A 125,556-nucleotide genomic window follows, 5' to 3' on the forward strand; every position below is an offset into this window, starting at 1 on the left:
TGTTTCTGTACAATAACTCCAATCCCAAACTCTACCTTCACATTTCTGGTGGATTTAATTGTTTTCGAGATCACCTTCACACCACCTGGAACCCTGTGGAGTTTTTCTAAATTACTAGACTCAAGGCAAGCACAAGAAGCATCACATTACAGACAGCCTTAGAACAAACATTTCGACTCGGTTTATGTTTATTCTTCACATATAATTTAATATTGCTTCACCATGTCATAATATTGCTCATGAGATTCAAGCATGGTGTTCTTTGATAAGTTTATGTACCCTGTTTTAAACATAGCACCCAAATTTCTTCAAGAGGATGATGCATGTTCTGACAATATTATAATACTAAAGTTATATGTAACTTTTAGTATGCTGGATATTTTTGGATCATTTCAAACAGCAAGTTTACTAATGAATGAAACAGCTGTGTTAGTACTCCACTTTCCTCTGTCTGGTTGTGGTCCCTCCATCCTCTGTGGTGTTCTCCAGTGTCCTATAACAAGTAATGTAATTCAATTAATGTTTAGAAAACACATACATGCTTATTTCACCCATCCTAACCATCAGGAGTACTGAGATTGACCACCTTATTGTGCACATGCCGAGACCTTCAACAAATTCACAACGACCATATGATGAAGTATTCAATATAAATATTGTTGTCATACAGCTAGTGTTACCTTTCTTCTTCTTACCTTGTACATACGTTGGAATTTGTGCACCTTAGAGATACCCATCTAACAACTTTTGAGGATGGCACTACAGGTAACCTGTCAACCAAATTTGCCATTCGACTCCCATCATCTCCTTTCAATTTGTTCACAGCTGCACTGAGTGTATTTTAGATATTTCGTGGCCATTTGGAGCTCCATGGTTACTAGTTTGAGTTTGGTAGGCTCACTGGCTTGGTAGCCTTGATGTTATGTATGTACGTGGCAAGGACGCTAGGATTGTATACAGTAGTTAAGGAAATTTCAGAAACGGGTGTCACTAAAACCCAAATTATCCATTTCAGTGAAAGAGGCACAAGGTATTTCTTCTAAAAGGGGTCCATGATGGAGCGGTGGCCCATAGGCAAGAGACACCTCCCTCACTGGTTGGGGAGGTAGTGTGGTGCCACAGAGATACAGAAGGTAAGTCCTGTGTGTGAGTAAGAACACATCAACCAGCTGGACCAGGGGGACTATCTAGCCATCAGTATTGTAGTCGAGTCACTAAACCTCAAGTGTGAGTCCAGGTTTGAGTCCCCAGTGTTCAAGTCCAAGTCATTAAAGAAAATTTAGAGTCGAGTCCGACACAAGTCCCACTATCAACAGGGCAAATAACATGAGAGGGTTAACACTAGCTAGTTCATCGGTCAGCAAGCAAGCCCCACTATCAACAGAGCAATGAACATAGCGTGTCACTTCCTTCTCTGGGTGGAGTCTTGCCAAATGACGATTGAAGTTCAAGGCTGTCCCCGTCATCTCCTCGATAGTTCTTCTACATATGGAACACACAGCAGTGCATTTTTTTCCCACTGCATGAGAAGTCTGTATAAACAAAGCGGACATTCTCTCCAGGCATTTTAGCGCCATGAGCATTAGTTTGTTCCTGAACAAACAGGTGAATGTGCATTCTCTTGCACAAAATTAGTATAAACATTAATGTAGATATAAATATAAACATCTTATGCCATATTATTATGGAATGTTCCAAAAATAAAGAAAAAAATCCGAGTCTCCAATTTATGAGTCTGAATGCAGTTAATGCACGAGTCCTTAAAATTAGGGCACGGGCTGGACTCGAGTCCGAGTTCTGGATTTGAGTATTACAAGCCTGCTAGCCATTAAATTCTTCTTACCAGTTCTGAGATGCCACTACATGCTGGTCTGTTTTGGACATCATGAAGGTCAGACAGGAGCACTGGGAAAACAAGTTTGGCACAGCAAAGATGGACCTCTTTATTGAAGTCAAATCAACTCACTGTTGACTGTAGCTCTCTCTTGTAGAGCCAAACACTCTGCTACTCAGGATAAACTGGCCAACAAGTACAGATTTTAAGCTCCTACAGATTCTGCCTGCATTGCACAGAATTCAGCATTCAGACCACATGGTCCTGCTTGTGGCATACATCCTTGGCTTTTACTCTCGTTCTCACTAGTGGACAGCAGTGCATGAATAGGTCTGCTGTCCCAAAAATGGAATGGAATGATTTGGCGCCATGTCTGTGGGTTTGAGAACACAGGGAAAAGGTTCCAGGAAACAGCCATATGATAACGGTATTTATACCAAATATTGTTTTATATGGTCAATTTGTGACTGCAATGTAATGATTGATTAATTACCTGGTAGAGAAAGTGTGTTTAATAAGATTCTTGCGCTACCATTTAACAAAAACAGCAATATTTCCTTAAAAACTGTGAAACTACAGAAAATAGGTTGTTTTGATGGAGAGATAATATTTAGAAATTTTAAACCTGAATATGAGAGCTCTAGACTTCTACAAAGCTACTATTGTGTTAAACAGGCATTCAGAAAGCCACATGCAGACAGATATACTCACGGTGTCTGTTCATACAATCCGTTCTCTGTGAAGTTGATAAGACAGGAGTGTTCAATTTAAAGCACAACAACGGTACATATTTGTTCAGGCATATTGTTCTCTGTGAATCGAACACACACTGTCACGGTGTCTCTTTAGCCTACCTGTGGTTCCAGCAGAACCTTTCTGTTTGTGGCTTTGTCTCTCATAGAGCAGGATGAGAGTGACGAGGATGATAACTTCAACAGCTATGACCACGAAAGGCTTGAGTGGCTCAGTGAAGGACAGAACTTTGAGGTTCAACTGTGATTCCGTGGGTCCGATATCGAAAACTGCGCTGCATATGTATTTACCCGAGTCTTCCTCAGTCAAGTTCAGCAAGGTCAGTTTGGTGATATTTTTGGCTAAGTGGATCTTGTAGCGCATGGGGTCAGCAGTGGCATTGATAAGCTCCTGGGTAATGGATACACATATTAGCCATTTTGATTAGTCTGTGACTTTCTCAACATATAATACATACCACAGTACATACAGACAAACATAATGACCTTTCAATTACTACTGAGGAGAACTTTCTAAAGAAAGAGTATCAAAATATGGCATGAAACTTATGTTCTGCAGAAAGCTGGAGCCAATCCTCGCTGACTTTGCACGAAAGGCAGGTACACCCTGGGCAGGTACCAATCTATTGAGGTATTTCACTCACGTGACCAAGTCATGTGATGCTGCCATTTTGGACGGCACGGCTCGAATCAGTTTGAATGCGAGGAAGGCGACAAACGAAAAACATAAAAGAAAAAGGAGCGAGATGCAGAAAACACCTTCACTATCCAGTGATGTAGGGCATTTACAGGGCGAGCAGAGGGAGAGGCATTTGCAAAAATTGAGGTTAGCAGGCTTAGAGAACGACATTTACCTGCTTCCACCAGGATTGTTCACTGACGTACGGAAGTACACGAAGCCCTCGTCTTTACCTGACTTCGGCCCACATGATCTGTATACCTATGTCGTTAAAAACCCATCGCCATACACAGGTATTGATCTGAAAGCGTATACGAGTTTGGATGCCTACAAATATTTTGTGTCAGGCTGGGTAACATGCCTACATCAATGGGTCGTCCCTGGAGCCGGTGGTCGCCATCTGATTACAGCTAAGGTTTGTTCACATTTTCATTTACTTTCGGTCCTCAGGATAAACAAAATGTTATTAAATGTCATTGAAATAACTTCTTAGTCTGTTGAGACATGGCCCGTTATAAATTTGCTGTTACCAGGCAATGACCAAGAACTGTATTATTAGGGTCGGTGTAGTTGTAGCAGTGTATTAGCAACTAGCTGTTAGCACTAGCTAATGTCAACAACATCGTAGCTGGTATGTTACTGTAGCAATATTTACGTTCAGTCATTTGGATGACTGTTAAAACCTTTCAGTCTCAAGTTTTTCCTTTACTGGATTTACTAGTTTACTGAGCTAGCGCGCTCGGCCAAGCCGGGAGCCATCGCGCGCTCTCCGGCCAAGCCGGGAGCCATCGCGCGCTCTCCGGCCACGCCGGGAGCCATCGCGCGCTCGCCGGCCAAGCCGGGAGCCATCGCGCGCTCGCCGGCCAAGCCGGGAGCCATCGCGCGCTCGCCGGCCAAGCCGGGAGCCATCGCACGCTCGCCGGCCAAGCCGGGAGCCATCGCGCGCTCTCCGGCCAAGCCGGGAGACATCGCGCGCTCTCCGGCCAAGCCGGGAGACATCGCGCGCTCGCCGGCCAAGCCGGGAGCCATTGCGCGCTCGCCGGCCAAGCCGGGAGCCATCGCGCACTAGCTCAGTAAACTAGTAAATCCAGTAAAGGAAAAACTTGAGACTGAAAGGTTTTAACAGTCATCCAAATGACTAAACGTAAATATTGCTACAGTAACATACTAGCTACTGTTGTTGACATTAGCTAGCTTGCTGTCCAAAATGGTGGACACCGGGGCGTCACGTGACCCTGTGACGTCAGGTGAAATACCTCAATTGGAGGACTAACAGAGACAAACAGCTATTCACACACACATTCACACCTATGGGCAATTTAGAGTAGCTAGTTGACCTAATCCATGTCTTTGGACTGTGGGTGGAAACTGGAGCACCTGGAGAACATGCAAACTCCACACAGAAAGGCCCCATCGACATTCCAAAGTTGGTATAAATGTCCATTAGTGTGTGTTTTTAAAATAACCATTTAATTTATCTGAACAGCATCCATCCATCCATTATCTGTAGCTGCTTATCCTGTTCAACAGCGTCACAGGCAAGCTGGAGCCTATCTCAGCTGATTATGGGTGAGAGGCGGGGTACACCCTAGATAAGTTGCCAGGTCATCAAAGGGCTGACACAGAAACAAACAACCATTCACACCTACAGTCAATTTAGAGCCACCAATCAATCTAACCTGCATATCTTTGGACTAAGGGGGAAACCGGAGCACCCAGAGGAAACCCACGCAGAATATGCAAACTCCACATAGAAAGGCCCTCACCGGCCGCTGGGCTCGAACCCAGGACCTTCTTGCTGTGAGGCGACAGTGCTAACCACTACACCACCGTGCTGCCTCTGAACAGCATATTAATAGGAATATTACTTTTTGAAATAGCTTCTAAACATTTTTAAAATGATTAAAAATGTTGACTTCGAGGCTTTTTGAATGAGAATCTCACATAGCATTAAAACCGTTCCACTAAGACAGGAAAAGATAAAGAGGACCAATATTTATAGAAAGTATTTACCTTATAGGTATGAAGATTAACTTCACATTACATTTCATTTTTAATATTTAGACGCGGCAGCACGGTGGTGTAGTGGTTAGCGCTGTCGCCTCACAGCAAGAAGGTCTGGGTTCGAGCCCCGTGGCCAGCAAGGGTCTTTCTGTGCGGAGTTTGCATGTTCTCCTCGTGTCTGTGTGGGTTTCCTCCGGGTGCTCCGGTTTCCCCCACAGTCCAAAGACATGCAGGTTAGGTTAACTGGTGACTCTAAATTGACCGTAGGTGTGAATGTGAGTGTGAATGGTTGTCTGTGTCTATGTGTCAGCCCTGTGATGACCTGGCGACTTGTCCAGGGTGTACCCCGCCTTTCGCCTGTAGTCAGCTGGGATAGGCTCCAGCTTGCCTGCGACCCTGTAGAACAGGATAAAGCGGCTAGAGATAATGAGATGAGATGAGATATTTAGACACAGGGTCGGCACGGTGATATAGTGGTTAGCACTGTTGCTTCACAGCAAGAAGGTCCTGGGTTCAAGCCCAGTGGCCGGCGAGGGCCTTTCTGTGTGGAGTTTGCATGTTCTCCCCATGTCTGCGGGGGTTTCCTCTGGGTGTTCTGGTTTCCCCCACAGTCTAAATTGACCGTAGGTGTGAGCGTGAATAGTTGGTTGTCTCTATGTGTCAGCCCTGCAATGACCTGGCAACTTGTCCAGGGTGTACCCTGCCTCTCGCTCATAGCTGGGATAGGCTCCAGCTTGCCTGTGACCCTGTAGAACAGGATAAGCGGCTACAGACGATGGATGGATGCTTAGATGCAATAAATTAACCCAGTATATTGGTCAGTGTAAATTCATATGGGTTGGTTTAAATGAACAACCCATCTTACTGGGATAAATTAACCCAGCATGCGTTCCATCCAATATTTATCCAGCTATATGGTTGAAAACTAACCAACTTTGGTTGTTTACGACCCAGCATTTCTTAGTCCCTGTAGCCAAGTCATTAGAACTGATCAAATTAATTTCAGGTGCCAAAAGTGAGACTCCATTCTTGAACCAAACAGATAGTAGAGTATCCTGTTTGCTATTTATTTTGTTATTTAAAATTGGGTCCAAATTCATGCCGGTGATGCAATATTGAAATTTTAAGCAACTTACGTTTCTTTACAGTACTTTACCTTTTCAGTGCCATTGGTTTTATACCATTTCCAGGTGTTCGGTGTGTGCTTGATGCCACACTTCAATACAACTGAATCTCCAACATAGCTCACTATGGGCCTGTCTCGCTTGTCTTTAATTGCAGGCACTACTCAAAACAAACACAGTTAGAATATTCTTTTAGTTTTATTAAATTATCATGACCTTCACAGCAGTTAGACACACTAACATTAGAATTTCCTCCAATTCAGTGTAACCGATTCAACACACTGGTTGATTATAGAGGACTTGAATGGTTTAAACTGCATTAGAGACAGGATGTGTGTAGTGCAGGGAGTCCTTCATTAGTAGCTCTGATTTAAGAAGGCACACCTAAAGGTGGCGATTCGGCCAAAATGTCGTAAGCCTTCAACATGAATTTTGCTTTTTACCAACATACCTTTTAAAACAAAAGTAGCTTGTTCCTCGTTTTCCAAATAGCTGAAGATACATGAGTAATTTCCGAGATCACCGGCCTCGATATTAAAGCTGGGTGGGGAGTAAAATAGTGTGATAATATATAACTGGCATGGATCATTTCAAATGTGTAATCTAAACAGTGTGTATCATATCAGGAGAATGATGTCTACTGGGCACTTTAAAAAATACCAGTATATGTACAAAACCTTTAAAATGTACAATATTACAGATTATTTAAAGATCTAGGCATGCCACTGATGTTTTTTCATGTCCATTAAAAGCACGTGGTATGCTGATTTTATAATCTGCTCTGAGAAGTTGATATAGTACAGTACAATGACAAAATCTTACAATTTTGTAAATTTATAGATTTACAGTCAACATTTATTGAGCTTAAATTACAATCACCACCTAACACAGTCATCAAAATATTAAATAAGTTTATAATACAGTAAACTGCCCAGAGACCTTCAGCAGATTTGTGTTCCTCACACACTTATCAACATTAGTTAGCAAATAATTATTAACAGGCACTGAGTAATAAGCTGGGAGTTTAAAGAGTTAGTCCAATTTATACGTACATCTTTTTAAGGACATACTGTTCATTTTGCCTGTAAATAGTTTGTTGGGAGTTTTCAATTTCATCGCCATCCTTTCTCCAAAAGCCTGTTATGTTTGAGGGTTTACTCGGAATGTCAGTCAGGTTACACAAAAGCTCTAGGCTTTGAGGTTTCAGGATTTCAAGCACTTCAGTGATGACATGACTTTGACCTGTGTGTAGAAAGATTACAGACTTGAGCAAAATACGCCTCGAGAGAACAACAATAATGAATAATAATGAATGATAATTCAATATTACCATTACATATATACATATATCAGGGATGGGAATGACTAAAAAGAAAAAAATCTGAAATGAACATGAGGGCCACAGGACCGTCTGAGAAGGCTGGGGACCTGGGGTCCAGGGGCAACACCCCGTTGAAGCCAGACACATTTTACCATTTCAACATGTATTTGTGCAATCTCATGGCATTTTTATACCTAAAACCTGCCCAGATTTGATCCAGTATGAACAATGAACATGCATGCATGTAAAATGAACAGTAAGTCAGATTACTCAGATGATATGCTATTTAATTTTTAATATTAAAAATAATTTATCAATAAACAATGCATCTACATGTAAGGCATATATACACCAATCAGCCATAACATTATCATCACCACTAACATTATCTCATTACAGTGGCACCAGTCAAGAGGTAGGATATACAACCCCAATTCCAAAAAAGTCGGGACAAAGTACAAACTGTAAATAAAAACGGAATGCAATAATTTACAAATCTCAAAAACTGATATTGTATTCACAATAGAACATAGACAACATATCAAATGTTGAAAGTGAGACATTTTGAAATTTCATGCCAAATATTGGCTCATTTGAAATTTCATGACAGCAACACATCTCAAAAAAGTTGGGACAGGGCCAGTAAGAGGCTGGAAAAGTTAAAGGTAAAAAAAAGGAACAGCTGGAGGACCAAATTGCAACTCATTAGGTCAATTGGCAATAGGTCATTAACATGACTGGGTATAAAAAGAGCATCTTGGAGTGGCAGCAGCTCTCAGAAGTAAAGATGGGAAGAGGATCACCAATCCCCCTAATTCTGCGCCAACAAATAGTGGAGCAATATCAGAAAGGAGTTCGACAGTGTAAAATTGCAAAGAGTTTGAACATATCATCACCTACAGTGCATAATATCATCAAAAGAGTCAGAGAATCTGGAAGAATCTCTGTGCGTAAGGGTCAAGGCTGGAAAACCATACTGGGTGCCCGTGATCTTCGGGCCCTCAGACAGCACTGCATCACATACAGGCATGTTTCTGTATTGGAAATCACAAAATGGGCTCAGGAATATTTCCAGAGAACATTATCTGTGAACACAATTCACCGTGCCATCCGCCGTTGCCAGCTAAAACTCTATAGTTCAAAGAAGAAGCCGTATCTAAACATGATCCAGAAGCGCAGACGTCTTCTCTGGGCCAAGGCTCATTTAAAATGGACTGTGGCAAAGTGGAAAACTGTTCTGTGGTCAGACGAATCAAAATGTGAAGTTCTTTATGGAAATCAGGGACGCCGTGTCATTCGGACTAAAGAGGAGAAGGACGACCCAAGTTGTTATCAGCGCTCAGTTCAGAAGCCTGCATCTCTGATGGTATGGGGTTGCATTAGTGCGTGTGGCATGGGCAGCTTACACATCTGGAAAGACACCATCAATGCTGAAAGGTATATCCAGGTTCTAGAGCAACATATGCTCCCATCCAGATGACGTCTCTTTCAGGGAAGACCTTGCATTTTCCAACATGACAATGCCAAACCACATACTGCATCAATTACAGCATCATGGCTGCGTAGAAGAAGGGTCCGGGTACTGAACTGGCCAGCCTGCAGTCCAGATCTTTCACCCATAGAAAACATTTGGCGCATCATAAAACGAAAGATACGACAAAAAAGACCTAAGACGGTTGAGCAACTAGAATCCTACATTAGACAAGAATGGTTAACATTCCTATCCCTAAACTTGAGCAACTTGTCTCCTCAGTCCCCAGACGTTTACAGACTGTTGTAAAGAGAAAAGGGGATGTCTCACAGTGGTAAACATGGCCTTGTCCCAACCTTTTTGAGATGTGGTGTTGTCATGAAATGTAAAATCACCTAATTTTTCTCTTTAAATGATACATTTTCTCAGTTTAAACATTTGATATGTAATCTATGTTCTATTCTGAATAAAATATGGAATTTTTAAACTTCCACATCATTGCATTCCGTTTTTATTTACAATTTGTACTTTGTCCCAACTTTTTTGGAATCAGGGTTGTATTAGGCAGCAAGACAAAAGTCAGTTCTCGAAGTTGATGTATGGAAGCAGGAAAAATGGGCAAGTGAAAGGATCTGAGCGACTTTGACAAGGGCCAAATTGTGATGGCTAGATGACTGGGGCTGAGCATCTCCAAAATGACACATCTTGTGGGGTGTTCCCGGTATGCAGTGGTTAGTACCTACCAAAAGTGGTCCAAAGAACAACAACCGGTGAGATGGTGACTGTAGCTGCTGAAAAAGTTAATGTTGACACCTTTCTGTTTTAGCCAGTAACTTTTCAGCTAACTTTTTCAGCAGTTTGTGCTACAGTAGCTCTTCTGTGGGATTGGACCATATGGGCTAGCCTTTGTGTCCCATGTGAATCAATGAGGCTTCGACACCCATGACCCTGTCGCCAGTTCACTGGTTGTCCTTCCTTGCACCACTTTTTGGATATGCTCAAGACCCAATCACAATTTGGCCCTTGTCAAAGTCACTCAGATCCTTACACTTACCCATTTTTCCTGCTTTCAACACATCAGCTTCAAGAACTGACTGTTCTCTTGCTGCCTAATATATCCCACTCCTTGACAGGTGCCACTGTAATGAGATAATCAATGTAATTCACTTGATCTGTCAGTGGCCATAATGTTATGGCTGATCGGTGTATAGATTCAGTATGACAAACTAATGGTTTGAATAGTCTGTACAGAATATAGTAGTATTTAGCAGAATTGTATTCTGAAGTATTAACCGTTAAACACTTGCTGTCTGCCGAGTCCTGTAGTACCTGGGTATTTTCTACAAAGATGAACTGAACAGTTGGCGTCGATCTAGTATTTTTCCACACAGACTAATTATTCAAATATTTATATTTAACCTACATCACACTCCGTAGTTAATGATATCTGTGCAAAATTCACAGAGAGCTTTACCTGGCTGATTGGTCTTTTTGTGGTTACTGACTCATGTAGAGGCGGTAGCCACTATGTCATTGTGCTGTAAGCATGTAAGAGTGTAACAATCGCACACTGCGCCTGCGCGTACGCATAAGGATTACAATAGCGCAATGCATATGCACATTAGTATTACAATCACCAGAACAGCGAATCGTGATCTCGCGATATGAACAGTTGATCTCGCGTTATCGTGTTGTAAGAATTAGTGTAACAATAGCGCACTGCGCATGCGCATAAGTATTACAAATCATCAGAATGGCGAATCGTGATCTCGCGATATGAACAGTTGATCTAGCGTTATCAAAGGTACACAAGAACGAGTATAAGAATGTAAGAATGAGTGTAACAATAGCAAAACTTCATAAACAATCAGCACTTATCCTGATCAAGTTCGATTGCCTGTTATATTTCTTGATAAACTTCAGAACCAATCCGAACTAGAAACGAAATTAAAAAAACCTCATTATAACTTCGTAGTATTGGAAAATAATCAGCAGATAAAAAGACAAACGAAATTCACCTTGTGGTTCGCCAAGGCTACTGATTCGATATCAAGTACGGTAAGTGGTGTTTATTTTAAGAAAATTTACCTTTTGATTATCACAGCTTTTGTTTGGTTCTTCTGAAAGGTCAAATGAAAGGTTTTGTTAGGGTTTTTTTGTTTTAACTTTTTGGCAGATATTTAGGCCAAGACAATTCATGAACAAGTGCTTTCTTACTATTTTGAAAATAGATATAGTTCACGGGGCGGCACGGTGGTGTAGTGGTTAGCGCTGTCGCCTCACAGCAAGAAGGTCCAGGTTCGAGCCCCGTGGCCGGCGAGGGCCTTTCTGTGCGGAGTTTGCATGTTCTCCCCGTGTCCGCATGGGTTTCCTCCGGGTGCTCCGGTTTCCCCCACAGTCCAAAGACATGCAGGTTAGGTTAACTGGTGACTCTAAATTGACCGTAGGTGTGAATGTGAGTGTGAATGGTTGTCTGTGTCTATGTGTCAGCCCTGTGACGACCTGGTGACTTGTCCAGGGTGTACCCCACCTCTCGCCCGTAGTCAGCTGGGATAGGCTCCAGCTTGCCTGCGACCCTGTAGAACAGGATAAAGCGGCTAGAGATGATGAGATGAGATATAGTTCACAGCACTGTATTTTGAACAAAGCCCTGATGCTGCTCACAGCTTGGTGATGCTTGCAAGAGATGAGGCGAGTAGAATTGCTAACGTGTATATATGCTGTATTTACTGTATGGACATGGTATCAGAAAACAATTTTATTTATAAGCAGTAGCCACATGTACCCATAGGGTACCTATTTTTTAATAAACTCTCACAGTTTGGGTCATGAAACTTTCTCGCCTTTGTTATCTGGTAATTGTATTTCTTTTTCTAACCACAACCCCCTAAATGCATTTTTTTAGGCAAGAAGCCAACTCTTTAATTGCTGCAATAACACGTGCATCAATGATCGTCGCCATTTAGTTTACGCCATGTAGTTCCCAGCATCACAATCCACGATTCGTCAAAATGATCCCCGACCAACCAATCAGCAGCGTCAACACTCTGTGAGTCAAGAAGTGCTAAGGAAACATCCAGGATCAAACCATATGCTGTAAACACTGAGAAATAACACAGACCATGCTGGACAGAACTAGAAATAGTTGCACAGCCTGACCTCCAGTTTTGTTTTGATTATGAATTATGAACTGATTTCCTAAATGACCCTTGCAGATGTATAAAATCTCACGCCTGATATTGTACATATGATACAATTAAAATTACTTAGTAAATGTTTAATATTCAAAAGTTCCTTGAAATTTATAGGAGTAAATAAATTGGCTCAAAGAACATGATAAATCCAGTTTACCTTTATGTACTATCGTTCTACTTGATAGTGATGTTACAGCATCTGTAGTCATTGGCGAGAAGGTGGTCTCTTTAAAACACACACATGCAGAGAGAGAGAATAGTTAAAGGCAAGATTTACAGATTAAATATTTCCTTCATTATAATTCATATTTCAAAATCAGTTGCAGAATAATGAATCCATAGAGAGACATATCTGTTCACACACGTTTAACCTACCCCATTTAGAAGGTCATAGCATCATTCACTAAAGCTAAACAACCTTCCTCAGTCTTACTGTAGATATAATAAATAATATATCCATATAGAGATGTATATGTTACCTGTGTTCACACCTTGCCAGTACAGCAAAACAAGAAGCAAATGCATAACATTCCCGTTGCAGCTTCCCTTATAGCTCTTCTGTGTTTGTCCAAACTGAGCCATTTCAGTGCTTCCTTGTCTGATGCAGGGCCTGTGAGACTACAGCACTTCACCTCACCTCACCTCTCTCACACTCCTCCCATCTCTCTCTCTCTCTCTCTCTGGTGACTCAGCAGCAAGGGATCTGCTTGCTTTAAATGAATCATGAGGATGGAGGCAGCCAGCCACAGCCCAGCTTGTATCAAATGATCCTGCAACAAACCCAAGTCACGCAGCCTACTGCTGAGCGAAGAAGGAGTGTGTTGTGGGAGGGCTGTGAAGAATAATGGCACATACTTACAATGTCCAAATATATTTCTGATATCTGTGCACTGAAGTTTATGCCTTACTCCATCATGACACCCCAAAATATTAAACTGTTCAGAAATTTCATCTTACAGTGTTGTTTGGTTAAAGTTGATAAATGACCACAGTGTACAATTTTGGCATCAGAAGAGGTGAAGTTCAGTTAAAAAAGAATGATTAAAAATGATTAATGCAAGCGTAGAGCTTATGAAATTGAATTATCCATCCATTATCTGTAGCCGCTTATCCTGTTCTACAGCATCGCAGGCAAGCTGGAGCTGCTCCCAGCTGACTATGGGCGAGAAGCAGGGTACACCCTGGACAAGTCACCAGGTCATCGCAGGGCTGACACATAGAGACAAACAACCATTCACACCTACGGTCAATTCAGAGCCACCAGTTAACCTAACCTGCATGTCTTTGGACTGTGGCAAAACTGGAGGAAACCCACGCAGACACGGGGAGAACATGCAAACTCCAAACAGAAAGGCCCTCGCTGGCCATTGGGCTCGAACCTAGGACCTTCTTGCTGAGGCGACAGTGCTAACCACTACACCACCGTGCCGCCCAAAATTGAATTATATTATATTTAATTCCATGTTAGAATGATGGTATGAGAGATAATCTTACCTGTGCTGGAGGAATTCCAAGGATGACCTTAAAGCTAGCTAAATAAATAACATTCTTTAATAAAAAGTATTAGAACTGGATAAAAATATACACTTGCCATCCACTTTAATAGGAACACCTGTACAGTTATCTCATCAGCCAATCATGTGGCAGCAGCAAAATGCAGAAAACCATGTGAATACAGGTGAAGAGTTTCAGTGAACGTTCACATCAAACATCAGAATGGGACTTTCACTGGCGTAAATGCAGACAGGAATTTCTCAACTGTACATGTGATGAATAAAGTTCTTCTTCTTCACAGCTGTGGTGAGCAGAAAAGCATCTCAAAATGCACAGCTCATCAAGCCTTCCACATTCTGAGGAAGGATCCACATTCTAAGACGCTTTTTTGGTCACCACGGTTGTGAAGAGCACTTTGAGTTACTATAGATTTCCGTTCAGCTCAAACCAGTCTAGTCGTTCTCCTCTGATCCGTCTTATCAACAAGGTGTTTGAGCCTGCAGACCCTCCATATACAAGATGTTTGTTGTTTTTGCATAATTCTCTGTAAATGCTAGGGACTGGTGTGTGTGTGTGTGTGTGTGTGTGTGTGTGAGAGAAAATCCCAGGAGATCGGTTTCTGAAATATTCAAACCAGCCCATCTGGCACCAACAACCACGTCAAGGTTAAGGTTAGGCATTTTCATTCTTGATGTTTGATGTGAACATTAACTGAAGCTCTTGACCTGTATCTGCATGATTTTTTTACATTTTTCTGCTGCCACATGATTGGCTGATTGGATAACTGCATGAATGAGCAGGTGTAAAGGTGGTGTTATTAAAGTGGATGGTGAGTGCATACAAACAGGAAACAGATGAAAGGAAAAGCCTTTGGCTATTACTGGGTTCAGTAATACAAGCAATAACTTGTATTACTGAACCTAGGAACAATTATGTGACAATTAAGGTTCACAACTTGCCTTGATCCCAACTCCTTTGGAAAATTTCATCTTTATTTAATCATACTTCTTTGCTTTTGTGAAAGGATTTTTGCATATATTCCTATGGATTTAGCTAATTTAAGCTTATGAGCATCATAACACCTATTCACTCATTTTCAGGGAGTAGTTGAATCTAGTTAATCTAGCTTGATTACACAACAAAGGAGATATATGCGCTTAACGTTTCGTCTATGCAACCTATAGCATTACATCTTAGATATTTTCATGATGTTCATAGCATTTCATTAGTTATATATAAAAGTACAATAACAGCCTTACATATGACTGCTTACTTATTTTCGAATATGAAACTTTAACAATGATATTCTAACTAATGATGTCATGTAGCAAAATGCAACTTTCTTTATGAAAAACAAAGCAAACATTTAGGGAAATGCATATTAGACTTGTTAAATTGTCATCAGCAATACTTTGGTACAAATGGGTTAATTTATGCATCCATTACATATATGAGTAAGAATTGTAAACCAGTATCAAATTCAAATATTATTCAAAATACATCATATTACAGTGCATTCTATGTAACAAAAAAATATATATATATAGAACAATATCAAAGATAGTTAACAAATAAGCAAATATTTTCTCTCTCAGTTTTTATCTCAGGAATATCAGCAATACTTTAGTACAAATGGGTTGATTTATGCATCTATTACAATACGTGCATGAATAAGAATTGTAAATCAGTATCAAATTCAAATATTCAAAATACACCATATAACAATGCATTCTATGTAACAAAAAAATAAAATAAAAATCACAATTTATATAGAACAATATCATAATCAAAGATGGTTAACAAATAAGCAAATACTTTCTCAGTTTTTAGCTCAGGCTCACCAGTTCAAGGCTGGTTGTATAAATGTAAGCTGTCCATGAATCTATTCTGCATATCTTCAATGTCTTCAGTGGTTTCAATGGGCACACTGGGTAGATGCATACAAGATGAATATGAATTATTTTCATCGTGATAAGCATAATCGTTGTGCAGAGAGTCTCTATAAGCCCCAGCAGCTCCGTGCAAGGGCTCACAGACGTGAAGGAATGGGCTGCTGGGCTGTGGATGGTGGCAGGGAATCCTGTGGACCAGTAGTCGCTCGGCTCCTGGGCTTGGGCTCGGGCTGGTGGATGGGCTATGGGGCATGAGGCATGTCTGCTGACAGCTGTTCCTCCTGGTGGGCCGGTGCAGGTCCAGCTTTGCTATTAGGGGCTTACCAATGTCCACCTCTTTGGTCCATTGTACCTGCTCATCTAGAGATTTAAATTCAGCCTGCAGACAGACAGTGAAGACCAGGTTCTCCTGTGGGTTGGGGGGGGGGGAGACATTGGAAAATGCTTTGAGACCAGAGAGTCTCTAACCAATTTGCATTCTTATTCAAAGAATAATTCAATCTAGCCACTAAAGGTACAGTGTTTGTTTATATAAAAGGTTGGAGATACAGAGCAGGGCATCTTCTGACAGCATTCCTCTTGACACAATCTCTCCAGATCATCCAGGGTCCTCAACCCTCTCTTGTGCTCTCTACTCTTCAGCTCAACCCACAAGCTTGATTCTTGTCAGCTAACTATTTTTGTGTTGATTTGGACATATGCTTGGGATTACTGTCCTGCTGGAAGATCCAGTGATGACCCAGTTTTAGCTTCCTGGCAGAGGAGCCAGATTTTGATTCAAAATGTCCTGGTATTTCATGGAGGCCATGATGCCATGGACCCTAACAAGGTTTCCAGGGCCTTTGGAAGAAAAACAGCCACAAACTATCACAGAACTTCCAACATATTTTACAGTTGGGATCAGGTTCTTTTCATCCTTGTTTTTATACCAAACCCACCTTGAATGTTTATTGCCAAAAAGCTCCATTTTTGTTACATCAGACCAGAACACGGTCCCAGTCAAAGTTGCAGTCGCGTTTCGCAAACTTTAGGCGCTTATGTTTGCGGTTAACTGACAGAACAGGCTTTTTTCCCCCCTGGCTAGAGATGAAAGTGGAGCAAAGGAAAAAACCCTGAAATGGGGGGGGGGGGGGGGGGGGACACGTCCCTCAAAAATATTTTAATAACATAACACGCAAAACCCGGCATTCTAGTACTTATTTTCACTAAAACAAGTTATAACTTTTAAGCCTTTTTCTTTCATGTACATTAATGATTAACATGTCAAAAATATCAAATTTAATTCCCCGAGTTAATGAGTAATTTTCAGGAGTGCATTTAGAAAACACAGTGATTTTCCTGCTACACAGTTCATTACTTTGAAAAAAAAAATCAGACAGTTGAAGGTAAACTCAGCAAAATCCCAAAACAGTACTGTTAAAAAGTAAAGGTCTATTAGAGTTTCTAAAGCTTTCAGGTTTCAATGTTGGGACATTGATAAACGAGGCTCAATCTTTTAGTAGAGTTGTGCGTTTGCAGAAGCTAAAGTGAACTAAAAATTTCCAGTTCATATTTATGCGAGTTGAAGCCAATTGTTTACATTAGCTCGTATTGTCTGTAAATTTAAACACACCAATGAACACCAAATTTCACATATAAATCAGGGGCATAGTGTGTGTGTGTCACACACTGACGGGCAGCCTGAGTACATTATGTAACAAAAAATAACCACCATTGGTAGTTTTAGGCAGCTTAGAAACCAGCTCTTCCATTATTGCTGTTTCTTCCACGTTTTCTTGATGTTGTGTTCTAGAAACGGCACTAAAACAGCTTCGAAACCACAACATGCAACTTTGATGGGGAAAAAAAAATTGCTTACCTCTCTTCATGTCGAAAGAAGGAGAAAAGTTTTGCTTGTTTTGACATGGCGAATTATTAACACGAGAAAATACTCAATTCGCAACTAAAAAGACTGCAGCTGCACTGGCAGCTTGAACATGCTTTCTAGTGCGATTGTGTTGCGCTTACGCAGAACGGCGTCAGTCCTGTGCGCCTTAGCACGTGCACCTGAAGGTGCGCCTAACGAGCTCCGGCACGCGCGCCGTTAACAAAGAACACCTGTCTTTAATCAATGAACTGTGTTTGGGCTATTTAAGGACTGCACCCATGCAAGGACGATGCGAAGTATTATGCCGCATCTAGGAACGCGAAAAATCCCAAAAATAAATTTCTCCATTCGGAAAACCGGAGGTTTTCAAGAGTTGTGTCAAATATCCAGATTTCCGGGTCATTAGCAGAAAAAAATCCGGCAGAAAATCTAAAAACCCGGAATTCCGGGAAATTCCGGAACACTTTCATGACTACCTGGCATACCTTCCAAATAACCTTAGTATGGAAGTGGCGTCTGATGGTGGTTTTGGAGACTTGGAAACCCCAAGATTTTTATTTTTTCTTGTAATTCACCAACAGTAATCCTTAGGGATTTTTTTTTGCCTCTCTCACCCTCCTCCTCACTGGACATGGGGCAAAATAAACTTGGGTCCTCTTCCAGCCAAGTTTGTATCAGTTCCAGTTGGTGTCCACTTTTTTATTATTGTCCTAACAGTAGAAATGGGCATTTTCAGGCGAGTGGCTATAATAGCCGAGTTCCAATTAACCGCCGAGTTCCCTTTAACGGCCGGGTGTACGCGTGTGTTGTGACAAATAAAGGCCGGTTCCGAATACTCGCCGGGGTCTAAAAAAAAAAAAAAGCGTCCGAACGTTCTATCTAGAATCTTGAGGCCCAGCACTTTTCTGGTTTTCTGGTGTTTAAACGATTTTGCATTGCATATAGTTTTCTACCGAAACAATATGAATGAATGAATGAATGAATGAAATTATTTCTATAATACTGTTTACAACATTTTGTTACGTGATAATAAACATGCCATTTCAATGTTATAATCTTGGTCTACCGTAATATTTCTTGAGGAATGCAACTCCGTAACTTTTGACAGATGTCTTAGCCACCCCTTTGGGTATACCCAACGAAAGCCAGCGTGTGTGGTGACATTGAGGACTGCGGGTTTCCAAGGTTGGACTGCTGCTTCTGTTAAACGACCTAAATTGCCGAATGCATGCGTCAAAGCACACACTGAGTTTTATTAAAGACCTTATACCATTTCACTTGCCCTTACCCATTCGGATCTGGAAGACGCTTTACAAAAAAGGTGAGAGCGTTCTAACATGCATTTCAGTCTGCTCGCGGCCAATCTAATCCAAGGGGCCTTTTCAACAAGTAATCTGTCGTGCAAGTTGGGCAGAAGCACGCGTCAGGCAGGCAACATGTAGGCCTACAAGTCAGTAACCTATTCAACTAACTTTCATCCGAACTTTAAGTTTTCTACGGGGTCGAGCCACCGTACCAACTCACTCGGGGAATAGGCTCATATCGGCCAAATAGGGAGACATCTTGGAGAGAAACGTGATGCAAGATGACAGTATGTAGCCACTGCAGGTCACTTATTTTTCAGCATAAGAAAAAACCCTTTGGTTTGACACTTCGCACCCTAATTATGTTGCTTCAACGTCGCGCCCTCCATACAATTTCAGATTGACAGACATCGCCAAGCGCAAAGGGTGGAGGCTGCATGGGTGAGGGTGATAGCAAGTGACCATAACTTTGCAGAGTAATTAAATCACAGTGCTGCGCACAGACAATGGTGTGGTTTCTTGATTATTTTGTAAAGCATGCGCTTAACTAGTCATTAACAGGAAAAGGTGTGTGATTTATCCTTTATCCACCCCGACTGTGCCATGCGAAGATGCATTCTGCGTCTTCAAAATTCCCCGAAGTCGGCACCGTGCTATCTGTAATCTAACTCTAAACAAACTGTAAGTTATACTGGTTAAAAGTAGGCCTATCTGAGAATGATTTTTTTCCCCGTTTTGAGGTAGATTTTGGGGAAGGTGTTTGTGAAGAAGGAATTAATCGCCTGTTCCAAATAGCCGCCTCGTCTCTAATACGCGCCGGGTCTCTTACGTGATTGAGACAAATAATCGCCCGGGCTATTATTTGGTATTTTACGGTATATATATATATATATATTTTTTTTAATATAACCATTCCCTGACTTAAACTCATTTGGTTTGGGAATTCTCTTGTCTTTCCCATGTTGATGGATGACTAAGGGAATTTGGCCTCTGGGTCACCTCATATTTCTACCCCAGTTAATCAGGAAGTCATGGATTACAGCTTGAGAGTTCCTACACACTCCAATCAACTCAAAAATGTACAATTTAAATGGGAGACATGCTTCGGTTGCATTGTGTACATTACAATTTCCAGGGGTGCCAATAATAGTGGCATGTGTTTTTGTTGAAAAAAAAATTTTTGATGAGGGATTTAATTTTCTCTGAATAAATTTATTTCAATTAAAAGGCTGGATTTTTCTCATTTCAGTGGGAGATGAAGCGACTTCACCAAAAGGTGGCCCTGTATACACACATGCAAACACGCTCGTATACGCGCGCACACAGTTCTATATATATTTTGTTCAAGCAAAAATTATAGGAGTCCTACCTTAAGCTTTTGTAGCGAACGGAGTCTGGTATAAAGGCAGTGCTGGGGAAGACTTCCTGAGAGCAGGTAACTTCCTGTTTCTTCTGGAGTTTCTTTATTCATCATCTTAGGGTCAAGGTCCTGCAGGAACAGACACAAATGCTCCCTTATTTCTGTTACCTAAACACTCACTGATGAGCAATAAAGATATGAAACAACATTTAATTTTATAATATACAACTCAAGAAGGGAATATCTTTTGGAAGGAGACATCATCCATATGCTCACGGAAAGGTTGATGAGGTGAGCTTGACAAGAGGACATCTCCTCTGGCTTCTTAACAATGTTGGTGTAGATGACGAGTACATTGGAGAATTCTGCCGCAAAGCCCAATTTTAGCTGCACGCCACATTCAAAGTCCAGAGTCATGCTTTCTGGTAGCTCTGGAGTGCAATAAAAATGAAGAATTAACAGATTCTACAGATACGCACAATATTTTTCTGCCAGCATTTCCACCATAGATAACTCATCTTTTTTTTTTTTTTTGTCAATAATTTACCGTGTGCTTTAGCCCAGAGGAGGCTGTGAGCTTGAACCACATCTGAAGACTCTTCAGGAAGGATGGGGTCAGTCAGGGAGCGTCTCTCCGAAAGGCTGCTGCGGATCTCAAGAGCCTGTTTCCCTTTAGTGGGATCAAACTGGCCCATGTCTACAACACAACCCAACAACACATGAAGAGTTACGCTGGTGCTTTTGCTAAGCATGAGTGCCAGTATAATATCAGTCAAAACAAAATTCTATTCTTACGAGATAATATTACCAAGGTCTTTTGCTAGAAATCAATCAGTTAGTGTTTCTAATTGAAAAAAACATAAACCAGTCCTGTTATCATCTTGCCATTACATGCTTTCAGATTAGTCAGAAGAGACCAATTTATAGGTGAACACACCCCATAATCTAAGCTTAAACAGAAAAACATTCACCCTATCTTCCTTAGATCACAAGTTCGAATCCTGATGATGCCACAGCCACCTATGGCCAGGAGCCCAAGAGAGCAACACTGGCCAGGCCATCAGGGAGGGAGGGGTGGCATACTCTCTCTCCTCGGTCAATCACAGTCACACTAGCCAATCATGGGCATCTGTAAGCTTATGCCTTACGGAAGTGGGTAGGCAGTGCTTTCCTCAGAGTGTGTTATGCCACCAGCTGACTTTGCATGAGCAGCAGTTTGAAAAGATGCAGCTGACTGGCTTCACATATCTTGGAAACACATAGCTTTTACCCTCCCTGGCTGATAGCTGTTGAGCGATAGGGGACAGCTGTCTGATGGGTGGGAACTGGCCAGGATTAAATTAACGAGACAATCTGGGGGGGGATCCAATTAAAAATATAGTGTTGTTAATTGAACAAAGAAAAACATAATGGTTGAGATGGTGAAGCTTTCTGTAAGGAGACATTTATTTAATATTTATGGAACGAGTTTCCAGTGTCAAGTGTTGTAACTGAGTAGGTTTTCCACCATGGAAAATTCTTCAGGACTGTGTTTCCTGGTTTCTCAGAAATTTTTTCTTGTTTTACTAACAGAGAGAGAGAGAGAGAGAGAGAGAGAGAGAGAAGAGGCCGATGAGGGAACAACTATTTATACCTGCTATAATGCAAGTGATAACAGGAACCAATTTGTTTCATATAAATATAAAAAGGATGGCATGTCAATCATTAATAAATTAAAAATTGCAATCATTGGCAAACTGCTGTGGTATAAGAGGAATAAAACACTTCAAGGTTGTAACAGCTCTCTGCAGCATGTCAAGCTGGAGTACACTACCCGGATTGTTGACTAGCACACACGGTCATGTTTATGACAGTCTGTCTTACATTATGCATCAATTCCGAATGAAAGGTTATTGACTGCAGTGAAAACGGACAGTATATAGGAAGATCTTCACACCCTCTGCCACGCTGTCCAGGAGCACAGTAATTTTTTCATCTTCCAAGAGCCGCTCTTTTAGAAACTTGATGAAGACGCCATTGGTGAATCCACTGGAGCTTAACTCAAAAGCTTCTGCATCTTGACAGCTTCAACAGTAAGACATGAAAATTTGATTCTCTAATTAAATTTGTTGCATTTAAGATTTAAAATTTCACAGAAATAACAAATCAGTGGCTTTAAACTTGACACTTACGTGGCATAACCGAACACGATGTTGGCTGTGACCTTGAGCGTAACGTTTGGCATGTCCTTATCATGAACGTTTCTAAAAGGACATTTACAGAACTTAGAGTAATGAAAGATTAAACTTTATGAGCAAATACAGACAAAACATGTAATGAGCTATGAAAGAATATGTTTGATTTAGTTACGATTTTGAATCACTTAAACAAACACCGGATTGGTTTTATCCAATAATTTTAGCTGCAGTGAATAAAAATATGAATTAAGCTTTATATATGCTTCATAAACGTAGTTCTACAAGTTCCAGCTTACCTTTTCCTGCACATATCAAGAAGGAAGACGTTGAGACCAGTCTCTTTTTCCTGCATCAGTTTCAGAATGCTTTGCACACACAAGCAGTTTGCTGATCGGTACGGGTTTGGGGCATCAACTGGCACCATGAAGCTATTTCCAAAGTTCTCATACCCATGTCCAGCATAGTACAACAAGCCTGTAAATTAGAATATATTTCTGACCATCAGTGTACCTGAATAATAGAGAGCTGAGAAACTGTATCTTAGTTTAGCCCAAGACTGATTACACAATGCTTTCATACATATTCAACTTTTGTATGAGGTTGCAGTACCATAAACGCCTTTGTGCAGCAGGGAGAGAAACTCCTCTACAGCGTTACGCATCTCTGACTCCGTCAGGTCAAGCAGTGAGACCACTTTAAAGTTGAGCTGACGAAGCAGGTTGGTGAGGTCATACACATCCACCATGGGCGCCTTCAGCTTAGGGTGGTTCTGATAAGACATGTTCCCTATCAGCAAGGCCACTTTGTCTGTAGCTGTGACCAAACAGAAAGTGTTCAAATTATGCAAAGAAGTATTTTGTGTATGTGGCATCATTACAGGCTCCATCACCAGTCTTATAACTTTTTTTATTCATTAAAAAGAAATGACATATTTACAGATACACAACTATATAGTCACATCTCATCTCATTATCTCTAGCCGCTTTATCATGTTCTACAGGGTCGCAGGCAAGCTGGAGCCTATCCCAGCTGACTACGGGCGAAAGGCGGGGTACACCCTGGACAAGTCGCCAGGTCATCACAGGGCTGACACATAGACACAGACAACCATTCACACTCACATTCACACCTACGGTCAATTTAGAGTCACCAGTTAACCTAACCTGCATGTCTTTGGACTGTGGGGGAAAACGGAGCACCCGGAGGAAACCCACGCGGACAAGGGGAGAACATGCAAACTCCACACAGAAAGGCCCTCGCCGGCCACGGGGCTCGAACCCGGACCTTTTTGCTGTGAGGCGACAGCGCTAACCACTACACCACCGTGCCGCCCCTATATAGTTACATTTGCTATGAAATGTCTAAGGAACAAGTTTTTCCTGTTATAACAGCTATAAACAGTAATCCCACTTTTCTTAGTTAATAAAATAATAGTTAACGTTAATAACCAGTGTTGTAGTCAAGTCACTAAACCTCGAGTCCGGGTCCAGTCTCAAGTCCCCAGTGTTCAAGTCCAAGTCATAAAAAAAAATTCGAGTTGTGTCCAAACACTCCAACCGCACCGTTTGACGGTGGCTGTTTTTGCACCATTAACATTAGTTTGTTCCTGAACAGGACGTATGAACAGGTGAATGTGCTTCTCTTTGTCAGGGAGCGTGAAGAAGTATTCCGTCAGAGATGGTTGGGAGACGGATGCAAGTGCAGAAGGCGCGTTTATTAATACAAGTGAAGACACGTAAACAATCCAGAACAGCAGGCAAAATCATAAAACAGGCAATAGGTCGAGCAAGGCACAAACAGGCTATCAGAGACTCGGCAAAATAATAGACGAGAAACAGGAAATCAGGGATCAGGAAACCAAACAAGGAAATAAGGCTCGGTAAGGTGTCAGCAACACAACTCAATACTTCGCAAAGTAAGTGTGTTTTCACAGTTTTTATATAGGTGCTCTGATTGCACCTGCACAGGATTAAGGCGCGAGTCGTTTACGGTACGTGTGAGAGTCCGCTTGGAGCATGCGCTGTCCGCAGCTCGCCCAAGAGTCTATCTGATGCACAGGTGTGACACTCTTACACGAAATTAGTACAGAATTAATGGAGATATAAACATCTTATGCCAAATTATTATTATAATGTTACAAAAAATAAAGAAAAAATCCAAGTCCTCGTCTCCAATTTACGAGACCGAATGCAGTTAATGCACGAGTCCGAGTCATCAGCGCTCAAGTCAGAGTCGAGTCACGAGTCCTTAAAATTAGGGCACGAGTCGGACTGGACTCCAAGTCCTGGACTCGAGTACTACAAGCCTGTTAATAACACAAAACATGAAGCACAGACACTGGAGATTCCTTCAACAAATAGTTAAAAAAAAATAGAATGAATCGCCATATAAATAAATGTGTTTTTGTATATGACAGATTTTTAATCCATCTGTTATTGGTCTTAGATTATGTGGACCTAACTATTTCACCATACAGGTCCCTGTCAATTAGCTGTTACTATAAAAATAATAACATCCAATCAGAATCAAGCATTCTACAGTGCTGTGGTATGAATAATATTTAATACCCGTAACCACTGATGCAATATCATTCCATTAAAAAAATCTAACATTTCACATTTTGTATATTTAAATCCCAGGAACTTTTAGCCAAATTAGTTTGGTTTTTAGGAAGAAATTTAAGTTACAAAAGGCATACACACTGCTACATTAGAATGCAGACTGAACTTTTGTAATACCCACCGTAAGGCTTCTCGAGACTGTCATCTGAAAATGAAAGCCACAAAAACGCAGTTAAAAGAAAAAAACAAACAAGAAAACCACTAAACATGAGAGCAGGTTGAGGAACCAGTCTATAATTGTAGACGTGAACTTACACTGTCCGATGGCTATGAAGTCATCTGTTAAAAAGATAAATAAATAAAAAAGTATGTGAAATAGCTCAATCTGAACTGACATAAGGTGATGGCAATGAGAGAAGAAGCAAAGCAGGAAAAGAACAACCCACATCAGAAATCAGTAGCATTTCAAGGAAATCTGATTTCTTGTTTTATGAACTTGCTTAGTTCATTAATTGAAGATGTTTTATTGCAAGAGTAGAGAACAGGAAAGAATGAGCTATAAAAATACAGCTAGATGAATGATAAGTGTTGCCCAATGTTTTCCTGCTTTCTTATCTCTCTTTTTCTAAGAAAATAATGTAACTCGTATAATAGGCTAAGAAAAAAGGGTTCTTTTAGGGGTTTTTGGGTAGCTAAGGACTCTTACCATGCTAAAGAGGTTCTACTTGGAGCCCTCTCTGCTCGAGAAACACTGTTATGGAGGTTCTTTCAGGGTTTCCACAGAGGTCCCTTAAACCACAGAATGCTTAAAACATCTAGATGTTTTTGCTTTTTTTTTTTCTGAGAGTGTCACATGTGCATGCACTGAAAGTGTGAAGGAAATTAGAGACTAAAAAGAACCCAAAGGTGGAAGAACCGTATTTCAAGTTTGGTACATGCAGACAAATGACTATTCCTCACCACCATATCTTGTTTTCTGAACAGATGCTCAGCTCCATAGTGGGGTCTTTTTATTGCTGCTATCTCCATCCCACCAGTAAACAGAAGAATATTAAAAGAGCGTTGACGAGAGTATTGATAAAAAGCCTGGAAATTATGTACAGCATGCACCAAGTATGTGTTGATTAGAACTGGTTTAATAGACGTCCAGATTCAGATTGGGTGAATGGAGGATATGTCCAAAATCCCCAGAGAGACAGGAAGGAGGGACAGTATGTCTTGCTAAATACCTTCAGAACATTCTGTTGCCCCTGAAAACTGGAAGGTTGTCCTCGGCCCTTTTACTTCAGAATAAGAGCAGTTACTTGAGGACTGAAGTGCATTAAGTTGATGGTAGAGCTATGATGTACTGTAATAGCTCAGTTTGCTTTATTAATCACTTTAAATAAGGTTGATCGGTATTTCAGAGTTGCCATACCTACGAGGATGTCTACTTCGTTGCTCCAGGTCCGCTCGTTATTGCAGGAGATTTCACAGCGATATCTTCCCTGGTGCTCCAGCATCAAATACGGGATCTAATCCAACAAACAAAGAATTTTTCCCAATCAACTGATTACTGTTTTGTAATAACAAAGCCTTTAACTGAAAAAAAAAAATTAGTGACACTATTCACACAATAACGCAGAACCTGGACCACACCGCATAGAATACATAACTCAGCAAAACTGCTTCACATTAGCTATTGAGCCACAAACCTCAAAGAACCTTGTGTGTATGCCTGTATTGTGCATGCGCGCCACTCATTTCTTACACCGAGTTTCCTTTTCGTGGCATTCTTTAAAGGAGCCCCGTTTCTGTACCACTGGTAGTGTGGCAGCGGCTTTCCCACAGCTCCACACTCCAGATGTAGAGCATCTCCCACTAGCAATGACTGAGGCTTGGGCTGTAACACCACTCTCAGTCTTCCTTCGGAAGGAATAGACATCAACCCTTAAAGAAAGACAAAATAATACATTTCTATACAGACATCAAACTACCTCAAATGTATTTTTTTATGAGGGGGTAAGCTAACAATTTACCATTATTGTAATTAGCTTCTGAACACAAGTACCAACTTATGAAATTCATTGGTGACAAATTTGTGATGCCATACAATAGAATACATTTAATAAACCCGATTTCTCAAAAAAAAAAAATCTAAAAAGATTAAGAAATGGGGCGGCACGGTGGTGTAGTGGTTAGCGCTGTCGCCTCACAGCAAGAAGGTCCTGGGTTCGAGCCCAGTGGCCGACGAGGGAGTTCGCATGTTCTCCCCTTGTCCGCGTGGGTTTCCTCCGGGTGCTCCGGTTTCCCCCACAGTCCAAAGACATGCAGGTTAGGTGAACTGGTGACTCTAAATTGACCGTAGGTGTGAATGTGAGTGTGAATGGTTGTCTGTGTCTGTGTGTCAGCCCTGTGATGACCTGGCGACTTGTCCAGGGTGTACCCCGCCTTTCGCCCGTAGTCAGCTGGGATAGGCTCCAGCTTGCCTGCAACCCTGTAGAACAGGATAAAGCGGCTAGAGATAATGAGATGAGATGAGATTAAGAAATGAGATCCATCCATTATCTGTAACCTCTTATCCTGTACAGGGTCACGGGCAAGCTGGAGCCTATCCCAGCTGACTATGGGCGAGAGGCGGGGTACACCCTGGACAAGTCGCCAGATCATCACAGGGCTGACACACAGAGACAAACAACCATTCACACCTACGGTCAATTTAGAACCACCAATTAGCCTAACCTGCATGTCTTCGGACTGTAGGGGAAACCGGAGCACCCGGAGGAAACCCACGCAGACACGGGGAGAACATGCGAACTCCCTCGTCGGCCACTAGGCTCGAACCCAGGACCTTCTTGCTGTGTGAGGCAACAGTGCTAACCACTACATGACCGTGCTGCCCCTAAGAACTGAGATGTCAAATAAAATCTATACCTACAAAACAATCTAGTGGGAATGTACTTGTGCGTAAATGCAGTGTATTTCTGTGTGCTGGTGTCAGAATAAGCAAAACAAAGGGTGCTCTTTGTGATATCTGCCATGTGTGTGTGCACGGTGACTTTCTCTCAGTACAATTGTAATAGCAGCAAAACAAGTCTCACAGGCTGACCCAGCACAAACTAATATACAGAATTAAAAAAAAATAAGTAAATAAAATTGAACACACACGCTCCAAAAAAAAAAATAATAATAAAATATCATAGACAATGTGGGTTTTTTTTTTTTGTTAAAAATCACAATTATACATTAATGTTACACGTTACCAAAAAAATGTATACCATTTTACTATACTGTTTAGTATGTCAGTATGCAGTTTGGGACACAGCCTTTAAATCGCTAGCTGCCATTGAAAACGAATGACTTACAGAAGCTGTGAAGAGGTTGTATAGTGGATTGAAATTATATGTTACAACCTGTATTACACTCAAGCAGGTTTCATCCTTACCAAGGAACGGCCTTTAGTGAATCTTTTTAATAAGTTGAAATACAGATCTGAAATATTACGGGCTCTTGAGTCAAAGAATGTCCACTGAAGTTCCGCCTATACCTCAGAATGTTATGTGTACTTTGTTCATATTCTTCTGCTCTGGTTGTGTTCGAGCACTGTCTACATATTCTGTGCAGGCAATTTATAAAGAACTGAGAAAAGCAATCAAGTTGCGTTGCGTACCATATGCTGGCATGACATCCAGCACATCCACCTGAACCCAGTGGCTAAATTCAAAGGAGTCCCCGCAGTTCACCCTGCAGATGTAGAAGCCAGCGTCTCTCAGCTGGACAGGACTCAGCACAAGGTCTGAAAAGGAACTACCAGGAACCTAAAGGAATTAAACACCAAAAAAAATTAAAGCAGCCTTGATGGGCCCTCGCACGTGTGGTTCTGCAACCCAGGACATTCCACCACCCAACAAAACAGTCACGTGTCATATATTCATCAAATGTTCAAAAAAAGTGATGTGCATGTTGCAAATGCCATGACTGCTTGACGGATGAGAGATAGACAGACAAAGACTGTGTGCGTGTGTGTTTCTGTGGTGTGAAAATGTACATTTACAGTGGTGCTTGAAAGTTTGTGAACCCTTTAGAATTTTCTATATTTCTGCATAAATATGACCTAAAACATCATCGGATTTTCACACAAGTCCTAAAAGTAGAGAAAGAGAACCCAGTTAAACAAATGAGACAGAAATATTATACTTGCTCGTTTATTTATTGAAGAAAATGATCCAATATTACATATCTGTGAGTGGCAAAAGTATGTGAACCTTGGCTTTCAGTATCTGGTGTGACCCCCTTGTGCAGCAATAACTGCAACTAAACGTTTGCGGTAACTGTTGATCAGTCCTGCACACCGGCTTGGAGGAATTTTAGCCCATTCCTCCGTACAGAACAGCTTCAACTCTGGGATGTTGGTGGGTTTCCTCACATGAACTGCTCACTTCAGGTCCTTCCACAACATTTCGATTGGATTAAAGTCAGGACTTTGACTTGGCCATTCCAAAACATTAACTTTATTCTTCTTTAACCATTCTTTGGTAGAATGACTTGTGTGCTTAGGGCCGTTGTCTTGCTACATGGCCCACCTTCTCTTGAGATTCAGTTCATGGACAGATGTCCTGACATTTTCCTTTAGAATTCACTGGTATAATTCAGAATTCATTGTTCCATCAATGATGGCAAGCCGTCCTGGCCCAGATGCAGCAAAACAGGCCCAAACCATGATACTACCACCACCATGTTTCACAGATGGGATAAGGTTCTTATGCGGTTCTTATGCTGGAATGCAGTGTTTTCCTTTCTCCAAACATAACGCTTCTCATTTAAATCAAAAATTCTATTTTGGTCTCATCCGTCCACAAAACATTTGTCCAATAGCCTTCTGGCTTGTCCACATGATCTTTAACTGTAGACAAGCAGAAATGTTCTTTTTGGAGAGCAGTGGCTTTCTCCTTGCAGCCCTGCCATGCACACCATTGTTGTTCAGTGTTTTCCTGATGGTGGACTCATGAACATTAACATTATCCAATGTGAGAGAGGCCTTCAGTTGCTTAGAAGTTACCCTGGGGTCCTTTGTGACCTCACCGACTATTACACGCCTTGCTCTTGGAGTGATCTTTGTTGATCGACCACTCCTGGGGAGGGTAACAATGGTCTTGAGTTTCCTCCATTTGTACACAGTCTGTCTGTCTGTGGATTGGTGGAGTCCAAACTCTTTAGAGATGGTTTTGTAACCTTTTCCAGCCTGATGAGCATCAGCAACACTTTGTCTGAGGTCCTCAGAAATCTCTTTTGTTCGTGCCATGATACACTTCCACAAACATGTGTTGTGAAGATCAGACTTTGATAGATCCTTGTTCTTTAAATAAAACAGGGTGCCCACTCACACCTGATTGTCATCCCATTGATTGAAAACACCTGACTCTAATTTCACCTTCAAATTAACTGCTAATCCTAGAGGTTCACATACTTTTGCCACTCACAGATATGTAATATTGGATCATTTTCCTCAATAAATAAATGACCAAGTATAATATTTTTGTCTCATTTGTTTAACTGGGTTCTCTTTATCTACCTTTAGGACTTGTGTGAAAATCCGATGATGTTTTAGGTCATATTTATGCAGAAATATAGAAAATTCTAAAGGGTTCACAAACTTTCAAGCACCACTGTATATATGTACAAAACTATACGTGTCTCCTCCTTATCTCTATCTCATGCTGTAATCTTAAGTCATCTTAGCTTTCCTGTGTCTGCAGTGTGTGTGTGTGTGTGAGAGAGAACTCTGCATATGTACACACACACACACACACACACACACAATATAATAGTGACCTGCCATCATTGTGCATTTTGCTGCAGACATATGAAAACTCTGCATGTACATTCATATGTCTGCAGCAAACTGCACAATGATGGCAGGTCACTATTATTGTGTGTGTGTGTGTCTCTATTTGTCAGAGGGAGAGAAATTGTGTGTGTGAGAAAGAGTGTGCTCATAGATGTTGCGTGTACATGTGAGTGCATACTTGAGAGAGTGTATGCATAAATATGCATATGACAGTGTGTGTATGTGTGTGCAAAGAATTGTATACTGTGGCAGTGGGGGCGTGGTCAAGCACGGAGGGCGGAGTCAGGGAAGGTAAGTGGCAGAATCACTACACCTGATGTTAGTTAACCTGTGTTTGTGTGTCTTCCCCAGTAACCACGCCCTATAAAAGGAGAGAGAGAGCAGAGGAAGGGAGCTCTCTCCCCAACCAGACGACTTGTGTGCACGCGCGTGTGCGCATGTGTGGCGGGGAGAGTGAAAATTAATCACTGAAAAGTGCAAAATAAAGAGTTTTGGAACTCAGTTCTGGCCTGCCGTAGGGGAGAGCGGGGTAAGATGGGAGAGCGGGGTAAGATGAGCCAGAGGGTAAGATGAGCCACCCCCTGTTTCTAAGAAACAGTAAACAAATGTGATCATGTGACCACATTCAAAGGGGGGCGGGACCATTTACTTACATTTGTGGAGAGGAGCACCACATGTCAAACTAGGTGAGGGAGATATTTATAAAAATGTGTTTTTGTGCTTTCTAAGTCAATTCCATGTTTGTCCACAGTGAAGATGATTTAGAGAAGACAAGAGTAGAATAATATTTAGACACATTAGGGTTAAGTTAGTGGCTTTCTAAGCTATGATATGAATGCTAATAAAAATAATTTTGATTAGCCTAATCCCCTTTATTAGCATTTTTCTACAAAATGGTGGCCACGGGGTAAGACGAGCCATTAGATGTGGGGCAAGTTGAGCCACTGGCTCAACTTACCCCATTGGTGGCTGAGCTTACCCAATATGGATGACACTTAAGTTTTCACATTTACTGGTCATATATGACAACATTATATATATATATATATATATATATATATATATATATATATATATATATATATATATATATGACATCAGATGAGGAAGACCAGTTGTTAGATGTGGGGGATTATGTTGTGGCAAAATTCACGGGGAAGAAGAAAGTGCATTTCTTCATTGGCCAGATAATCAAATTGGATGTCTTCGAAATAGAGGCAAGATTTGTCAAAAGAAGCCGGTCATGCCATGGCTCTGCAAGAAAGCCAACCTTTGTCTTCAAAGAGAAAGATAAGGCTGTCCTGTCAAGACAGGATATTGTGAAAAAATTGCCCCACCCCTTTACTGTTGGGGGGACAGCACGGAGGGAGAGGCAAATGGTGTTCCCTTGCAATTTGAACGCTTGGAACATTGAATAATGATGAAATGATTGATGGAATGATTGCTGCATGTTTTAGCAATGTTTTAACCTACTGAAAGAAATAAGATTTTTTGGCACTGTTCTACTGTTTTAGTAATTTCTATAATATAGTATATCTCTCATTCCCTCTCTAACCATCCCTCTTTCTATCTATGCATATCTCTCTCTCTCTATCCATCTATCTATCCCTCCCTATCCCATCTCGTTCTATCACCTCTCTCTTCATCTCCCCTTCTCTATGCAACGGCCCTATCCCCCACTTGATTGACTTGACTTGATTCACTGATTGCATTTCTAATAATAAAAGTTGTTTACTTTGTTGACATAACATGTTTTGTGTTGGCTCAATTTACCCCACACAGTGGCTCATCTTACCCCGTGCATGGGGTAAGTTGAGCCACTTGACATTTTTTTTTCAAGAGGTAATATCACTCTAACCATAAGAGCTTATCAATTATTTTTTGCTCAGATAGTAACAGTACACTTTGAAATTTGGTATGGTGTGTAGACTGGAAGCAAAAATGGCTTTAACATGTAGTTATGATGAAAAATGTAAAAAGTGGCTCATCTTACCCCGCTCTCCCCTACTTCTGTGCTCGACCCACCCGCTCTCATTACTACATATACGTCATCCATTCTCGTGAGTATTCATGTGTATGTATATGATTGCAACTGTGTGTGTGTGTGTGTGTGTGTGAGAGAAAGTGTGTTGGTGGCGCTATGTCAGGCATGTCACAGATCAATCTGTCAAAACATTGAAAATTTTTGGCACATTTCCTGCTTGGCCAGATGGTGGCGCTGTGCTAGGCATCTGAATTACACATGTAAATATCATCACAATCATAATACACAATATTTTGTAAAGTGTCAGATCAATCAGTTAAGGCATTGCCAATTTCTGGCACATTTCCTGCTTGGCCAGGTGGTGGCGCTATAACCTGACGCCCAATGGGCCTGTCTGTTATCATAATATCTGTTGAAGTAAGAAGTATCAAACCATACAGTCAATGCACTGTGGCTTTCTGACACGTTTCCTGTTTATGTGGCAAGATATTAAAATCATAAGGCCATTTCAACATATTACAAGATATCAAAAATCCCTTCGCAATTTAATATCAGCAACATCTTGGCATCATGTATAACAAATTTTACATGAATCTCATGAACCGTCTAGGAGGAGCATGTTAAAATTCATCATGTGTCAAAACACACACATTCAAAACCCTATTCTTTCCTTGGCCAGTTGGTGGCGCTATACTAGACAGGCATATTGGGTGTCTAGATGTCATAATAATCACATTCTCTAATAACCTGAAAGGTTTCAGCCAAATTATTAAATGTATTATGACTTCATGACACATTTCCTGTTTATATGGCGAGTATTCAAATTCATAATATTGCCATTTCAACATATTACAACATCTCAAAAATCCCTTCGCAATTCAACATCAGCAATATCTTGGCATCATGTTTGCCAAGTTTGACATGAATCTGATGAACTATCTAGGAGGAGTACGTTTAAAATGACCATGTGTCCAAACGCATATAAGCCCAATTACCTCACTTCCTGTTGGGCGTGGCTAATGCAATGTATATACGAAAGTTGTTCATCTTGGGACGAACTACATACATACCGAATTTGGTATGCGTAGCTGAAACTATATGCCAATCCAACGACTCCATGACATTAGGGGGCGCTATGAAGTCCCTGGGCCATGCCTGGGGCCAAACGCCTGTGGCTGAGAAGCGGTTACAATGACTGATGTGTGTATCAAATTTCATGAGTTTTCGTGCATGGGAAATGCCTCAAAAAAAGCCAAGCGCGACAGAAAAATAATAATAATAATAAGTAGAAGATTCCCTCGAAAAACAACAGGGTCTTCGCACCGAACGGTGCTCGGGCCCTAATAATAATCCTTCGAAAAATAATAGGGTCTTCGCACCAAACGGTGCTCGGGCCCTAAAAAAAGCCCACACTGATTGAAGCTATGATTGTAGATTTATAAAAATGTACTTGAATGTATCTAAATGATATAAAAAGTTACGGTTAGCGAAATGGGGTGGGGTTAGCAGTTTAAAAAAAAAAAATCCAGTAAAACCACCCTCATAAAACATCTATTAAAACTGTACTTGTGACTCTTAGCCATGCAGAAAAGCTGTATACCATCTCATTTTACATTGCTGTTGTATTACCCTCGTCAAAGCATGATGGGTTTTAGAAATTATAAGAATTTTATAATGCCTTATGTCTGCATGCGATATGGATATATACGGTATGTGTGTGTGTGTGTGTGTGTGTGTGTGTGTGTGTGTGTGTGTGTGTGTGTAAACAATGTACACTTGGTGAAGAAAAAGTTTGAGTTACTCTTCATTCAATCCCACAAGTGTAGTTTGATTAGTGTAACACTCCCAAATACTGCATCTGTTAACGTACCTCTTCTTTTGCTTTGAACCACTGGTACTGCAAGGTGGAGCCCGAGGTGGCAGCAGCATAGCAGCTGAGGCGGACGCTGTGTCCAACTATCACAGCTACAGACTGAGGCTGGATGAGGATTTGAATCCCTGTTGATATCCATTAAAAATACTCATAAGTCAAAGTTGAACAGACTGATGTAGTTTAGTTCCACGATAACGTTTTATAAGCAAAGCAAAGCGTTCTGGCTAAATAGTGCTAGATTTAGAGTTTGTGTTTATTAAAAAGGTTCCTCGTGATATGAGCGGACACAGGACACAAACTGTCTTATAGCCTTCTGCTACTGTGGCTCTGACGTCACTAACAGCTTATAGAGATGGCTTGATTACTATGTGCATATCAGTGTTCGATTCATATCACAGAGTAAGAGATAAGAACTTTTTTTTTTTTTTTTAAGTTTAGTGCAGGGCTTTGAACCAGAATTTTTTTCCTATTGGTTCGTTCCGAACAGAAACGGAATTTTAACGTTTCCGGTTTTGGGTTCCACCATTAAATAGACGTTCCCAAACCGGTTAGAACAAAAAAATTTCGTTCCCGGAACGGTTAATTACATTCCCTGTCAGCTGTTTAACAAATGGCTATAAAATTATGTCTCTGTCTCATCCAGCTTAAGCCAAATGTAGGCTAATTCTATTACAACCTTCATTAAATAAGACAAGAAATAATTCAAAACAATTATTATTTCAAATGTTGGCGATTTGGATTCTCAGTATGTCTTCCCATCTACACAAACAGAAAAAGTGCCAAAAATGAAAGATAATTCGTTTAGTGTGTTACCAAAGGCTAGTCAGGCCCTATGCATTGATAGGCTAACAGAGGTTAACGTCATTTAATGTTCGCGAGCCTCTCATTAACGTGGACAAATATATTGATATCGTGTTTGAAATTGACGTTTTCGAATAACGATAGACTGCAATATTTACCTCTTATTTAAGATGTGGAGATGTGATAGTAGTCCACCCTCCCGCTCTCTCCATTCAGTCAGCGAACGTCACACAGGAAGTGAACCCCAGCGGGTCATAGAAACTTGGGCAGGAGAAGAATGACTTTTTTATTTGTAGGCTACGGAAACTTTGAGGAACGAAATAAAAACCGGTATTAACCGGTTACCATTACTTTTAATAAGCGTTTCTGTTCCGGAACATAAAAAATAATAAAGTTTCTGGTTTCGTTTCTGTTCCATGTGAAATAGAAAAAGTTCCCGGTTTTCGTTTTCGTTCCTTGAACCGGTTCAAAGCCCTGGTTTAGTGCACATTTCAAAAAGGACAGACACACTTTGCATGAGCCATCATAGGCTACTGGAGCATGCATTGTTTCTGCAAGTTATTTATAACTTAGTCAAAATGCTGCTGTCACTTTTTGACTGGATATTCTCCTCAAACCACATGCCAAAGAACTAATGTTATTGAGATAGAGGTGTTTGTTAAAGTTAACTCTCTCTCCATTTTATATATGAGAGAGCAGCAGCTACAATTATCGATAGTCCATAATTAGACACATTTTCAGATTTAGCAATAAAAAACAAAATTTACAAAAGGTGAGTTTCAGTTACAACAGTTATTATTGGTTAATTAATCAACCGGAAGACCCGCCTCACCCTTTGATCTTGTCGTCTGATGACACACCTCGTTACCTGAGATGGAATTTTTTTTTAGCACGATCAGCAATTTGAGGAAAACCCGGACGTTATCATCGCAGGTAAGCATGGTGGAAAGATCATGGACATGTTTTTACTGATCAAATTCACCGATATTTCATGATCTCCTTATCGAAACCTACTTTGTTTCTTACTCTTTCATTTGACAGTCACTAATTTGTATCTAAACGCGCGTTTGAGAGGTCACGTGAGGTGTCGATAATAGTGATCACTTTCACCGGTGTCCACCATTATCGGCACCCTGTGGAATTAAGTGGCAATTACAACTGTTATAGATCGATCTTTGCCTAACTTTGTTGAAGTAGATGAAGTACTTGGAAAAAAAAATAAAAGTGCTGCGATTTATAATAATTTTTTTCTGATCCATAACAGAATGGAATGTTTATAGTGTGTTTGGAATCCAATTGCAATAAATAGAATTAGAGCAGAATTAAATTCCTAGCATATTAAAAAAAAAAATTACATGCTTGAAATATTCAGATTTTTCTATTCCATTCAGAATTTTTTTTTGCAGTTTGTTGTAAATATCTACCACATATTACAATATCAGTAGACATTTTATATTTTGGTTTGAGGAATGGCATGCGACCTTTGACCTGGATTTTCATGTGGTTACAATGTCAAGTGCCTGTTGATATTTACTGGTAAACTACAAAACTAGAAATTAATACAAACAACGAATGATTAACAAAATGTGATCTACAAAAATACTAAGTGGGAAGAAAGTGGAACAACAAGATTTTCTGACACAGGTTAAACATTATCAGTTCATTTGTTTACAAACAATTACTTAATTTACATAAACACCAACATCCATATATTTATATAAAAAGATATTTTGTACTAAATATAAGTCTATGTAAAACAAATTTTAAATAAAAACTGTTTTAACTTAATACCAAATACCATTTTCTTTTGTAATAAATGATCATCTGGATGTCAGTAATTGTGGAATGGTGTCTAACTGTGGACAAAGGTGTCGATAATTGTGGAACAGTGTCACGTGATCCGATACGCTAAGTAATTGGGAATCGGTTCATTTTTTTTCCAGTGAAAGTTTGAGTAATTATTCATGCACAATTTACATATTGAAAGTCTGTTCTACTTTTGCAACGACCAAAAGACCGTTAAGGCATCAATAATTGTAGCTGCCGCTCTCTCCACATTCACTGGATTTTGAGAAACACAGCATTTTTATTTTTTTGCTAATTCAATAAATAAAAACTTTACACAAAATGTCCAGCAAAATCATTTTCGCTTAGAATGTAAACAAACCGGAAAAATGACAGTAGCAATTTGTGAAAAATGCTATAATAATAATAATAATAATAATAATAATAATAAATGAAAAATAAATTCTTGAAAAATAAACAAATATGTTCTTACCATCAAATACTTTTTTTCCATATTTTGTTGCTTTTTTTTGTAATTTTGGGGGTTTTGTTTTCTAGTCAACTTTTTAATTTCGTCCTCAGTTGGTTCAGCAACACGCTCCGCCATTTTGTTTTTCTCTACTCACAGTATATGAGCTGATAGCCTCGTAGTAGAGTAGCCAATCAGAGCAGCGATTGCTCATATCCAGTGAATGTAGATAGAAATTATATATATTATATATCCCCCACATCTGGCAGTGTGAACTAACTGCCGAGTTATTGTGTTTATGTGTGTTGCCAAACAAAGCAGAATTTTAAACGTAGAATATTCCTGATTTCTCTGGTATCCAACCACCCAAATACATGCCAATGCCTGGTAAAATAATGAGCCCTAGGTGTGAATGTGCGTGTGCACGCCCGAGTGATGTGCAGATTGACCCATAACCTTCAGCGCCTCAGGTTGACCCAGACTCAGTCAGGTTTGGTTAAGCTTACTAGAAAATATCATGGGTTCGGGCGAGTCAGATCAAAAAGTGACAGAGCAGCATTCTGACTAAGTTATAAATAACTTACAGAAACAATGCATGCTCCAGTAGCATACACTGGCTCGTGCAAAACCTTGTTGTCTACATGAGTCTTAACTTTCTGAAATGTGCACTAAATGAAAACATGTTCTTATTTCTTACTCTGTGATATAGATGCCACTGCTATTCAGGCTAAAACTGGCGGCTTGTGGGTCGGGTCCGGGTGGTTGATGAACGCGTATTTTTGTGGTGCAGATTGCTCTCATAATGGATTGAGTGAGTGCCAGTATTTAAAAAACCCTGACCCATGCATCACTAGTGTGTGTGCATGATGTCCTGTGATGGACTGGTGTCCCATCCAGGGTGCATTACCTCATCACGTTCCTTGGATAGGCTCTTCAACACCCAAAGATTAAAGAGAAATGAATGAATAATGAAGTTTGCATGTTCTCCCCGTGTCTGCATGGGTTTCTTCCAGGTGCTCCGGTTTCCCCCACAGTCCAAAGACATGCAGGTTAGGCTAATTGGTGGCTCTAAATTGACTAAAATTGTGAATGTGAGTGCGAATGGTTGTTTGTCTCCATGTGTCAGCCTTGTGATAACCTGGCGACTTGTCCAGGGTGTACCCCGCCTCTCGCCCATAGTCAGCTGGGATAGGCTCCAGCTTGCCTGCGACCCTGTACAGGATAAGCGGCTACAGATAATGGATGGATGAATGAATAATGTAACGAATTAATTTATTTGGGGGCGGCACAATGGTGTAGTGGTTAACACTGTCGTCTCACAGCAAGAAGGTCCTGGTTTGAACCCAGCAGCCGACAGGGGCCTTTCTGTGTGGAGTTCGCATGTTCTCCCCGTGTCCGCGTGGGTTTCCTCCGGGTGCTCCGGTTTCCCCCACAGTCCAAAGACATGCAGGTTAGGTTAACTGGTGGCTCAAAATTGACCGTAGGTGTGAATGAGAGTGTGAATGGTTGTTTGTCTCTATGTGTCAGCCCTGCAATGACCTGGCGACTTGTCTAGGGTGTACCCCGCCTCTCACCCATAGTCAGCTGGGATAGGCTCCAGCTTGCCTGCAGCCCTGTAGGACAGGATAAATGGCTACAGATAATGGATGGATGGATGAATTGATTGATTTACCTGATTTAAACATTAGCCAATGTGAGCCAATGTTCATGAGTCCACCTCTAGGAGAACACTAAACAACAATGGTGTGCATGGCAGGGTTGCAAGGAGAAAGCCACTGCTCTCCATAAAGAACATTGCTGCTCGTCTACAGTTTGCTAAAGATCACGTGGACAAGCCAGAAGGCTATTGGAAAAATGTTTTGTGGACGGATAAGACCAAAATAGAACATTTTGGTTTAAATGAGAAGCGTTATGTTTGGACAAAGGAAAACACTGCATTCCAACCTTATCCCATCTGTGAAACATGGTGGTGGTAGTATCATGGTTTGGGCCTGTTTTGCTGCATCTGGGCCAGGACGGCTTGCCATCATTGATGGAACAATGAATTCTGAATTATACCAGTGAATTCTAAAGGAAAATGTCAGGACATCTGTCCATGAACTGAATCTCAAGAGAAGGTGGGTCATGCAGCAAGACAACGACCCTAAGCACACAAGTCGTTCCACCAAAGAATGGTTAAAAAAGAATAAAGTTCATGTTTTGGAATAGCCAAGTCAAAGTCCTGACCTTAATCCAATCGAAATGTTGTGGAAGGACCTGAAGCGAGCAGTTCATGTGAGGAAACCCACCAACATCCCAGAGTTGAAGCTGTTCTGTATGGAGGAATGGGCTAAAATTCCTCCAAGCCGGTGTGCAGGACTGATCAACAGTTACCGGAAACATTTAGTTGCAGTTATTGCTGCACAAGGGGGTCACACCAGATACTGAAAGCAAAGGTTCACATACTTTTGCCACTCACAGATATGTAATATTGGATCATTTTCCTCAATAAATAAATGACCAAGTATAATATTTTTGTCTCATTTGTTTAACTGGGTTCTCTTTATCTACTTTTAGGACTTGTGTGAAAATCTGATGATGTTTTAGGTCATATTTATGCAGAAATATAGAAAATTCTAAAAGGTTCACAAACTTTCAAGCATCACTGTACATCAGTACTGATATTGGTATCGATTCCATACTAATTTACTTGCACTAATGCTCCAATATCAACATCAGTAATAAATGATACTATGTGAGCCTAGAGTACATTGCCACGCTAATGAACAGATGATGTGAAAAGACAGAGAGCTGGATGTGTTTCATGATTATTGATCAAAGCAGACTGCAAACTGTGCTCTGTGAAAAAATCACAAACTACAGCATGATCCTACAATCCAAGTAAAACATCTTAGGGTGTCCAAACAATTTAATAAAGAGCAGTACCAGTATGTGTGGTCATTAAAAATGAATGCAAGGTGGTGTGAACTGTTTGCACAAAAAAAGGAATTCACGAGCATGGACCAATGGAGTGAGTGATTTAATAAAGTCAATAAGTGTCATAAATAATAAATCATAATAATCATAATCAATTCTACTGGACTGTCAAAGACTTTTTATCATGGATCATACTAACTGAAGCATATAGGTTGCTTTTTCTTCTAAATTATGGTACAACAGAAATGTTGTAATGAAAACAAGTTTCAGTTTTCACCCATATTGGAGCTCCAATATTTCAGTATCTAAAGGTTGCATGTAGGTTATCCTTCAGATATCGTTTATTATGAACCAAATGAAGCATTTTGTTGAGGTTAAGCTGTGTGTCATAAATTCAGGGCATTTTGTTAGCATTTGAAAATGCTTTCATAGGCCATGAATGCTATGCGTGTATGCGAACACCACATTTTCAAAAAATCATTTTGCAAAAATAAGGCAGAACACCATCACAAATTTTGGATATGTTAAAAACAGACATCTAATCTTTCTCATCTCATTATCTCTAGCCGCTTTATCCTTCTACAGGGTCGCAGGCAAGCTGGAGCCTATCCCAGCTGACTACGGGCGAAAGGCGGGGTACACCCTGGACAAGTCGCCAGGTCATCACAGGGCTGACACAGACACCCATTCACACTCACATTCACACCTACGGTCAATTTAGAGCCACCAGTTAACCTAACCTGCATGTCTTTGGACTGTGGGGGAAACTGGAGCATCCGGAGGAAACCCACGCGGACACGGGGAGAACATGCAAACTCCACACAGAAAGGCCCTTGTTGGCCACGGGGCTCGAACCCGGACCCTCTTGCTGTGAGGCGACAGCGCTAACCACTACACCACCGTGCTGCCCATCTAATCTTTCTAAAACAGTCAATTTTATGCTGTCATTTTTTTCCTATAACATGCCAAAAATGTCACCAAATAAATTTTTCCCATTTTTAAACTTTAATATCTTCCAAACCGCTCATCACAAAGGGACAGTTTTAGAATACAAAGTACACATTATATATGGCAAGGTGTATGTGCAATATCAAGCCTCATCTCATCTCATTATCTCTAGCTGCTTTATCCTGTTCTACAGGGTCGCAGGCAAGCTGGAGCCTATCCCAGCTGACTACGGGCGAAAGGCGGGGTACACCCTGGACAAGTCACCAGGTCATCACAGGGCTGACACATAGACACAGACAACCATTCACACTCACATTCACACCTACGGTCAATTTAGAGTCACCAGTTAACCTAACCTGCATGTCTTTGGACTGTGGGGGAAACCGGAGCACCCGGAGGAAACCCACGCGGATACGGGGAGAACATGCAAACTCCACACAGAAAGGCCCTTGTTGGCCACGGGGCTCGAACCCGGACCTTCTTGCTGCGAGGCGACAGCGCTAACCACTACGCCACCGTGCTGCCGGTGCCAGATTTTGACCCTTGAAAACGTGAAGGACCTAGTTTAAATACTTTTCTAGATACAGCAATCTCAAAGAGGCTCCCCAAAAAACTCTGCTCAAAACGGGTCCGAGGTTAGTCACAAAAATATTTTTTATGACAAAACTATAAGGAGTTGGGAGCTAAAATTTGGGACTTTTCCTATTGGGAAGTGTGTGAACCTCCTGGAATTTTTTCAGCCAAATCTGAGATGGTCGAGTGGGAGCATTTGGAGATTTGACATGGAATGACCCTACAGATAATGGATGGATGAATTGATTGATTTACCTGATTTAAGACACTGAAGAGCTTCAGTATGTCCCATCATTTTTAGAAACTCCACCAGGTCTCCCACTGTGCAGCCTCGGTCTCCCATGAGTCTCAGCAGACTGCGAGATGGGCTTCCTTCGACCTCCAACACCTTCAGAGAGCACATCTCCATGTCCCCCAAACTGAAAGACAGAGCTAACACTGGTTATTAATGAGCTCCTGTTGCAGTAATACAGGTCTTGAGGTCTTTACCTGACTCTGAAGCGCCGGTCACTGTTCACAGTCTCCCCCAGTTTTCTCCATCCTTTACTGTTGGCTTTATCCAGAGCCTCACTCAGTCTTTTTAACACTGATTCTTTGAGAAGATTTATATTCATTGAGCTGTCAGAATCCTGGGGCATTTTGCTCATATGGAACATTATACATACAGTTTAGCAAAATAAGGCTAAGTGCTGGGCCTGAAGGCTGAGAGATTCGATCAGAAAGCCACTCTGCTCAGCACGGAAACGACTTGGTGTATCGTTTATCAGAAAAAAATAAATAAAATAAAAATAAAAAAGTCAAACCGCAAGTTTAAACACAAAACCGAAAAGACCAGCCATTAATTAAGCTATGAACGAGTAGCTAACAATTAGCCAAAAAAGGTGGAAAACAAAACGCCTGAAGCTTGCAGCCATGATAACCGAACAGGTGAAGTGCTGTTTCTGTTTCCTCGCGCAGTCTTGCCGGGGAAAGCACCACCACAGGGCGCAGTCACAAATAACTCGCTCTTCTCTAGAAGTGTGCACTATGTAGGCTGCACTAACCATTAGTCCATACGGTTTTGAGTGTACTGATGTAGAAACTAAACAAACGATTGTAATTGGGCCTCTGTATGCGTGTTAAATTACCACTTCCTTATCTTTGACTCTCTGCTGAAGGTGCATCTCGACTCAGGATCCTTCAAGCACTAGATATAAAGCATAAGACACCAAAGGGCCAAAAACTCCATGTTTTAATGCACGTCTTATATTTAACACACGACTCCACATTACAGTGGTGCTTGAAAGTTTTCTATATTTCTGCATAAATAGAGATTAGATTAGATTAGATTAAACTTTATTGATCCCTTTGGGAGGGTTCCCTCAGGGAAATTAAGATTACAGCAGCATCATTACAGATAAACAGAGAAAAGAAATAGAGAAAACTTCGAGATAAATTAAAATAAATTAAGTATTTACATCTCATCTCATTATCTCTAGCCGCTTTACACTAGCAGTCCCAGCATTTTTCTGTCTACCTAGAAGACCCACATGGGGCCATTTGGCCCGACCGCTTTTCCCCAATACACTAATCACTCATTTTGTTATGGTAATGAGGCTGTTAGTGGCAGTGTGTGGGGTGAGGGGGTCACATTTCACACACTTCAGACTTCAGTGGTGAAGTCATGTTGGCTACTTCTGTGTGAATGTGAGAATGAGGAATAAAAACACATTCTATTCTAAAATGTGAACATGTGAATGTCCCATGTGACCATAACGACTCATGTGACTGCAACCAGACAATTGTTTGATGGATAAATACCTCAGTGCACATGGACTATCGCTTCAGTTCCCTCAAGAATTTTGTGGTGAAAGAAGCTCCTCTCCAAGGAACGAAGATGCAGAGATTCAACATTCAACAGGCATTGTAAGATTTCATTTCTAAGCTGTAAGGTAACTAACAGCCACATTTCCATAACAAAATGAATGTCTACAGGGAGGACTTGGGGCCAATTGGCCCTCTTGTGGGTTTTCTAGGTAAAAAGGCCAAAAGGCCCCTCTCTGGGACTTCTAGTGTTTATCCTGCTCTACAGGGTCGCAGGCAAGCTGGAGCCTATCCCAGCTGACTATGGGCGAAAGGCGGGGTACACCCTGGACAAGTCGCCAGGTCATCACAGGGCTGACACATAGACACAGACAACCATTCACACTCACATTCACACCTACGGTCAATTTAGAGTCACCAGTTAACCTAACCTGCATGTCTTTGGACTGCGGGGGAAACTGGAGCACCCGGAGGAAACCCACGCGGACACGGGGAGAACATGCAAACTCCGCACAGAAAGGCCCTCGCCGGCCATGGGGCTCGAACCCAGACTTTCTTGCTGTGAGGCAACAGCGCTAACCACTACACCAACGTGCCGCCCAAGTATTTACATATACAAATATAAAAAAGAATAAGATATGAGGAAGGGGGGGAGGGGGCAGCAGGAGAGATATTGCACATTATATTGCATATTGTCCGGTATTGCTTATTGTTAGGCTAAGCTACTGCTCCTTCCCATCCTCTGTCCTCCTGTTCCCCCTGCTCCCCCCCAGAGAGGAGTTGTACAGTCTGATGGCATGAGGGACAAAGGAATTTTTAAGTCTGTTCGTCCTGCACTTGGGAAGAAGCATTCTGTCACTGAACAGACTCCTCTGGTTGCTGATGACGATGTACAGAGGGTGACTGGCATCGTCCATGATGTTCAATAGTTTGTCCATAGACCTCTTCTCTGCCACAGTCACCAGAGAGTCCAGCTTCATGCCGACCACAGAGCCGGCCCGCCTGATCAGTTTGTCCAGCCTGGATGTGTCCTTCTTGGATATGCTGCCCCCCAAACACACCATGGTGTAAAATATGACCCAAAACATCATCAGATTTTCACACAAGTCCTAAAAGTAGATAAACCTCCATCCATTATCTGGAGCCGCTTATCCTGTTCTGCAGGCAAGCTGGAGCCTATCCTAGCTGACTATGGGCAAGAGGCGGGATACACCCTGGACAAGTCGCCAGGTCATCACATAGACAACCATTCACGCTCACGGTCAATTTAGAGCCACCAATTAGCCTGCCTGCTGGAGCACCCAGAGGAAACCCACATGGACACAGGGAGAACATGCAAACTCCGCACAGAAAGGCCCTCGTCGGCCACGGGGCTCGAACCCAGACCGTCTTACTGTGAGGCGACAGCGTTAACCACTACACCACCGTGCCACCCCCATTTAGACCATATCCTAAAAAATTTCTCAGTCTGTATTCTGAGAGAGTAGGACAATTTTTCCATGACATATTTATCTTGACTCACATTTAACCATTCTTCTATAGTAGGAGGATCTGGTTTTAACCACCTTCTTGAAATAGTCTTTTTGCTTGCAGCCAAAAGTATAAGCAGCAATTTTTTATCTCCATAGACCCATCTGTCAAAAGCAATATTCCCTAAATATAGTGTCAAACCTATGGGGAATGTTTATCCCAAAAATAGCTTCCAGATGAGAGTGTATTTCTCTCCAGTATACAGTTAAAACTGGGCATTCCCAAAAGACATGAAAGTGATTGGCTTCACTGTTTCCGCAAGCTCTCCAACAACCTGTGTTCGGTTTTAGTGTTCGTTGTTGTAAAGGTGTAATAAAAAATCTTGACAGATTTTTCCAACTATATTCTCACCATGTATTTGAACATGTTGTCTCCCACTGTAATATACATAATCTTTTCCACTCTTCTGAAGACAGTGAGAGACCACATTCCTTTTCCCATTTCTGTTTGATATACTGTACAATGCATTGTGAGAGCTGGCTTGGCGTAGCCCATAGTACAGTTTAGATACAATCTTAGTATATATTGATGAATTGCTTGCTTTTTAAATACTTCTGCCATACCTGGGCGGCACGGTGGTGTAGTGGTTAGCATGGTCGCCTCACAGCAAGAAAGTTCTGGGTTCGAACCCAGTGGCCGGCAAGGGCCTTTCTGTGTGGAGTTTGCATGTTCTCCCCATGTCTGCGTGGGTTTCCTCCGGGTGCTCCGGCTTCCCCCACAATCCAAAGACATGCAGGTTAGGTTAATATGGGACGGCCTTGGGCTGATGTGCCCTTGAGCGAGGCACCCAACTCCCAACTGCTCCCCGGGTGCTGTTCGCATGGCTGCCCACTGCTCTGGGTATGTGCGTGTGCTCATTGCTCACGTGTGTGTGTTCACTGCTTCAGATGGGTTAAATGCAGAGAGGAAATTTCACAAGTGTGTGATGAATAAAGTTGTGCTTTCTTTCTTTTCTTTCTGTATTTTCTAACTCCTGTGTCCTGGCTATGTTTTCATTGAAGTGGTGTCTAACCTGAAGGTACCTATAAAAATCCTGACGTTGCAGGCCATGCTCCTGCTGTAATGATGCGAATGTCTTAAATGTCCCTTTATGTACAAAAGTGGAATAGTTTGAGAGGCCCATTTTAATCCAAGTCTTAAATCTGACATCTAACTTATTTGGAGAAAAATCAGTATCAAATGCACACCATCTTAGTATTCTTAGAGCCTGTTCTTTATTGCAGAGTTTTACTATCTTCTGCCACGTCTTCAATGCTATATTGATCCAAGGATTATTATCTCATCTCATCTCATTATCTCTAGCCGCTTTATCCTTCTACAGGGTTGCAGGCAAGCTGGAGCCTATCCCAGCTGACTACGGGCGAAAGGCGGGGTACACCCTGGACAAGTCGACAGGTCATCACAGGGCTAGGATTATTATTATCTAACATCTCATCTCATTATCTCTAGCCGCTTTATCCTGTCCGACAGGGTTGCAGGTGAGCTGGAGCCTATCCCAGCTGACTACGGGTGAAAGGCGGGGTACACCCTGGACAAGTCGCCAGGTCATCACAGGACTGACACATAGACACAGACAACCATTCACACCTACGGTCAATTTAGAGTCACCAGTTAACCTAACCTGCATGTCTTTGGACTGTGGGGGAAACTGGAGCACCTGGAGGAAACCCACGCGGACACGGGGAGAACATGCAAACTCCACACAGAAAGGCCCTCGCCGGCCACGGGGCTCGAACCTGGACCTTCTTGCTGTGAGGCGACAGCGCTAACCACTACACCACCGTGCCGCCCATTATCTAACATATTGTTTATTAATTTATTGTCTTCTATTATAGTTGCTCATGGAATCCCTTGACTCATTTTGAGCTCAATGTCCATCCATCTTGCAGAGTATGATGGAGCGCACCAGCACACTAGAGGTCTTAATTGGGCTGCATAGTAGTAGTCACGCAGACAAGGAAGACCCATACCTCCACATTCCTTGTATAGCTGTAATGTTTTATATCTGATCCTAGGTTTTTTGCCTTGCCATAGAAATCTTGATATCAATTTGTCCCATTCCATGAACTGCTTTGTGGGTATTTCGACTGGGAGAGTCTGGAAAAGGTATAGCAATCTCGGTAATACATTCATTCTTACAGACTCTAAGCTGTTAGATGTTCAGAAGTTAGATGTTCCCCCTTGGAGTGACCTACTTCCTATGGAGCCATGAAGTTGGACACTGCAGTAAGGTTTGTGCAGTCAAATATTTTTGTCAAGCAAAACTTGTATTTTTTACTTTGCCTCCACCTCCATTCTATTGTGTAATGTATATTAGTGAATTCAGGATTTGTTAGGAATTAAAGTATGGAGCCTAGAGTTACCATATATTGTCTTATTTATTCAGCTTAAATTCCTGAGAAAAAACATTTAAGGATTTTTTTCCCCAAAATATCCAGATGGGGAGAGTTGGGACAGTTCATATTACAGGTTTTTTTTCTTGTGGTTTACAAATATAAAATTGTTTAAAATGTTTGCTAAAATATGGGAGTGTACCTGCATGAGGATTAAAATTATTTCATTCCTTCTTGAGAATGCAGCTGTTTTGTTTCATCAGGTTTTGGGTAAACTGACATTTTTCTATCACTGTACCAGCATTGTGTGTCCATACAGTTAATATTTTACAAGTTTTGATAATAAATAAAAATTAAACATATAGGCCTCTATATTTTATTTTTGTTCCATGTCTCCCAACATAATGTCCCATATCTCCCCCCAATGTCTCATGTCTCCCTGCAAAAAAATATCAGAAAAAGTGATCAGTATATGTGACAAGCTGAGAACTAATGTTGTGGTAAGAAGGTATAGTAAATCATTTCTGATGCAATGTGAATGTGACGCTACCTGCAAAGAATTCACACAATTTACAAAAAACTCAAAACATGTCCCAAGTCTCCCTGCTCTATTTAATCAAATATTATGTAATTTTCTCTACCCTTTATGTCTAATTTTGACCCTGTCAAATAAACATTTTCTCTTCAATGAACAACGCCATAAAATAGAGGTGGATTGCAAAGTAGAAAATATGATTTTGGTTGACAAAAGTATTTAACGGCATGTACCTTGCTATAGCGTCCAGCTTTGTGACTCCAAAGGAAGTAGTTTACTCTAAGGGGCAGCATAGCTTCTGATGTCAACTAAAGCCTGATTGGTTGAAATGAATTTATGGAAATGTGGGCGGTGTAAGTGGTTAGCATGGTCGCCTCACAGCAAGAAGGTTCTGGGTTTGAGCCCAGTGGCCGACAAGGGCCTTTCTGTGTGGAGTTTGCATGTTCTCCCTGTGTCTGCGTGAATTTCCCCCACAGTCCAAAGACATGCGGTTAGGTTAATATGGGACGGCCTTGGGCTGAGGTGCCCTTGAACGAGGCACCTAACTCCCAACTGCTCCCTGGGCGCTGTTAGCATGGCTGCCCACTGCTCTAGGTATGTGTGTGTGTTCACTGCTTCAGATGGGTTAAATGCAGAGAGGAATTTCACAAGTGTGTGATGAATAAAGTTGTGCTAGCTTGCTTACAATCTGTCCCAAGTCTCCCCACTCTCCCCTATCCCTTATTTGGTTATGTAGTCTGTATAATTTTGTATTAATTTCAGAAAACCCAAATTAAAACTCGTGTATCATATTCTCTTTTTCATCTTTCCATTAAAGATATGCAATCATTCTGCCACAGAAAAAGAACAGTTCAAAGAAATCATTGAAAGCCCAATATTGCCATGACATCCATGTCCATGATGAAATTCATGTCTGTGTATATAAACTTCTGAACACAACGGCATGCATTAATCCCGTTAATTAAGCTAAACAAATACTAATTCTACAGCTACATTTTCCTTGAATGTACAGCCTTATAGCTTTAAGCTTTTAGTGGGCAGCATGGCGGTGTAGTGGTTAGCACTGTTACCTCACAGCAAGAAGGTTCTGGGATCGAACCCAGCGGCCGGTGAGGGCCTTTCTGTGTGGAGTTTGCATGTTCTCCCCGTGTCTGCATGGGTTTCCTCTGGGTGCTCCGGTTTCCCCCCACAATCCAAAGACATGCAGTTACGTTGACGTGCGGCGGCCTTGGGCTGAGGTGCCCGGGTGCTGTAGTGTTACTGCTCTGAGTGTGTGCACTGCTTCAGATGGGTTAAATGCAGAGGGTGAATTTCACTGTGCTTGAAGTGTGCATGTGACAAATAAAGGTTTCTTCTTCTTACACCTGACAGGATTAATCAGAGCATTTTTAAAGGATTTTCCACTAGGAGACCAACTGGTCTGGGCAATACAATCACAGGCCCCAGAGTCCATGCGGCTACACCGCTGCGGCATATTCTGTGATGCAAATTGCCGCATTACGAATCCTCGTTTCAGCCAGCATAATATCAACATAGTTAATGCAGTGCCAAGTTTTCCTTGTTAAATGTATACTTACATGGTACTTGGTTAATTAATTGCAACTGACTGAACCAAATGATAAGACATAAATTGGTTTAAAATTTGGTCTCCCAGTGAAGCTGGTTTGGCATTGACTAGGAGACCAAATCTGGCTACTGGGAGACCATTTGGTCTCCCAGTAACTATGTTAAAGTGCCATTCCACCATTGGATGTATTCTTTGGCATAAAATACAATATATTTTATGACAACATGACTAGACAGAGAAATCTTTTAGCTTCAAAATGATATATCAAACATAATTTTTTGACAACGACAAGTATATTAATTTTGCGACCAAAGTCACCTACCCTTTTAATTTCCGCACGGTAGTGAAACGTGATGTCATCGGCAGGTTCACCTTCTTGTGTACCACGTGTCGGTCTATTTTTAGACCAGGAAACCCCCAAAGTGAGAGAGTCATTTCTCCTCGTATATGGGGGCCAAAAAAATTGCGAAAAATTGAGTTAATCTTTCAGTTAGCTAGATTTATTGGTATTAGCTAGATTTATTGGTATTATTTTTATCGCGTTCTATCCGCCATTGCTGATATGTGCCACGTCACACGTCACGTGGTACACAGGCCCGGCGCCAGGAACAGTTTACTAAGGGGGCGATTAGAAATCGCAAGGGGGCAAATATTTTTTCATATAGTGTGTAGTAGTGATGGCGGTCTGACAACGTGTTTCAAACAATTAACTGCACCAACCACAAAACCACGGCCCCGAAGGTTGCTTTAGTCCGGGAAAATCATGTGGCATATTACCAGGGCAGTTGCGCTTTATCAGCTCCCGTGCCCACCTGTTAACCCTCCCCTCCGATTTTCTCACAGACACGCGGTACAACCGGAAAGATGCCAAACATAAAACAACACACACAAACCTACAGGCAAGTCCTTTACATTTAAAATACATACAAATAGCTCCGCGGCATGAAAACAAAACGTCAATGCAAGTCTAAGGTTCTTGGCTCGGCGGCCAAAATCATAATTAAAAAAAAAAATCAACAGACGCGGCTGCACCAGTAATAGCCTTCCTGACTCGCACCGAGTCAACGCTAACCACTTAATCCGCGATCCCAGTTTAGGCATGTAGGGGACTAAACACTCTGAAGTGATGAATTTTCACCCCCGCTGCATGGGGGGTGACGTCAACGACACATATTCTTACGCTATTTGCGCACAAAGCGGACCATATATGAACACATACACTAACATAAACGGAGATAAACTTAGCCTACAAAGAAAGAAAATGGATTCACAATATTGTGATTGAATTCGTTTAATTCGGAGGGGGAAAGACTACTCCCGCAAACTGACTGCACATTACAGGATATTGCAGAGACAGTGCACTTGTAAGTGTGCATGTAAAACCCCCGCCTGCCCGCACGACCCCTCCCCTTGTCCTTATCACAGGTGTGTGTGTGCGCGGCTGTGTCAGCATTTCACACATACACCCACAATAACTAGTCCCCAGTAGTTAGGATTGATACATATGTCTAAAACAGGGTTAATTTGGTGACTGACCCCTTGAAAATGGTTCCTCCAGGAACCATGACATTTCAGTTGTCAAGACAATGGAAAAACTAAAATACAAATACAAATACAAGAGCATTTTGTTTTGTGCACAAGAGCATTGTGACGTATCTTTCTGTTTTTGTATTTTAGTTTTTCCGTTGTCTTGACAACTGAAACGTCATCATTCCTGGAGGAACCATTTTCAAGGGGTCAGTCACCAAAGGGTTAATATTAAATTCAGGCTTTTTGAAATAATCCTACCTTAATACAGTTGAATTCTACGATTGCAACGTAATAATCATAACAACCAATCAGATTTGTTCTACCGTGCCAGTTTTAGTAGTGATTTTATGTGAAATGTTTTTTTGTGCAATGCTCAACCACTTAATATTTCGTATTTGAAAATGCAAATTATTAATACGTCTATAATACATTATATTTTCATAAGAAAACAATTAAGTGTGGGCGGCACGGTGGTGTAGTGGTTAGTGCTGTCGCCTCACAGCAAGAAAGTCCTGGTTTCGAGCCCCGGGGCCGGCGAGGGCCTTTCTGTGTGGAGTTTGCATGTTCTCCCCGTGTCCGCGTGGGTTTCCTCCGGGTGCTCCGGTTTCCCCCACAGTCCAAAGACATGCAGGTTAGGTTAACTGGTGACTCTAAATTGACCGTAGGTGTGAATGTGAGTGTGAATGGTTGTCTGTGTCTATGTGTCAGCCCTGTGATGACCTGGCGACTTGTCCAGGGTGTACCCCGCCTTTCGCCCGTAGTCAGCTGGGATAGGCTCCAGCTTGCCTGCGACCCTGTAGAAGGATAAAGCGGCTAGAGATGATGAGATGAGATGAGACAATTAAGTGTTCTGAGTCTCCGTTGAGGGGGCGGGGCTGTAGCCACGAGGGGGCGACGCCCCCTTTCGCCCCCCCATGGCGCCGGGCCTGGTGGTACACAAGAAGGGGAACCTGCCGATGACATCACGCGCGGAAATTAAAAGGGTAGGTGACTTTGGTCGCAAAATTAATATACTTGTCGTTGTCAAAAAATTATGTTTGATATATCATTTTGAAGCTAAAAGATTTCTCTATCTAGTGATACCATTTATATATGTTGTCAAAATATATTTTATTTTATGCCAAAGAATACATCCAATGGTGGAATGGCACTTTAAAAAATGCTCTGGGATTAATGGATATTATAGGTAATAATAAATATACAGTCATTTATTCCGGTAATGCATTGATTTACTAGGGTTCTGAAAACAGATTTCTCATTTATTCCATGGCAAAGTGCTGTGTAGGCATTAGATAGTCCCTCAGTGTGTGAAAAGCGGTTGGGTCGGAGAGGAAAGGATTATTTCAGGACAGAACTGTAGGTGTCGCGTTTGTGTCCTTGCTATTTTGTCCCTACTTCCTTCTTCAGGACTCCAAAATGCAGTGGGCAGAAAGCTCCCACTGATCTCACACACACACAAGGCAGTTCACTGGCTTTTTCAGAAACTACAGCTGGAGCCTGGGAATTTTTGGACATCAACAAATAACCACGGTAATGTCAAATGTTATATTACATCATGTCAACATTTTAATGTATAAATATAGCTCAATTTATCTTCTCTCTTATCTCCAGTAGTGAAGTGTGCTTTCATTGGCATTTGAAATGAATGTAAATGTATGATCTAAAAGAGTGTGTGTATGTGTAATGGCTTTGTAGTTGTTTCCCATGCGTCATTGTTCCTGGGAAGTGAGTGTTTGAAGTCCTTGGCTCTGATTCATGCCTTTTTTTTTGTTTTGTTTTCTGCACAACTTATTATAATAATATTGTAATAATAGTCGTACTGTACATACATAGTAGTCCTGTATATGGTTTCATAAGTATTTGTTATGCAGTCATTTCATTATAACAAATAATAATGTGCATTATAAACAACGGCATTTTCAAGGTGTCAGGTGTCCACATACAGTTAGGTCCATATATATTTGGACACTGACACAAATTTAGTTTTTTTACCTGTTTACTGAAACATATTCAAGTTTATGTTCATGTCCATATATAATAGACATGGACATAAAGTCCAGACTTTCAGCTTTCATTTGAGGGTATCCACATTAAAATTGGATGAAGGGTTTAGGAGTTTCAGCTCCTTAACATGTGCCACCCTGTTTTTAAAGGGACCAAAATTAATTGGACAATTGACTCAAAGGCTATTTCATGGGCAGGTGTGGGCAATTCCTTTGTTATGTCATTCTCAATTAAGCAGATAAAAGGCCTGGAGTTGATTTGAGGTGTGGTGCTTGCATTTGGAAGATTTTGCTGTGAAGAAAACATGCGGTCAAAGGAGCTCTCCATGCAGGTGAAACAAGCCATCCTTAAGCTGCGAAAACAGAAAAAAACCCATCCGAGAAATTGCTACAATATTAGGAGTGGCAAAATCTACAGTTTGGTACATCCTGAGAAAGAAAGAAAGAAAGAAAGAAAGAAAGAAAGCACTGGTGAACTCATCAGTGCAAAAAGACCTGGACACTCACAGAAGACAACAGTAGTGGATGATCGCAGAATAATTTCCATGGTGAAGAGAAACCCCTTCACAACAGCCAACCAAGTGAACAACACTCTCCAGGAGGTAGGCGTATCAATATCCAAATCTACCATAAAGAGAAGACTGCATGAAAGTAAATACAGAGGGTTCACTGCACGGTGCAAGCCACTCATAAGCCTCAAGAATAAAAAGGCTAGATTGGACTTTGCTAAAAAACATCTAAAAAAGCCAGCACAGTTCTGGAAGAGCATTCTTTGGACAGATGAAACCAAGCTCAATCTCTACCAGAATGATGGAAAGAAAAAAGTATGGCGAAGGTGTGGTACAGCTCATGATCCAAAGCATACGACATCATCTGTAAAACACGGTGGAGGCAGTGTGATGGCTTGGGCATGTATGGCTGCCAGTGGCACTGGGTCACTAGTGTTTATTGATGATGTGACACAGGACAGAAGCAGCCGGTTGAATTCTGAGGTATTCAGAGACATACTGTGTGCTCAAATCCAGCCAAACTGATTGGTCGGCGTTTCATAATACAGATGGACAATGACCCAAAACATAAACCCAAAGCAACCCAGGAGTTTATTAAAGCAAAGAAGTGGAATATTCTTGAATGGCCAAGTCAGTCACCTGATCTCAACCCAATTGAGCATGCATTTCACTTGTTAAAGACTAAACTTCAGACAGAAAGGCCCACAAACAAACAGCAACTGAAAACCACTTCAGTAAAGGCCTGGCAGAGCATTAAAAAGGAGGAAATGCAGCGTCTGGTGATGTCCATGAGTTCAAGACTTCAGGCAGTCATTGCCAACAAAGGGTTTTCAACCAAGTATTAGAAATGAACATTTTATTTACAATTATTTAATTTGTCCAATTACTTTTGAGCCCCTGAAATGAAGGGATTGTGTTTAAAAAAAAAAGCTTTATTTCCTCACATTTTTATGCAATCATTTTGTTCAACCCACTGAATTAAAGCTGAAAGTCTGAACTTCAACTGCATCTGAATTGTTTTGTTCACAATTCATTGTAGTAATCTACAGAACCAAAATTAGAAAAATGTTGCCTCTGTCCAAATATTTATGGACCTAACTGTACTTCTGGCCACATAGTGTAGGCCTATCTAATAAATCCCAGTGGGTTAAAAAAAATGTATTGTTAAACCACTGAGGAAATCTGGATTATATGAGGTTTTTTTGTTTGTTTGTTTTTTGTACGATTGTTAGTCCAGGAGCTACAAATCACAGGCTGTGCGTTATATTCCTAAGCTTACACTCTGTAGACATTTTGTAGGCTAGTTGACCATCTACTACCCGACATTTTGACAATTATTTCAGTTCAGTCATTATTAAACATAAATTTAAAAACTTGTGCAGCCAGGGACCCCTTAAAAACATAAACTGATTAATCAAATGGAGCACTGTTATTTAAATATTTACAAGCATATTTTGGCTATTGATTGAATATGGCACCTTAACACTTTTATTCCTGAACACTCACTCAGACAGTACACATTTTTAAATATCAGATTCAAGTTAAGATTATTTATTGACTTGTTTTGGTTACTGAGGTTTGGATTAGTCAAGTCAAGTTTATTTGTATAGCGCTTTTAACAATAAACATTGTCGCAAAGCAGCTTTACACAATTTGAACGACTTAAAACATGAGCTAATTTTATCCCTAATCTATTCCCATTAAATCCATTCAGTTCAAGTGAACAGTCAAACTGGGTAATATAAAACTTAAATATAATCATTTTAATGGTGGTTTGTGATTTCCACACAATAACAAAATAAGGAAACAGACCACCTGGCTATGCCTCACAGACCCCTGCAGGTCCCCTAATCCCACTCTGACAGCCATGGACTGAAATGATAATTTATCATTTTATATATATATATATATATATATATATATATATATATATATATATATATATATATATATATATATAAAATAGATTGTCTCAGTGAATTTCCAGTGATGTGAACATACAACACCGATTCCAAAAAAGTTGGGCCAAAGTACAAATTGTAAATAAAAACAGAATGCAATGATGTGGAAGTTTCAAAATTCCATATTTTATTCAGAATAGAACATAGATGACATATCAAATGTTTAAACTGAGAAAATGTATCTTTAAAGAGAAAAATTAGGTGATTTTAAATTTCATGACAACAACACATCTCAAAAAAGTTGGGACAAGGCCATGTTTACCACTGTGAGACATCCCCTTTTCTCTTTACAACAGTCTGTAAACATCTGGGGACTGAGGAGACAAGTTGCTCAAGTTTAGGGATAGGAATGTTAACCCATTTTTGTCTAATGTAGGATTCTAGTTGTTCAACTGTCTTAGGTCTTTTTTGTCGTATCTTCCGTTTTATGATGCACCAAATGTTTTCTATGGGTGAAAGATCTGGACTGCAGGCTGGCCAGTTCAGTACCCGGACCCTTCTTCTATGCAGCCATGATGCTGTAATTGATGCAGTATGTGGTTTGGCATTGTCATGTTGGAAAATGCAGGGTCTTCCCTGAAAGAGACGTCATCTGGATGGGAGCATATGTTGCTCTAGAACCTGGATATACCTTTCAGCATTGATGGTGTCTTTCCAGATGTGTAAGCTGCCCATGACACACGCACTAATGCAACCCCATACCACCAGAGATGCAGGCTTCTGAACTGAGCGCTGATAACAACTTGGGTCGTCCTTCTCCTCTTTAGTCCAAATGACACGGCGTCCCTGATTTCCATAAAGAACTTCAAATTTTGATTCGTCTGACCACAGAACAGTTTTCCACTTTGCCACAGTCCATTTTAAATGAGCCTTGGCCCAGAGAAGACGTTGACCACTCCTGGGGAGGGTAACAGTGGTCTTGAATTTCCTCCATTTGTACACAATCTGTCTGACTGTGGATTGGTGGAGTCCAAACTCTTTAGAGATGGTTTTGTAACCTTTTCCAGCCTGATGAGCAACAACGCTTTTTCTGAGGTCCTCAGAAATCTCCTTTGTTCGTGCCATGATACACTTCCACAAACATGTGTTGTGAAGATCAGACTTTGATAGATCCCTGTTCTTTAAATAAAACAGGGTGCCCACTCACACCTGATTGTCATCCCATTGATTGAAAACACCTGACTCTAATTTCACCTTCAAATTAACTGTTAATCCTAGAGGTTCACATACTTTTGCTACTCACAGATATATAATATTGGATCATTTTCCTCAATAAATAAATGACCAAGTATAATATTTTTGTCTCATTTGTTTAACTGGGTTCTCTTTATCTACTTTTCGGACTTGTGTGAAAATCTGATGATGTTTTAGGTCATATTTATGCAGAAATATAGAAAATTCTAAAGGGTTCGCAAACTGTCAAGCACCACTGTACAGACAATGTCTTTTGGAGGAGGTGAGGTTGATCCTGGTTCACCCAGGCTACTTGTAAATGTTGCTCTGCTCTTCTGTGTGAGACAAAAGAGTTTTAAGTGCCAAGATGTGGTAAATAATTCATAGCTTTTTAAAGATTAATGCTCATTCACACTGTAGAGCTTTGAGCGGGTGGGTGGAGCACAGAAGGACGGCAGGCCAGAACTGAGTTTCCCAAAACTCTTTATTTTAGCACTTTTCAGGGACTTAAAATTCTCCCAGCCACACAGACACGCACACACGCATAAGTCGTCTGGTTGGGGAGAGCGCTCCCTTCCTCTGCTCTCTCTCTCCTTTTATAGGGCGCGGTCACTGGGAAGACACACAAACACAGGTTAACTGACATCAGGTGCAGTGATTCTGCCGCTTACCTTCCCTGACTCCGCCCTCCGTTCATAGACCGATGCTTGACCACGCCCCCGCTGCCACATACCCCCACCGACCGACTCAGGCCGGGCAGCTGTCCGGCCTGCAGCCGACTCCCCCCCCCGACAGGAGAGGAAGTCCGCCACGACCATCTGCGCCCCTGACCTGTGGACCACCTTGAAGTTAAAGGGCTGGAGTGCCAGATACCAACGGGTGATCCGCGCGTTGGTATCCTTCATGCGGTGGAGCCACTGGAGGGGCGCGTGATCCGAACAGAGGGTGAAAGGGCATCCCAGCAGGTAGTACCGGAGGGCGAGGACCGCCCACTTGATGGCTAGGCATTCCTTCTCTTTAGTGCTGTAGCGTCCCTCATGCACCGACAGTTTTCTGCTGATGTACAGCACTGGGCGATCCTCCCCCTCCACCTCCTGGGACAAAACAGCCCCCAGCCCTCTGTCCGACGCGTCCATCTGCAACATAAAGGGGAGAGAAAAGTCAGGGGAGTGTAACAGTGGCCCCACACAGTGCAGCCTTCACCTCAGAGAAAGCCCGCTGGCATTGCTCCGTCCACTGGACCGGATCTGGTGCCACCTTTTTAGTGAGATCAGTCAGCGGGCTGGTGACGTCCGTATAATTAGGTATAAACCTACGATAGTAGCCAGCCAGCCCCAGGAACTGTCTCAACCCCTTTTTGGTCTTGGGCCTTGGGCAGGCCACAATCGCTGCTGTCTTATTAATTTGGGGATGCACCTGCCCATTGCCCAAGTGGAAGCCCAGATACCGTACTTCCACCCGCCGAATTGCACACTTCTTCGGGTTGGCTGTGAGACCCGCTCGCCTCAGCGACTTAAGGACAGCCCTCAGGTGTTGCAGATGCCGCGGCCAGTCATTACCATAGGTTATAATGTCGTCTAAGTATGCGGCCGCATAGGTGGCGTGGGGGTGGAGAACCCTGTCCAGAAGCCGCTGGAACGTAGCGGGCGCCCCAAACAGCCCAAAAGGAAGTGTGACAAATTGGTGTAAGCCAAACGGTGTGGAAAAGGCCGTTTTTTCTCGGGATAATGGAGTCAAGGGGATCTGCCAGTAACCCTTTGTCAAATCCAGTGTCAAATAAAAGCGAGCTGCGCCTAGTTGATCCAGCAACTTGTCAATATGAGGCATTGGGTACGCATCGAATTTAGACACCGCGTTGACTTTTCTATAGTCCACACAGATCCGGACCGACCTGTAGGCCTTGGGAACCAAGACCATCGAGCTGCTCCAGTCACTGTGGGACTCCTCGACGATGCTCATGTCGAGCATGGCCTCAAGTTCTTCCCGAACCACCTTTTTCTTGTGTTCGGGCAGCCTGTAAGGATGGCTGCGCACTACCACCCCCGGGGGCATCTCAGTGTGGTGTTCTATGAGGCGGGTGCGGCCAGGCAGGGGTGAGAACACGTCCGAAAATTCGGCTTGCAACTAGGCAACCTCCGTGAGTTGGGTCGAGGAGAGGTGGTCTCCACAGGGGACTGGAGTGGTAGTCAATGTTCCCTTTTGAACCTCTGGCCCCAGCTCTGCCTTCTCTGGAACCAACGACACCAACGCCACGGGGACCTCCTCATTCCAAAGTTTTAGCAGATTGAGGTGGTAAATCTGTAACGCCCCACCCCTGTCCATTCGCCTCACCTCATAGTCGACGTCCCCGACTCACCGTGTGACCTCAAAGGGTCCTTGCCACTTGGTGATCAATTTGGAGCTCGACGTGGGCAACAGCACGAGTACTTTATCTCCCAGTGTGAACTCCCTAAGGCGGTACCCCTGTCGTACAGGTGGATTTGCCGTTCTTGTCGCAAATTCTCCTGGGTTAGGTGTGTGAGTGTGTGGAGTTTTGCTCGCAGGTCGATAACATATTGAATTTCATTTTTGCTCGTTGAAGGTCCCTCCTCCCAATTTTCCTGTAGTACATCTAGGACGCCACGCGGCTTACGCCCATATAATAATTCGAATGGGGAGAACCCCGTGGAGGCTTGTGGGACCTCTCGCACTGCGAATAGCAGGGGCTCGAGCCATTTATCCCAGTTACATGCGTCCTCGCTTACAAATTTTTAAATTATGGTTTTGAGGGTGCAATTGAACTGTTCGACTAAACCGTCCGTTTGTGGGTGATAAACGCTGATGCGGATCGGCTTAATTCCCAGTAACCCATACGGTTCGCGCAATGTGCATGACATAAACGTAGTGCCTTGATCAGTCAGAATCTCTTTGGGGATTCCAACTTGGGAGATGACGTGGAAGAGTGCTTCCGCAATACTACGTGCTGAGATATTGCGAAGCGGCACTGCTTCCGGATATCGCGTTGCATAGTCCACCAGAACTAAAAGCGATACCCTCGTGTTGACCGATCTAATGGCCCGACGAGATCCATCCCAATTCTTTCGAACGGGGTCTCGATTAATGGCAGAGGGCGCAAAGGCGCTTTTGGGATGGCCGCTGGATTTACTAACTGGCATTCGCAGCACACCGTACACCACCTATGGACATCGCCGCAAATCCCTGGCCAATAGAACCGGGCCATTATTCGGGCTTGTGTCTTATCCTGGCCCAAGTGTCTAGCCATGGGATTAAAGTGAGCCGCCTGGAATACTAATTCCCGGTGGGTCTTTGGGATCAAAAGTTGCGTGATTGGCTGCTTAGTCTGAGTGTCCTGCGTCACTCCATATAATCTATCCTTCATAATGGAAAAATAGGGGAAGGACGGGGTGGCGTTTGGCTGGAGCATTTGACCATTGATTACTCTCACTTGGTCAAACGCATGCCGCAGAGTCTCGTCTTGCGACTGCTCTAACGGGAAATCCGTGAGGGATTCCCCGAGAGAGGGAGGAGGAGCCTGCTGCTCCTCACTTTGACGCGGTGATGACATAGACGGCTCTGTGACAGCTGCTCCCGCCAATGGCACACTGGGACCTCCCCCTGCTGAACTATGGCAGGCCCCACTCTTTACTAAATGAGTCATTAATTCCCGAAATCCCGGCCAATCAGTCCCCAAAATTATCGGGTGGGTAAGGCGAGGATTAACCGCCGCCTTTCCACTAAATTTCTCCCCTCGAAATAGAATGTGGACTGACACTAAAGGGTAGTTGTGAACGTCCCCATGCACACACAACAGCTTCACCAATTGTGCTCTCCCCAATGCCTTGTCTTGCACCAGGCTTTGGTGGATTGAGGTCTGATTACAGCCGGAGTCCACCAAAGCCTGATACGTATCCCCTTGGATACTCACCGGTATGCGATACGCTCCGGCCCAATCGAGGGCAGTCCCTGGCACGTCGGGGCTCCGGACCACCGCGCCCACCTCCATTACCGAGCACTGATGCTGGAGGTGCCCCGGCTCCTTGCAGTGCCAGCAAACCGGCCCGAACTCACTCTCGCTCTCTCTCGCTCTCTCTCTCTCTCTGCACCGGCATTCTGGGGCTCACTCACCTGAGGGGGGGAGAGACAGACACGGAAGTGGGAAATGGGAGGGCACTGCGGGTGCGCCGGCCCCGCCGGGGTGGAGCCGGCCCCCGCCTCTGCAGTGGGGGAACGGGGCGAGGACGAGGAACAGAAGGGGAGAGAGAGAGGGGAGAAGAGGAGATATGCTGTCCTGTCATCGGAACAGCCGCCAAATGGTCCTCCACCAGCTCGATGGCCTGATCCAGTGATGCCGGGTGATGGCACTGGACCCACTCTGCGGTCCCTTCGGGGAGTCGGCCGATGAACTGCTCCAGTACCACCAGATCGACGATTCCCTCGGCGTCGCGGTTGTCAGCCCTCAGCCACCGCCGGCAGGCGTCCCGGAGTTGCTGGCCAAACGCGAACGGCCAGCCGACCTCCTCTAGGCGCAGAGCGTGGAAGCGCTGGCATTGTTGTTCTGGGGTGCGCCCCACACGCTGGAGGACGGCCCGGTGCAAGTCTGCGTAGACCAGCTGGCTGTCGTAGGGGAGCTGTAGCGTGGCCAGCTGCGCCTCGCCCGTTAGCAGGGGGAGGAGGCGCGCCATGCGCTGTTCCACTGGCCAGCCCCAGGCCTCTGCTGCTTGCTCAAAGAGTGCGAGGAAGGCCTCGGGGTCGTCATGCGGGCCCATCTTTGTTAGGGTGAGGTGGGGAGGGCTCGCGGCGGTGGACCCTGCCGACGCGAGGAGGTGCCGGAATGCCTGACGATCTTCCTGTTGCGCCAGCACCAGGGCCTCGAACCTTTGCTCTTGCTCCTTTCGGAGGGTGACCAGCGCCTGGTGCTGGCTCTGTTGGACTGTGGCGAGGGCGTGGATCAGGTCCTTGAAGGGGGAGGACTCCATGGGGCTGTTCTCCTCTGTGCTCCGTCCCAGGTTTCAGCACCACTGTAGAACTTTGAGCGGGTGGGTGGAGCACAGAAGGATGGCAGGCCAGAACTGAGTTTCCCAAAACTTTTTATTTTAGCACTTTTCAGTGACTTAACATTCTCCCAGCCACACAGACACATGCGCGCACACACGTAAGTCATCTGGTTAGGGAGAGAGCTCCCTTCCTCTGCTGTCTCTCTCCTTTCATAGGGCGCGGTCACTGGGAAGACACACAAACACAGGTTAACTGACATCAGGTGCAGTGATTCTGCCACTTACCTTCCCTGACTCCGGCCTCCGTTCACAGACCGACGTTTGGCCACGCCCCCGCTGCCACACACACATTTGATTATTTAAGAAGCAACAGAAGATGTATGGATATGCACATGTGAAAGAGAGACAGGGTGACATAATTTGTTGTATAAATGTTAACTGACATCAGGTTAGTTGGTAGCTGTGTGAGTTTACATGACACGTGTAAACACCATGATGTCAAGTAAGGAAGAATGGAAAATCCCTCTATTTTCAATCTATGAGATGTTCCATGGACCTGGGCACACCATGTGATCACTTAGACACTCCACTGTTGTGACACAAACAATAATTAAGATAAAAAACAGAACTCTGGAGTGTGCATAGGTATTCACCTCCCAAAGTCAATACTTTGTAGAGCACACCTTTTGCTGCAATTCCAGCTGCAAGTCTCTTGGTGGTATGTCTCTATTAGCTTAGCGCATCTAACCACTGGGATATTTACCAATTCCTCAAGGCAAAACTGCTCCAACTCTTTCAAGTTAGATGGGTTGCGTTGGTGTACACAATGTTCAAGTTATGCCACAGACTCTCGATTGGATTGAGGTCTGGGCTTTGACTAGGCCATTCCAAGACATTTAAATGTTTCCCTTTAAACCACTCTATTATAGCTCCAGAACAGGACAGAGACTCCCTTCTCCACTGTGGATCTTTGCAGCTCCTTCAATGTTATCTTTGGTGTCTTTTTTGCGTCTCTGATTAATGCCCTCCTTGCCTGGTCTGTGAGTTTTGGTGGGCGGCCTTCTCTTGTCAGGTTTGATGTTTAGGGTCATTGTCCTGCTGGAATGTGAACCTTTGTCCCAGTCTCAAACCTCTGGCCGACTCAAACAGGTTTTCCTCCAGATTTGCCCTGTATTTAGTGCCATCCATCTTTTCTTCAGTCCTGACCAGCTTTCCTGTCCCTGTAGATAAAAAATATCCCCACAGCATGATGCCGCCACCACCATGCTTCACTATAGGAAGGGTGTTCTCAGAGTGTTGGGTTTGCACCAAACAATGCATTTCCCATGATGGCCAAAAAGATCAATTTTAGTCTCATTTGACGAGAGAATCTTTTTCCATGTGTTTGGGGAGTCTGCCACATGCTGTTGGGCAAACTCCAAACGTGTTTCCTTTAGCAGTGGCTTTTTTTTCTGGCCACTCTTCCATAAAGCCCCACTCTGTGGAGTGTATGGCTTAAAGTGGTCCTATGAACAGATACTCCCATCTCCACTGTGGATCTTTGCAGCTCCTTCAGTGTTCTCTTTGGTGTCTTTTTTGCGTCTCTGATTAATGCCTTCCTTACCTGGTCTGTGAGTTTTGGTGGGCGGCCTTCTCTTGTCAGGTTTGTCGTGGTGCCATATTCTTTCCATGGATTTAATAGTGATCCGTGGGATATTCAAAGTTTGGGATATTTTTTATAACCCAACCCTGATCTATACTTCTTTACAACTTTGTCTCTGACCTGTTTGGAGCACTCCTTGGTTTTCATGTTGCTTGCTTATTAGTGTTGCAGAATCTGGGCCCTTCCAGAACAGGTTGATTTATACAGACATCATGTGACAGATCATGTGACACTTTGACTGCACACAGGTGGATCTTAATCAACTGATTATGTGATGTATGAAGTGAATCGGTTGGAGCAGTTCTTATTTAGGGGTTTCATATGAAAGGGGGTGAATACCTATGCACACTCCAGATTTCTGTTTTTTTATTTTAATTATTGTTTGTGTCACAATAAAATAACAATTTGCACCTTTATACTTGTAGGCATGTTATGTAAATCAAATGGTGCTAACCCCCCAAAAATCCATTTTAATTCTATCTTTGTAATGCAACAAAACAGGACAAACACCAGGGGGGATGAATACTTTTGCAAGACATTGTACATTTGCTGGTCGTCAGTGATCAGCTGTTGTATTTGAAAATTATTGGCTGAAAAACACAGTTTTCTAGGCCATCTTTCACAGGCCACGAAGGAGGCCATTTTTCACTTGTGAATGTGCAGGTGTATAGTGAGCGTATATTCCTATTTGATACCGTACCATAACCTGTTTATCCAGTCACTACTTTTGGTGCATGGAATGTTCTCGCATGGCCACATTCTTTCCATTTTTTAGTAATAGAGTTACTAGTGTTCTGCCTTCACAATTTAGGATTTTTTTTTAAGCTCCAAACCCTAGGCCCTGATTGATTCTTTTTTTTCCAGACACTTTAGTTCTTTTGATGATCTTGTCTGTTTAGATATGTTCTCTAACAAACTCTGTGTTCTTGATTGGTGATATACAATCCCAATTAATCCCATTTCAGTTTCAGGTTATAACACTGCAAGGGGTTGAATATTTATGCAAGGCACTGTGCATGCACTATAAATGCTCATCACGCAACTTTTATCAAAACAGAGTTTTTATTGTGCAAGAATAACAGTGCCACAGCTATTCAGTCATAAGTACTATCACTTATGCCTGATTATTATACAGTATGTATATATTTGAATGTTATGCTACAATACTTACAAATCCCACAAGCAGATTTCTCTGTTGTTATCAATGAAAAGTGCTTATCTGCAGTCAAATTGCAGTGGTAGACACATGCTAAATGCTTATTTTCCACTTCTAGACTGATATTTGGTGTCAAAACAGTCCTGGTGAACTGGTGATGTGCTCTGTGTAGACATCTTCTCAACTCAGCAAGTGTATGTGTCTCAGCTAGGCTTCAAGCAACATGCAGAGTGACGCTTCACAAGTCCTGGCTGCAGTGTTCCTACTTTACTGGATTCCACTTTGTGTGTGTGAGTGACAGTTTTTAACATGCACCAAAAGGAGGTTTAAAATGCATAGATCAGAAATGCGAGATATAAGAACTGGCTATACAGATGAGTTCATCTATTAATAATGGCTTTGCTGTCTGAGCTGATGTAACACACACTCCTAGACATTGGTTAAAGGCGTAAACAGTTTATGGTTCCATTCAGCTTGCTGCCTGACAAATCTTCATATTTCAAATGGAAATGGAGTCAATTGGATTGGATGTGTTGTGCATAAACCGTGCCGGACTGCTCACAGTACAGACAGGAGCATGGTGTCATTGGATTTTAAAAAGCAAATCAAAATCTATTGCCAGTTTTCTTTTCAGTGGTGGATGTCAAAGACAAAGTCAAAGCATATGGCTTTCATTGTGGCTCAGCAACAACACATGATGAAAACTGAACAGTAACATATAATGTAATTGGACATGAATATATCAAACTGAAATCAGAGGGTTGGCGAATTGCCAATAAATGATCTATGATTTAAAAAAAAACCCTACAGTATTAAGCTAACGTTTTGTATGACCAAAAGATCAAAAGTGACACTTTAGACAGATAGCTTTGTAATGCATTTAAAAAGTAAATGGATGCATTAATGGATAATTCTTTACTTAATTTGCTGCTATAACCTACATATTACCAGATGTTTTTCCATACATGTCATTCTGATTTTAAATGTAGGAACTACTTGAGTAAGTATACTTTGTTACTGTACTTATGTACTGTTTTGGAAGATTTGTTTCATTTTCAGACTACTTGTTTAACTATCAAACAGTGTTTTTTTTTTTTTTTTTTTTTTTTTTTTAGTAAGACGTTGTCTTCTGCCGAAGTTACCAATTCATACACAACGGGATGTCTCATATGTCTCTCATGTAGAAAAAGAAATATTGACTAATACATGAAATATTAATATTCAATATTGATATTGAAATATTGAATATTAAATTTGCCATCAAATCTAAAGAATTATGCTGAGTCAACTTTAAATTTGGTAAATTAGCCAGAGTTGTAATTTAGCTAGTTAAATTTGCTTCTTAAATAAGCGAGTTTAAGTTTTGTAAAGCTTGTTAAATTAATTAACCAGTTAAGGGTTTTTTTTTTAATAAGTTTGTTCCGTTGCTAATGTAGCCCTCTGATAGATTGTCCACCTGCCCAGAGTGTACCATAACTCTTGGCTAAAGTCAGCTAGGATTGGCTCCAGCTTCCCCTACGATCTTGACGGATAAGTGGTATAGATAATTGATGGAAGTTGCTAATGTGCCTCATCACTAATCCCAAAAGAGTTATTATACTTTTTTTTTTTAAGATATTTTTTTGGGCTTTTTTCACCTTTATTATTGGATAGGACAGTGTAGAGGCGGGAGAGAGAGACAGGGAGGGATCGGGAAATGACCTCGGGCCAGAATCGAACCCGGGTCCCCGGATTTATGGTATGGCTCCTTATCCACCTGAGCCATGACACCCCCAGTTATTATACTTTAGTGGCAAACCATTTTCTAGGTTTTTCCGAGTTAGATAAACTTGTGATCAGTTCGACTTGAGTATTTTTAAATGTTGATACTTTCTGAGTAGATTTCTGCATCTACACTTCTGATTTTAATGGAGTAAGATTCTGAAATGGACCCATACTTTTTCCTCTGTTCTTTATCCACCCACTGTACTTTGCGGCTACACAGGTCACTTAACACCGGGGCAACCCAAACTCAAAGGTTGTCGATCTACTGATAAGGAGACCTTCAGCTGTTGGTGGGAGCCTGGCTCAACTGGTGGACTCCCAACTACTCACCGTCTATTCTACAAAAAAGAGAGGTACAGTAAGAGGCTTACGTTTTAAATTGTCCTCAGTCTGCAACTCAGTCTGCTCCTTCATTATTTACCTTCATTCCCTCACAAGTCAGGTTCTCTTAACAATTTCCATATTGTCTGTGGGCCCACTTTTCACCTCAAACATAAATAATGGTTGGCGTGTTTGATGGACAGTCCCGTATTTTATGTTTAAACATGGGTCGTAAATGTTTTTTTCTCTTACGGCCGTAAACCATGGCAGCCCTCAGGACGCATTTGAGAATAACATGCCTGGTGCCAGCACTGGAATTATAATCTGCATACATGATAATGGTGTACAGAACCAATTTTATTAAAGGTATATCTTCACATGATGTTTTTCAATACATGTTAACATGGTGTGTTGTGGAAAAACTTGTTTTAAATGTTTAATAAATGCTCACTTTGGCCCATTTGCAAGAAAATTTACAATGTACAAATACGCATCCTGTCACCTGACATTTAAAATCTCATCTCATTATCTCTAGCCGCTTTATCCTTCTACAGGGTCGCAGGCAAGCTGGAGCCTATCCCAGCTGACTACGGGCAAAAGGCGGGGTACACCCTGGACAAGTCGCCAGGTCATCACAGGGCTGACACATAGACACAGACAACCATTCACACTCACATTCACACCTACGGTCAATTTAGAGCCACCAGTTAACCTAACCTGCATGTCTTTGGACTGTGGGGGAAACCGGAGCACCCGGAGGAAACCCACGCGGACACAGGGAGAACATGCAAACTCCACACAGAAAGGCCCTCGCCGGCCACGGGGCTCGAACCCAGGACCTTCTTGCTGTGAGGCGACAGCACTAACCACTACACCACCGTGCCGCCCCGACATTTAAAATAAAATACTATTTACTCTTATTTGAATATTAATCTGTTTGACTTTGCAGATCTGAGAAGGTCTCTGAATGTCCAGACTACCACAGTGCAGGGAACAACTCATGCTTCTTTGACAAAGCCCACACATCCTTATGGATCATTTATAATATTACAGTCATAGCCTCTAATAGCGAAGGCAACACCTCTTCGGAGCCAGTAGAAATGGACGTCATGGATACTGGTCAGTTCACTTTGTGTGCATGAGTGTGTTTTTGTGCAGATGGGAACTCAATATAGCACTCAAATCGGTTAATACTGTTAAAGTATTCAGCACTTGCGTACTAAAATGTGATGTATTAACATCTCCAGGGCACTGGTTTTACGACTGGTTAACAAAAAAATCACTTCAGTCTAGCTACCACAGGAAAAAGCCTAATTTTTTTCAAGATGCTTTTGTAAGAATTTATGTAAATGGGATAATATCAACAATTGTACTTTTGGTTAAATGAGTTTAAAAATATCTCAAAACACATACTTAGTCTATAGTCTAATATAGTGACTTTTTTTTGAATGCAAGGTGCAGTAACCATTGAATTCTGTGTACTGAGACTTTAGGGAAAAAAATATATAGTCTGTAAATAAACACATAAAAAGTAGCATGTCATTGAACCTTTAAATGAATGTATTTTATTTCACATCTATCTTGCATAACCCATATATATATATATATATATATATATATATATATATATATATATATATACACACACACACACAGTTAGGTCCATAAATATTTGGACAGAGACAACATTTTTCTAATTTTGGTTCTGTACATTACCACAATGAATTGTGAACAAAACAATTCAGATGCAGTTGAAGTTCAGACTTTCAGCTTTAATTCAGTGGGTTGAACAAAATGATTGCATAAAAATGTGAGGAACTAAAGCATTTTTTAAACACAATCCCTTCATTTCAGGGGCTCAAAAGTAATTGGACAAATTAAATAATTGTAAATAAAATGTTCATATCTAATACTTGGTTGAAAACCCTTTGTTGGCAATGACTGCCTGAAGTCTTGAACTCATAGACATCACCAGATGCTGTGTTTCCTCCTTTTTAATGCTCTGCCAGGCCTTTACTGCAGCGGTTTTCAGTTGCTGTTTGTTTGTGGGCCTTTCTGTCTGAAGTTTAGTCTTTAACAAGTGAAATGCATGCTCAATTGGGCTGAGATCAGGTGACTGACTTGGCCATTCAAGAATATTCCACTTCTTTGCTTTAATAAACTCCTGGGTTGCTTTGGCTTTATGTTTTGGGTCATTGTCCATCTGTATTATGAAACGCCGACCAATCAGTTTGGCTGGATTTGAGCACACAGTATGTCTCTGAATACCTCAGAATTCATCCGGCTGCTTCTGTCCTGTGTCACATCATCAATAAACACTAGTGACCCAGTGCCACTGGCAGCCATGCATGCCCAAGCCATCACACTGCCTCCACCATGTTTTACAGATGATGTGGTATGCTTTGGATCATGAGCTGTACCATGCCTTCACCATACTTTATTCTTTCCATCATTCTGGTAGAGGTTGATCTTGGTTTCATCTGTCCAAAGAATGTTCTTCCAGAACTGTGCTGGCTTTTTTCGATGTTTTTTAGCAAAGTCCAATCTAGCCTTTTTATTCTTGAGGCTTATGAGTGTCTTGCACCGTGCAGTGAACCCTCTGTATTTACTTTCATGCAGTCTTCTCTTTATGGTAGATTTGGACATTGATACGCCTACCTCCTGGAGAGTGTTGTTCACTTGGTTGGCTGTTGTGAAGGGGTTTCTCTTCACCATGGAAATTATTCTGCGATCATCCACCACTGTTGCCGTCTGTGGGCGTCCGTCCAGGTCTTTTTGCATTGATGAGTTCACCAGTGCTTTCTTTCTTTCTTTCTCAGGATGTACCAAACTGTAGATTTTGCCACTCCTAATATCCTTTGACCGCATGTTTTCTTCACAGCAAAATCTTCCAAATGCAAGCACCACACCTCAAATCAACTCCAGGCCTTTTATCTGCTTAATTGAGAATGACATAATGAAGGAATTGCCCACACCTGCCCATGAAATAGCCTTTGAGTCAATTGTCCAATTACTTTTGATCCCTTTAAAAACAGGGTGGCACATGTTAAGGAGCTGAAACTCCTAAACCCTTCATCCAATTTTAATGTGGATACCCTCAAATGAAAGCTGAAAGTATGGACTTTATGTCCATGTCCATTATATAACTATAACTTGAATATGTTTCAGTAAACAGGTAAAAAAAACAAAATTTGTGTCAGTGTCCAAATATATATGGACCTAACTGTGTGTGTGTGTGTGTGTGTGTGTGTGTATATATATGTATGTGTATATATGTGTGTATATATATATATATATATATATATATATATATATATATATATATATATATACTAGTGCATCTCAAAAAATTAGAATACCATGAAAAAGTTCCTTTTTTTCATAATTTAATTCAAAAAGGTAAACTTTCATATATTCTATATTCATTACATGTAAAGTGAAATATTTAAAGCCTTTTTTGTTTTAATTTTGATGATTATGGCTTATAGCTCATGAAAATCAGAAATCCAGTATCTCAAATTATTAGAATATTCCCTAAGATCAATCAGAAAAGGATTTACAATTCAGAAATATCCAACTTCTGAAAAGGATATTCATTTATACACTCAATACTTGGTTGGGGCTCCTTTACCATTAATTACTGTATCAATGCGGTGTGGCATGGAGGTGATCAGTCTGTGGCACTGCTGTGGTGTTATTGAAGCCCAGGTTGCTTTGATAGTGGCCTTCAGCGTATCTGTATTTTTGGGTCGGGTGTTTCTCATCTTCCTCTTGACAATACCCCATAGATTCTCTATGGGGTTCAGGTCAGGCAAGTTGGCTGGCCAATAAAACACAGTAACATCATGGTCAGCAAACCATTTGGTAGTAGTTTTGGCACTGTGGGTAGGTGCTAAGTCCTGCTGGAAAAGGAAATCAGCATCTCCAAAAAAGCTCGTCAGCAGATGGAAGCATGAAGCGCTCTAAAATCTCCTGGTAGATGGCTGTGTTGACTTTGGACTTGATAAAATACAGTGGACCAACACCAGCAGATAACATGGCACCCCAAATCATCACAGACTGTGGAAACTTCACACTGGGCTTCAAACACCTTGGATTCTGTGCCTCTCCACTCTTCCTCCAGACTCTAGAACCGTGATTTCCAAATTAAATGCAAAATGTACTTTCATCTGAAAAGAGGACTTTGGACCACTGAGCAACAGTCCATTTCTTTCTCTCCTTAGCCCAGATAAGACACTTCTGACATTGTCTCTGGCTCAGGAGTAGCTTGATATTAGGAATGCGAAAGTTGTATCCCCTTTCTTGAAGATGTCTGTTCGTGATGGGTCTTGATACACTGACAACAGCCTCAGTCCACTCCTTGTGAAGCTCTCCCAAGTTCTTGAATCAACTTTTCTTGACAATCCTCTCAAGACTGCGGCCATCCCTGTTGCTTGTGCACCTTTTCCAGCCACCCTTTTCAGCAATGACCTTTTGTGGCTTCCCCTCCTTGTGGAGGGCATCAGTGATCATCTTCTGGACAACAGTCAAGTCAGCAGTCTTCCCCATGATTGTGGTTGTGTGTACTGAACTAGACCGAGAGATACACTGTGTTTATACTGTTTTACTCAAACTCGAAATGAAATATTCTAATATTTTGAGATGTTTTTTTTTTTATGTTTTTGTACTGTATGCCATACTGATTAAAATTAAAATAGAAAAATGCTTGAAACGTTTTAGTTTATGTGTAATGAGTCTATAATATATAACATTTTCACTTTCTTAAATAACTGATGGAAAATATTGAACTTTTTCACAATATTCTAATTTTTTGAGATGCACTAGTGTGTGTGTATGTATGTATATGTGTGTGTGTGTGTGTGTGTATGTGTGCGTATGTATGTATGTATATATATATATATATATATATATATATATATATAAAATGTATGTGTGTATATATATATATATATATATATATATATATATATATATATATATATATATATATACGGCACTGATGAATTCTCAATTCTGATTGGTCAGAAGTTGTTGATTAATTTTCTTTAAATTATGGCTGGGACAATAGTTTTGGCTGTAAAGCAAATCACATGTATATTAAAGCACTTCTAATTAAGCAGTATTGCATGAGCAACAGTATATTTGAATATTGACACTTCAGTATAACAGCTTGATACAACTGTTCTATAAACAAAAAGTTCATATTGTACAATAATGATTTGTACATTCCCGTTAAAGGCATTTCCTATCAAACTGGCTTCTCTTCTTTTGTTCCATCTTCATCTGAGAAGCTTTCGTATTTTAAGTCAAAAGTTACATTCATGAGAAATTTGTTTGTCATGTCCACTGATGATGCCGCTAACTCTGCTGTAGTAACACGCTCAAAGTATCCCTAGAATTAGAATTTTATGTGGTGAAACACAAAACATGAAATGTCGCAGTGTGATTTATACTAAATATGAGCACCTTTGGAACACCACATAGCCAAATGGAAAAATGTATGACGTGTTTCTTTAATCATTTTTAAAAATGTTAGTATTAGTAAATTGCTGTGGTATAAGAGGAGTGAAACACTTTGCGACATGCTATTAGTGTAAAATAATCAGCTTTGGAGTGGTAACAGCAACTCCAGTTGGTGCTGGGCCACATCACACCACCCTGTCATTGATTATTTTCCTAAAACAACACACCTGTCATGCTTTATTCCTTAATTAATGTTAAATAAACATGGAGTCCAGGAACTGCAGTGAGTGAAAAGGGAGTGATGGTGTTAGCTCATACCTTTGTTCGTAACTTATTAAATGTTTTATTCTAAACAAATGTCTATTCTGTGAGAAGAGTCTTTTTTAAGCCTGAAGTTAAATGATTAGTTAAATGATTATCCAAGTAATGCGTGCGCACACACACACTGTCATTTAGTTATTGAATAAGTCATTGGCTATTTAACAAAGTCTACAGGCCTTTTTATGGTCTCTTCTTTTATATTGTTATTTTGCATGCAGTCCAGCCTCGCCCGCCAATAAACATGACTTTGACACTGATGGAAGTAAAGGACAACCCGTATTTTCTGGTGAAATGGGAGGCCCCGCATGACGTCGACACTCGTTCAGGGTGGGTGACTCTCAGATATGAAGTGCGAGTAAAACAGGAGCATGGAGGCCAGAAGCAAGATGGTGATTGGGAGGTATGTCCCAAATATTCAAAATCTTACTGTAATGAAATTACGTCTTCCTGTAGTGTCATGTCATTTCATTTTAATTAAATCATAATATTAACATTATTTGCAATTGTGCTCACAGAGGTTTTTTTTTTGTTGTTGTTTGTCCAACTGGAATATTTGGAACTTTTTTTTTTAAATAGGTGTACAATATTGGTAAGCAAACAGAACTGAGCATCTTCAGTCCCAAACCTGGAGGAAATTATACGATACAAGTGCGCTGTAAACTAGACCAAGGCCTGTGGAGTGAGTGGAATCCTCCAATGTTCATCCAAATACCAAACAGTAAGAGCTGTGACTCATGAGTTCTGTTTCTTGTCATGCTGAGATCTTGTCTTTGACCTAAGGATGGTAGACAAAATATATTTCACATCACAGCAAGGTAAAATTGTCCTTGCTGAGCATATTTGACACAATGCAAACCCCATACTGAATACTAATACTTTGATGTTAAACACATTGAAGTTCCAAGAAATCTCTTATTGGTAGACTCATTTACCTAATCTTGATTGTGGTGGTTCCGACAGGTTTGCTCAAATATTTGTAATTTGCATTTCATTAATGGAATCAGACTGGATTCTATTCACTTTTTTAATTTTATTTTGCAGACTCAGTAAGAGAGAAACCAATTTTGATCTTCATAGCCATTATTATTGCCTTCATTGCATTGGCCACTGTTGGAATACTAACAGCCAAAAGAAAACAGTAAGCATTGCACACTTTTTCCCCTCTTTATAAGTAATTCATACTGTCTATAGTGACAAGCTTTATGTTGTTCTATGGATATGTATATGTAGTATGCAAGCGGGTGGGTGGGGCACAGAAGTACGGCAGACCAGAACTGAGTTCCAAAAAACTCTTTATTTTCCACTTTTCAGTGTAACACGTGCGCGCACACACACAAGTCGCCTGGTTGGGGAGAGGGCCCCCTTCCTTTGCTCTCTCTCTCCTTATATAGGGTGCGGTCACTGGGGAAGACACACAAACACAGATTAACAGACATCAGGTGCAGTGATTCTGCCACTTACCTTCCCTGACTCCGCCCTCCGGTCACAGACCGACACTTGACCACGCTTCCACTGCCACAGTATACAAAAGATAAATTCTCAGTGCAACCTCATAAGCATATAGAGTCCCTCCCTTCCCAGACAGTCTCCCATCCCAGTACTAACCAGTCTTTTGAGGCACATTGGGCAGCGCCGATCTCTGTTTCTATAGCCCTCAGCCTCTCACATAGCTAGGGTTACAATGGTGGGCTGGTCCTCTGGTAACTGTGGGAGCTTGACTCCTATTCGTATCATGTCTTGCCAGAAGGTACCATTTTTATGATGGTCTTTGGTATGACCCAACTGTGAGTAGAACTCACAATCTCCCAGTTAAGAGGCGGACACGCGAACCACTAGGCCAACAGGACATATACACACCTTGAAATAGTTTGCAGTCTTTTTGCCTTGTGACTCTTAATATTACAGTCTCAGACCTGGATACAATATTTAATGTTTAAAGGAATAGGTCTGAATTTCTACTTAACTGAAGTGTAGCCAGTCGACCAAGCCTATTATTTTGAGGTCATACTGTTTTTATAGTTTTGACCTTCAGGTGCAAGGTTGAGTTGCTGACAGTCATGAAAGCTAACGGTCCTCAATTCACATTATCCCTGTTTTTTTTTTTTTAAGTAATACAGCTTGAAAGACAAATGTATTAGTATAGTTGATAATTTCACAAAACATTATATAATGCAGAACTGTATCCTCATACACTGTGCTTTCTGGCTGTAATTCAAAACATCTTACGCAAACAACATAACCAAAAAATGTCTTGGTTGATCAACCACACTTGGCATAAGAGGGAAATGATGTAAATGTGTGGTCAAACCTTTCATTTCAGTTAATGTTTTGCTTTTTCTCTCTTCCAGTGTTAAGCATTTCTTACTGCCCCCTGTTCCAGGACCAAAGATCAAAGGCTTTGATAGCCAATTTTTAAAGGTAGTACAACATCTCCACAGCATATATTCGATAAATCATCATAGAACCTTATAGTCTGGGGTTTTAAAACTATTAAAACTGGTGGAACAGTATGAAAAACTAAAAGTACGATACTCATATGAAGTCCATTTTCATGGCTTTTGGGGTACATTTCAAAGTGGTTCAATTCACATTTTCAAGGTGGTATTAAATGACATGTATTGGCACACAAGCATTAAATTATTTGACGAGGAAAAGACTAATGAGGTGTTTTAAAGGTCCCGTTAAAACCTCCGATTCTATTTTTAATTTTGCCGGCATGTTTTTATATTTTAAAACATAACCTGCTACGTCTTAAAACACTCAGGGACACGTCACAACTGGCGGTAATGTTAATGTGGTGGTGGTGTGTAACCAGTAATAATATGGTGGTGGTGGGGAGGCAGGAAATTAAGTAAAGTTCAGGAAATGTAATTATAGGATGGCAAAACTGAGAATATTAATGATGTAATAACATCTCTCATTGAATTTTTAAGCATTTCTCAGTAAAGCAGGTGAACTCGTTCATAGTTATGTATATAGAGGACATTACACGGTTGCACAAAGATATGAAGTTTATCTTCGAGTGGTGAATGGATATTTCACGAGTCAGTGAAGCAACCAAGTGATATATTTTTCAGCATGAGAAGATAAACTTCACATCTTCGTGCCACTGTGTAATGTTCTTTTTATTATAATGGACACATCCACAAAAAAATTACGCAAGTTACTCAAAAGAATTTTAATTTTGAACCGGTTCGCCATTTTGACAACGCACATCCAGTCAGCGGGAAAACACTGAGAGTGACGTCATCGGAGTGAAATATCGGAAAATGTGTCACTCAGATCCGTGATGTATTTCGTATACAAATAGTAGTTCCTCAATATGAGAAGATAAACTTCATATCTTCAAGCCAACATGCGATTTTCTTTTTATTATATAGACGCATTCATCAAAACAATGAATCAGTTGTGACATATAGAGATGTGTGTCACGGTTTAGGTTCTCCATGTCCCGAATGTAGTTCGTATGAAAAATATAAGTGGTATATTTCCCAGTAAAACACTCATGTCCATATTATATATAAATGTATATACATACATTTGTTGTTAAAGCACAATTTGTATTATATTTTTATTCCGCTTCACTGGATTCTATGTTTTTGCAATATAGGCTTGTAGTACTCGAGTCTGACTCATGCCCTGATTTTAAGGACTCGTGACTTGACTTGGACTTGAGCACTGATGACTCGGACTTGGACTCGTGCATTAACTGCATTTGGACTTGTAAATTGGAGACGAGGACTCGGATTTTTTCTTTATTTTTTTGTAACATGACATAATAACTTGGCATAAGATATTTATATCTACATTAAATTTTATACTAATTTTGTGCAAGAGAATGCACATTCACCTGTTCATACGTCATGTTCAGGAACAAACTAACGTTAATGGTGCTAAAATGCCTGGAGAGAAGCCCCTAGGATTGTCCACTTTGCTTATACAGACTTCTCGTGCAGTGGGAAAAAAAATGCACTGCTACGGTATGTGTTCCATATGTAGAAGAACTATCGAGGAGACGACGGGAACAACCTCGAACTTCAGTAGTCATTTGGTAAGACTCAACCCAGAGAAGGAAGTGACACGCTATGTTCATTGCTCTGTTGATAGCGGGGCTTGCTTGCTGACCGATGAACTAGCTCATGTTAACCCTCTCTCATGTTATTTGCCCTGTTGATAGTGGGCGGGGCTTGCTGAGCGATGAACAAGCTTTTTATCTGTAGCCTATTAACTAAAATGGGGCAGTCAAGCAGTAACGTTCATCCAACACAGTAGCAAAGATGCTTTCACATGAAGGCAGCAACAGCCACCGTCAAATGGTGCAGTTGGAATCTTGTTCTTGGACTTGACTCGAAATTTTCTTTAATGACTTGGACTCGAACACTGGGGACTCGAGACTGGACTCGGACTCAAGGTTTAGTGACTCGACTACAACACTGTTACGATAAAATTATATTTTGACAAAAAAAATAGATGGACAGAAATCTTATGGTTTGGACACACCACTCATTTGTCATTAGTTTTCAGAACAGAAATATCAACAAAATCATATTTTAATGCTATCAATATTGAGAACTGTATAATAACATCATCTCAGTTAAATGGTACTGTTTCTAAATTGTTGGCACATATGAAAATATTACAGCACTCCCCACTTCCTAAATCCTATTTTATTTTATGCTTGGGGTATAATGCTAAAGATATAACTATTACAAATCTCTCACACTATGCTGTCATGTATAGATATTTTCACAGCACTACTGTTATACAAGTTCATAGCTCAAGATGATATGTGCTATCTATCATTTACAGACAGAAAAGCCAGAAGATCTATTCATTACCTTCAACTTCCAGGGCATTCTTACAGCACCAGAGTGTCCTGATGAGGTGGAGTATCTAATGGTGCATGACAGTGAGGAAGACAGTGAGAATCCTGGAAGTAAAGCTTGTGAAGAGCGACAAGTGACAGACCAGAATACATCTGATCAGAAGACACGGGATAAGCTTAACATCACTGATCACGGTGATCAATGGAAATTATCAGCTCTTGCATACAACTGTCAAGATTCTGATCCTGAATCTACAGCTTTAAACATATCCCAGCACTCAAATCATTTCAGCACATGCAGTGTGCCTCAGCATGGGGTCATATCTCACAAAAACATAGCAAGGAGCGCTCAGACAAGCTATATATGCAGCGTTGAGCAGAATGAAGTCAGCGTCATTCCTGATGGACTGATGGAATATGTTGAACAAAAGCAGAGGGCAGACTGTCAGCAGAAGCTCACAATAAAACAAGAGGAAGACTACAGTAAAGTCAGTGGGATTTACAGTGAAACTGTCCTTGTGATTCAAAAAGACAGCAGCCCTGTTCAGAGACATAAAAAGAGGAACAATAATGATTCAAGCAAAAAAGATCAAGAATGAAATCACGTCCTCAGATAAACATTCCGTAGATACTCAGGAATATGTGGCAATGTTCGAGGAAATGTTTTGAACTGGGAAATCTAAGATTTCACCCATGATCAAAATTCAAACATTTTTGTTACCTCCACTAGGGAGGTTTTGTTTTCGGTGCAGTTTGTTTGTCTGTAAACAGGATTGCGTAAAACCTACAGACCAGATTTCCATGAAACTTGGTGGAAGAGTGTAGCATGGGCCAACAAAAGACTACCTTCAGTTTTGGAACAGATCTGAGTTACAGAGCAGATCCATAAATTCACTGTGAGATATGGCATTTGTCAGTAAATGGCAGTAAAACTACTTAGCTGGCAGGGCTAATACCATGATCAAGAAGGTGGTTTGCCCAAAGCAAGGCCCAGCCATTTCACTCAGGCTGCACTGACCTTTGCGAATTCCTCAAATGTGGGAATCTCGACTGCTTAATTTCTGATGGGGGGGGGGAGACTGCGTTCACGCTCTGCCCTTTCACTTTTTGGGGGTAGCCATGGCCTAAAGGTTAGAGAAGTGGCCTTGGGCCCAAAGGGTTGCTGGTTTGATTCCTGGGACCAGCAGGAAAAATGTGAGGGGAGTTGAGTGAATGAACAGCTCTTTCCCCTCCCTCTGGGTATCATGGCTGAAGTGCCTTTGAGCAAGGCACCTAACTTCCACTGCTCTGGGTGTGTGCACGTGTGTGTGTTCACTGCTTCAGATGGGTGGAGGAATTTTGCTGTACTTGAGTGTACATGTGACAAATAAAAGCTTCTTCTTTAAAGTTCAGTAGCGATAAAACATAGCCAATGTAGAAATATGACGACTCCATCTCACAATCCGCATTCACGGGTACCGGTAGGCACATAATTCTAATAGTTCTGGAAACATTTCCAGACACTGTGATGATCTGGTGACTTGTCCAGGGTGTACCCCGCCTTTCGCCCGTAGTCAGCTGGGATAGGCTCCAGCTTGCCTGCGACCCTGTAGAACAGGATAAAGCGGCTAGAGATAATGAGATGAGATGAGACATTTCCAGACATGCAGTATAAATTGGTTGTGGTTGTAGATTTGCATATCAAAGAAGAGTCAACTATTGTCCTTGGTGGAGGTCTGTGCTCTCCGAGTGCCCTTCTAGTTACTTATATCTCAGACGTTCCAGCTGGTACAATTCTGTGAATGTTTCTGTGTAATATTCCATCCATCCATTATCTGTAGCCGCTTATGTAGCCCTGGTCACTGCGTCCTAGTCATTAGTTTAGTTGACCATAGATTATTTGCAAAGTAAATAAATAAATACAGTTCATGACACATGGATAAATAGGATTTATGACACAAATATATTAAATATATCTATAAATCCAAAAAGGAATAAACACACACCGGTTTATTCATATGCACTTCATTTTATCTCAAAAGTGACGAATGTGCTCTTCTTTCATGTAATAAAGACATGGGTGACATGCGGAGTTCACATGCGCAAGCTGAGCCAATCAGAAGCTGCCAGTGACTTTACGCTCTTAGTTTTCCTCTCTGGAGGCGGCTGCTTGCCGACATTTACGGCAGATTCTGCTCACTGAGCACTTGAAACTTCGACATTTTACCTTCCTCTTGCGGTCATTGTAAGAGTCAACAGCATAAAAATTGTTTTGCCCGCTGGCTGAGTGAGGATTGTGTTTTTTGCAACGGACACTAGAAGAAATCGGTTGGAAGCTGGATTGGCGTGAGCTGTGATCGTAGTGCCACTGTATGTGTGTACAGGATTTTGATCTCTGGCTGGGGTTTCTTTTTTATGGTCTTCCTTCTTCTGTGAACCCCAGGAGCAGCGCATGGACTCTTCTGCTGTGACCACTTCCGTACTGTAGAGGTGGAGGTAGCTTCCAGCAGTTGTAGCGAGCCAACCAAATTGGAGATAAGAACTGTGATTTTGTTATCCACCCGGTTGATCTATATATTTCATTTCTGGAGTGATATTGTGACCTTTCATGCACTGAAGGACGTTCTAATTTTATTATTATTTTTTGTTGTTGTTGGTTTTTGCGTTAATACAATACACATAAAACTTACCTGTGGGTTGTGTGCATTTTTGCTCTTCTACTGAATGCAATTTCTGATACCCCTTTCTCCAGTAGCGAGCTTAATATTTTGATGTACTGGTCCAAAAGGTAAACATATAGTGGTATAGGCATCTGTAACCTCCAGCGGTTACTCTTAATAGTGTGAGCTGAAGTGGGTTACACTTATCTTGTCCTATAGGGTCGCAGGCAAGCTGAAGCCTATCCCAGCTGACTACGGGCGAAAGGCGGGGTACACCCTGGACAAGTCGCCAGGTCATCGCAGGGCTGACACACAGACACAGAACCATTCACACTCACATTCACACCTACGGTCAATTTAGAGTCACCAGTTAACCTAACCTGCATGTCTTTGGACTGTGGGGGAAACCGGAGCACCCAGAGGAAACCCACACAGACACAGAAAGGCCCTCACCAGCCGCTGGGCTTAAACCCAGGACCTTCTTGCTGTGAGGTGACAGTGCTAACCACTACACCACCGTGCCGCCCTTCTGTGTAATATTGTTACTAATAATACAAATAGTACTAACACCTGTACATTGGTCAGGCGTGCCATAGATAGAATTTGCTTTGTTAACAACAGATTTCGAATGAAAAAGACTGGCACTATATTCATGTTCTCCACAGAACACTTTCGAAACTGCAGAAACATTCCTTTCTGAGTTGTACAATGTACTCTATTGTTGGCTTGCAAGTGACGTCAAAGCAAAATAGAAACCCGGATGTCGGCCATGTTGGTGGATATACGCGTGCACAACTCTCTTTGTTTTTCCACTGCTTTAAGCGTTCTTTTAGTTATGCCATATCTTTGTGCTGTATATGGTTGGGGTCACGACAGTACTCGTGACCATGGCACGTTCCAATTTTTAGAATTCCGTCCGTGATTCACAAAGAGGGCAAAGAAACTCTGAGGCTTAGTACGGAGAGGAGACGAGCACGGTTGAACAACATTAGCAGGGCTGATCTAGCAGAGACTAAAACCAAAACAGCTCGTGTTTGCAGTAATCATTTTATCTCAGGTGAGATTCAAAAGCTTTCTTGATAATATCATGAAATAATTTTATTTCATGTTGCTAGAATTTTGCTATAAAATGAGCGTTCTCTTGTTGTGGTTCACTCGGTCGTTGTTATAATTTTAACATGTGTATTACCATTTCGCTTCTAGGAACGCCAGCAAAATAGTACCTGAAATAAATTGAAATGTGATTTGTGAACCATAAAGCTAGAGACTTGTCAAAATTTCACACTTCGTCTGTTGTTTTACACATAGAAGTAAACTACATGCCCTAACTTACCCTTGCAAGTACAATTGCTTCGTCATCGTTGACTGGTTTAATTAATAAGGTATTTACCCGTCCAGAGACAAAGAAGTTATAGGCTTCCATAGAATTATAAGCCTTCATTTGAGATTTGTCGACGCACAAAGTCTGCCAAACCAGATAGAACGTGATATCTGGGTACTCAATGGTCGGTAGAAGCATCTTATCCTCAGAAAAATCCAACTTTTTTTTAAATAACATGGGTCAAAACCACACATCTATCTTCTCTTTGTATCGAAACTTCACTGGACCGTTCAAATCGTGGCAACACTGAGAAAATTCAGCATTGTTTACAGACACGTTTTCAGCGGCTGCCATCCTAGTTGCTTTGGATATCCACCATCATGGTGGATGCTCATGACGTAGCACATTTTGATCACGTGGTTGCAAGTCATCGATTGTGAAGATCAACAGTGTCTCAAATGACAACAGTAAACTCACTCACTTTCCCTTCATGTCTTGTGAAGATGAAAGGGAAAAATTGACATATCATGGATACAGGCGGCACGGTGGTGTAGTGGTTAGCGCTGTCTCCTCACAGCAAGAAGGTCCGGGTTCGAGTCCCGTGGCCGGCGAGGGCCTTTCTGTGCGGAGTTTGCATGTGCTCCCCGTGTCCGCGTGGGTTTCCTCCGGGTGCTCCAGTTTCCCCCACAGTCCAAAGACATGCAGGTTAGGTTAACTGGTGACTCTAAATTGACCGTAGGTGTGAATGTGAGTGTGAATGGTTGTCTGTGTCTATGTGTCAGCCCTGTGATGACCTGGCGACTTGTCCAGGGTGTATCCCGCCTTTCGCCCGTAGTCAGCTGGGATAGGCTCCAGCTTGCCTGCGACCCTGTAGAACAGGATAAAGCGGCTACAGATAATGAGATGAGATGAGATGATGGATACAAAATAGTTGAAATAATTACATCCAAGATCTAACCACATACCGGGACCTACAGCTACAGCCTTGAACAAAAAATGTCAGCACATAAATATGAACTTGCTATGACCTACCGTACTTGTTTTGGTACAGTTTAAAACACTAATTTATCAGCTACATGATCAGTGATAGTGCTTTAAACGAAGTCCCAAATACCAAGTATGGCAGCAGTAGCAAAGCTGCTCATGTTTTGCACAGTAAGTGGGGTAATTTTAGGAACTCTCTTATTTATTAATGATGTCAACTGTTATTAATTGTGCCTCAAATCTGATTGGTCAGAAGGTGTTGATTAATTTTCTTAAACGGCAGTTCTGGCAATAGCAGTACCCACTGTAATTCAAAATCACAGGTTTATATAAATGTGTATGTTCTAATGCATTCTCTTTTCTGTGGTAACAGTGAATTCACAAGAACACTACACAATTTCAGAATAACAAACAAACAAACAAGCAAAAACATGCTGTCATTTAGCAAAGATAATTGTTGATATAGGGAGGAGGAGACAATTATTTCACTTTTTTGTCATCTTATTAACCTAAAGAGAAAGAAAAGGCAAGGCTGGGGAGGGAATAACTATTTATAGCTGCTGTAACATAAGCGATAGCAGAGTAACTAAATAGTGTTACAGATTTTCCAGAACATTAAAGGTTCTGACTGCAAAATTGAATTCTGGGCAGAAATGTTCTGTTTCTGTTGGCATTTCAAGATGTTTCGTATTGATTTGAAGTTGAGTTGAGATTGAGGAGTTGTGCTGTTGCACACACTGTGTATCCTGTGTGTAAAGGTTTTGCCGAGATAAAACGAGTCCCGCATTTTACGATTCCGGAGATTGCTGAAGCAAGTGAGCAACAATATCACATGACCACCATGGGGCATTTGACCTACTTTTAACCAAGACCAGTCAGTATAGAGAGAGCGTGCACGTGACGTCATGAGGTATTTGTTTATCTGCCATCTTGGACGAACCTAGTCTGGTTAACACCAGACCATATCACAAGTGAAATATGGTCTGGAATCCGCCTATTGAATTTCTCGTAGGGGAGGTGTGGTTTACGATTGTCAACGGCCGTTTATTGGACGTTGCGAATGTCTATCATTTGGCGTATACGTAGCCCATGGCCAATCATGGCAGTTGTACCCGGTGACGTAGTTAGAGCGACGAAGAAGATGAAGAAGAGAAGGAAAGAGAAAGAGAAGGCAAAACAAAAATAGGAAAACAATGGCACCGAACGATTACTGCCGTTTGTGCAAGACAAATATGAGAGAAGCTGGACCCTCCATATTTGGACATTCAACAGACATGTTTTTGACCAAAAAAACAACGAGCATATCCGAGAGGTTAGCGCTGTTAGGAGTCCCAAATAAACTACAAGCTTCCGTTTGTCAAGTAGTACGCGTCACCGTCTTTCCACCCCTCCCCACTCTCTGATTGGCTCCCTAACTCAGGCGAGCCTTTAGACCATAGTTTCCATGCTGTCTTTTCAGATCGGAACGATTGTGCAAAGCAGCATGGGATTTCCCAGGCTAGGACGAACCCGTTCTAATTATCAAGTGTGTGGGAGTAGATCTTTCGAGAATGGTTATATCTTGTTCAGCATTTGGTTGTACCAATAGACAGGGCCAAAAGGAGGGCCTGTCATTTTATAGATTCCCCGCAGACGAGGAGGAGAGACGCGCAAAATGGGTGTCCGCTGTGCGAAGAGAAAACTGGTACCCCAGTTCTACCAGCCGAATTTGTAGCGAACACTTCATATCAGGTAGGTGTAATCTTCTAATTCAGTACTCCTAGTACATCTGTTAAGTTGATTTTCGGATTGAATGATAACTGCATAGTCGGTGATTTGTGATTTTTTTTTCAGACAAAAACATACATATTTACAACCCTGTCATTATCTGGAACTGAGTTTAGATTTCGAACATTCTTACAATAAAACGTCCTGCATAGTCTCTTTATGATAAACGTCTTAATGCCACTTACCCGTGAGGTTATCAAGTAGACATTCTTCTTCGGAACCTTCCAGAGGTATAGTTGGGATACCCATCCCGCAACAAAATATTTATAAGCTTCCAGGCTCTTGTAAGCTTTGAGGGCTTTGCCAGTGTAACACGATTCACAATTAACAAGAAAATTGTAAATGTCGTGGTAGGCCAGATCGGGCAAATCGCCGGCACCGCAGCTCCGAATTTCCCTGAACAAGGATTGCGGCAAGTTGTACGGATCTGCAATCCCCAACCTGGAACACTTTTCCACGTAACGCTGCCTCACGTCACCTTCAAGATGCTGAACAAACTTAAACAAGTTATCGCGTGATGTAGATGGGGTATTTTCCGAATTTTCTTGGGGATTACTCCCTGGATCCATTACGCTCGCGCAAGGTAAACAATCCTGAAGCCGTCCAATATGGCGGAGTAAACACGGACGGGTCACGTGACTGCACATCCTCTATAGGCAAACATGGCAGGGTCCGCTCTCCCGCTAGCTAAAAGCCAGCGGAAAAGAAAAGGAAAATATGAAAGAAAAATGAATCAGCTAGAAAGCGTGACAGAAAAGCGACAGAAACCAAAAGGTCGTCTGCGAGAATTTTTGTGAGGGGATAGATCGACTGAAGGATGAAACAGGCACAAAATCTGATGAATTTGCAGCGCTCGTCTTGGATTGGTGAGTCTGAGTATGGAGTTTTACACCTGATGTTTTGATCTTACAGAGCAAGAAATAACACAAAAGCAGTAACAGAGAAAAGATACATTTGTCTTTTGTTTCATGGGTCTATTCACAAATGTCAACCACAAATTACATCCCTGTGACTCAAAACTCTCCGAGGTCGATGTGGAGTCAGTGTTTGCCACATGTCACCATCTTGGTGTGACTCAGTTCCATAATTATGCAAATTTGTTAAAGCTCCTTGTATTCGACTGTTTCCATGGGGCCATACTGTTTACCTCAAGAGGTAGGATATTCGGCTGCAAAACAGGAAAGTGACCCTCAGCACATCAAAATTATCACATCTCGTCCGCATGATATTGTTCTTGTGGGACGTAGGAAAATGTCATGCACAATTTTTTTTTAAATTATTATTTCAGGTGACTTTGCAGTCAGTATGTTTAAATGTAACTATAATAAAATGTCCTTAATTAAATTATTAAAAAATATAATCATTGGAAAATTCCTGTGGTATAAGAGGAAAAACACTTCAAGCATACCCGTTGTTTTATTCCTTCCTGAGGAATGGCTTTGTGAGTTTGCGCTATCATTGCATCGGCTAATTACTTCTCATTTACTCTCACAGGTAGGGTTAGCACCATTTGATTTATACAAACATGCCTACCACTTAAAAAGGTGCATTTTTTTTTTTATTGTGGCACAAACAATAAGATGAAAAAACAGAAATCTGGAGTGTGCATAAGTATTCGCCCCCTTTCATATGAAACCCCTAAATAAGAGCTGCTCCAACCAATTCACTTCATAAGTCGCATAATTAGTTGACTAAGATCCACCTGTGTGCAATCAAAGTGTCACATGATATCTGTATAAATCAACCTGTTCTGGAAGGACCCTGACTCTGCAACACTACTAAGCAAGCAACATGAAAACCAAGGAGCGCTCCAAACAGGTCAGAGACAAAGTTGTGAAGTATAGATCAGGGTTGGGTTATAAAAAATATCCCAAACTGAATATCCCGGGAGCACCATTAAATCCATTATAGCAAAATGGAGAGAATATGGCACCACTAAAAACCTGACAAGAGAAGGCCACCCACCAAAACTCATAGACCAGGCAAGGAGGGCATTAATCAGAGATGCAACAAAAACATCAAAGATAACACTGAAGGAGCTGCAAAGATCCACAGCAGAGATGGGAGTATCTGTCCATAGGACCACTTGAAACTGTACACTCTTTATGGAAGAGTGGGCAGAAAAAAAGCCATTGCTTAAGAAAACACGTTTGGAGTTTGCCCAACAGCATGTGGCAGACTCCCTAAACACATGGAACAGCATTCTCTGGTCAAATGAGACAAAAATTGAACTTTTTGGCCATCATGGGAAATGATGCGTGGCGCAAACCCAACACCCTGAGAACACCATTCCTACAATGAAGCATGGTGGTGGCAGCATCATGCTGTGGGGATATTTTTCATCTGCAGGGACAGGAAAGCTGGTCAGGACTGAAGGAAAAATGGATGGCACTAAATACAGGGCAGTTCTGGAGGAAAACCTGTTTGAGTCAGCCAGAGGTTTCAGACTGGGACGAAGGTTCACATTCCAGCAGGACAAGGACCCTGAACGTACTGCTAAAGCTACACTGGAGTGGTTTAAAGGGAAACATTTAAATGTCTTGGAATGACCTAATCAAAGCATAGACCTCAATCCAATTGAGAGTCTGTGGCATAACTTGAAGATTGCTGCACACCAACGCAACCCAACTAACTTGAAGGAGTTGGAGCAGTTTTGCCTTGAGGAATGGGCAAAAATCCCAGTAGCTAGATGTGCTAAGCTAATAGAGACATACCGCAAAGAGACTTGCAGCTGGAATTGCAGCAAAAGGTGGCTCTACAAAGTAGTGTTTTTTTTTTTTTGGGGGGGGGGGGAATACCTATGCACACCCCAGATTTCTGTTTTTTCATCTTATTGTTTGTGTCACAATGAAAACAAAAAAAAAAGGTGCACCTTAAAACTTGTAGGCATGTTGTGTAAATCAAATGGTAAAACCTCCCAAAAGATCCATTTTAATTCCAGCTTGTAATGCTGGAAACACCAAGGGGGTGAATACTTTTGCAAGGCACTAACTGTACAACATTTTTCCAGCCAATTAATTACTGCCACCCTGCTAATACAATGCATCAGCATAATATATCCATAGCCAGATGATGAACAGCCACCCTGTTTTTCAAGCTTTGCTTGTTATGCAGGAAACAGGGTTAGAGGATCATATAAGGATAATACAGACTGATTGGTTTAACATTTTACAGTTTGGATACAACTTATAGCCAAGAAGAAGAATTTTGTTAGACACACCTATCTAGTGCATTTTGTGACTTGGAACAGCATCTGTATAGATTGTACAAGGTGTCGGATGTGCCAGGGTGGTGTGTAATACAGAAATGATTACATTGCAGTTTTAAACCAAAAACCCCTCAATAATATTGCTTACAGAAGACAAGACAGGCCACTGAAATCAATGAAACACTCACGGCCATGTTTCTAAAACCTTTTGGACACGGAGCGTCATCATCTTTCAAAGTGTCTATTTGAGTGTGGACTTGAAGCAACTGTAGCTACAAGTTCAATATGATTACATCATGTTCAATAAATGAAATGCGTTTCTGATATTCTTCAGTGGATGTCAAGAGCCTTAATGTGTGCCAAGGAAACATCACCACACCATCACATTACCATCTAGTACTCTTCTCATCAAAGAGGCTCCATGGACCCTTATGCTGTAATCATTGCGATACAGACATTTAGCAGACGCTCTTATCCAGAGCGATGTACAACATACCCAGAGCAGCCTGGGGGTTAGGTGCCTTGCTCAAGTGCACTTCATCCATTCCTGCCAAGTCCAGGTAATTTAACTGGTGACCTTTTGGTCCCAAAGCTGCTTCTCTAACCCTTAGGCCATGGCTTCTCCTCATATTCAACTTACCTTGGATGTTGGATCTTGGCACAAATTTTTGACTTCTGCACGTTCAAGTTTCAAAGCGAGAAAAAAAAAAAACATGGATGCCTCAAAGTTGATTTTTTTTGTTAACAAGCTAGCCTGCGAAATGTGATGTACAGCAAACTGTACAATCAGTGTTATAGACATTAGACGTGAATATGTCCAGGTTGAAGGCTCAAAGGTAAATACTTGTATATAGAGTATAACTCATTTACAGTTGAGAGGTGCTACTTTGTTTACTGTTCATGTTGGAAACAACCAATGGCTATTTGGCGTCACTCAGGGTTGAGTAGCCCATGCTGTGTTCCTGAGTGCTGTGTTCCTGAGTAGGAATTTCAAGTTGAGAGGGCATTTTGTTTGAGGTTGGAAATTACAAGTTTCAACCTTTAGCCAAATGCAGCATTACTACTTGCACCAAATTCTGATCTTTGATTATCGTGGTGCAAAAGGAACCTGGGTTCATCCCACCAGACACCTCAATGGTCCAGTTTTAATGCTTCTTTGTCTACTCGACATGCGTTTTCTTGTTTTTCATTGGCATTAGCACCTGGCATGCTGCTGTAACCCATCCATCCATCCATAACTGCTTATCCTGTGTAGGGTTGCGGGCAAGCTGGAACCTATCCCAGCTGACTATGGGTGAGAGGTGGGGTACACCCTGGACAAGTCATCAGGTCATCACAGGGCTGACACATAGAGACAAACAACCATTCACACTCACAGTCAATTTAGAGCCACCAATTAGCCTAACCTGCATGTCTTTGGACTGTGGGGGAAACCGGAGGAAAACCATGCAGACACGGGGAGAACATGCAAACTCCACAAAGAAAGGCTCTCATCGACCACTGGGCTCGAACCCAGAACCTTCTTGATGTGAGACAACAGTGCTAACCACTACACTGCTGTGCCGCCCTCTGCTGTAACCCATCTACAACAAATTGGTTTATTTTGAGAAACTCAAATCACAGCATGGTTTGGAGAGTAATCAAAATTTTACTGGCCAATGCCTGTTTGAAAACAAGTTGCTACATTACTTCCGAGGCAGTGATACCGTATTTAATTTTAACTTCCAAGACATTTTCATATTTTCTTGTGCAAATTTGTAAACAGTTAAATCAATAAAAATATCAATGATCATGTGATCAGTGCATGTTTAATTATTTCACAATTCGGGGTGACGTGGTGCATCATGTAATTCAAGTATCTTGATTCAATATGCCTGCGTATTGAAAAATACATTCGTGTAATAAAAGTATTACTCAATGCTTATATTATGTGAAGTGTAATAAACATTTCAACTTAAGTCCACATTCCCTACTCTGGGGAGGGGGGGGGAAAAAAACAGCTTCCTCTTTGCCTGAAATCAAATAGGGCTTACAGGGTTTATAAATAAAAAGCACACTTCTAAGCACACCGTTTTTCCACAAGCTAATACACTTAATTGCATACTAGCATAAATTATCTCGAGAAAAGCAGCAAAGGCTGTGATCATTCTCCCGACTCGTACAGGAGCGCTTTGGCTTCCCTGTAAATTACGACGCTGGAGGACAGGGAGTTGTGGACAGCTGAATGTGCACACAATAAATCAGTGTTTTTACTACAAACACATCTGACATCATCCTTCTGTGTCAGTGTTGGAGAACACAGGATTGAAAATCATGTCTAGTGCTACAGAGACCTACTTGCCTTTGACTGACAGCATAACGAGCAAACAGCCTGGGAATTAAAAAAAACAAACAAACAAAAACACAGTGCTTCAGACACACACACTTGAGAGTCATACCAGCTTGGCCAAACAATTAATGTTTAACTAGACATGATTTAATTTCTTTATTATATGCTGCTTGTAGCACACACAGGTCATTATTACAAACATTATGTTTGTAATGGGCGGCACAGTGGTGTAGTGGTTAGCGCTGTCGCCTCACAGCAAGAAGGTCCGGGTTCGAGCCCCGTGGCCGGCGAGGGCCTTTCTGTGTGGAGTTTGCATGTTCTCCCCGTGTCCGCGTGGGTTTCCTCCAGGTGCTCCGGTTTCCCCCGCAGTCCAAAGACATGCAGGTTAGGTTAACTGGTGACTCTAAATTGAGCGTAGGTGTGAATGTGAGTGTGAATGGTTGTCTGTGTCTATGTGTCAGCCCTGTGATGACCTGGCGACTTGTCCAGGGTGTACCCCGCCTTTCGCCCGTAGTCAGCTGGGATAGGCTCCAGCTTGCCTGCGACCCTGTAGAACAGGATAAGCGGCTACAGATAATGGATGGATGTTGAATGTTCTAATCAAATGTTAATCTAAGGCACATTCACACAACGTTTATATTACTGAGTATCATATTTATACACCACAATATTATATCAAATTAGAATTATGTGCATCATTACATCCTTGCTTATCCATCCAGCCATTATCTGTAGCCGCTTATCCTGTCCTACAGGGTCGCGGGCAAGCTGGAGCCTATCCCAGCTGACTATGGGTGAGAAGTGGGGTACACCCTGGACAAGTCGCCAGGTCATCACAGGGCTGACACAAACAACCATTCACACCTACGGTCAATTTAGAGCCACCAGTTAACCTAACCTGCATGTCTTTGGACTGTGGGGGAAACCGGAGCACCCGGAGGAAACCCACGCGGACACGGGGAGAACATGCAAACTCCGCACAGAAAGGCCTTCGCCGGCCACTGGGCTCAAACCCAGAACCTTCTTGCTGTGAGGCGACAGCGCTAACCACTACACCACCGTGCCGCCCCATCCTTATTCATAATAAATCTTTATTCAATTAGTGAATTACAGTATCAACTTCCTCCAAGGTCATTAAGATGGTTGTCTGGATCTGTGCTGATGGCTAACGACGTGAACTGCTCCTCAAAAGGCAGGAACTTGTGGTTGTAGTCTTTCTCTAGCATTTTCTTCCAAACTTTAACTAAAACAATGGACAAGGACATGGACTATAGGAAAAATATGTTTAACAAAAATATTTTTTTGCAATTTTTCTCAAGTGTCTCTTGCTGCAGCACAAGAAGTCTAGTGGGTGGAGTCGGACCTTAAAGCTAGACGGCCTTTCGATTTCATAAAAATCAGTGAAATTTAGTTCCCTCTGAAATTTGGTCATCATCATACATGTTTATTTCTGTAATATCTAAAAAAAAAAATCAGGCCATTCTGTGGCTGGGAAGTTATTTAATTTGAAGGGATTCCCGAGCAAAGAATGTGCATGAAATTGCTTGCTTCGTGCAGTCAAGCAGACAGAGGAAGTCCGGTGTGCGCATGCACATGTTTACCTGCTTCTTCTTCTTTTCCTTCTTCTTTTGGGTTTTACAGCAGCTGGCATCCAGTGTTGCATTACTGCCATCTACAGGTTTACCTTTGACCGTGCACTGACAGTTACATCATTCTGTCGCTAAACGAACAGCTGATCACACCGAGGTGCTCGCTGACCGCCGATATTTATTAGTTTGGTCCTGCGTTTCCTTTCCTTCGCAACATAACGTCTTTTCTTCTCACTTTCCGTTACTGTAGTCAGTCTTTCACGTTTCATTCGTGTCCTCCATTTTTCTCTCCTGTTTCGAATTTATATCCCACAATGCCTTGCGTGAACGGAGAAAGCCCACTACGTGATGTATCATGTAGTATCTTGAATTGGGTCATGGTGAAGCAGGAAAAAAAAAAAAAAAAAAGCACAGAATTTAAGGCCATGTGGCTCTAAATTCATTAATTTTTCTATTTAAAAATAAATAAATAAATAATAGAATTGGAAGTCTGTGATTCGAATTCAGTACTGTTCGGTCCACTAAACAAAAATAATTAGGTGTTGGGGAAAATTCTTTTTTATGACCTACACTTGAAAAAGCTGAAAGGCCATCTAACTTTAACCAGCTCGTCCTACCTGGGCGGAGTCAGTCCAAAAGTTGAGATAAGGAGTTCTCAGTGTGTTAGGTGTGTTTTACAGGATGGAACAACATTTCATCAAAGTCAGTGGTTATAGGAGGATTTGGATCAGGTCTCACTCCAGCCCTGGGACTTTTAGTTCTGCAGCAAGGAGCACCTAATTTTACTAAAGCTTACTGTATTCTGGTTCTTCTGCCTCCGGGGTGGCTACTGGTGTCTCCATGTGCTGCTGTGTCTCCATGTGCTGCTGTGTCTCATTCTCCTCTCCTGACTGTTCCTGTGAACTCACCTCAAGGCTGGCGATCATTACCTCATAGGCTTTCCTTGCCTGTGATGTGAGCTCAATCATTTTGTGGTAATGGTCCTGTTTGGGGGACAAGACAAAATTAAACAAATTTCCCAATACTTTCTCTGCTGTGACCCTTAAGTCCTAAATTCTTGTGTGCACATTTTCCTGTACTCCCTGCTCCAGTATTGATCACTACCCGAGGATCTGAGTTAGGCGTGTTGGAGAAGCACAAGAACATGACCGGATGCACTACAGAAGTGCTCGAGAACCAAAAAAGGGGAAAACGCTAATGTATTTAAAGCACATTTCAGGCAGCTGAGAGGAACTTAACCTTTAGGCATCATTACTTTAGTTGATGTAGAAACTCACTTCAGATCAGAGAGTAACTGACCTAATACTGTCTAATGCAGCTTATGATCAGTTCAGAAATATTTACTTTTCAAATACATTGCCAACAATTAACTCTGTAAAACCCAACTAATTTCTAGACCACTGATACGTCACGTCTCACCTGATTTAAGTACATTACAGTTCTCATAAAAATGTTTAACAAACAGCAAGAGCAAACTTTTTAATAAAAGTATACATAATTAGAAAAGACATAAATAGGCAATATAAGAATAAGAACATTCAGCTTATTAACTGCATGTCCTAAGGTTTGGTTTGACGACTGACCAATACTGGCATAAGCGATTCTTCATATGCATTCGCCGTCCACTTTATTAGGAATGCCTGTAACTGCACATTCGTGTAGTTATTTAATTATCCAATCATGTGGCAGCAGCACAATGCAAAAAAAAAAAAAAAAAATCATGCAGATACAGAAAAAAGATCTTCAATTCATGCTCACATCAAGTATCAGAATGAAGACAAAGTGTTGTAGGTACATTCCACTGTCTCTTTAAGAAACTACATTTCCCATCAGCCCACTTCCGCGTTGACCTGCGTCACGCCAGGGCGGGATCCTCTACGTCATCCTAAAGGAAGGCATAAATAACCCGGAAACGCTCAGCCCCTCCTCTTTTGGCGCCATGTTCCAACACGGACACAGAGAGGAAGCTCCGCGAGCCAACCAGATAAAGATGTCTTTTTCTTCTCTTTCTTGCAAGATCCACCATTCAGCGCGATTTCTTTGTTTATCACTGGCCACGGTAGATTCTAAGATCGCGCGATTTTAAACTCAGTGAGTTACAACCGGTTTTTCATTCATTCATTAAGTACGTACGACTGCAGCCCAAAGCAGTTAATTTATAATTAGGAGTGACCAGAATTCCTCCTGATTGAAGCGCTGTGCACAGTATTTTAATCAGAGACTCTCTCCATCACGAGCCACGACGCGTCGGATCAAGAGAAGTTCTCTGTCCACAGAATTGACTCACGTGCTCCACAATGGCGAGACTCAGAAGTTTTAGAACATCTCTTCATATCTCGCATAGAAGCGGGACATTAAGTAAGATTGGCATTTGGGCATAATTAAGCTAGTCTTTAGGAATTTAGCTTTTATTGAAATAGTGTGAATTTAAACCCAGGTTTATTTGTTACACTGTTAAACACGCAGCGTGTTGATTTATTTTGTTCTATGTTCTCTCAATTGTTTGATAGGCTGTGCATGCTTCTTTATTTCTGTACTAACATACTTAATTTCCTTATACATCTTGACCGCATCAAGATTTCAGGGGATTCAGTATTGTTATGAGCTAGTGGGTTAACTACCAGCATTCCTTTGTCTACTTAGCAACACAAAGCTAATCTAGGCCTCAACACACAGTCTCAAGGGATCACAAGGCCTCCACCACGTGGAGTTAGCAAATCAGAGCTAACTCTCTTTGTTCTGTAAAGGGGACACGTGGTAGCCCTCCCCCCCCTTTGTTCTTTATCACGAGGTCTTTTATCTCAACTTTAGATAATATTTTAAGTTCTGATTCAATTCAACCTTTATAGCGCACTCTCCCGTGCCTACATTCAAATCCATATCACGGATGACCATTTGAATGTATTTTAATTGTTAATCTTTAATTTCTATCACACACCCACTAGGCCTGAAAAGCACATGCTAGCTAGCCTTCCTTTGTCTAGTTAGCACACAAAGCTAATCATTTGTCTACACACACATGCTAGCTAGCTTTCCTTTGTCTAATTAGCCTACAAAGCTAATCTTGTGCTTACACACACACACACACACACACACACACACACACACACACTCTGTTTACAGAAGATTTCATCTGCTGTTATACAATTTTTTTTTATCTTTGTTATAATAAATTCCATTATTATTAAAATTGTGTGTTTGTCTGCTGTTCCGATATTCCTGGAAGTCGCCCACATCGCAAAAGAACTCTAAGGTGTATATGAATATTATTAGCTGCAGCTTGGTAAGTGATCAAAATTCTGAATCATATCAGATACTGGTATGATTCACTGTATGATTCACTATATGATTCACTAAATGATTCACTGAATGATTCATTTGAATGACTCATTTGAATGATTCATTTCAAACGATTCAATGAGACTGATTCCATGGTATGATTCAATTCAGATGAGTCAAATTAAATGATTCAATGGGATTGATTCAATTTAATTATTAAAGATTGATCACTTAACACCAATCTACATACACATAAGCATAATACACCTGGATAATGGATAATAGTGTGTTCTCAGTGACTTTAGAATGACCAGACTGGTCTGAGCTGACAGAAAGTCTATAATAACTTAAATAACCACCTTTTACAACCATGGTGAGCAGAAAAGCATCTCAGAATAACCAACATGTCAAACATTGAGGTGGACGGGCTACACCAGCAGAAGACCACATCAGGTTCCTCTGCTGTCAGTCAAGAACAAGAATCTGAGGCTATTATGGGCACAAACTCACCCAAACTGGACAGTGGAAGACTGACCAGGTCCCCCCCCCACAGTCTTCATGATGGCCTCAGATTCCTGTTCTTGACTGAAGGAGTGAAACCTAACGTGGTTTTCTGCTGTTGTAGCCCATCCACCTCAAGGTCTGACATTTTGTGTATGCTGATTTGCTTTTCTGCTCACCACAGTTGTAAAGAGTGATTACACTGCATGAGTTGCTATATCCTTCCTGGCAGCTTGAACCAATCTGGCCATTTTCCTCTGACCTCTCTCATCAATAAGGCATTTCTACCCACAGAACCTTTACTCACTCAGTGTTTTTTTTGTTTGTTTGTTTTCCGCACCATTCTGCATGTAAACTTAAGAGACTGTTGTGTGTTAAAATCCCAGGAGATCAGCAGTTTCTAAAATACTCAGACCAGTCAATTTGGAACAAACATCCATGCCAAGACAGATGTTGAGCTCAAAGTCACAGAGATCACACTTTTTCCCCCCATTCTGGTTTATGTGAACATTAACTGAAGCTCTTGACTTGTATCTGAATGATTTTATGCATTGCTTCTACATGATTGGGTGTACCATTATAGGGAACAAATAAAAATAAATAAATAAATAAATAAAAAGTCCACCAGATAGAGGCCAGGATGTCATTCCAATGGTGTAGCAGCCACGGTCCCACCAAAAGGCGCACGAAAACAAGTCCCACACTACCAGCACAGCTGCTGTGACGCCGCCGGCAACATCACTCAGAACACCACGCCATGGATCCACAAAGCGAGCACAGAAGCACCACCACGCAGAGCACCGGTAAGCCCCAAACCGTCTGCACAGCTGCTGCGACGCCACCGAGCAACATCACTTGGAACATCACGCCAAGCACTAAAGCACAGAGCGCTGGACAACCACGATGTTAAAACGAGCAACGAGCTCACTGCAGTCCATAGCTAGGAGCACAGACATCACCCACGGTGAACCAAGGCCTGGAGGGAACCCACGCCCAAAACTGGGTCCGGAGCTACACCACAACCGGCGGACAAAACACTCAAACAAAAATCAAACTACAATAAATAAATAAATAAATAGAGAGAGAGAGAGAGAGAGAGAGAGAGAATAAAATAAAAAAGCTCCGGTGAGAAGCGGCAGCCAGAATCCGCACGACGTACTCTCAACCGGAAGCAGAAAAAGGATGAATGAATACGCATAAACTGCATAAATACTGTACAGGTGTTCCTCTTAAAGTGGACAGTGAGTGTACTGTATATGACAGATGATAGACTCAGTTACACATATGTTCGCATGAAATGTCTTTCAACAACAATAATTTTGTTTCAGGAAAACATAACACTTATTAATATGGTTAGAGCTAGTCTAGGTTTTATTATAAAAGAAAGGGGTACAAGTCATTTCGTCCAACAGTTAAGACACTTCGTCCAAAGCCTTTTTCATATGCACTATCAACTACTTTATATTTCAAATATATTTGTTCGTTCGAAAAAAGGAGGAATTCTCAATGGAATTTGACTGAAGCAAAACACATTTTTGCAAAATGAAAACGAAACCGGAAATGATGGGAATCAGCGAGTGTCAACTTCGGGCGCGTTCGGCTGGGCCGCTTGTGGGGAGAGCAGGGCTCGACATTAAGGACTGCCCGATTGCCCAGGGCAGGTGAAACATGCATTTGGGCAAGTGGGAGATGTCCCCGACATGCCCGACCGGGCAAGTTGGAATGAGCATATATTACGAACTAGCACCACAAAAATTAGGCTTTTTGATCTTCAATTTCAGTTCCTAAAAGCGTCCCTCACTATGTATCCGCCGTTACATCTTGGCTGTTTTCTTAATCTCTGTTTCATTTACTGCTTTGCAAGTTATTTTATATACCCCGCTGTTGTAGTACGCGTACTGTTTATAGACCCCTTGTGCATGACGTCACACATCATGTGTGAATTACAGCTGGGGTCAGACAGACACCGTCTTTCATACAAGCAAGGCTTAATCTGTCTTCAATATGGTTAATTTTTGTGCCGTTTTTGCTCGTTCAAACAGAGAAATAGATAAAAGGCATTGCCGTCTCCTCGCTATCAAGAAAAATGTTAACAAATAGAAGCAAATGCTTCAAGAACGAGGAAACGAGTGGTTAAAGAATACGATGAGAAGAGCTCAGCCTGAAAACTCCAGAGAAATTCACGATTGTATTTAAAATGTATTTTACAAAAAGTCCGAAGTGAGGATGGAAGAGTTTTCTTAAGAATCTCATTTTATTTTTTTTCTGCTCACATTCGAGTTAGCTTCTTCATGACAGTGTTTGATTTTCTTAAAGGTGAAGCCGCTTCCTTATTCGACACAGATTGGTTTCAATCAACTCGGGCATAAAAAACTCAACAAGGAGCGACGTGCGATAAAACCTGAAAGAACAGAACAGATTAAGATCAGAGAGAGCTGGAGCTTTGTTTCTGTTATCAGAGGAACACAGTCCTGTGCAAAATATCTTTTTTTTTGTTATAATCATCCACCCAGCGCTCGAAACTAACAGTGTCCCGATGTCCCGGGGACCATAAAAAATGTCATTGACCATAAAAAATGACACAAAATTATCATATCTGGGACAATCCCGGGACAATGGAAAAAAATAGATCTAGAAAAAAAGTTCTACATTAATATCATTTACAAAGCCGTAACACATACGTAGACATTCACCTAATTTGTCAATTTTAATTTTAAAACGTTAACAGCGAAAAATACATAGTAGCTACACTTTCGATGCACCTGCATCCGTAGGCTACAGAGCAGCGCATTCTGTTCTAGAATCTTCGGCCGGAGTCCGCATTATATGGACTTGGAATGGAATTGCTACCGCACACGCTGCGCCGACTCTTGCCAGAACAAAAATGCTTAAGTGGTTGAAGCGGACCGACCGCGGGGAAGAAACTGAAAGCCCAGACATAACGTCTCCGGGACCTTCAGGATCCAAAGTGTCATCGCCTGGTCTGCAGGCAACGCGAGCAACTGAATGAACTTAATGAACACTGTTAGACACGCTATAAAATACAACAGGAATGATGTGGATGATATTGACGGAAGATACCGTTCAACAGAATAAGTGAGTTTTCTTGGTGTCTTTCTAGTTCAGAAAGTTTAGTCAGTCAGCAGCACAACTAGGCTCGGACCTGCTGGCACTATGCTGATGTTGCTAACATTTGCACCCACGTTTCGGCAGCGAAAGTTCATAAAATGGATAACGGAAAGTTCATAAAAATGGATAACGGAAAGTTCATAAAAATGGATAACGGTAATGGATAATGGAAAGTTCATAAAAATGGATAACGGTAATGGTGAAAATTATAAGTTGGCCTTTTAAGTGCCAACAGATATTCAAGGTATAAGTAGATGAAATGAACATAAAAGGGGTCTTATTTTCAACTAAAGTGTACTGCAGATGTAGGGAGTTGAAACATTTTCTGAATGAGCTAGTTGGCCCCTTTAAATAAACGGGTATCTATTCATACAGTGAGATCACCAAAGTTTAATAAACTGAAAATGCAATAACTGTAATTTTGAAGTAGATGATGTATAGGACATGTGTCACTTGTGTCTTGTGACTTATTGTAAAAATGATATAAAGGGTTCAAAATCGCATAGTTACAAATATAATAGTAACTTCATATGATAATATTAACCACTGGTTATTTCAGAGAGGAAAAAAATGGGGACACTATTGCTTCCATTCGGGACAATACAACACAGAATTCGGGACCACTGGGGGACACAAAGAAAAAAAGTTAATTTCGAGCCCTGCATCCACCTCTGGGTTTATTTAAAAAAAAAAAAAAACCCGCTCTGTCATGACAGACTGACTGCACTGATTAAGTTACAGGTTGCCAGGTCTGTATAAAACCCCCACAACCCTATACACTGAACAATAATTTTAAACTCAAACATTATCCTGTCTGTCATGATGCAGCGCAGGTTTTTTTGTTTTTTGAACCTAGAGGTGGATGATATAACAAAAAAAAAAATTTAAACCCGAGATATAAACAAACACAGTACTGTTCAAAAGCCTTGGCAGCCTATTGTTTTCTTCATACAAACTTTGTTACAGATTTCTAATTTGTGATTTCTACATTATCGAGTAATGAACCTACAGTCTGAGAGAGTTCTACACGAACACACTGAACTTTACAACAGCTGCATGCATGTGAAATGGAAATAAATCGACTAAGGCAGGAAACACTATTTTGGATAAAATTGTTATTATCCGTTACAAGTAAAAAGTAACTAATAACCAAACTTAATAATAAACTTAATCAATAATCAAACTTCAACCCAATGTGTGATCTTCATTTTATGTTGCAATTCACAACTATTCTGTGGTTTTCCTAAAAAAAAATTAAATAAAAAATAAAAAAGTACTTGCAAAATGGGGGGGGGATAATATTGGAGGGGAAAGTGGAAATTAACCCCCATTTGCTTCCCAGGGCAAGGGGGTTTCAAAGTTAATGCTGAGCCCTGGAGAGATCGTTTTTAGACCAAATTACATAGAAAATCTATACTCGCACTTGCCAGATATCCTTGGCAAGTGTGAGATATGAGATATGATATCCAGATATGAGAAAACGTGCGTTTTCTCAGTCTTTATATAGGCATGCTGATGTCTCTTGATCATGTGCAGGTGACCCTCATTAACAGCGCGTGTGCAAGAGTCTGCTCGGGTGCACTCCGGACTGCGCGTGCATGCCGAGCGGACTCTCGCACACGCGCTGTTAATGAGGCTCACCTGCACATGATCAAGAGGAATCAGCGTGCCTATATAAAGACTGAGAAAATGCACGTTCAGTGCAAAGTATTACACCACATCAGTGCGCATTACCGAGCCTTATTCTCCCGTGTAGGTTCCCTGGGTTTCCAATCCTGTTTCCTGTTCTTGGTTTCTGTTTTTGCCTGATTTAGCCCGTTTGTGCCTCGCCCGACCTTTTGCTAGCTTCACGTTTACAACATTGCCTGCCGTTTTGGATTGTTTGCCTGTGTGTTTTTGATAGTGCTTAATGCAGTCCCTTAAATTAATTAGGATTTGTTTATATCTCGATTTTGTTGCACGTATAAAATAATTGATAGTACATATGAAAAAGGCTTTGGATGAAATGGTCATTGGACAAAGAAGTGTCCTGATCGCCAAGAAAAAGGAAAGAGACAACCATAGCTTCCATTTGTGGAACCGTACTGAAATGGAGGCAGGATATGAGCTCCCATACCTGTGCTCCATCATAGTTGAAGATGCCCACCAGACTGACGGGAACAGCTTTGTTCACGCAGCGACCCAAAGACTTCCTTGACAAGGCAAAGACGAAAGGAACACCTTGTTCCCGACATGTATCAATGATTGTGTGAAGAGCCTCATCAAGACCACCTGAACAGAAAAAACACCAAGTGTAAACGTCTTTAGAGTCCATACACTCATGGAAAACCATTTACTTTTTTGTCTGGTTTATTTTTTGCCCAGTTATCTGGACATCTGTGAGTTATTCAGCATATACGGTTAAACTACACAGAAGGTTATCGGAAATTTAGACTACTAGGAAAGACTCCAATCTCGCAAACAACACAATTTTGAGCAAAAATACAACTAAAATCACATAACAGTTTATTGATGCCCCAACAACTGCCATTGTAATATAATGACTTAAATTATTAGTAAGCGTGGATTCACTCCAGAGAAATCTATCAAAACCTTTGGCTGTTGTAATCTCACATACAAAATGCTACAGGTGCAGCAGATAGAATATGTTGTAACAGCACTTTAAGAGAAGTGATGGGTTCACAAACTGTGCATAAAAGAACACTACGAAATCACTTTCTAATCTATACACACTCAACAGATCTGCTTGTCCCCATACCTTTAGACTGTACACGTTCACAGTTGGGCGAGATGATGACACACTTGACTTTCCTGAGTTTCAGGTGTTTCAGCACCTCCCTGAGACCCATGACCAGCCGCCTCTTCATCCTGGCCTTCATGGGATCTTTCTGGTAAAGCCGGTCCTGGAACCTCACCAGCTCCCTCAGCAGAGTGGTCACACACTCATCTACATCCTTACTTAGTATCTGGCTGCAGTAGCTGTTAAATTCAAATGAATTAAAAAAAAGTTTTTATTTTATATATAAATAAATAAAAACATAATTGTGGTCAGAAGTTTACATACAGTGACATGAATGTCATCTTGGATATGAATGCTATGGCAATATTTGGGCTTTCAGTCATTTCTTTGAACTGTTCTTTTTCTGTGGCAGAATATACAGCATACGTCTTTAATATTTATAAAAAAAAAACCTTGAATTTGGTGCACAAGTTTTAATTTTCTGAACTCAACACTGGGTCAAAATTATACATACAGGGTCAAAAATTTACATACGCTCACCTAGATTAGTAATGCAGAGGTGGTAAAACTTCCAAAAATGTCCCTTATCTTGCCAAGGTCTCTTAACTTCCTGTTAGTGATCATGATTGACTACAGCTGGTAGCTTCTCTGTGCCTTCATAAAAAGGGTTTGTTTACAGCACTCATTGGATTGACTAACACACAATACAATGGGAAAGTCCAAGGAGCTCAGTGCAGATCTGAGAAAGAGGATCGCAGATGTACACAACTCCGGAATGTCCCTTGGAGCCATTTCTAAACAACTGCAAATTCCAAGATCAGTTCAAACAATTGTATCCAAGTTATTGTGAAGTGTAGTCACTTTGCCAAGCCATTTTGCTTCAAGAAAACCCAAACTGTCACCCTCAGCTGAAAGGAAATTGGTTTGGATGGTCAGGAACAACCTGGGAACCACCATGTCACAGCCCTGCCATGAACTGGAAGCTGATGGATCATTGTCTACAGTTCAGATCACCATGGACTAAGAGGCTGCTATCCAAGAAAGAACCCCCTGCTCCAAAATTGACACCTTCAAGCTTAACTAAAGCTTGAAGCTGACCACATGGACAAAGAAAAAGCCTTCTGGATGATAGCTGTATGGCCAGATGAGACAAAGATTGAGTTGTTTGGCCACAATGACCACCATGTACAGAGAGACACTGTACCAACTGGTGGTGGTAGGATTATCATGCTCTGAGGCTCTTTTGCTGCCAGTGGAACTGGTTCATTGCACAAAGTGGATGGAAACGAGTGCCGAGGAGCTCACAGATGTCTTTACAGACATCTTCAACATCTCGTTGAGCCAGGCTGTTGTCCCCACGTGCCTCAAAACCACCACCATCATCCTGGTCCCGAAGAAGCAGTCTCCCTTCCTGCTTCACTGACTACCGCCCTGTCGCACTCACTCCCATCCTCATGAAGTGCTTCGAGCGGCTAGTCATGCGGCATATCAAGTCTGCCCCCTAGTCCTGGACCCTTTCCAGTTTGCATATCGGTCCAACCGTTCGACCGATGACGCCATCTCCACTGCCCTCCACTCAGCCCTCACCCACCTGGAGACAAAAGACTCGTATGTCAGAATGCTGTTCATAGACTTTAGCTCAGCATTCAACACAATCATTCCTCAGCAGCTCATTCATAAACTGGACCAGCTGGGACTCAACACCTCCCTGTGCAACTGGCTGCTGGACTTCCTGACGGGGAGACCACAGACTGTACGGGTCAGCAGCAACTCCTCCAGCACCATTACACTGAACAAGGGGGCCCCCCAAGGATGTGTGCTAAGCCCCCTCCTCTTCACTCTGCTGACCCACGACTGCACACAAACATCCAGGTCAAATCTCTTCATTAAGTTTGCGGATGACACGACTGTGGTGGGTCTCATCAACAATGGCGATGAGACAATCTACAGGAGTGAGGTGAGCCGCTTGGCCACGTGGTGCAAGGACAACAATCTCCGTCTGAACATGGAGAAGACGAAGGAGACTGTTGTGGACTTCAGGAGAGAGCACACCCAGCATGCTCCACTATCTATCGACGGTGCTGCAGTGGAGAGGGTGAGCAGCACCAAGTTTCTGGGTGTGCACATCTCTGAAGTCCTGTCCTGGAGCAACAACACCGCATCACTGGCCAAAAAAGCCCAACAGCGTCTGTACTTCCTCCGCAAACTGAGGAGAGCAAGAGCCCCGGCCCCCATCATGCACACTTTCTACAGAGGCACCATCGAGAACATTCTGACCAGCTGCATCACCGTGTGGTACGGTGCCTGCACCGCGTCCTGCTGCAAGTCTCTGCAGCGCATCGTGAGAGCAGCTGAGAGGATCATTGGTGTCTCTCTCCCTTCTCTAATGGATATTTATAACTCCCGCCTCACCCGCAAAGCCATCAGGATTGCAGGTGACCCCACCCACCCATCTCACAGCCTCTTCAGCCTGCTGCCGTCAGGGAGGAGACTGTGGAGTCTCCGGGCCAAAACCAGCAGGCTCAAGAACAGTTTCTTTCACCAGGCAGTCAGGAGGCTCAACTCCCTCCCTGTTCTGCCCCTCCTGCCCCCTGCCACAGATTCTGCTCGCACACCCCCCTGCCCTAGTCTGGCTAACGCGACTTCAAAGCTCTGCGAGCATTTGGTCTGGCAAAGATATTAAGCCCAACCGCTTCCCAAAGCGCGTGGTTGACCCGCCTCCCTGAAATGCCTCAGTTTGCTACTGGTCGAAGCCAGAAAAGGCTGTGACGAAGCTTAAACCAATCACATCACTCTTTCCTCTGACGTATGTGACGCGACGGAAACTGCTTGAGTAACAGGAAGAAGATAAAATACCTCCAGGGCTGCTCTTTGCTCCGTTTTCAATGAGAACTTCCCATTGAATGCTTTCAATACAGCATCTACCACTGTGTCAAAGGCTTGCCGCTGCTCCATGTTCGTAATGTTTCTAGTGAATGAAGCGCTTCCGGCATAGATTCTGTAAACAATCTATGGCTTCCGGTTGCAGTTCTATTACGTCACTGCCTTGAACACGCCTCTACCCAGGGCCATTGGAGATGCTCAAAGTTGATTGGCTCCCAATTTTTCGGGAGCTTGGAAGAGCTGGAGATAGCTTGCCTTGCCAGACTAAGCTCGCAACAGGCCCTTGTGTTGCGTCACACTTAGGATGGGCAGGCCCAGGCTACCCCTGCCCCCCCTTCAGCATCTGACATGTCATCCTCACAGTCCCCCTCCCCCCCCACCAAGCAAACACACACATATACATCTCATCGTTCATTAACACACTGAACTCAGGGACCGCACATCTCACTTTACCTCGCTCATTTGCAGTATTCTGCACTACCTCATCTTAACAGCTGCTAGTTTGTTTATACTGCTTATTTCATGTTTACCTGCTATACCTCAAGTGCCCTTGACTGTTTGTTACCAATTTGTGTGATATATATATATATATATATATATATATATATATATATATATATATGTGTGTATATATATATATATATATATATATATATATATATATATATATATATATATATATATATATATACATACACACATTTTATATATATATATATATATATATATATATATATATATATATATATATATATATATATATATATATATATATATATATACACACACACTCCACACAGAAAGGCCCTCGCCGGCCACGGGGCTCGAACCCGGACCTTCTTGCTATGAGGCGACAGCGCTAACCACTACACCACTGTGCCGCCATGAATGTTTATAATTTCTTAAAATAGTCATATTATATATATATATATATATATATATATATATATATATAGAGAGAGAGAGAGAGAGAGAGAGAGAGAGAGAGAGTTTAGTCTATGTCTAGTTCTTATCTAGAGTGTTTATACTGTTTATATTGTCTGTTTGAGTGTTTAGTCTATGTCTAGTTCCTATCTAGAGTGTTTTATACTGTTTATATTGTTTGGGGGTTTTTTTTCAATTATTCTATTTTTATTTTTTGCATTGCCTGTTTGCACCGTGGGTCAGAGAGGACTGAAATGTCATCTGTGCTGTATGTCGAGCATGTATAGCATATTTGACAATAAAGTTGACTTGACTTGGAATAATGAAGGAGGACTACCTCAGAATTCTTCAGCATAAACCATCAGAAAATTGAACACGACTTGGGAGTTACAGCAGGACAATGAACCCAAACACGCATCAGAGCTGGTTGTGGAGGATAAAGCAGGCTAACATTAAGCTTAAAACAAGTCCTGACTTCAACCCTGTTGAAAATATATGGACCGTGCTTATAAGTCGAGTCCACGCCAAGAAAAAAACAAATTTAATTGAACTCTACCAATTCTACCATGAAGAGTCATGAAATATCCAACCAGAATTCTGCCAGAAGCTTGTTCATGGTAAACAAAAATGTTTGGTCAACGTGAATCTTGCGAAGAGACATTTTACCTAAATATTAGGTGTGATGTATGTATATTTTTCACCCTGTGTTGATTTCAGAAAACCCCAAAAAATTAAAACTTGTGCACCAAATTCTAGTGTGTTTTTTTTTTAATTAAAGATGCATGCTGTACATTCTGCCACAGAAAAAGGGCAGTTCAAAGAAATTACTGAAAGCCCAAATATTGCCATGACATTCATGTCACTGTATGTAAACTTCTGACCTCAACTGTGTGAGTGAGTATATATCAATATCATCTCCGGTCAGATCATCCTTTAAACATTGCATTTCTGTTAAGCACATACAGTGCTCAGCGTAAATTAGTACACCCCCTTTGAAAAGTAACATTTTAAACAATATCTCAATGAACACAATTTCCAAAATGTTGAAAAGACAAAAGTTTAATATAACATCTGTTTAACTTATAACGTGACAGTAAGGTTAATAATATAACTTAGATTACACATTTTTCAGTTTTACTCAAATTAGGGTGGTGCAAAAATGAGTACACCCCACAACATAAACTACTACATCTAGTACTTTGTATGGCCTCCATGATTTTTAATGACAGCACCAAGTCTTCTAGGCATGGAATGAACAAGTTGGCGACATTTTGCAACATCAATCTTTTTCCATTCTCCAACAATGACCTCTTTTAGTGACTGGATGCTGGATGGAGAGTGATGCTCAACTTGTCTCTTCAGAATTCCCCGTAGGTGTTCGATTGGGTTCAGATCAGGAGACATACTTGGCCACTGAATCACTTTCACCCTGTTCTTCTTCTGAAATCCAACAGTGGCCTTAGACGTGCGTTTAGGATCATTGTCATGTTGGAAAAGTGCACGACGACCAAGGGCACAGAGTGATGGTAGCATCTCTTTCAGTATAAAGCAATACATCTGTGAATTCATGATGCCATCAATGAAATGCAGCTCCCCGACACCAGCAGCACTCATGCAGCCCCACATAAGGACACTGCCACCACCATGTTTCACTGTAGGCACCATGTATTTTTCTTTGTATTCCTCACCTTTGCGACGCAATACAGTTTTGAAGCCTTCAGTTCCAAAAACATTTATCTCGGTCTCATCACTCCAGAGTATAGAGTCCCAGTAGTCTTCATCTTTGTCAGCATGGGCCCTGGCAAACTCTAGGCGGGCTTTTTTGTGCCTGGGCTTTAGAAGAGGCTTCTTTCGTGGACGGCATCCATGCATGCCATTCCTCTGCAGCGTACGCTGTATTGTGTCACGGGAAATAGTCACCCCAGTTTGGCTTTCTATAGTACTTCTTTAGATAACTGCAGTGAACTTGCATGCCGATTTTCTTCAACCCTTCTCATCAGAAGACGCTCCTGTCGAGGTGTTAACTTCCGTGGACGACCTGGATGTCTCTGTGAGATGGTTGCAGTTCCATCTTTCTTAAATTTTTGTGCCACTTTTGCTACAGTATTCTGACTGATAAGTAAAGCTTTGCTGATCTTCTTGTAGCCTTCACCTTTGTGGTGTAAAGAAATTACTTTCTTTGGGGAATTCTGAAGAGACAAGTTGAGCATCACTCTCCATCCAGCATCCAGTCACTAAAAGAGGTCGTTGCTGAAGAATGGAAAAAGACTGATGTTGCAGAATGACGCCAACTTGTTCATTCCATGCCTAGAAGACTTGGTGCTGTCATTAAAAATCATGGAGGCCATACAAAGTACTAGATGTAGTGGTTTTTGTTGTGGGGTGTACTCATTTTTGCACCACCCTAATTTGAGTAAAACTGAAAAATGTGTAATCTAAGTTATATTATTAACCTTACTTTCATGTTATAAGTTACAGATGTTATATTAAACTTTGTCTTTTCAACATTTTGGAAATTGTTTGCGTTCATTAAGACTATTGTTTAAAATGTTACTTTTCAAAGGGGGTGTACTCGTTTACGCTGAGCACTGTTCCTCCCGGGTTTCATGCCTTAACCTGATATTTGTGAAGAATTAATTTTTCCCCTTACTCTCTGAATTTCCTGCTGTGGATTTTCGTATGATTGGGGTTGGAATTTGAATCCCAGTTTTTAGACAGCGCATTTTCTTCTGGAAAGATCTTCCCGTCTTCAGGTAAACCTTCAGGTAACCCTGCTCGATCAGCCTCCTCAGCACCACTTTGGTCACCTTATATCAAAATTAAACAATCAGTGCTCTTATACCTAATGATTCCTTTAAAATGAATAGCAACAGTTTCATCTAAATATTAATTTTAGATAACCGCATGTTGGTATGGCATGTGCACAGTACGTAAAGACACGATTACTTGTTGGTTCATGACACTGCTGTGCTGAACTGCTCTCAGAAAGATTCTCGCTGGCTTGTGGTTCTTGACTGACTTCACTGGTCATTCGTGTTGGATCTCTTTCTTCTAGCAAGCGGTTCTGTTTCCTTTCTTCTCTCTCTTTCAAAATGACCTGTGCAACAGCCAGTGCATGTGATTCAGAATGGAGTGCAACAGTTTACAAAAGACCTTTAGACTTAAATAAATAAGTATAAATAACTTACTCTTTTAAGGGGTGTAGGTTTTTTAGCTTTCGGGACTTCTCGTTGTTTTCCCTTTTTCACTAAAGGGCAGGTGGAATCCAATGGGTTGTGAGCTATCCTGTCTTGTTGCCAGGAATGCTTCTTTGGAGCTGTTGGGTCCTTGTGGGCAACTGGTACGGCTCCTCCCACTGGATTTAACACAGGGGAAATAGCAAACATTCACAAAAATGATTAAAGTTAATACAATTTTAATTATTCAAACAGTGTGCCAAGAATACCCCACTTTACCTAATAGTTAGAGAAATACCTGAAAGAGTTAGTGGTTTAACATCTTGTCTGGACTTTTGCAACTGTTGTTTCTGCTCCAGAACTGCCAGCATGTTCCCGAGGTCAAGCTGAACAAGCGCCGTGCTCTTCTTCTGACCGACTGGCTGGCGATCAGATATAACGTGACATAAATACAACACTAAAATTTAACAATTTATATGGGCCACAGAATTTTATTCCTGAATGCTAAGGGGCTTTTTTTCCCTTTAACATAAACTCATTAGATTTGACATTTTGTGCAGGTCTACTTTTTTTTTTTTTTGAAGTGTGGATTAAAACATTCAATTAAAGTGACTAATAACCACAAGTACTTAAACCATACATCGATAAATATAATAACTTTGACAATGGTGGTAGTGATTTCTTCCACTGTAACAAAAAAAAAAAGTAACCTGATAGAACTCAACGCCAACGGCGTCGATGGGGATGCCTCCGCCTGGTAGACTACATGCCTTATTAAGTTGTGATTTGGGGATGGACATTTGACCTCACAGTAATCTTGACCTGTGACCTTTTAACCTCAAAATCTAATCAGTTAATGTTTGTCCCCAAATGCACAAATGGTGAAAGTTTGGTGAAATTCCTTTCATTTGCCTTGGAGATATTGTGTTCACAAGGTTTTCGGACAGACATTTGACCTCACAGTGACCTTGACCTTAGACCTTTTGATCTCAAAATCTAATCATTTCATCTTTGTCCCAAAGTGCACAAATGGTGAAAGTTTGGTGAAATTCCTTTCATTAGTCTTAGACTACGTTCAGACCGCACCCTGAAACGACCCATATCCGATTTTTTTGCCCATATGCGACCTGTATCCGATTTGTTATTGACAATCTGAACGACACAGATCCGATTTTTTCACATGTGACCCAGGCCGCTTGGATATGTGGTCCTAATTCCGATGCATATCCGTTATTTTCACATGCGACTGCAGTCTGACCGGACAGGTCGCATTCATGCGACCTACACATCATCAACAAGAGACAAACGTCACTATTCTGCGTTGGCTAATCCCGCCTCTTTGGTGGAAAACAACATTTGTACAGTTTTCAGAATTTAAATAGACTTTTATAGAATTGATCAAGCTAATGGTGGATTTGGTAGGGACCTGGATGTTAAATCATCCTGTATTACAAGATTATAAGATTGTTCTGGAAATTTCCAGTAATTTGACACCTTCGGTCTCATTAGTCTGCTGCCCACATTAATCAGATTATTGTGAGAGTTCCGCCGCCGCCACAAAAACCACGTCGCCAGGTCTCGCCTCATCTCCATGCTTTACTTGCAAACTTGAAGAGTGCGCTTTTTTTTTGTTTACGTACTACGTAGCTGTGCTTATTACGTGTCAATTTGCGCATGCGGGACACTTTTGGGTCGTTTTCCGTTCATATTGGAGATCGCATACAAGTCTCATATAATTGGTAATGTGAACGGCCTAACAAAAAAATTGGATTTCACAACAAATCGGATATGGGTCGTTTCACGTTGCAGTCTGAACGTAGTGTTTGAGATATGGCGTTCACAAGGTTTGGGGACAGACATTTGGCCTCACAGTAATCTTGACCTGTGACCTTTTGACCTCAAAATCTAATCAGTTCATGTTTGTCCCAAAGCACACAAATGGTGAAAGTTTGGTGAAATTCCTTTCATTACCCTTTGAGATAACACGTTTACAAGGTTTCGGGACGGACACATGCACGGACGGACGGACGGACAACCCGAAAACATAATGCCTCCTGCACCTTAAGATGGCGGAGGCATAAAAATCACAGACCTGTCTTTGACAAGAACTAATATTGTTTTTTTTATTAGTTATTAACATACATACGGGCCACTTTTTCCATGGAATAAAAACACGTGTTCTATTCCAGCGTTTCTCAACCTTTTTTCAGTCACGGCACCCTTCAGAAGTATACAAATTCTCAAGGCACCCCCATATAAAATATACGCAGTCACGCTGACCATACGCTGACCCCGGCAGTGACACTGTGACATGGGAAAGGGGGCCGTGAGAAATTTTTGATGATACATGAGGCGGCGATGATCTGCATTAGTGTAACTATCGTTTTTTGGAATTTTAATTCATTTTATGTATTTCAATGTTAGAATATATAATTTTTTGACGGCACCCCGGTTGAGAAAGGCTGTTCTATTCCCTTCTAGTGGGTTTCATTAATTTGACTTGATAGCATACAATATTGTTAGCATATCGCTTATCCTACGTGTATTACATCACTCTACCCAATGGAGAATGGGCGTTGAATATGGTTTATGATACTGCATGGTTGTCAAGACATGACGTGACACGTCAGAGACACAAAACTTCTGCGCTCGTAAGCAACCATGACAATTTGTAAACAAACATGGCTGCCAGGTTTGCTTTGATAAATACAGAAGATTCTGACAGATGTTTCAAAGAGAAAGACACATTGAACACCCAAAACGAATGTATTATAATAATAATAATAACAACAACAACAACGTTGGCTGGCTATTTTTTGTAGTATATCAGATTTATTCCATTCAGCGAACATTATATTGAACTCGTCTTCAAACTTTTTCAGTATCATGCTAGCTGAATGGATTATATCTGACACACGACTCAGCGCCAGCCAATAAGTAAGAAAGCACGTAGCCATCTGACAGCATAAAGTATATTGTGTAAAATACAGGAAGCTAATCAGGAGACACATCAGTAAGCATATCTTCTACCAACATAGTCATTAATCAACCACAACAAGTTATAGAGGACTCTGAACTGCAGTTGGAAAATTGAATAACTGTATAGATTCTTCCTTTCTCACCCTGAAAATTTTATTCTAGTTTACTTTGCATTTGTTTCTGAATGGAGTGTCAGTGTATACTTTGAGCATACACATATCAGCCCATTAGATTTAGTGTTACACCTTGTGTGCTGAAAATTGTCCATATATATATATATATATATATATATATATATATATATATATATATATATATATATATATATATACATACACACACACACACATACATATATATATATATACATACACACACACATATATGATTCCACGCTTATGGGTGCTGAAATGGGGACATGAACTTATTTTTAAAAATTCACCTAAAACCATTTCTTTTTTTTACCATCAGGTCACAAAACATGTAATCTTTAATGAATGATATGTTAAAAGATAACTTTAATTTTCTGAGATGTAATAAAAACATATTTATATGCCAAAGTCAGAACGTAACAGAAGTGTTGTGGACATATATATTCTCAATTTTAACAATGTAGAATTACTTTTTGAAACATAGGAAGGTGATGTTTTAGCAAATATAATTAATAAACATGTGTAGTAGAATAAACATACACATTCTTTCAATAAGATTAACATGGTATATAGCTAGATTGTAATTAATTTGTAACAGACGCGAGATGGACAATCGTAACAGAAGTAATGTAACAGACATCATTTTGGAACTCATAGGCTTGACTTTGGCATATAAATATGTTTTTATTACATCTCAGAAAATTAAAGTTATCTTTTAACATATCATTCATTAAAGATTACATGTTTTGTGACCTGATGGTAAAAAAAGAAATGGTTTTAGGTGAATAAGTTCATGTCCCCATTTCAGTACCCATAAGCGTGGAATCACTCATATATATATATATATATATATATATATATATATATATATAAAGTGTGTGTGTGTGTGTTGTAGTCAAGTCACGAAACCTCAAGTCCGAGTCCCCAGTGTTCAAGTCTGAGTCAAGTCCAAGTCATTAAAGAAAATTTCGAGTCGAGTCCACTATTGAGCCGAGTTGAGTCGGAGTCCAAAACTCCAGCCACACCGTTTGACGGTGGCTGTTTTAGCCCCATCAACATTAGTTTGTTCCTGAACATGACGTATGAACAGGTGAATGTGATTCTCTTTGTCAGGGAGTGTGAAGTATTCTGTCAGAGACGGTTGGGAGACGGATGTAAGTGCAGAAGGCGTGTTTATTAATACAAGTGAAGACACGTAAACAATCCAGAATGGCAGGCAAAATCGTAAAACGGTGAAACAGACAATAGGTCATGGATCAAGAAACCAAACAAGGAAATAAGGCTCTGTAATGTGTCAGCAACGCAACTCAATACTTCGCAAAGTAAGTGTGTTTTCACAGTTTTTATATCGCAAGCTGATTGCGCCTTAATCCTGTGCAGGTGCGAGTCGTTTATGGCGCGTGCGCTGTCCGGAGCGCGCCCGAGAGTCTATCTGATGCACGCGCCAATGTGTGCAGATGTGACACTCTTGCACGAAATTAGCACAAAAATTAATGTAGATATAAATATCTTATGCCAAATTATTATGGCATGTTACAAAAAAATAAAGAAAAAAAATCAGAGTCCTCGTCTCCAATTTACGAGTCCTAATGCAGTTAATGTACGAGTCCGAGTCATCGGTGCTCAAGTTCAAGTCAAGTCACAAGTCGGACTCAAGTCCGAGTCCTGCACTCGAGTATTACAAGCCTGACATATATGCCGCTTTTCCACTACCAACGCGGCTGAGTTGGGCTGAGCTGTGCCGTGCTGAGTCGGGCTGAGTCGAGCTGAGTGGGGCTGTTGGAGTTGCATTTCGACTACAACTGCGCTGAACCGTGCTGGCTGGAAGTGGGTGGACACATTGGCTGGAGTTAGCGAAAGTGGGTGGACGTCACGTGATGTCGTTAGGCGGCGCAAACAGTGACATCAGTGACCTTTTAAGCGGTAGTCTCATGACCCGGATAGTAAACAATAAACATGGAGGACATGGAGTCGTTAGTGTTGCTGGTCTTGGTGCTGTGGCTTGTTGTCACCGACAACGCCAACAGATACTGGCAAGAGCGTATAGATGAGGCGAGGCGCATAAGGCTTCATAATTCTCGTAATTCGTAATTCTTCTTCTTCTGGGTTTACGGTGTTTACAGATCCCAGCGTGCTCGCGGGGCGTGTGTGGGCATGTGAGGACACTCCTCCTCACCAATCAGTGCACAGAGGAGTGTCTCCTCACGCCCCTAGCCCCACTCGGCTCGGTTTGGCTCGCTTCAGCCCTACTCCAAAACCGTGCGAGTTTTGGGTGCTGAGTAGGGCTGAAGCGAGCTGAGTCGTGCTGCTCGGAGGTAGTCGAAACGCGAGCCGTGTCGGGCTGAAGTGAGCTGAAAAAGGGTAGTGGAAAAGGGCCAACAGATAAAAATCCACATCCAACCTGCACTTTCTTTGAAGTTCCAGACCCAGACTTTCCATCAGCAGCTTTGCTTTTGTTTATCTTCTCCGACTGCAGAACTGATCCATCATTCTCGTGTATCCTCGCATTCTCCTGTGTAACAGACACAAAAACTGAAGACCAAAACAAAGCATCGCGTGAATATCTTCTTACTTTAAAAGTCATTACCTGTATTCCGGGGTTTGACGAATGCTTTGGTCCTTTGCTTGGAATAACAGAAGCAAAAGACAGATCTGGAAACTCCTCTTCATACTGAAGACAAAATAATTTTTAGCAAAAGTCTGTTACTTTCTACTTCATCCAGTGTCATGAACACGCAAATTTTATATTTATATTACGAAATATAAAATGCCAAATCAGAAGGCAAGAAATACCAATACAGCTAAACATACACATCTTTTAAAGCTTGAATTTTGTGACAAAGTTAAATACACGAAATAATGATGAAATTAATCACTTCAAACTGGGGAGGCTCCTGCTGTATTCTAGTGTGTGTCTCCTGCTCTACACCCTCACACACTGGTTTAGATTTCTTCTTTTTTTTCCTCTTCTTCACAGTTTGATTACCTTCTGGCTGACACGCATCCTCCTAGATAGAAAACGCAAAATATAATGATTTGCATTTTGTGTTATTATTAATATACTTCCTGCAGCATCTATAAAAGGTAGTGTGCTGTAATTCCACTGGGACACACAGAGAGTGCCTTCACGTAATGCAAAAAAATGTGGTTTCCTAGATCAGTCTGACTGCAGTGAGAACACGATTAAATGCTAATTCGAGTTTTGAACCAAGCTCAGCAAGCAAAACAAACGTGCCAATTATTGTGGGGTTCAGGGCAGCATTTATTTCACATGCAAATTGGCTAAACTGAAAAATGAGTGCCTCATATCAAACCTGGAGTGCTGATACATTATGAGATTCTGAGTATATGGGCAGAATGCCAAAAAAAAAAAACCATGCAAATACAGACAACATTCACAAAGTACTGATGTTTTGAAAGAATTGTCTTAAAAATGATAATGCAATAATATTGTTGTACTGTTATTTATTTATCACCAGCTCCAGGTTTGCTGTGGTTGATTTCCATGCTTTCTACACGTACTCGCAAATGGTTCACTGAACATTTTCCATCATCATCCTTCTCATCAGTGAATGAAAGACTAAAACTAGGTCCGTTTTCAGAATTTGCAAATGGACCAACGGGTAAAAATGCACCTTACCTGAGAGGATACGTCTTGTGCGGCGGGTGTCTTTTGCATGACTTTCGGAGGCTGAGAGGCAACTGTAGCCCAGGATGCTGCTGGTGATCCATAAGGGTTTGGCAACACAAGCTCAATATCTGCACCCAAGAAGAGGAACTTATTACACAACTACCTACAGATTTCCATATAATCCTACTGATAGAGTGGTGTAAAAAAATGTCACTGCTACCTGCTGTGGCAGTTGATTTCTGTTGAGGTTTTTCTGTTGAGGTGATGTGATGTATTGATTTCTGTTTTGGTCCTTTACTTCCTGACGTCTCCTAAAGAACATCAACACGAGATCAGGTTTTATTCTGACCTCTTAATTTAACTATACATGTACCAGGTACAGTACGTCAGTGTTGTTGCAAATCTTTTTGCCTCCTATTGCACCTTAACAGTGGTTGCTGGTGAATCATGAAGAGCTGCTGATCTGACTGAACCCCAGCACGTTCGAGCATCTGGACTTGCGAGAGGTTTCGTGTCGCACAGCTCAGGAAAATCAGACAGTTTCACTTCAAAGGTGCAAATTTTCGTAACCGCTGACTTGGGTTTCTCTTCCGATCTTGGAGCAGGTCTGGCAGCTCTATAACCTCAAATAAAACAAGACAAAGAAATTTGGACCAAATAATGCTGGGAGAGATTATTTCGTGCTTATCTAGGACTTCTGATATGTAGAGCTCATGTTTTCCTGGATGTCCTTGTTTAATATATTACCTCCTCTGGTTGTGTCTGATGATCTGTCTGTTCTTCTTTTATTGTGGGGCTCAGATTTTGGCCTTGATGGCTGTGAGATTCAAAGAGTCAAACAAGAAATGATCTCATCTCATTATCTCTAGCCGCTTTATCCTGTTCTACAGGGTCGCAGGCAAGCTGGAGCCTATCCCAGCTGACTACGGGCGAAAGGCGGGGTACACCCTGGACAAGTCGCCAGGTCGTCACAGGGCTGACACATAGACACAGACAACCATTCACACTCACATTCACACCTACGGTCAATTTAGAGTCACCAGTTAACCTAACCTGCATGTCTTTGGACTGTGGGGGAAACCGGAGCACCTGGAGGAAATCCACGCGGACACGGGGAGAACATGCAAACTCCGCACAGAAAGGCCCTCGCCGGCCACGGAGCTCGAACCCAGACCTTCTAGCTGTGAGGCGATAGCGCTAACCACTACACCACCGTGCCACCCACAAGAAATGATGAACTATGTAAAACTTATAAAACCGTACTCTTTAAAGATGTTGGTTGTATCACATTTTTAAAAATACTGTTCTGAGCTGAATTTTTTAAGTTACGCACTACATTTATAGCAACTGAAAAGGAGCTACAGACAGAAAAGTACCTTTCCTATGTGCTCTGATGTGGCTCCTTTTGGGGTGCTGGCATTTTGGAGGCTCCTGCTCCCTCCTGGATGCTGGAAGCTACTGGGAGCAAGTCCCTTTGGTCTGCTGCAACCTCGACTGTCTGTTATTACTGACCGCTGTCTCCTCTCAAACCAGTTATCAGTAGACGAGTGGCTCTGTCGATCTCTTAATAAAAGGTTTGAAACAAACTGTCAAATAGTCAGACACTTAAATGATCCTCCCTGGCATGTAATAATATTTTCGATACAAAATACACACTTTCTCAAGCTTTCTTGCATTTTGATTTCAGTTTGAAGCTTGCGTTGGGTCACTCAGGTCCTCGAATGTCTCTGATCCTCAGGTATTATCAGGGCTTGAAAGAGAAGGAAAGGAAGGTCAAACGTTATCATCTGAAATAACAACAAACTGACCATTTTCTTTCCTCCCATCCTTATTTTTCAGATTGGAAACCAGATGAATAGAACCATAACACACACCAACACACCTAAATTACCTAACAAGACAGCCAGCTGGATCACGTGACCAACAGGTTGCTATTAGAGCTTCCAAAAAAAAAAATCAATAATTTACCTAGAAATTAAGTTTATCATCAACGCATCTTCAACCTCAGCCTGCAGCTGGGGAGAGTGCCAACCCTCTGGAAGACATCATGTGTCATTCCAGTTCCCAAAAAGAATCGGCCCAGCGAGCTGAATGACTTCCAACTGGTGGCACTCACTTCACATCTGATGAAGACGTTGGCGCGGCTCTTCCTCAGCCTCCAGGGACAACATGCCCAGGACTGTCTGCAGTTTGCATACCAGGCAGTTGTTGGTATGGAAGATGCCATCCTCTACCTGCTACACCAAGCCCACTCACATCTGGATAAGGGAAATGGCATAGTGAGGATCCTCTTCTTGGACTTCTTGAGTGCCTTCAACACCATCCAGCCCCTACTGCTTCAGGAGAAACTGAACAGGATGCGAGTAGACCCCTGCCTAGTCACCTGGATCTCCGGCTACCTCAGTGACAGGCCGCAGTACAACAGGCTGAAGGACATCATGTCTGACACTGTGATTAGCAGCACTGGAGCACCCCAGGGCACGGTGCTGGCCCCTCTTCTCTTCACCCTGTACACCGCGGACTTCTGCTACAACTCAGAGTTGTGTCACATTCAGAAGTTTGCCGATGACACAGCCATCGTTGGGTGTATCAGTGACGACAGAGAGGAGGAGTATAGGAGCCTGGTGAGGGACTTTGCTGTGTGGTGCAACAGGAACCATCTGCAGCTCAATACCTTGAAGACCAAGGAGCTGGTCATTGACTTTGGGAGGTCCAGACCAAGGTCACGACCAGTTCTGATTGAGCTGGAGGCTGTGGATTCCTACAAGTACCTCGGGCTGTGGCTGGACAGCAAGCTGGACTGGACTTGCAACACCAAACACTTATACAGGAAGGGACAGAGCAGGCTATACTTCCTGAGGAGACTGCAGTCCTTTAACATCTGCAGGAAACTCCTGTGGATGTTCTACCAGTCCGTGGTCGCCCGTGTCCTGTTTTACACCGTGGTGTGCTTGGGGGGGGCAGCACATCCAAGGAGGACACATCCAGGCTGGACAAACTGATCAGGCGGGCCGGCTCTGTGGTCGGCATGAAGCTGGACTCTCTGGTGACGGTGGCAGAGAAGAGGTCTATGGACAAACTACTGAACATCATGAACGATGCCAATCACCCTTTGCACACCGTCATCAGCAACCAGAGGAGCCTGTTCAGTGACAGAATGCTCCTTCCCAAGTGCAGGACGAACAGATTCAAAAACTCCTTTGTCCCTCACGCCATCAGACTGTACAACTCCTCTCTGGGGGGGAACAGGAGGACAGAGGATGGGAAGGAGCAGTAGCCCAGCCTAACAATAAGCAATACCGGACAATGTGCAATATCTCTCCTGCCGCCCCCCCCCTTCCTCTCTTCCCCATATCTTATTCTTTTATATTTGTATATGAAAATACTTAATTTATTTTAATTTATCTAGAAGTTTTCTCTATTTCTTTTCTCTGTTTATCTGTAATGATGCTGCTGGAATCTTAATTTCCCTGAGGGAACCCTCCCAAAGGGATCAATAAAGTTTTATCTAATCTAATCTAATCTAATCTAATCTAATCTAATCTAATGTTTTACTCGCTAACTCGATGCCTAACTTTATTCTGAACCGTTATATGGCACAAGTTCCCATTCTGTCGCTCTACAGTTAGCTAGTGTGGCTGTTATTTATAGCAACATTTCTGCTGTGTCACATTTGTGCCTCTAATGTGAGCTAAACCTGTCTGACACATTAGCTTCGGTAGCTAACAGGCTAAACAACATAATAATATAACCTGTATACTGCGCCAACCATTTCTCATTACAGAGTTAGCGAGCTAAAAAAACAAATGTCACACTTACATTTACCTTTGAACAGACTGGATTCTGACTTGTATATATATTTTTTCACACTAGCCCACAGCATGTTAATCATAAACATCCAGTAAGAGCAGTAAAAACTATCTAATCAGGTCAAACTTCACCACACAAACAACACCAGCGACTGAACCCGTATTTTGAAAAATACAAATGCCGGAAGTGGGTAAAGCCAAATTTACACACATTCTACTGTACAAAACGAGTCCACTAAGTTTTTTTGTTTGTTTGTTTTTGTTGTTTTGTTTTGTTTTTTACGAATAATGAATGAATGAGCAAGAAAACTCTGGGTTCACCGAAAAGCCCGTTACTGAACCCGTATTTTGAACAATAAAAATACCGGAAGTGGCTTATTCACTTAAAATGAACCAGCGAAGTATAACGAATAAGAATAAAATAAATAAACATTTAAAATAAATTAACCATCAAACAAACAAACAAACAAACAAACACTGGGTTGGAAAGAAAGAGACAATGCTTTAAAATGACTTTTTAAATATCAAACAACTGCTAAAATAATTCACATAATTTAAAAAAAGGGATAAATTTAAAGCTAAAAAACTCATTTAAATTCAAAGTAAGTAAATAAAATACAACATGATGGTAATGATCTGGGAAGGAACGTGAGAATAGATTATAAACTTTATGGCTCATGATTTTATACTCGGTGGCAAAATAGATTATAAATACTCGTTGATAATCCAGATTATTTTCGATAATCTAGATTACAAATACTTGGTGGCACAGTGGTTAGCGCTGTCGCCTCACAGTAAGAAGGTCCGGGTTCGAGCCCCGTGGCCGGCGAGGGCCTTTCTGTGCGGAGTTTGCATGTTCTCCCCGTGTCCACGTGGGTTTCCTCCGAGTTCTCCGGTTTCCCCCACAGTCCAAAGACATGCAGGTTAGGTTAACTGGTGACTCTAAATTGACCGTAGGTGTGAATGTGAGTGTGAATGGTTGTCTGTGTCTATGTGTCAGCCCTGTGATGACCCAGCGATTTGTCCAGGGTGTACCCCGCCTTTCGCCCGTAGTCAGCTGGGATAGGCTCCAGCTTGCCTGCGACCCTGTAAAACAGGATAAGCGGCTACAGATGATGGATGGATGGATATTCATTGATAATCCAGACTATTTTCTATAATCTAGATTACAAATACTTGGTGGCATGGTGGTTAGCACTGTTGCCTTCCAGCAAGCAGGTTCTGGGTTCAAACCCCGCAGCCAACTTGGGGCCCTTCTGTGTGGAGGTTGCCTGTGTTGGTTTCCTCTCACAGTAAAATGATATGCAGATTTGGTCAGCTGTGTGAATGGTCCTGCTACCCTGATGGATATATACACAAGCTTTGTTATAGATTTCTAATTTTTGACTTCTACATTATCGAGTCAGTACAAAAACATTTTAGAGTTCCAAATGTTTGTTTTCCTGCAAAAATTTAAATATTACAGGAAAAAAATGCTTGTATCTGAGCAGCATATTATATGAGAGACCACTTTTCATATTAAAAAAGAAAACATAATGAAGGCTACTGGGTTTTGCTGCAAAATGAAGAAGCGAGTGTAGCAAAGTGTCCTGAAGAACTGTGGCTGGTTCCGCAAGATGCTCAGTAAAACCTACAGCTCATTTATTTATAAAACTGCACACACTGTACCTGAGACTACTATGTTTTTTTTTTTAAGCAAAGGGTCATCTCACACCAAATACTGACTTTGTTTCATTTATTATGGCTTACTGCTGTTTATAGTATTTTTTATGTTGAAACATTTTATTTAATTATTTTTAAGCCAGTTTTTGGTTTACAGCATTTCTTTACATGTGCCTAAGACTTTTGCACACACACACACACACACACACACACACACACACATATATCATATCATATCTGGATCTTATCTTGGTTCAAGTCTGAAGAAGACTAAAGTTATGTTCACTCCAGTGCCAGGTCAACCTTACTCTGAACCAAACATCTTTGTGAGTGAGAGAAGGCTTGATGTTGTGGACAGCTTTGAATATCTCGGTTCTATGATATCGAAGGACGGTTCCCTTGATGCAGAGATCCATCAGAGAATTCATAAGGCCGCTTTGGCTTTTGGTAAGCTTGAGGGTAGAGTATGAGCTGATTGTGGTATCACCTCGAGAGTTAAGTTAACAGTATATGAGTCATGTGTTCTCTCATCTCTTCTCTACTCATCAGAAACCAGGACAACCTATCGCTGTCACATCCAGATGCTTGAAAGATTCCATCAGAATGGTCTTAGGAGAATTCTTGGCATCAAATGGGACTCTTTCACTCCAGATACTGTTGTTCTTGAGCAAGTTGGCACCTGTAGTATTGAAAGACGGATCATTCAGCGCCAGCTGCGTTGGTCAGGTCATGTTGTCAGGATGGAGGATTCTAGGCTACCAAAGCAGCTCCTGTATGCGGAACTCATTACGTAAGTGTCCTCAGTACAAACCAAAGAAGAGGTATAAGGACTCCATCAAATCCAACCTGAAATTGTTAAGGATTAATGAGTCGAAGTGGGAGGCGCTAGCCTGTGAAAGGTCCATGTGGCGTGACACCATTAAGAAAGGCTGTGACTAGTTTAAGCTTGAGAGAACAGAACATGCTCAAATCAAGCGAGCTTTGCGCAAGCAAGATCTAGTCTCCCTTCCAGATGAGTTTAAATCTAATTTCATCTGTGTTACTTGTGATCCTGTTTTCCTGTCTCAAGCTGGTCTTGCAAGTCACTGCAGATCCCATATGCGCAGGCAGGGTCACACAGTTCATAATGTTCCAAAACCACCTTCAGACAGCAAATGCTCTGTATGTGGTAAGATCTGCAGGTCACTGGGTGGACTCAAAAGACACCTTAGGGTCCATAAAGACTTACCCTCAGAATGCTGCAATCCTCCCACTCTGTGCTGCTGTATACCGGGAAATTGTGCAAATCAGCAGCAGGGCTTAAAAGTCATCTCCATGTGCACGCTGACTTGCGAGTGGAAAATGGCTGAATGGTTTATGTCAGGGGATGGCTATCTTCTGTCAAGAAGAAGCAATCATCATTATATATATATATATATATATATATATATATATATATATATATATATATATATATACATACTGTATATATAAAAAAAACCCAATTCCAAAAAAGTTGGGACGCTTTGTAAACTGTACATAAAAACAGAATGTGAAGATTTGTAAATCATGGAAACCCTATATTTCATTGAAAATAGTACAAGAACAACATATCAAATGTTGAAACTGAGAAATTTTATTGGTTTTGAAAAATATATGCTCATTCTGAATTTGATGTCAGCAACATGTTTCAGAAAAGCTGGGACAGGGGCAACAGATGACTGAAAAAGTTGTGTAATGCTAAAAAAAAAAAAACTAATTTGGTGAATTGGCAACAGGTCAGTAACATGATTGGGTATAAATAGAGCATCCCAGAGAGGTGGAGTCTCTCAGAAGTAAAGACGGGGTGGGGTTCACCACTCTGTGAGGGACTGCATGGGCAAAAAGTGCAACAATTTAAGAATAACGTTCCAAAATGTAAAACTGCAAAGAATTTGGGGATCACATCATCTATGGTCCATAATATCATTAAAGGATTCAGAGAATCTGGAGAAATCTCTGTATGCAAGAGACAAGGCTGAAAACTGACATTGGATGCCTGTGATCTTCAGGCCCTCAGGCGACACTGCATTAAAAGCAGACACGTGTCTGTAGTGGAAATCATTGTATGGGCTCAGGAAAACTACAGAAAACCATTGTCTGTGAAAACTGTTAATTACTGCATCCAGTTAAAATCAGATATAAACAATATTCAGAAACACCGGCGCCTTCTCTGGGCCCGAGCTCTTTTACGATGGACTGAGGCGAAGTGGAAAATTGTCCCAAGGTCTGACGAATCAAAAGTAGAAATTCTTTTTAGAAATCATGGACACCACATCCTCCAGGCTAAAGAGGAGAGGGACCATCCAGCTTGTTATCAGTGCACAGTTCAAAACCCAGCATCTGTGATGGTATGAGGGTTCATTAGTGCACATGACATGGGTAGCTTGTACATTTGGGAAGGCATCATTAATGCTGAATGATATATACACGTTTCAGAGCAAGATGCTGCCATCCAGACAAAATCTTTTTCAGGGAAGGCCTTCCTTCTTTCAGCAAGACAATGCCAAACCGCTTTCTGCACATATTAAAACTGCATGGCTCCATAGTAAAAGAGTCCGGGTGCTAAACTGGCCTGCCTGCAGTCCAGACCTGTCTCCCATTTAAAACATTTGGTGTATTATGAAATGCAAAATAAGACAAAGGAGACCCCGAACTCTTGAGCAACTGAAATTGTACATCAGGCAAGAATGGGACAACGTTTCCCTTTCAAAACTACAGCAATTGGTCTCCTCAGTTCCCAAACATTTACCGGGTGTTGTTAAAAGTAGAGGTGATGCAACACAGTAGTAAATATGCCCCTGTCCCAACTTTTTTGAAATGTTTTGCTGACATCAAATTCAAAATGAGCATATATATTTCAAAAAACAATGAAATGTCTCAGTTTCAACATGTGAAATGTTGTCTTTGTACTATGTTCAATGAAAAATAGGGTTTCCATGTTTTGCAAATTATCGCATTCTGACTTCATCTACAGTTTACACAGCGTCCCAACTTTTTTGGAATTGGGGTTGTATATATGGTATAGATAATGGATGACCTGATGATTTTATTCCCTCTCTCGTTCTATTGCTTAATTACAAAATTACAAGTATATTATTATATTACTAGTCTCATAACTCATTGTAAATACCAAGCATGTGATTAACTTACTGTTGTGGGGATAAGGGCAGAATTGTGTATAAAGTGTATAAATTGTGGATAAAAAAAAAAAAAAAAAACACCCAGTAAGCAGCAATTCTCGGACTCATAATATCCTTTATTGTCACTGCATATTAACATGCAACGAAATTTGCTGTCTCTCTTCAGACAAAGGAAAAGTGTACCCCATTCACTCTACTCATCATTCCATTCGCTCACTTGCACACACAATAAAAGAAGCTATGAATTGAATAAGTAATAACTAAAATATAATATAAATAGAATACAAAATAATTTAAACTGTATAAAACAATTTAAAGTTGCTTATGCAGTTATTGCACATTAGTGTATTGCAGTTGAAGTAAAATTGTTGTGGTGGTAGTGGAGGGATGTGAGTTGAGTTCACTGTTGGGTAGAAATTGTTCCTGAGTCTGAAAGTGCGGGCCTTTAAGGCTCTGTAGTGTCTTCCAGATGGCAGTAGTGAGAAGACGTTACAGAGCCTTGAAGCGAGATGGCGTTTCGATTTCACAAAAATCAGTGAAATTTAGTTCCCTCTGAAATTTGGTCATTGTGGTATATATTCATTATCTCACAAAATATCAGGCCATTCTGTGGCTGGGAAATTATTTAATTTGAAGGGATTCCCGAGCAAATAATCTGCATGAAATCACTTGCTTTGCGTGGTCAAGCAGACAGAGGAAGTCCGTGTGCGCACGCGCAGGTTTACCTTTGACGGTGCACTGACACTTACATCATTCCTCCGTACAGAACAGCTTCAACTCTGGGATGTTGGTGGGTTTCCTCACATTGGATGCTCACTTCAGGTCCTTCCACAACATTTTGACTGGATTAAGGTCAGGACTTTGACTTGGCCATTCCAAAACATTAACTTTATTCTTCTTTAACCATTCTTTGATAGAACGACTTGTGTGCTTAGGGTCGTTGTCTTGCTGCATGACCCACCTTCTCTTGAGATTCAGTTCATGGACAGATGTCCTGACATTTTCCTTTAGAATTCACTGGTACAATTCAGAATTAATTGTTCCATCAATGATGGCAAGCTGTCCTGGCCCAGATGCAGCAAAACAGGCCCAAACCATGATACTACCACCACCATGTTTCACAGATGGGATAAGGTTCTTATGCTGGAATGCAGCGTTTTCCTTTCTCCAAACATAACGCTTCTCATTTAAACCAAAAAGTTCTATTTTGGTCTCATCTGTCCACAAAACAATTTTCCAATAGCCTTCTGGCTCGTCCACGTGATCTTTAGCAAACTGCAGATGAGCAGCAATGTTCTTTTTGGAGAGCAGTGGCTTTCTCCTTGCAACCCTGCCATGCACACCCTTGTTGTTCAGTGATGGTGGACTCATGAACATTAACATTAGCCAATGTGAGAGAGGTCTTCAGTTGCTTAGAAGTTACCCTGGGGTCCTTTGTGACCTCGCCGACTATTACACGCCTTGCTCTTGGAGTGATCTTTGTTGGTCAACCACTCCTGGGGAGGGTAACAATGGTCTTGAATTTCCTCCATTTGTACACAATCTGTCTGACTGTGGATTGGTGGAGTCCAAACTCTTTAGAGATGGTTTTGTAACCTTTTCCAGCCTGATGAGCAACAACGCTTTTTCTGAGGTCCTCAGAAATCTCCTTTGTTTGTGCCATGATACACTTCCACAAACATGTGTTGTGAAGATCAGACTTTGATAGATCCCTGTTCTTTAAATAAAACAGGGTGCCCACTCACACCTGATTGTCATCCCAGTGATTGAAAACACCTGACTCTAATTTCACCTTCAAATTAACTGCTAATCCTAGAGGTTCACATACTTTTGCCACTCACAGATATGTAATATTGGATCATTTTCCTCAATAAATAAATGACCAAGTATAATATTTTTGTCTCATTTGTTTAACTGGGTTCTCTTTATCTACTTTTAGGACTTGTGTGAAAATCTGATGATGTTTTAGGTCATATTTATGCAGAAATATAGAAAATTCTACAGGGTTCACAAACTTTCAAGCACCACCGTAGGGAGTAGTGAATGAGTGAGT

At 41.5% G+C, this 125,556-nt stretch overlaps 4 protein-coding genes and 1 non-coding gene across 9 annotated transcripts; 2 read left to right on the forward strand and 3 right to left on the reverse strand.

The window, feature by feature from the left end:
* Positions 1–300: 300 nt before the first annotated feature.
* emb (embigin) lies at positions 301–12,961 on the reverse strand. Of its 2 annotated transcripts, XM_060907907.1 has the most exons (9): positions 12,859–12,929; positions 12,537–12,605; positions 7,446–7,635; positions 6,845–6,933; positions 6,426–6,553; positions 2,689–2,977; positions 2,546–2,570; positions 1,844–1,905; positions 431–493 (listed from the first exon to the last, which is right to left on the reverse strand). In XM_060907907.1, exons 1-8 carry the CDS (start codon positions 12,902–12,904, stop codon positions 1,893–1,895), a joined length of 849 nt encoding a protein of 282 aa, XP_060763890.1. In that variant the 5' UTR covers positions 12,905–12,929; the 3' UTR covers positions 431–493; positions 1,844–1,892. The 2 variants fall into 2 exon arrangements, with proteins under 2 accessions (XP_060763889.1, XP_060763890.1); XM_060907906.1 differs by lacking the exon at positions 1,844–1,905 and having other exon boundaries at positions 301–493; positions 12,859–12,961.
* A 1,883-nt stretch (positions 12,962–14,844) lies between these two features.
* malt1 (MALT paracaspase 1) lies at positions 14,845–43,166 on the reverse strand. 2 transcript variants are annotated; one of them, XM_060907043.1, is made up of 17 exons: positions 42,700–43,166; positions 42,466–42,629; positions 34,716–34,843; positions 28,684–28,831; positions 26,785–26,963; positions 26,452–26,548; positions 26,264–26,317; positions 25,350–25,373; positions 25,216–25,239; positions 23,083–23,286; positions 22,770–22,947; positions 22,468–22,539; positions 22,233–22,360; positions 20,844–20,993; positions 20,573–20,727; positions 20,306–20,425; positions 14,845–16,174 (listed from the first exon to the last, which is right to left on the reverse strand). In XM_060907043.1, the coding sequence occupies exons 1-17, from the start codon at positions 42,864–42,866 to the stop codon at positions 15,719–15,721; spliced, it is 2,448 nt and encodes an 815-aa protein (XP_060763026.1). In that variant the 5' UTR covers positions 42,867–43,166; the 3' UTR covers positions 14,845–15,718. The 2 variants fall into 2 exon arrangements, with proteins under 2 accessions (XP_060763026.1, XP_060763027.1); XM_060907044.1 differs by lacking the exon at positions 26,264–26,317.
* Positions 43,167–52,951: 9,785 nt separating this feature from the next.
* On the forward strand, positions 52,952–80,308 carry prlrb (prolactin receptor b). Its single transcript, XM_060907045.1, has 9 exons — positions 52,952–53,038; positions 65,065–65,236; positions 66,931–67,063; positions 67,981–68,150; positions 73,034–73,215; positions 73,392–73,533; positions 73,857–73,953; positions 75,164–75,233; positions 77,625–80,308. Exons 2-9 carry the CDS (start codon positions 65,170–65,172, stop codon positions 78,237–78,239), a joined length of 1,476 nt encoding a protein of 491 aa, XP_060763028.1. The 5' UTR covers positions 52,952–53,038; positions 65,065–65,169; the 3' UTR covers positions 78,240–80,308.
* On the forward strand, positions 78,573–78,741 carry LOC132872954 (U1 spliceosomal RNA). The gene has a single exon (XR_009651508.1). It is a non-coding gene; the product is annotated as a U1 spliceosomal RNA (small nuclear RNA).
* Positions 80,309–88,854: 8,546 nt separating the features above from the next.
* Positions 88,855–118,826, reverse strand: LOC132872295 (selenocysteine insertion sequence-binding protein 2-like). 3 transcript variants are annotated; one of them, XM_060907048.1, is made up of 19 exons: positions 118,691–118,826; positions 116,528–116,621; positions 116,248–116,434; positions 115,619–115,688; positions 115,295–115,494; positions 115,092–115,182; positions 114,881–114,999; positions 114,117–114,248; positions 113,828–113,911; positions 113,642–113,752; positions 108,408–108,531; positions 108,122–108,288; positions 107,880–108,030; positions 107,584–107,740; positions 101,145–101,365; positions 100,503–100,657; positions 92,274–92,460; positions 91,000–91,131; positions 88,855–89,930 (listed from the first exon to the last, which is right to left on the reverse strand). In XM_060907048.1, the coding sequence occupies exons 2-18, from the start codon at positions 116,545–116,547 to the stop codon at positions 91,004–91,006; spliced, it is 2,304 nt and encodes a 767-aa protein (XP_060763031.1). In that variant the 5' UTR covers positions 116,548–116,621; positions 118,691–118,826; the 3' UTR covers positions 88,855–89,930; positions 91,000–91,003. The 3 variants fall into 3 exon arrangements, with proteins under 3 accessions (XP_060763031.1, XP_060763030.1, XP_060763029.1); XM_060907047.1 differs by lacking the exon at positions 88,855–89,930 and having other exon boundaries at positions 90,921–91,131; positions 118,697–118,826; XM_060907046.1 differs by lacking the exon at positions 88,855–89,930 and having other exon boundaries at positions 90,921–91,131.
* Positions 118,827–125,556: the final 6,730 nt, after the last annotated feature.

The sequence above is a fragment of the Neoarius graeffei genome, chromosome 24 (assembly GCF_027579695.1).
Source record: "Neoarius graeffei isolate fNeoGra1 chromosome 24, fNeoGra1.pri, whole genome shotgun sequence".
NCBI classification, from domain to species: Eukaryota; Metazoa; Chordata; class Actinopteri; order Siluriformes; family Ariidae; genus Neoarius; species Neoarius graeffei.

Excerpts from the sequence above, each read along its gene's own strand:
- emb (XM_060907906.1), bottom strand. The coding sequence starts at position 12,961 with ATGGCTCAGTTTGGACAAACACAGAAGAGCTATAAGGGAAGCTGCAAC. Across the intron at positions 12,606-12,858 it reads CTGGCAAGGTGTGAACACAG|AGACCACCTTCTCGCCAATG; the intron begins GTAACATATACA and ends TGTGTTTTAAAG. Across the intron at positions 7,636-12,536 it reads TAGAACGATAGTACATAAAG|GTCAAAGTCATGTCATCACT; the intron begins GTAAACTGGATT and ends TTCTACACACAG.
- malt1 (XM_060907043.1), bottom strand. The coding sequence starts at position 42,866 with ATGTTCCATATGAGCAAAATGCCCCAGGATTCTGACAGCTCAATGAAT. Across the intron at positions 23,287-25,215 it reads CAGTCTCGAGAAGCCTTACG|CTACAGACAAAGTGGCCTTG; the intron begins GTGGGTATTACA and ends GTTTGGTCACAG. Across the intron at positions 20,426-20,572 it reads CTCACCTCATCAACCTTTCC|GACCTTGACCCTAAGATGAT; the intron begins GTGAGCATATGG and ends CTGTTCCTGCAG.
- prlrb (XM_060907045.1), top strand. The coding sequence starts at position 65,170 with ATGCAGAGTGACGCTTCACAAGTCCTGGCTGCAGTGTTCCTACTTTAC. Across the intron at positions 65,237-66,930 it reads CTGGATTCCACTTTGTGTGT|GTCACTTAACACCGGGGCAA; the intron begins GTGAGTGACAGT and ends GCGGCTACACAG. Across the intron at positions 68,151-73,033 it reads AATGGACGTCATGGATACTG|TCCAGCCTCGCCCGCCAATA; the intron begins GTCAGTTCACTT and ends TTTTGCATGCAG.
- LOC132872295 (XM_060907048.1), bottom strand. The coding sequence starts at position 116,547 with ATGCAAGAAAGCTTGAGAAA. Across the intron at positions 108,289-108,407 it reads TAAACCACTAACTCTTTCAG|TGGGAGGAGCCGTACCAGTT; the intron begins GTATTTCTCTAA and ends TGTTAAATCCAG. Across the intron at positions 100,658-101,144 it reads TGAACGTGTACAGTCTAAAG|GTGGTCTTGATGAGGCTCTT; the intron begins GTATGGGGACAA and ends TTTTCTGTTCAG.